We start from the raw sequence: 144,179 nt of genomic DNA, 5'->3' as shown, positions 1-144,179 counted from the left end.
TATCTTATTGATCTTTCCTTCTTTGCTTTCATCTTTTCAATGTTTGGGGAACACTTTCCAAACAAAATCATTTATTTCTAATTGTATTCATTACCGGTAGCCATATCAGTCTTAATAATATGCGCTTGGTGAGGATGAGCGCTATAGTTCTCCTTAGAACTATAAGCTAAGAAAGATAACCAAAAGTCCTTTTCAGGACTACAAACACTCAAGAAAGATTACCGAGAGTCCTTTTCAGGACTCCTCAATCCTCACTCTCTCTCTCTCACATGGTGCACCCGCAAGCCTACTGTATATCTACATCACCATGCAAGCCGACACTTACAAGCAGCAGTTACATTATTATCTCAATAAAAGATGAAGACAATTTTTGACCTCATGTATTTTTTAAAAATTTAATACCAACTTTGCTGTGTTCTTGCTTCAATGACAGATTACTGTACAGCTAATGCAAACCATCCTCATGGCATTGGCTGGGCAAACAAGTTTTGATTGCAAATCTTCGGTGAAATTTTCGATGAAGCACCTGATTTTTTTTATCTAGAAACAAATTTATTTATTCCTCATACCATCATTAGGTAGATTATCCCTTGTCAGGGGCGTACGCAGGGGGGGGGGGGTTTGGGGGTTCAAACCCCCCTTTGGTATTTTTATGTGTGTAAACCCCCCTAAAAAACCAAAACCCCCCCCCCCCCCCTTTGGGTTTTTTTTTTTTTTTTTTTTTTTTTAATATTTAAAAAAAAAAAAAAAATATATATATATACCCACGGTTAACCTAAAAAAGGTGACCTTACCCCCCCCCCCCCAACGAAGAAAAATGTCTGCTTGTCCCCCCCCCCCCCCCACTGAGCGACTTTTCGGCCGGCGCGATTTTCAAATTTTCGGGAGCAAAACCCCCCCCCCCCCTTGAAAAAATCCTGCGTACGCCCCTGTCCCTTGTAATATATCTCTGAGGCAGTTATTATTACATACAATATAAGGTACAATAGAATGGTAGCATAGGATACGTGGTATTGCAAAACATCCTCATGACCTGAGCTACGCGAAGAAGTTTTAGTCGCACATGTTCTTGATATTTTAAGATATACAAAAAAAAAAATCGGTTTGAATAATTTTGTTGTTGTCCAACCCTGTTTAAATACAACCATCAAGGCGGTCAATGCGAGTATAAAACCAAACCTGACGTTTTTAATACATTACAGACGCTATATACCGCTGCCCTATCAATGCATATAAGTAGTAAGACGTTGCTAGGAAACCTTCAATATTGTTAACTAGGTAGACCTTCTCTTCTTTACGTGCAGCGAGACGGTGAAATGTAAGTTTTTAAAACTCGTCTTAGCAAAAGATTAAGCAAATCGCCTTTTCGCCTGCGCCTTGGCGAGTTTAAACAATTAAACCGCCTTCCATTTAGTAGCTTGGTATTATCAACACCATTTCATGCAACCAATAACCTTGAAACTACACTGCGGAAGGCTAAAGTGTCTACGACATTCTTTTCCCTATGTCTCTATGACAACTGTTAAATACCATGGTGGTTATTAATTTATTTCTCCGCTATCAACAGTGAAGTGTTCAGCTTGTCTGTCCGTCAGTTCGACCGTCTTGCTCCTGAAGCTCATACATCCTGCTTACTCATTATCTTTCTAGCCTCGTGGAGGATGGACATTAATCACCGTACAGCTACCATGCATACTCATGAGGAGGTGAACTTAAAGGTAAAGACCAGTATTGGAAACGCCCCAATTTCAAAAAATGAAATGGAAGCTCTCATTACCAATCATGTGAAAAAATATGTTTGACTATTACATGATGATAAAAAATTTGCCGGGAAACATGGTCTGTGAGAGATATAGGGTAGTCCCATAGACATCTTTCTGTGTATAGTGCTTGTAACTTTACGAAGAATGGGCCAAATTTCTTATCATTTCGATGATTCCAGAACCTTGCAGATGCTAGATGCTAGATGATCAATCTTTTCTGATCGATTTCACAACGTTTCTTTCACAATGCAATCGCATGACCATAACTGGTCTTTACCTTTAATTATTATTCGGTGTAGAAGATCAGTGTATCTACTTTTTTCAGTAGCTTTTCTTCATGACGAGCAATAAATGAATGAATAATTAATTGAATACATGTAGATATGCATTATTGAATATATATACAAAATTACGGATGATTAAATAGAAAGCAAATACATGAACAAATAAGTCATTCAGTCAATCATCCAGTCATGCATCTTACATAAAAAAATAATTAAACTTTTTGATGATACATTAACTATTGTAAATCATCCCCCCCCCCCCTCCCTCTCCTCCCCTTCCTGGATCCGCCTCTGGTCTAGGGTCGAATATAAAAGAGAGAAATAACAGGTTGATCCCGACCTTGGTGCAAATGGGTATAGCGCCATCTTGTACAGAGACGCCCCCAGTGCAACGACTCGAAGTCTTTCCCCCAAAAAGAGATCAAATTACCAATGTCACCGATTATAATGAATTGTCAGCGTGCAAGCCACTATCAAGAGGTGTAAAATGGCGAGGAGATCTAAATGTTTTATGTCAAAGGCCGGGTGAAAGGCACATATCTATATGTTAATGATACTATTACATTTTATATGTTTACAATTAACGAAATAAAAGCTTCTCAGAAGATTTGTTTTGTATCCCAAGTCCCTGGTTTAATGTTACGCCAGTAGTTCTATATTGCAAAAAGTCGGGGGGGGGGGGGGGGGTTATGTACAGGTCGATGCCAATGGTGTAAAATCGTGTCGGAAGTAGGCTTCCGAATTCTTATCTCAAAACTGATCGACCAGGCAAAAGTGTACATTGGATGACATAACAAGGCTATAACCTGTTTAGGGGTCGGTCTGTGTTAGTAGGTAAATTAAGGATTATGTCATATTATTTGTGTTTTCTCTACTGCTATCATATATTATTATTATTATTATTATTATTATTTTATTCGGCAAATCAAGTCACATAATACAACAATATAACAAACATGAATTGAGATTAAAAAATCAATAGAAAGCATATATAAATATTGCAATAGGAGGTGCATCCGGTCGAGCTGCCCGAGTATGGAAAAAGTTAACCAAATAACTGTGATCCGCAGACCTTCCTCCCCACACCCGACTGGATGCACCTAATATTGGTTAAAATAAAGCTTTAAAAAGAAAAGATAGACGAGGAGAAGAAAAATGGAGAAAGAAGGGAGAAAAAAGAAAGAAAAAGAAAAAGAAAAAAATATAAGAAAGAGAGAGAGAGAAAAAAAAAGTTGTGATTTCATGACAGGTATAGTAACATATTGTTACTGTTAATCATTAACACCATCATCACGTTGTAAAAAATAAATATAATATCATTATCATACAGCATATATAATATCATACAGCAGCGGTTCTAGAGGGGGCATAAGTCCGCCCCCCCCCCCAACAGCAAAAAAGGAAAAATCAACCAAAAATACTAATCATAACGCAAAAATATAATGAAATAACATCAAATTAGATACAAAGTACACACACATAAATATATAGATACATATTATGTATATGTATAATTATATAGTTCATATAGAATCACTCATTCATCCCATATTACATATTTTCCTATAACTCCCCTTTAGTTTCTACATCATTTTCTCATTCTTCAAATACAGGTATAATGAAATGCGAAGTTGATAGGGCTATACCGAAGAATGTTTATAGGTACAAATCATTCATAGTAATTGTGCACCTTATCATGTTTACCTATGACAGATTCCATTGACATTGTTCAGTGACACATTCGAAACAAGATGACGTATGGTCAATTTTGTGTGAAGATCCAATTCGAACTCGTGCTTATATCGTACGTATAAGTTGAGTCCCCAGTCACTTAAAGGGAAATCATACCTTTAATGATAGCAAGTTGCTCTGAAAGAAAGCAGAACATTCAGAAAAGAAGATTCGTGAACATTGAGAAAAAACGGACCATAATGAGGAAGTTTTTGTGATAATAATTTTGTTAGGGGGACACATTATAATCTCTACGGGAATATCAAATTGGCAGAATTGGTATTGTCACTTTGATAAAAAGGAGGAAAATTCTCCCGTTTGTTTCAACACACTATAGTGTCAATTTATGAATAGAATTACGCGATAAAATGTTTTACTTTCTTTGAAGACCTAGCAATATGCTTTCTATACCGATTTACCCAGTTCATAGCTGACTGTCGCCTTGCCTGGTTCGTCGTCCTCGAGTCCGAAATAGGGACTTTTAGATTTGCACGAATTCAATGTGGATTGCTACGGTCGACGTCCTCTTAATGCACTGCCTTGAATGGACGTCACACGTATCAGTCCATGCAAATCTAAAAGTCCTTAATACCCGCTCATCATCATCCATCTGGCTCACTCAGTGCCTCTCTAGAAACGTGCTGGTGAATTGTCTTTTCCATCGGTTGCTGAAAAACTGTTAAAACCAGCTACCTACTGCTGTGCAGACGGCCTCATCTGTTGACTACTTCAAGAAATTACTAAAGTCACATCTATTCTGCTAGAAACTACTTTATTACCATCCTACATATACATGTACTTAACTGATACCTGAAAAGTGACTAACTTTCAGGAGCGGTGTGTGCAGCGCTTTGTAACCGCAAGGAAAAGTCGCTATATCAAATATCTTTTGATTTATTGATTGATCTCCATATAATTTGACCATACTATCACATTATTCCGTGAATCAGATTATTGCATGTAAATGTTTATTATTTTAACTTAAATGCAGAGGTACGCCCCAAACTTGTTCAAGTACCCTTATTAAAGAAAAAAGTGCCCCCTTTTACTTCAGATACGTGCCCCCTTTTCTTCCTAATACTATAGATGCCCGTTACACATTCTTTTGAGTGCCCCTTACCACCTCTGATAAGTAATTCGCTAGCTCGCAAATGAATATTCAGACCATCACACCCAACTGCAGTATATTGGACCAGTAAAGAGAGAAACAAAATTGAATTTATCCCTGATATGTTGGGGTAAATATTGCCTAAAATTGTATATTTTTTCTTTGAGATTTCCGGCTTTGTATGTGCCCCCTTTTTTCTACCACTAAGTGCCCTTTTTGTTGCCCCCCCCTCACACTGTTGAAGATGCTCCATCTCCCCTTGTTAAACGAGTAGCAGTCTCCATCCATTTACGCTCCATAAACGCATGTATTTTTTTTTACTTCAAAAATAAAACTAAACATATGCACATACTTGTTTAGTGCTTTACTCTTTCTGTCTCAGAAATTGTATAAGATATTAGTTAAGGTACCCTTCAAGAGTGTTCTTTCATAGAAGTAAACAAGCAGCATTAAGGTCTTGTTCAGACGGACAAAAGAGGAGACAAGGGAGGGGAAGGAAGAAAGGGGGAGAGACGAAGAAGAGAAAAGGGGGAAAAGGATAATAATGAGAAGGAAAAAGAAAGAAAGGGCGATGATGTTATAAGAAGGTGTTTTTTAACCGGGAAAGGGGCGGGGGGCACGCAATTTTGCAGTGTGCATGACATGGGGTCCCTCTTGCCAGGCGTGTAGCCCCCCCCCCATGCTTGGCCCGCCATATACCCCGCCATATTTACCTCGACTAGCTCTCAACACGACCTTTACCCTAGGGTAACTTTTCTCCGTCTGAACAAGACTATTGACTTTCGATACTCATGAATCAGAACTGTTGATCAAACAAACAATAACACACAAAGATTCAGACAACAAAAAAAGAGATCATAGTGTTTCGCAGAAAAAGGGGGGAAAAGTGTACATTTTGAAGTCTAGACAACTGGCAGGAGAAGTTTGATTTTGTTTACATGAATCGATAAAACTATTACTTGTATGTACCCCTAAATAACCCAACACGATGTTTTATTGTGGATGGCATATTTTACATGCCCGACCATGATAGATTGCTAACTCTGCATGCATGATCATTCAGATTCCTCAGTCTAATGTAGATGGTATGTAAGATTACCCAAGTACAACTTAATCTCGTATACAGTAGAGAAGGGGGAAAAAACATTTTATATCTTGCGCATTCTTTGAGCACTTTATCTCAAACTTTTTACCGATATGTTGCTCTGACTGTTCTGCTCCTACTACTAATGCGTACAACGTTAAGAACAATTATTATTTCTTGCCGTCCTCTAAAAGCATGATTAGAGAGGGGTATGATATCAAGAGATATGCGTTTGTAAGATTGCGATTCATTGAAGGACTCGCGATCGATCAATCCGGATCAATTGCACTTCTTATGAGCCCTAATAAAATCCGCTTATTAAAGAGATCATACTCTCTTAAAGCGGCGGGGGGGGGGGGGGGGTGCTGACGTGAAAATAAAAATTCAACAGGTTTTGACATTTGAGAGCACTGAGCACTGGCAAGCAAAACATTTAGAATAATACAAAAACAAACAAATGAAGCCCTGAAAATGTGGGAATGTGTTCTGTTACAGAGAGGGCAGTGGGGGGGGGGGGGGGGGGGGAGTTGGTAGGGCACACAGGGCTGCGTATTTTAATTTGTATTCCGGGAATGGCAGATTTGGGTAGGCGGGCGCGAGCGATGCAGTGTGCCCCTCCCTAACTAATTATAATACAATCATATAACAGATAGATAGAAGGTAGAAGCTTCAATAGCATGCATTTCGTCACGTTGATATTTGTCACAATGGGGAATATAGATGAAGAAAATACCATTTAACCACATTCCTTGTACGGTCAGCTTGAATGCTACCACAGTTCATCCGCCCCTAAGTGGGGGGGGGGGGGTACATACTGGAATTAGAGCATGGAACAAACATGTACGTCGAACTAGGGCACATAAGTTTTGCAGCAGTGCTGAAATAAATGGATTCCCACCTAGGTTACACTACGTCTCCCCCGCCCCCAACCCGTTACAATGATGTCGGATCGGTATTCGTGGCAGTGGCGATGATGTTTGGGTGTGGACTGTCCTCTTTGGCGTTTCCTGTTTCAGAGGTTTATTTCGTTTACTTGTTTGCTTTGTTTCTGTGTGTGCCTTTTTTAAGCACGATGTCTTAGTGTCTGTTTGCGTTTAGAGCAGGGGGGGGGGGGGCATGCTGTCACAGGCGCGGATCCAGGATTTCTTAGGGGAGGGGGCCCAACTTTTTTTTTTTTTGCTCCCGAAAATTTGAAAATCGCGCCGGCCGAAAAGTCGCTGAGTGGGGGGGGGGGGGGGGGGGGGGGGGGGGGTACAGAGCACAATATTTTTTTTTTTTTTTTTTTTTTTTTTTGCTCCCGAAAATTTGAAAATCGCGCCGGTCGAAAAGTCGCTCAGTGGGTGGGGGGGGGGGGGGGGGGGGGTTGAGCACTTTTTTTTTTTTTGATCCTCAAAAAAATTTCAATTTGCACCCCCCCCCCTAAAAATCGTAAAAATCACGTGATTTTACATGATTTTTTTCTCAAGGGGGGGGCCCGGGCCCCCGGGCCCCCCCCCTGGATCCGCCACTGTGCTGTCATGATGAAGACCCCGTTTCTCTCTTTTGCATGTAATCCTTCACCATACGACGCATCTACGCGCCCCTGCTGCTGCCACACGCTAATCCTCAATCTGTCATGACTGCCAGGACACAAACCAGTTTAACACATTAACAAATACAGAATGACAAGGGCCAACCCTAATTCACCTTGGCATTCGTTGTGTCAAATATAGTCCATCATTATACGTCGGGAGAAGGGTTAGCCTGAGTGATGATAAACCTGTCGTGATATGGGGTACGTACATCTCACCAGTCTTTGGACGGCATCACATTCCGCGGCGTGCCATCACGGTAACTAGGTCGCTGTCTGCCGGACTCCTAATTTTGGCACGCACGTGCCCCCAGAGGGTCGGTGTATCGCTTGGCTTTATTGGCAACCATCACTTATCATGATAACATACTAATATCTGAATCACTGATGAATCCAATGAGAAAATTAAATTGATGGCTCGAAAGTGCCCTGCCCTGACGGCAAGTTGCTTTGAATGGGGAAACCGAAAACAGTTCAGAAAAAATTGCATGCGACTGCACCTCATACGTACAACCGCATAACATTCAGTGAAGTTCGTGGCTTACTAACGAGAGAACATAACCCTATCATGTTGTGTAAATTGACCTTCGTGACCAATGGCCTACAACTTTTTAACTTAGGTCCCCTAAATCGTGAGGCATACGAGTATGTAATAGATTTAACAGTTCAAGTATGAATAGTGATATAGGGATATTGAGAACAAGGCAAACCCCCCCCCCCAAAAAAAAAAAAAAAAAAAAAAAAAAATCGTTTTATTTACCTCTCCGATTTATGCCCTTTGACCTTTTTAACACAAAATCTAATAAGTTCGTATCTTTGTGGTGATGCGTATAACACAAAGTTTTAAGTTAATGAATCAAAAATGTATCTTGATATTACGATTACAAGCATAAATACCTGAAACGCCATGCATATTTTTACATGAACGTTTTACCGTTGTCGTACTTACTTCAATATATTTTCTTATCTATTCGTCTCCCTATGCTAATGCATACTAATACTAAGTTTGAAGTTCATCGTCAAAAGGTTCTTGAAAATTGATACATCGGAACAACGAGCTAAAAGAAAACACTGACATTTCTTGAAAATGATCCTCTTAGGCCTTTAATCTGCTTACCCCAAACTCTAACCCAGTTGTCTCCCTGTGGTGGTACATACTAACACCAATTAAATTTGAACTTCATACCTGAAATGATTTTTGAGATGTCGCCAAAACGAGAAAGCTGAACGGACATCCGGACAACCCGAAAACAGCATGCATCCGGCAACACTTTCGCCTGTCGGAGACTTAAACACTTAAACGACTGTGGATATATGATATGTATATTTTATATACATTCATCAATATTTAAAAAAAAAATCCATCACCAACGGGTATCCTGAATGGTCAAATCAGGGAGATTTACACTCTCCTTGGTCAAATCAAACGCTCTAAGCGTTTTCAATCACTCTATCTATTTATAATGGTTAAATAGTGCTAAACAGCCCCAAAAGGCCGATTATATTTTGTTTAATTTCATCTTTCAGCTTCTTCTTTTTAAAAACAAATAAAAGTAACATTAGCTTGTTTTTACCTGTTTTTTTCCAAGGAGAGGAGGGCCGTCCCCCCCCCCCCTAGATCCGCCACTGAATGTCGTTGCCGACCTTTTTTTTTCCAATTTGTTCCAACACGAAAAATGACGAAAATTTCAATTTTCACAAAATATGTATGACTCAGTAGGGTCTATTCTTCGATGACCTATAATGATATGTAGACGTGTCGTGATCGAGTAGATACGTCGCTGGACTGTCGTTCAAAAGGTTCGCGGTTCGAGTCCCGTCCCGGCACTAATGTCATTTGGCAAGACATTGATCTAGACGGCGCTATATAAATGCCTATTAATATTATCATTATATTATTATTATCTTATATAATATTATATTATTATATGCTATTCATATTTTGAGTAGTAAACCAAGGGAGGAGACACTAAGGAGATAAACATATATTAATGATATATTTTTGTACACGACACACAGGAGGGTTAACGGCGACTACGTCACAATTCACTGACCAATCTGTCAATTTAAGATCCGGATAGTCTTAGGGATCTCATATTTTAAACTTTCAGAACTGGTCCAATTTATTTCAAACTTTCGCCATTCATATACCTTATTTTTCAGCTTTCATACAAATTAGTGAACCTTTTGCAAAGGTTGGATTGCCCTTTAATAAAAGATTACCGAATAAGGCATAATTGTCCATTTGAAAGGTTACGGTGTAATTTATTAGCCTATTTGGGAAGAGAGGTTTAACAAAAGGAAGTGATGAATAGGCATAATACACCCCTGGAGAAGGACAATTATCATGGTGGTTTTGGTTGCTTGAAATGAGGTCAAAACCGAAGGTCACTTGAACATTCGGTTTGTCAGTCTTCACCCTGCTAGAGAGGGATTTCTCTAAAACAAGCACTTGGTTCGGAGATTGTGCTACTTCTGAAAAGCATTCACCCTTGCACTTTGACCGCATCACAATCACGTTTGCACCTTTACAATTATTCAGACTTTCGGCTCAATTTGTGTGCTCATGGGTTAACAAAACACAACCTGCCTCAAGCAATGTAGAGAGAACTCTAGATACACTTTTACAGAATGAGGGAATAGAGATATAGAAAAAGGGGGTCCAACCCTCAATTTTGGTTTCACGGCTATAACTTTCCTCTTTCGTTGAATTTATAAGGAGCGCGGTTGGAACACCGGCAAGTTCAAGTGGTTTTATTTGGGTAGCAGTGAGAACGGAAAGGCCCGAGGCAATAAATCGATGAAAAAGAGTGCAACTTGAACGAGTTTATAGGGCGCTCTCACGGCTCCTTACATTAATCGGCAAATATAACGAGACGTGGAAGTCTAGACAAATGTAAACTCAGGCTGATTCGTCGTCACTGAGCGATACGATGAATGTTCTTTCTTCTGTCAGCTCGTAAGCGATGGAAACCTGAGAAACCTCAGTAGATGCCAGCTTGGCCCTGTCTCACCTGCGACACATATCAGCTCCATGTTATTTCTCGCGCCTAACGAAACAAACTGGGAAGAAACGAGAGTGGAATAAAGCTAGAAAGAAGCAGAGAGAGAGAGGGAGAGAGAGAGAGTGAGAGAGAGAGAAAATTCATGCTCGTGAGCCAACTCGTAGTAAGTCGATGCTCGATCAAATGTTCGGCCGGAGTTGACATAAATTAGAGATGGAGAGAGCTCTCGTCCCGTAAGTACTCTCACACACGCTAGAAGAACAATAACTCATTGCAAATTCATGTTAGAGCTTCGTTCTTCTGCAATGTACCTTCACGTGTGGAATCTTTGGGCTCGTTATCTCATCCCGGTTTAGATCGTTTGACAGCATAACGAGCAATTACTGGACAGCAAAGACATATCTCTAGCCGATGTCTTCAGGCATCATCCTGGAAATCCATCTCATCTGGGATTTATAGCTAAATCGGGGACTGGGCATCGTCTGTAAAATACATATGTTGAACAAAGCTTTGGCATTGTGTATCGACTATGCAGACGTGTTAAGTCAACAACATCCGACGTTGGCTTGGTGTATGTTATGAACTTGAATGCGTGCTTTATTAGTTCTGGGAGGAGAACAGAGAGAGGAAATCGTTTTTTCTATTCCGATTTCGGAGATTTTTAAACGACTAGTTATTCAGTCGCAAACCGATATATTTCTTCATCGTTGATCGTGTAAATCAGAATAGAGAGACAAGATGGTTTTGGACTTGAGTGGAAAATGGAGATCAGAAAAAGTGGAAAACATGGATGAATTCTTGAAGGTATGTGCCGAAAAAAAAAAATCATTTTGCCAAATTCTAGCTGAGTACATGCATATAGGCCTGCCTATTCGCTTTCCAATTCAGATGCTACATGCATATGCATGTACACTAAACGACATTACTAGTTACCACATAATTATCGATCCCCAGCCATTTAATATTGAAAGGTCATTTGTTTCAAATAGTTTATATCTTACTTGTAATTTGTTACTTTAAAATGTTGTATTTCATAATTCTGTGTCGTTTTGCTTTGTAAGTCACATAAATTTGAAAGAAGACCTTCGGGTTATAATCAATTTTTTAATATTTTGCTTTACCTTTTATCTATGTGACCGTCTCTTTGAATTCTATAATAAGAAATATACAGTGCGTCTCAGAAAAAAGACAAAACCAGAAATAACGGTTATTGCGACCCAACTATGAACTCAGTACATATATTTTCTTGTGTTTCATAAAGAAGAAGTGAAATGATTCCAATCGTTCCACTGAGCAACGTTGTATTGAAAATGGCAAGTAATAATCCATTTTTGTCAGATTTTAGTAAGACTATGAATACGTGAAAGTCCCACCCAACATGGCCTGAACTTCTGAAGGAAACACATATTTTAAAACTCAACGAGAAGCTCGTTTTCATGTGCTTTCTAAAACAAATGAAGGCATAAGTAGACCCAATGTTACCATCAAATAATGTATAGCAAAACATAATCGATGGTAAGGATAAAAAGGGCATTTTTTCCTCTTTAGGTTTGCAATTATCATGAAAGGTGATGTTTGCATTTTTTCAAAACTGCCTTGAGAGCAAGGAATATATACGGTGGGGGTGACATATTCCCACCAGACTCAAATTAAGGTGGACCATATTGGTATCAAGGTAATGATCTAATGGGTACATAATTATGGAACTAAGTAATAAACTATCAGAATGTCATTTTCTCCAACGATGGGTTTCTTTTTTAATCGAAAAGGGGGCACTTTTTCATTGCTCAAGGGTTATTTAATGATTTTAGGAAAATATGATTGTGTACGCCTCTGAAACTGTTCAATGAATTCCACCTTTGTTACACCATTTCATTCTGGCATATCAATATTTCCATTTCACTCCCTTTAGTCATGTTCCCAAGTGATTATAATGTTTTACTGTTTTACCAAAATACGGCACAAATGGATGTTGACGTGTTTTCAAAACAATGCTGCGCGATTAAGCGTGTATGTTACCCAAGGGTATCCCAGGTATCACCTGAAAGCAAATTACTTCTACTGAATGGAAAGCAAGGGATTTTGTTTGTATACAGCTCATGATGTTGACACAGTTACTGTTAGTTTTCGGGTTTCGATTTTTCTGGGACCCACTTTATATAAAAAAATAACGATAATATTAAAATAATATGATACTGAAATTAGTACTAATAATGATCGACACTAATAACGATAATGATAATTGTGAAATAATGAAAACAGTAACTATAATGACAATAACAATTATACTAATAGTAATTAAAATAATGATAATAATAATAATAGAGATTTAGTTACAATTTAAATCTTGTTATAATACTTTACATTACAGTAATATTTAGCAATCCATGAACTAATCAATCCCCCTTTTTGTCTTCTAAATCTCAATAATGTAAAAAGATGATATTTATTAACTCATTAACTATTCACACAATAGCCCGTACCACTTCCTGGTCTTGTAGTCAGGCAACCAATGGTGTAGTTTAAACCGATTTCAGTTTTACTCCACAAATACTTTTGGATATCATAAATCTATTGTTGCCCAATAATCGTTAATCAGAAATTAACAATAACACACTGCTGAATGCAGGAAGGTGAGAACGAATATAAAGATGATGTAATGTGGAGATGTCGTGTTAATAATATTAATGATAATAATAATAACAATAATAATAATAATAATAATAAATACTTAAAAAGCGCACTCATCTAATAACTTACTCAAGGCGCTATACAAAGAAAAATACACAAATATTATACAGGCAAGCGCCGCAAGCCTGTAACCGAAGAACGGTGTAATAATATTTACAATTATGATATTATGTAAAGTACTTAGAGACATGATCGGTGTATTAAGCTCTAAACTAAGTGTATTAAGCTTCATAAACTCTGAATAGTATTGTTGGTATTTATTGAAGTTTGTTTTATTTGGTAGGCGGCTGGTGTTGGCCTGGTAATCAGGAAACTGATGTGGATGTTCACTCCAGAGATTGAGATAACCCAAGATGGAGAAGACTACGTCATCACCACAAAGATGCCCATGATTACTGATCGTGTGGAGTTCAAGATCGGAAAGGAATTCACCCACAAACTACCGCCAGACTTCAAAGAAGATCATACATTGATATCGACGTGGGAAGGAGATCAACTTGTCACAAAGTGAGTTTAGAAAATATTTGGGTGGATTCTAGAGAGGAGGGAGCTTAGGGAGTGGGGAAGGGGGGCAGGATATGCCATACACGGGGGACAGAGTTCCTTGTGAGGTGCTAATGAAAGTTCCATGTCCTTCTCCTTTCTTTTTTCTAATTATATGTACTTGAGAGAGTGGAATTTGTGTTTTGAATATATCCATTGAGTCGGGTGTGAGTAGCATACTTTCATGGAGACACCCCCCCCCCACACACACACACATTAAACCCCATTGTCTGGATGATAAGATATAAGAGACGTCCGCTCTTTCCTGTCGAATTAAATACGATAAAAGAAAGTGCATGTATTCACTATACTCAACACACTGCCTAAATAAATATGGGAACAAGTGAGCAAATTTGAGTAAAAGCAGAAAGATTTGGTAGTGTGCTGCTTTTATAGACATTGCAATGCAAATGCAAACAATGTAAGATCATGGATGCAAATCATAATGATCGATGTCTTTTACATATTGCATCCTTTCATTCAGTGCTACGATTTCAGTAGTATTTGAGTGCAATAAAATGCTGACCTAGAAAAGTGCCAGGCGTCATGCATCACAGGTAGACAAATTTCTACACTGCTTCATGTTATCAGTCCGTTTGCGTGCATGAGTTTTGGCTGTGCATGTGCTAGTGTGTCTAGACACATCAATACTAGGCTGACGGGGATAAGAACCTCTACATACCGCTACCTACACATATCATTGAATGAATGTGTTGAATGTGTATCAAGGGCAGACCTTCCTGCCATTTAAGTATTAGAATAGTCTCTACTCATAAATGTAGAATAAAGCTATCGGGTATCACTGTCCTTGTTATTTCCCTCTTAAAGCCACCGTTTACCTTATTATGACTTGACTACAATTTCCATTTTAAATACTTTCCAAAGAGATTAAATTCAAATTAGATGTATATCTTTGATCGAAATTTCGAACGTTCATATGCATTATTGATATTATTAGTCTTCCGGTCAGAAGACTGCGAATCTTCATGGCGTCACACTAGTCATGCCAATCACAATAATTATACCACTTCCGACCGAGAAGACAGTTCAGCATTACCTCCATCTGAAATCAAAATTTAACATCAGCATCACACTTGTAATATTATGACTTCATAGCAACTCGTAAAGATATATGGAGGTATGTAAATAAGAACTCGATAAAGTACCCCCCCCCCCTCCCGAAAATAAGAAATGAAAATGAAATAAAAAGAAGAACAAATGATTAAGTGTGGTGCTTTCATGTAATACAATCAAGTTATGCATTGGACATGTCTGAAGCCGTGTCGGTATTTAGTGTCTTGTCTATACCTACTAACTATCTCCATACATTTATGAATGATGTGGATGTGTCGTGGTATAGCGGTACAATCATTTGACTCTTAATCCAAGGGTTTAGGGTTCGAATTCCAACTCGACACTAACGTCTGTTGACTGACAAGCCATAATCCACATTCTTACTCATCATCTAGGTGTAAATGGGTTCCTAGCAATCTGATGGGATGATAATAACTGCAGGGCCCTTAGCATTGGTGATGATGAGGCTTCCCTGGGGGAAACAAATGTAGTATTTTAATTATTGTTATTTCATAATTGTCGCTGTCCATACGTATAGAACTCTCATGTCGCGTTTTTATTTTATTATCCCAGAATATCTGACGTCATATCCTTGACAAACGCAGTGAATTCACATGTGTTGCACATTCTTTAATAGGCTTCACGAACAGATAATTTACCACGCAAAGATGATTACATGAGTATAAAGCGTAGCCCGAGATCTGAGTTATTTTATGTAAATTCGATAATTAGTACGATTTTTAGGAATGCCTTCTGGTATTTATGCTGTTTAACGATCATCAAACCAGTCGCTTTCATGAATCAATATTTAGACAAATAGGATCTTGACCCAGTTGCAGCCAACCAGTTTCGCGGGAAAGAAAAGTTAATAAAATCAAAAAACTAACATGCTGCACCTTGCCCCTGGCTTGGTAGTGCTTCTTGGTTATTAACCATGACCCACATTTATTTGACTTTTCATTGAACTCTGCGCATTTCTTTCTTCTTCATAAGTATTGAATTGTGGCTCTTTTGAGTTATTACAGCCTGATTCATCATGACGTTTTTCAAAATATCCAGAACAGTTTGTTATGCTGTCTCTGAACCATGCTCTTATTCAACTGTGACTACATTGGGCTACTGATGTGCACCAAATATATTACTATAACATTTTTTCCATAATCTTCGTTCTTCATGTAATCCCACGTGTCTTTTCAGGTTTTACTTAAAGGTAATACAAAGTTTTGGGAAACTTGAAAAACTGGTTGGGTAGTGATTCTTTACAATTTTTACATATTTGGATGCCCTTGTAGATATATTACAAGCACAAAATTTAGCCCTTAAAACACTTCTGCTTTCGAGAAAAATTGAGTATAGACGTTTACCGGTGCTCCCGGTAAATTTTGATAAATTTCAAAAAAAGAAGAACATTTATGAAATAATGATATTGAAAATGGATAGAAATGATGATGTAGACATGATATGACTGGCAGTTTTTTCATTATTATTTTGTATTGACCGGCACTATTTATATTCCATACATATTGAGTATTATATACCGCATCCAAAGGGCTGTCAATAATGCTCTCAGAAAATATTTATTCTTTGAACTTTAAATCTACCACATTTGTTTCTGATGGAGTAGAGTTTGAAGGAAAAGAAATACGCAAGATTTCAAATTCGAACACCGTTGATGTTTTGCTATGAAGTACAAATTGACAAATAAGGCCTATCATGAATATTACTTAAGTGAGTCTAGACTTTCAATTCATCCAACTTCGATCGCAACTTCTCTAGAGAAAAGTAGGAAATAGGCAAAAGTAGACTGGTGAAAGTTTGAATAAAATCGGACAAAACATAGGAAAATTATGTATTTTTGAAATTTGTAATCACCATCTATAAATAAGCATTATGTTTCTTGTCCAAATTTATTTCAAACTTTAGCCATTTTTTAGTTTGTCTGCTTTCATGCAAATCAAATTATTGGAAGAATCGAATTGCCGTTGAATTATGAATGCTATATTTTACATATTATACTCGTGCTGTTGCTTTGTGTTAATACAGAGCCTTCGATTGAAATACATGTGATTCGTAAAGAGACATTAAAGATCATAATGTAATACTCATTATCATTCCAATAGTTCGTTAACCTTACAAAAAACACAGGTCCTGGTGGTCAAGTCGTCGATTGCCTCCAGAGGGATAGTGTAGAAGGCCAATATTATTATTATAATGATGACAATCACTGATAATAATGAGAATAGTAAAGAGAGAATGGTAAAACATAGGCTTACAAATGGTGATAACAGAAGTGATAAAGGGAAGAAAATCATATTGATAATGAAGATGAAGATGATGATGATGATGATGATGATGATGATGATGATGATGATGATAATATTAAAGATAAAGTTGAGTTCTATTCATGCGATTGCATTGTAGAATCTGGTAACTTCTTGGTAGAATGGATTAGAAAAAGTTGATCATGTAGCAAGTATTGGTGTGTACTGCAAGATTCTGGAGTCATCAAAATCATAATAAATTTGGCTCAGTCTTGGTAAAGTAACAAGCACTGTACACAGAAAGATGTATATTGGACTACATAAATGGCGTCGGGCCTACTTACCTTGGTTTCCTCATCTTGCTATGCTCATTACTCAGCCAATATACATTTTCTACCAAAATTGTTTGGCAAATGATATTTATTTGTAATCTTAAACATTCATTGTAAGTTTTGTTTAATTCTGTGAGAATTCATTTTCTTTTTTCACCAGAACTCAAGTTTATGATATGAATATGATTATGAAGATTATAATAACGATAATGATGATAATAATAATAATGAAAATAGTAATAATATTGATGATGATGGTATAATGATAATACAAATTATTGATAATCATATCAATAATAATATTTGGTAATGATAATAATAGTAATGATTATAATAGTGATAATGATATTTATATAATAATATGTTATATTGGAGATTTTGATCAAACAAAGATGATTTTGTTATTTAAATTGAATGTTCTTTCAAATTTGACACTCAGTTTTTCATTATCTCACAAAAAATATTTTTGTGTAGCGCCCTCTGCACAGAACTCAACTATCCCTTTAATAAATAGTGTGCGTTTTCTCTCTCTCTCTCTCTCTCTCTCTCTCTCTCTCTCTCTCTCTCCTTCTCTCTTTCTCTTTCTCTCTCTCTTTCTCTCTCTCTTTCTCCCTCTCGCTCTCTCCTTCTCTCACACCATGGACCTACCACAAACACAAATATCTCTGATGACCTATCGAATAGATAATGTCCAATCAATATTTATTCAGATAACTCGCCTTGAGAAAAAAATAATACAGGTGACAAAAGCTGTCGCATAATATTGAAACCCTTAAAGGTATAGACCAGTTTTGGAAACGCCCCCTCTCAAAATCTGAAAATGGAAGCTCTTATTACTAATCATGTGAAAGAATATGTTTTGAACTTTTGACCTTTATGTGAAATACGTGATAATACAAATTTTGCCTGGAAACCGCCTACTACTTGATATATTTGGTAAATTATATCGATCCGTCCTGGATAGATATCGGGAATGCACTTCAACATTGAACATTTGGACATATATTTCTGTTTTCTGCGGATTTAGGTTGAAGTATTGCCATCTAAACCTCTGGAGGGAATATTTAAAAAATATTGAATGGATATTTTGCACCCAAAACTCTTGAACCGCAATTTTACCACAACCAGTCTATACCTTTAAATAAAAATCTTTGAATAAAAAAAACTGCACCCCCATAAAATAACAAGTTGAGAACTCCGCTGCATGACTGACTAGCCGTCTGCTCTTTCTGCTCATAAATCTTTGCTTCCTTTATCTGTTGTCTGAAGTGAATGTTATCGGATATTGTCACGATCATTGAGATGTTTTCTTAGATGTTCAGAAGTATCAAGTCTCTGATTCAATCTTCCCACAAAAATAAATAACTCTATCACATGACATCGAAATATTCTGGACTGGCAGTTTGGCAGCAGGAAGATGTTTTTTCTATTTAAATAGGATTGCCTTAAGAAAAGAAAGTAGCCTGAACTTACACATACTATGTGCAAACATTTTTAGTTTTCTTTGTTTTGTCACTGCCAATCGCGATATTATGTTCAGTACAAACTCCCAACAGAGAATTACCCGTGTCAGAGAAATAGCATATCCATGAGATAGCATAGGCCTCTATCGTGTACAGAGTGCACGTCAAGGTCGTGAACACTATGAACATGGGTTTGTATTAGGAATCTAGACATTTTAAGACCAAGTCGATGTGTTTCTTTCAGTTAGCTTTGAGAAATATAAGAGAACAACAACGAGATGTCTGTACGACAGAAAGAAAGAAGACAGAACAAACAAACAGAACCTTCTACCAGAACATTACATAACTTTTTAGTTTTGTAAAATAAAAGTTACATTACTCATTAAATTATAATTATACCATATCTTGCATTATAACGGTTTCAAATGCATTCACGATCATAAAGTACGATGCTGAAAAACAAATTATTTTGTCTTTGTGTTCAAATAGGTAATATTCAGACTCTCACTTTCAGATGATAATAAGATTCATTAAATCAGTTCACATTGATTATAATTTAAAATCAGTGTCAATAATTTGTCAGCAGAGTGCAATAAACTTACAAATGGCCTACATTTAATGTGTTTTACATCTTTAAGAAAAATGAATTTTCCCCACTTAAAAAAACATCGCTGCTGCATATTGAAGAGACAAAATGTACGTTATGGCATTATCCATTTTACTTTTCGAAAAGAGAGAGAGAGAAAGTGGCTTGGGGTTACAGAGGTTATACCGAGCCAGGTGGTATAGTCAAGTCATCGAACACAATGAGCTCTTGATTAGATTTCCTATCAAATTTTGGACATATATTTTATGGCTAAACACTTCTTCGTTAGGTGCGGTTATGACAGAGTTTATTTTCCTATGTCAACAGTCCATCAGATGAAATATTTTGAGAAGGCGACAGGTGAGAATACGGCTTGAAAGGAGTCACCTCTGACATTATCATGATCATGCCAGAACTATTATTAGTACAGTTTGAATGAAAATCCATCTACCCATATAGGGTGGAAAGAGTGGTGGTAGGGAAAGAGAGGGAGAGAGAGAGAGATAAAAACGGGAGGAAGGGGGGGGGGGGGGCTCGTTTGTTCTTCTATACAATTTGTAAAACCCTACCTGTACTATACCCACATCATTCCCCAGGAACCCCACGGTAATATTTCTTTCTTTCGTGTTTTACAAAAAATAAAGTTTCGGATTGGTCACTACATATTCCCTCGCATACTGACTTACTGATCGAAATGTAGAATTCGTTGCTCCGTCATAATTTTTCAAAGCGAAGTCCACACTGATATTAAAGGGGAAGTCCACCCTGAAATTAAGTTAGTTTTAATAGGAGTAGAAAAATGAGAGAAACAAGTCAGTGAAAGTTTGAGCAAATTCCGATTAAAAATAAGGAAGTTAGGATTTTTGAAGTTGTGATCAATCAAACACAAATTGGCAACTCTATGACGTATCATGCGAGCTCAACTTCCATTTGCTCAGTACTAAAAAAATCTAAAATTTTCATTTTCCCTCAAGAAAAATTTCAACCATACATGCACCCTAAATATAATAATTGCAAATATGTTTCTATACTCCCCCTGCAAGGAACAAATATATATTCCGTCATCAATAACGAAGAAAACATGATTTTATGGAATATTATGCACAAAGCAAATGAAGGAGAGCTCGTATAATAAGTCACAGAGTTGCCAATTTGTATTTGATTGATCACAACTTCAATAATTCATAACTTTCTTATTTTCATTCAGAATTTGCTCAAACTTTCACTCATCTGATTTTCTTATTATTCTGCCTCTATCGAAACAAACTTATTTTGGGGGTGGACTTTCCCTTTAAGTTGGTTTAATAGAAGCAGGATAATTGGAGAATCAGGTCAGTGAAAATTTGAGCAAAAACAATTAAAAAATAAGAAAGTTATAAATTTATGAATGTGAGATCAAACAAACACAAATTGGCAACTCTGTGACGCTTCCCTCCAATTTGCCCTGTACTTAAACTAACTTCAACAAATTATATTTTCTCTTACATAAATGTTCAATCATACATTTATCAATGTTTTATTTAACACCTGTATGAAACAAATCTATTCCATCATCAAGTAAGAAAATAAAGGTTTGTCGAATTTTCTGTAGACGAGCTCGCAAGATACGTCACAGTGTTGATTCGTCACAATGTTGATACGTCACAGTGTTGATACGTCACAGTGTTGCCAGTTTGTGTTTCATTGATCTCACCTTTAAACATTTATAACTTTCTTATTTGTCAAAATCTCACTGAATGGTTTCTCTCATTGTTCTGCTTGTTTTAAAACCAACTTGATATCAGGGTGGACTTTCACTATAAGAATGTACCCCACCTCTAGTTGTTAACCGACGACCCCAGTAGGTGAAGCGAGTACATTTCTTTCAGGGAATTATCGAGAATTCCTAACGCTATTCAAAGAGTCATATAACTATTATCTGTAAGATATCATTTTGTTTTTATGATGTAATGGTAGAAAAAAAAATTGCGAAAATAACTAGGTTCAAAGTCTGCTGTGTGTCCTCTGGTGTTATGATAAACACATGAACCACATTGCAACTAAATTGTGAGCACTGTGCGTCTCCTGTGTCTTTCTTGATTGTGGAACACTGTTTTTTTGCATTATTCCCGTTATATTCCTGTCAAAGTTCATGTCTCTGGTTTACCTTTTATATGGACGTTAATGGATGTGGGTTTGTATATCTATGGTATATATTCCCCATGGAATATTTTCGTGGTTTACCAGTCTACTCGATATCCGCTGCACAGGCGATGGGCACGACAAGGGAACCATTTTTTGGTAACTTTTGGCAAAAAATACATCATTTTCGGCGAATTCGAATTCCTGTGCGGGAGATAAATAGTTCGATTTGGTTCACATCCCCAAACAAAAATCGGGTCAGTTACCACCGGCTAATAACTCCTTCTTCTAACGCAGAAAATGACCCAGCGGTGCTATTATTCAGTCTCAATTTGATAGGATGAGGTCAGTAACCTTTATGCTTTATGTCATAACCTTATCCTTATTTAGTCGAGTGCAAAGACTAGTCTGCCGGCAAAGACAATTTTGACAATTTAATTTCTAAAGCCTTGTCAGAGCCTAGCTCTGTCAGTCTCTGGCTGTTTCCGTAGAAGCTAAAGTACAGAGCCTATGGAGTATGCGCTCAGCTTAGTCTCACGATGCAGACACTGTAAAGCACAGCGACTTACAAGGGTTTGTGCCTGCCTGCAAATGAGATGAAGTTCTGAATTAGTATTATCTTCCAAATGCCGTTGGAATTTAACCTTTTCATTTTGGGAGCCTGCAAATATTCTCGAAGGTCATCTTGGCCCACCGACCTTTAAGTTTTCTATGTTGACGTCTCATGTTCTTTTTCTATCTTTTGTTCTCTGTCTTCAGGATTTTATCGCAAGAAGACGGTGTGACGACGGCTCGAACACTAGTCGGGGAGAAGCTAGTAATGACGCAATCCAAAGGAGACGTCACTGCTACCAGAACATTCTACAAGATGGAGAAAAAAGATTGATGTAAAATCCAGCGCCCCGTCGCTCAAAGCGTACAACTGATCGCCGTTTTTCTCTCTGGATATTCAGTCAAAAAACTGGATTGGTTGGAGGACTTCAACTACCCATCATGCAGTAGAAATTGCGATTAGCAGTAGGCATATTAAACAGCGTAGGGTTTTGTAGTCTTCGACAGCTTCATGCAGCTTCCCCAAGATTCAAGTGGCATTTATCGTTATGCATTGTGGACACGGTTTTCTTATATTTCTGCGAACTCATCCTGTACATGAACATTGGAAATGCAAATTGCGCATGAAATATTTTTTGTTTGCATGAAAGTAGTACGGAGTTTTGTAATGAAAAGATCAGATATTAACATTTTTTTATTGTAAAAAGAGAAGTGAGCGTCTAAAGCAAACTTTTAGTTTTCTGAATGATATATCACTTTATGAAAATAAGTTTAAACATGTTTGATTTTTCTGCTCTCCCCAGTCAGATGGTTAATAAGTGGACCAAATGATATATGATTTTCATGTCACCAATTTAGAAGATTAATTAGACTGCTTAAAAATTTAAATTTAAGTCGAAATTTAAATACTCATATTTAATACGGGCTCGTTTGGGCCGATGTTAGGAAATATTGAAATGGGTGACCATCCTTCACTGCATAACGTATGCGACTAACCCAGGGACTATACATGAATATGACGGAAGAGGGCGGAAGAGTTACTCGGGACAATATCTACAACATGCTGCCACCTATATCTTATCTTCGTGATGCTTTGACTGACAACAGACCATCATCATGACGTCGACTTACGACAATTAATAGGGACTTTTAGATTCGCACGAAGACAATGGGGATTGACGTCCTTTTAATGCACTGCCTTAAATGGACGTCACACGTATTAGTCCACGCAAATCTAAAGTCCCTAATGTCAGCCTGCAACTAGCGGAAATAGTCTGTGACAAGTTACAACTGTACCTACCATGCATACGGCAATTGAAGTCGGCCAACAAGCTATACGCATGTCAGTAACACTACTAAAGCTGTTTCCATGTCACAAGTGCACACGATCCGACTCCCGCCTCCCCCCCCCCCCCCCCCACTCCGGGAACGGAGGGACCGTATGCGTGTTCCCAAAATCTCCGGCTCGTAACAAAAGAAAAAGATCTACCTGTATTGACTTTACACACCGAACTTATGCTGAAAAGGGGGGGGGGGGGTGCTGGGAACACGCATAATTATGCGTACCCTAAATAACACTGAGTGGGAGGGGGGGCGGGATCCGGCTACTCTGCGATATTACTTTGGGACTTTGATCCCAAATTGAATCGCAGTCGTAAGGTATGGCACACTACAACGTCCAATCGAAAATCAGTCGAATAACAGTAGGATCGTACAGTGTGAGTTGGGCATAACAGTATAATCATGATATACGATTTTGTATACTAGTAACTGGCTTCATAATAACTACCAAAGAGTAACACTAGAATTCAATCAAACTCAGCACTAAATACAACTTACAAATGTTAACAATTAACTGCATAACATGGTAACGGCTTTCAGTACGTCAGGCATGATCGATCTTCTGTCATCGATATTTTGTTAACATAACTCTTGTTCGTCTGTTTTCACAATTCGAAAGTTTACATTGCTACATTACAATGTCCGAACAGTGTCGCTGCCTCAAATTTACGCATACAATTAGGAATAAACCTGATCGGTTACTCTTTAATAGGAAATAAAGGTTCAACGTGAACCTGCATTTGTTTTTCTCTGAAACCTGTAGTGCCCTGGATACACTGTTTACACGAGTTGTAATATTGGGGTTCATTTTCGACGATTTCGCCCTGAAAGGTGCTCATTAGAACCATCAAAGCACAGGTTAAAAAATGCACACATAAGGTTACAAATACACCCTATGGTGTTCAATACACCAGTGAAGAGGCTGGTATCGGGACATTTTAGGGTTGAATCTCTGAAGTGAGGTGATGAACCTTAACCTATTTCCCTCTCCATCTCCTATGTATGGCAAATAGAAAAGTGATAAATCTGTCCTGTTAATCGTTATTTTTTTCTTCAGGAATGCGCCCACCTGACCCAATGCACTCGGTGGTTTTTTTTTCTTATTCATTCATTAGTAGTTTATAGCCTTTAATCACCCGTTACTGTTTTAAATTAGGGTTGTTTATGGTTTCGAACCCCTGATTACACTTGGGAAAAAAACAAGTCACAAAATCAGTTTAAACGTACAGCTAAAACACACATCAAGAAGACTATTTCACTAAAACAAGATGACTATTTAACTATACCATGATGTACATTTTACCATAAAATGAGTGATGGATACTTTACCATAAAATGAGTAATGGATATTTTAATCTAACATGCTATCCTTCCCCCAAAGAAAAGGTTAAAGTTTCCGTCGAACAAAACATTTTTTCAAATTGGTGACTAAAATGTTCCTTTTCTTATCTATGCTGATGACGAGTTTTCTCCATTAGCTGGACATCTTCATTGCTGGTAGGTAGGACAAGCCTCAGAAACTATACCATTAAACCACCTTTGCATTGCAAATAGATTTTCCAATTTGCGTTTTCTGAAGTAATCTTGCAGACAACCACAAACTATTGAAGCGGCAATGAAAATGTTCTATAAATGTAATAATTGACAATATGATACAGGCCTAATGCATGGATAATTCTGAAATGTGGGTAATAGCAGTTGACATTGTTCATATTCGCTTACATCACTTCATCATAAACCTTGTTGAAAGTAACTTAGATCTTACATTTATTTTTGAAACTGTGGGCAGCATTTGTTGATATATTTAACTATTAACGTTCGTACTCTTGTATATCATAGATGTAAATGTTCATGTAAGTCATGCAATCAATGTTAGGTTTATAAATACTAAGAAATAAATTTATAAGCTTAAAGTTGATCCATTAAAAAAGAAGCTCCTACATAATGCTATACATTAAACGTATACAGGTTTACCATAGCGAACCTTCAACAAGTAACAATGCAGTATTGTTTATCCATATTTAATTACCCAATAACGGAGCTGATCTTTAATTTTCGAAATTTAAAAAAAGGTTGAGGCTATTCTAACAGGAATATTTTTTGATACCTGTCATCTCAATTCAAATTTCGTGAAAACCTATTAAAAGTGTGTAGAGGTAGGTATCCAGTATTTAGTGAGGAGCTAGTGAATGATACGCTTATAAAGAATGGTAGGGGTTAATTGCATATTATATTTATTGTGTACCCAAACATGCATAATTATGTGTGTTTGCTGTAAAGGAAAGTTATAATATATTTGTTTGTAGTTCATTGAACATGTGTGATAAAATTTGCTGCTAAAAAGAATTATTCATAAAATGGTGACTTTCTTATATCTTCTAGTAGAAAAGACTACAACAAATCATCAAAGCGGTATTAAATGTTGAAACTCAATTGCAATGTTCTAATATTTCATGGCACTATTTCATATTTGTAATTAATCATGCTTCCTAAATAAAGCATTCCCGTTCAAAAGATTTGAATTGTTAACCTGTATTCTTTTGTTCCTTGTTACTGCTTACGTTCCTCTAAGAAATATTATTTGTTTTCAGTCCTCTCTAAATGATTAATGAAAGGGCATAATGGTATGTATATCAGATGAATCTTTACCTCATTTGATGAATTTTGTAAATATACAATTAGTTACAAATGAATATTTTTTTTGCTCCAAGCGTTTATATGCCATTAGGAGCTATCTTACATTTCTTATAACCTACATAATATATGCGATTCATACAAACAACTGAAACAAGTAAAAGTTTGCTCTATTTATCTAGGAAACATCAGATGATTACAGTGAATATACCATTTTTGTAATGTAACCAAACCTAATGCATACGTCTTTGTGAAGAACCTCGATACGAATTATGTCATTCATCTTTTACGAATAATTGTATTCTAATCGTCAGAATGAGAACTGCAAATATTAGTTGTTGTCAGGTAAGTCACACATTGTTGTTTGCCCTACCTAACGACACGTAATATGTGTATTGTGCATTCTGACCATTAAAATACAATTATACAAGAGAACAAAATATTTGTACTGAGGCACTTCGAAAAGACGTATGCATTATATCTCGTTACCTTAATACGTAAATGGTATTTTGCATCGTAAGACGTAGCAAATTATATTTCCTCTTAAATAATATTTCTTTGAAATCACAATGCTATAACGTTTTGAATGTGTTTAGCCATAGTCGTATACATATCCATAATATCGGACAAAAATGTTGGACAAAATTTTAACTAGACAATATCACTTGTATGTTTACATGCAAGGTCAGTAAGTGAGACCCTACACATTGGGAATATTTACTGAGTATTATGTAATCACACAACTTCACAGTTTACCCCTATAAATAAGGTAATTACCATAATAAAAGATCGCTTACGTGACGAGCGGGTTATTTCAATTGAAGAGCAAACACAAGAAGGGTGTATTTGGCATCATGTTGACAAAGGTCTAGGCTATAAGAAGACCGGCTACCTTTATATGAGAACACACATGTCCTGTAGTCTAATAGTAGTAGCTAATGAGAGAGGGAGTGTAATATACTGCGAGTCATCGTCTGCTCTGAACGAGAATATTGTATGATTGGTCAGTGTGGAACTCCAGTAGTTTTACCATCCTACAAAAACTGTGACCGTGGTGTTTTTAAGCTCGTGTGATAACTGGATCCCGTCATCACACACATTGAATTATAATTGTAAGTTTTCTTGTTTTACTTTATGTACTTTGTGAATATGAATCGTATGAATGAGCCATTTTCGTAATGTAACGAAATACAATGCATAGGCCTACGTCTTTGTGATCGAGGTGCCTCGACACGAATCATTTAGTTCACCTTTTACAAATAAGTGTACCTCAATAATCAGAACGCGAATTGCATTTTGTTGCTAGGTAGGACGAATATTATGGCTTTCCCTACCTAACAACGCGTAATATATGATATGCAATTGGCATTCTGTCTATTGAAATACATGTTTATTTATTCTGCCGTCTGACTATAATAATGACTTTGGGTTCGATAGATGAATTGCTCTACATTCAAAATTAGGAATATTTGCGTAAATAATATTGGTCATTACCAAATAGGCCATTTTCTTAATGTAACAAAATTTATTTGAGTGCCTTGAAACGAATAATTATTTCATCCACCTGTTACAAATAAATAATTGTATTTCAATATTCAAAATGTAAATTGCATATATTACGTGTTATAAGGTAATCAAAACCATAATGTGTGTCCTACCTAGCAACAACTAATGTATGCAATTTGAATTCTGACTATTGAGTTAACATTTATTCGTAACGGTTCTAGGACACCTACCCCCTAGACATCCACCCCCCCCCCCCCGAATAACCACCCCCAGTCAACTATCCCCGAGGACAACTACCCCTTAGGGCAACCACCCTCTAGGACGACTACCCCCCCCCCGGACAACTACCCCAGGACAACTACCCCCAGGACAACTACCCCCAGACAACCATCCTCTAGGACAGCTACCCCATGGACAACTATCCTATTTCTCATTCTCATTCTTATTACCGTTACTACTACAGCTATTGTTACTAATGTTGTCGTTATTATTATTATTTCCACAGAATATATCAGTCCATCGAGCTCAACCTCCAACAGCCATGGCCAAGGTCAACTTCGAAGGTAAATGGAAGCACACTAAAGACGAGAAGTTTGACGATCTCCTTAAGGCTCTAGGTGTCAACATACTCAAGAGAAAAGCCATCACCTCCCTGTCACCCCAGCAGGAGATCACCCAAAATGGAGACCACTTCGTCGTCACTAATAAGACATCGATCAAGACAGAGACACTGGAGTTTACTGTAGGCCAAGAGTTCAAGTTCAAGAATCCTATCTCGGGGAAAGATGAGATGCTGATGACTGAGTGGGACGGTGATAAGATAGTTATCACGTGAGTTTAGTTGTAGTATTCGGCTTACCCCGTATCAGTTCTTGTTGTTGTTGTTGATATTATCGGCGTTTCATTCTTTTCGAGAATATTTACGCCTCTCTCCAAAAGATTTTTTATTTATGAAGTAATCAGTTTTCCTCCTCACATTGACAGCAATCGATCTTAATTTGTACACTTCTTCGTAGTTTGAAAAAATAGAATGTTTATTAAATGAAGCTATATGAAAGAAAATTACAACTTTTTTATCGCAAAAATCCCCCAATGTGTACACCAAGATAGTGTTTTTATATTTTACACCGCGCTGCCAACGTAGAATCTTGAATTAGATCGCTCTAATTCGAGAGCGGCCACAACGTACTACATTGGAAATAGACTTTGAAAATCTGTGATTTTTGTGCCTTTTTGCTCAAGTATAATGTTTAATTTTTAGCATTCCTTATAAAAAATTCCGGAAGCAAAATGTCACGAAGAGGAGAGACTGTACTGCTATGGGTTACTGAGTTCAGCGTGCAATGCCACATACACCATATCTTTGCAAGTTCAACTTATGTCCGATACGTTCCACAAGTATTATGGAAATACACTATAGACCCATGAGCATGAAATGACAAAAAGAAATGTCGTTTTACTTGATAATTGTCTCTGGTCCAAGTTCTAGTAGAACTTTGAGCTTGATAATAATATCTTATGTGGTCGCTAACGTATGGGACAAAATAATTGGTTTGACTTGCCCATCTACATCGCGCGTTCTAGATGGAAATTTACAGAGTTATTACATTCAAAGAATGATTAGGCTGTTCCATGGTAATGTAATTTGTGTTAAACTGGCCCAATGAAACAAACTGTTACAGAGATGAAATTCAGAGATGGAACCGGTCTCGAATTCTCTATTATCTAAATCTGTTTTGATAATCATTAACTCATCATAAAGAGGTGTATATTGAAACCAGTTGAACGTATCAAAAAAAATGTTAAAGCTGATTTTTCCATTTGTCTACCTAACATCGTAAATGAAAGATACAAAATGCAAGTATGCTGTTATTACCTAGGAGTTAATGAGAAGGTCTAGAAGTCCCAAAGGGTGACATTATTTATATTTCTGGAATTTTCTGCTCATGGTTATGCTCGTGGCCCGGTCCTTTCAATAAAATAACTATTCATGGACTATAAGTACGCTCTGAAGATATATATCAAAGGAATATTATTCTTTTTATGATTATTTTATGAACTGTACTCATCTCGACATCACAGAATTGACATTCGTGTTCGTTTTGTATCATTATTTCTTTTAGGAACAAGGCAGACCCGAATGGAGTTGTAGCAACGAGAGAACTGATAGATGCCAATCATATGACGATAACACAAAGGAAAGGTGACGTCACAGCCGTCAGACATTTCAACAAAGTATGATGTGGATGGTTAACACTGGTCTGACAAATTTGTCAACCCTCTTTTACCGTGTTTTATGTATTTAATTATGAAAATAGTACCATGATATTTAAATGGAATATGGAATCATTATTATTTTATTTAAAAAAATAGTTTATGGACCTAATTCCTTTGACTAATTTTTCTAGCTGCAAATGGATGATTACATATTTGTACTAAAGTAACCCATTCTTTCGATAAGCAATAATAGAGAAAGAAACATTAACGAATGTACATGCCGTTACAATAGCACATCCATGTGAATTTACGGTCAATATTGCAAAAAGACCTGTTCCCAATAACAAGTTAAAATAGTTTATATTAGCTACTAAAATTGGTTTTTGATTGACTGCAGGAAACTTCTCCGAAACTTGTGATAGCTTGTATAACCAATAAGTTTATAAAACATTGCCTGGATGAGGAATAATTGTTTTCGGGCCTGATCATTAATCTACATTTGCCACTCAGTACCCCAGAGAGAAATGGGGACCCGGTAGGATGACGAAAGCATTTGTGTTTAGTTGACGGTGGCCATATGGTAAGAATACTCCCCAGGGAGTGGAGACGGTGCACATTTAGCGTGAATGAATCCGACGACTGGGGTAATAATAATCTGTAAAGCTCTTAAAGACGGTACTCCGTATTAAGCGCTATGTAAATCCAGATTATTATTTTTATTATCGTGCCGTATGAATATTACTTTTCAAGAGTGATTTAAATTGTGACCATTGTGACATTTGACATTCCATATGAAAATCATTCCAATCTAATGTATTGACAAATTTACAAGCAGCATCTATATCATAATCAATGTACATTATTTGAACTATTGAATTGATTTACAATATCTTAAAGTAGAAGAGTAGGCGTGGGTGAGAGAGAGAGAGATAGGGAGAGAGAGAGGGGGAGAGGAAGTAGGAGAGAGAGAGAGATAGAGAGAGAGAGAGAGAGAGAGAGAGAGAGAGAGAGAGAGAGGGAGAGAGCGCACAATGGAGATGCGACATTTGACGTTTGTATGTTTAATTAACCAAATCATTTTTTGATGCAATAAACATGTTCTACAGTTACGAAAGAATTTGATCTGATGTCTTGGTTTAGTGGTATGAGTTTAAAATTTGATACTTTAGTGATGTAACTATGACGATTGGTACACGTCCTAACAACGGATGTGTATAATATTTTAAATCACTATGAAAAGCATGAGGAGAATTAGAAGGGATTATTACAGATGAAAAGAGGGATGGTGCCGACTCGTAAAGAACAATTAGAATGATAAATTGAGATATCTAGAGAGAGAGAGAGAGAGAGAGAGAGCCATCCAAAGATAAATATATTGAAAGATAACATACATGTATACCACACGACAATGGTGTATATAAATGGAGGGAGTAGGGGAAAAATAGGAAGAGTGAGCGAAAGAGGGGGAAAGCAAGGGAGGGATAGAAAGAGTTGCGAAAAATTGGTAGGGATATAGCAGTTACTCTTCGTGAGTGAGTGCAGTGGCGGATCCAGGGGGACCCCCCCCCCCCCCTTGAGAAAAAAATCATGCAAAAACACGTGATTTTTACCTTTTTAGGGGGTTGGGAGCAAAAAAAACAAAAAAAGTTGGGCCCCCTCCCCTAAGAAATCCTGGATCCGCGCCTGAGTGAGTGAGTGCGTGTGTGTGTGTGTGTGATAGTGCGTGTGCGCGTGCGTGTGTATGTGTGTGTGAGAGAGAGAGAGGGAGAGAGAGAAAGAGAGAGAGAGAAAGAGAGAGAGAGAGAGAGAGAGAAAAAGACAGATTTTTTTTTGCGGTCTGCATATACGTCACCTGAGTGCTCTAGGAAGGAAAGTGACTTGCATGTAAAACCAGACAATAACAGAATGAGTGACAAAAAGAGAGAGAGGGCGACAGAGAGAGATTTCCGTTGGGTGTCTCGAGTTCTACAGAAAGGATAGTAACTTGAATGCATGTAAAACAAGAGAAATACAGCATGAGCGACAGAAAAAGAGAGAGGGCGACAAAGAGAGATTTGTTTTGGGTGTCTCTAGTTCAACAAAAAAGGAAAGTGACCGAGTCAAATAATCAATGCATGTAAAAATAATTAAAAAAAAAAAAAAAAACAGAATGAGAGAGAGAGAGATTTTTGCTTATCACGTCAAATGTATGCAAAGTTTTCATTTTGCTTTGCTATATTGTTTTGGGCTCATTCACACGGTTATAAGAATGACACATGCACAAAAATCACAACAGGTCACTTTGAAAGAGATCTATTGCATCATGTGTATATTGGAGATCAAAGTCCAATGTTTGGTTTACAAGCTCTTTCATGTAATGTCTAGGACTATATTGATATTTCGTATTCGTATGGAATATGGTTATCTGTGCATAGAGCTACCATACGTATGTCTCCTGTATAATAAATGCATGTCATTTGTACACCTATGCTAGGCCTTTTGATTGGACTACAAACTAATTGTTGTTGCGCTAATAATAAATAGACTAGCAGGACCCGCGGAAATCCGCGGGATTCTAGAGGGGGGCGGGGGTGTAAATAGATATATAGAGACTGTCTAAATTAAAACCACCAAGAACTTTATTTGCCATTCAGGCCATTAAAAAATATACATGTTTAGCGTCCCCGCCCGCTTTTTTTTTAAATATTTTATTTTTTTATTTTTTTTATTTTTGAAAGAAAAAAAAACAGCGTTCCCGCCTGCTTCCTTTTTGGGGGCCGCCTCCTATTTTTTTTTTTAATATATTTTTTATTTTTTTTTTAATTTTTTTTTTTTTGAAAGAAAAAAAACATGAAAAGCACTGCTAAAATGTATTTCTGATTTTAAAAAAGAAAAAAAAAAATTGTCGGCCGCCATCTTGAAAAATAGGCTGAATGTCAGGGAAAATGTACGGAGCGGCCATTTTGAAAGAAAAAAAAGAGAAAAAAAGGGCCTCCTTCCCATTTTTCGAAAAAACAGGACGCTAAACATGTTTTTTTTTTAATTTGGCCTTATATAAAAAAACAAAAACGATCCAACTATACCGGTAGTTATTCTTTAAGCCACTGGAACTGCGTAGAGTTCCATAGTGTGGCGTACCGACTACGCAGAAATTAGGCTGCGTATTAATGGGAAAATAGTCCCTGCGTAGGTTATGCGTAGGCTGGCATACAGGTTTGCTTATGGTTGCTTACTGTGTGGAAAGCTTTTACTGCTTTGTCAATCTGGTGTAGGGTAGCGTACTGTTGCGTAGTCATGTAGCGTAGTGTTGCGTAAAAGGCGTACTTTCTGCGTCAAGTTTCTACGCCGAAAGTACGCGAAAAAAATTAAACATGTTGAATTGTTTTCGTTCATCTTGCGTACCCCTTTCCGTCCCCCAGCATATAGTAACGTAGGCCAGCGTAGTTGGTACGCAACACTACGCAACTCTACGTATTGACCCCACGCCAAATAAAGTATTAAAAATATGCTCATCTGACCCTAATTAAACGCCTAAACCCCCCGAGCTTTCGGGGGTTTATGGCCCCTTGAAACCCGTGGACCCCACGCCTACGCTCAACTCGCTTCGATCTACCTGATCCCCCTCGCCCCCCCCCCCCACAACCCGTGGACCCCACGCCTACACTCAACTCGCTTCGATCTACCTGACCCCCCCCCCCCCCCCCCACACTTTGAAAAATGTTTTGTGGGGTCTGCATGTAACATGTAAGATGCAGATTTTTTTTGTAACATGTAAAATGCAAAAAAAAATATTTTGCCCCCCCCCCCCCCCCCCCAACGATCTTATGGCACTTCGGCCTGCCCGCTGTTGTGTTCACGTGTAGGCCTACTTCAATGAATGGATAGACATAAATAGTCGCATGGATGGATACATAATATAGCGTATAGTTGTCGAATATATCGCATGTTTGGCCCTTCATAGTCTCTTCGACTCTGAATAGCTAGCTCAGCTCAGTCGAGCAGCCAGTGCAGCTGCACTGCACTACACACTGTATGCGTACGGCAGAGCTCTTGAAACCGAACGATGTTTTTCTCTGATTTTCTTGTGAAAACTTTCCTTTAATAAATGATAATCAAAACTGAGTAAACATGGCCAGAATAATCACAAAATAAGCTTTGATTTCATACCTCCACTCACGAAACCTATATAAAAATCCCGGCAATAATGATGGAAATAGGTCTCTAAGTTTGGACGTGGATATGGGAAGACGTCTGTTGCGCTGATTTTAGGCCTAGATATCATGAAATAAGCTAATAAATATCAAATAAAGACTCAACTCGTTTAAATTTTAAATATGAGGTCTACATTTTAATTAAAATTAAAAAAATGGTAAAGATTACAAAATCTAAAATATACAAAACAAACACGGGGAAGAAAAAAAAATTGAGACGGAGGCGGGATCGAACCCGTGCGTGCAAAAAGTGCAAGAGCTGCCCGCGAATCGAACGCAACCGGCGCCTCAGACCGCTCGTCCACTTCCGTTTCATGCTAAAACACGAAATTCGTGACGGATAAGTGGGACGTGCGGACGCATCGACGACGTCGACGACGACCGGGACGTCGCACCGGGCCGGGACGTGGCCAATTCCGTAGATTGAAACCCCGTCCGTCCGCGGGACCGCCCGGCGGCGCCCGGGGGCGGGCGGGAGGGGAGATCTGGGCGCCGTAAAATGGACCCCGGATACCCCCCTCGACGCCTTAGCGTATTATTATATGGATTACTGAAGTTGGAAAGTTTTTGTTGTTCCTGGTCCGGGACGTACATTCCCAACAAGCAGTACTCCGTGGAGATCACGTCCGTGATATTGGAAATCACAAATGGCATCGTCGGGCGTGCTACCAGACATGTCTGGGTACTGGAAGCTGAAGAAAAACGACGAAAACTTTGAGAAGTATCTTCAAGCCAATGGAATAAACTTCGTCCTTAGGAAGGTTATAAAATCGGCCACCATGTACCAAGATATTGAACAGGATGGAAATCAGTTCAAGATCAAGATCATGTGAGTAACACACATCATATCTAAATTCAATCTTCACCAAAATTTCCCCAAAATGGTCTTCAGAGTTTTAAATCCCTTACAAGGGTTTACAAATAAACTGGAAACAGACAACATTTAAATTTGCTGACAGAGGTTTCATGCCCCCCCCCCCCCCCCCCCACTTCGTGAACGGAGGGATACCATTAGTGTTACCAAAATGTCCGGTACAAAAACGACTTTACACACCGGACTTAGAGGGTGTTTTCAAAAGGAGGGAACATGCATATCCGTACACTAAATAACACTGTGTGTGTGTGTGGGGGGGGGGGGGGGGTTCAGGTTTAATTCTGACAAAATACAGAAGTCTAACCAAACTCTAAACATGATAGATTTGTATAAACATAATACAATTAGTGGCGCCTCTGACTAATCTCAAATCTAATTCGGACAAACTTGTTTAATTTAGGTGAAAATGTCAAAACTTGTGAAAGGGCCCAAATGTTGTAAAACATCATAATTGAAAAATTCATATGAGTATGGAGGAAAAATATTAATTATTAGCAGAAATAAAGTAATTTTTCTTTTCAAATTTAAATTTCGCACCTGACAGTGTTTTATTTACCCCGTTTGTTGTGTACAAAATTAGGGCTTCAATTTAAACTCATAGAACAAAAAAACACATGCGGTCTCTTGATCACAAATTTTGCACGTACTTTCATAAACCCATCTTGATTGATTGATTGATTGATTTTTATTCGACAAGCTTCCAACATACAACAATATTCAATAATAACAGATCAAAAATAAGTCAGCTTGAACAGGATAACCCACGAAAGCTCGAGAGCTTATTTCCAGTGGGGTCCCTTACAGACATGTATAACATTAATAAGTTAAAATAGTAATATTTACAAACAGATAAGAAAATTAAAAGAACTACTTATTAAAGATAATAATAATAGTAACAACATTAAACTGATGATAGAAATGATATTAAGTACAAGAAGAAAAAGAAGAAGGAGAAGAAGAAAAAAGAGGAGAAGGAAGAAGAGGAAAATAATGATCAATTTGTAGAATTTCTATAACGTACGAAAACATAAGTATTTACAACATGAAAAAGTATGAACCGACAGAAGAATAACAATTTTAATCATATAACATGTCATTCACTTCTGTTCTCTGACTGTCAAGTATTAGGTATTCCTTTAATTTCCTCTTAAAATGATCATAGTTTCCTATTTCTTACTGCTACACATAAACTTTGAGATAAGTTTTAGAGCACTTGCAAATCCCTGATAAGGGCATTAAACCAAGTAGATTTACAAAGATCGTCAAAACATTAACTTAAGCTCTGTGTAATATCTTCCACTTCCAAAGTCAAATTATGTTGAATTTTCTTGTAAACGCATGACAAAATCAATACTTGCAAACTTATTGATGTTAAGGGAGATGGGCACCTCCCTCCCACTTATCCAATTCCATTCAGTACTATTCCTTTGGACCTACTCGCTCATTTTCGACACGTGTATATATTATTTCTCCTTCTTTTGTTGTTTCATTTCTGTCGTGGGTTTATAATTTTTGTGGGTTAAGATTATGCGTAACCACTAAATCTCCTATATTTTTTCTTTGAAGTTACTCTCTTTGAATGTATAAGTGATACTTAGTCGGAAGTAAAGACGTACTTGAGAAAAGGAGACGACATTGTAAAAGACTAGTACTAGCAGACTATATCGAATTATAACCTGGATAGTCACTATTTTTGTGGTGTACAAAGACCAATCGTGCTATTGTTTTAATCCAACCTCAACTTGACTGTGATTCCGGTAGAAACCATAATTATTTCGTATCATATGCATGTTCAAGTTTACACATATGCCTACATCAAGAGCAAGAGTACAATGTATTTGTTTTGGCAAAGTGAAAGAAGGCTGCAAAACAATCAGTTAGCTAGAAGCTTAGGCAGTATAATGAATGTCAGTTTAAGTTAATTTGTTCAATGATATACTGTAACGGAAAAGTTGTATGAATTTATATTCATTTACATGGAAAGGTAATTTTTAAATAAAATGATAAGGAAACTAATGAATTCACTCAATGCAATTTAACGATTGTATAACAACAAAGCAAACTACCCGATGATGGCAATCACTTCCACTTGACGATATGCTAGCAAAGTCTGCAACCCTACTATGAACTATGTATTGATATCACTATGTTCACTTTGATGTGTTTTCCATATGTATTGTAATTTGTAGGTTTATTTGCACTTTTTTGTTTTGTTTTATGTAATTGTTTATCAGTCTTTTTTGTGTGTTTAAGCGCTTAGAGACTTTGGTGGTAAGCGCTTTATAAGTAACTTTATTATTATTATTATTATTATTAATACACAATTGTGGCAGCGTATTCTCGCTGGTGACTTGGCCAAGAGCGGTGATCTCATGAGGGATGGGGGGGGGGGGGGGGGAGGACACGTCCCCACTACTGAAATTTTCTCTCCGGTCATTGCATGGAATGGTTGCCCCTGCTAATGAACAAAATCATGCATGAATTACTGTACATAATAGTGTAGATGATGACTTGTCTCTTGCAGTTTGCCGGTTGGCCAACAAGAAATGGAATTCACAGTCGGTGAAGCTTTTGAGACGTACAATAGCTTCCGCAAGGTTACCCTGCACAGAATAGCAACGTAAGATTGGCTTTATATCATCATTTATGGCTTACACCCAGTAAATAAGATCGAATGATCGATCTGTATTGAAAAACAAGTCAGAACAAACCTTGGAACCGGAAGAATTTTATTTTTAAACATTTATCTTTTCTTGCGATGTTCAATGGACATTTCTTCCCCAAACATGTGATGTATTTTAAGATTACATGTTTGGGATGAAATCTGTCTTGCATACAGTTTATATATATAATGGTACAATTTAGCTGATCCTCGGAAAGGCGCTTGGATCATCATGAAAACAACATTTGATGTTTGAAACAAATTGAATACGTCAATAAAGTTTGTTTTTATGTCTCAAAATCTTTGTATTTGCTTACAAAATAATGAATCAGCATGTATCTATAGGCATATATATCTTTAGCTTTTGACTTATCTCTGATCCTTGTTTATCCATCTAATTATCCATCCGTACACAAATCAAATTCAAAGTTTTATGTATCCAATAGGAAACCTTTTATGTTAGACAATGCCACGACTGAAATATTGATACGCAATACTCAATTATTTCGGTTAAAATTCTCTATCAGGTATTAACTTCAGCGATTATTTTTGTTTGTTCTTTCTTCTCTTTTTAACAGTTGGGACGGACAGGCAATGGTATTGAAGTCAGCTAACTCTGGTGATAATGAACCGGAAGAGAAACGTGAGCTCGTAGATGGTGCGTTGTGTATCACAATGACTAAAGGTGACGTCTCAACCAAGAGAATTTTTGAGAAGGCAGAGAAAAAATAAGATACCGTTAAAAGCTGGTTGCTTGTTTGTGAGGTTGCAAGTTTTGAATTAAAGGAGAACTTTGACAAAAGATTATTTTTCTTGAGATATCATACATTCTTTACAAATTGAGTTACCACTTGGTTTCGGGCCAATGCATGTCATATTGATTGCATTATACATGTATGAAACGAGGTATATCAAAATAATTATGGTTAAAGGCGAATTTCCCTTGTTTTTCTGTGTAAAAATTATACGATCTCTCACACCCTACTTACCCTTCCGAATCCTATCGTTCTTCTACCATACTCCTCCCATCTCTCTACCCCTCTCATTTCTCCCCCCCCCCCCTCTCTCTCTCTCTCTCTCTCTCTCTCTCTCTCTCCCTTTGTGAGGCGGGGGAGAGGGCGTTCTAGTGATTGCTGTCCTGAACTGGAGCGACCAAAATGATGTGTGGGAGTGTCAGGTGGAGTTTTTTTTAACAATGTAACCCTACGGTACAGAAATTAACAAGAAAACGTCTTTTACGACTGGCTAGTGGGCCACTTGACCTTTCTCCTTGATAACCCCTTTATCTGTAACTTTTGCAGGTTGTACTTTGACCCTCGTCATTGTTAATGAAGACAAAACACGTATACTCTAATATCAAAATGTATCAGATCAGTCATTTTGCGGGAGGCTTGGGGAGGGGGGGGGGGGGGGGCTGTCAACACTCTGAGCTTTCTCCGTAAATCCTAGCCTGATTAATTACTGAAAAGTACCCCAAAAATTAAGCATCATTTTTTATAATTAAAAAAAAAATCGACTTCAGTAGACTACTGGCTGTTGTGTGGAAGAGGCATTAACGATACGCGTGCATGTATGTGTCGCTTAATGTCAGCAACGTCAGTCAAAACGCGCATACCTGTGGTTTTCCCGGCGGAGTGATATTTTAGTCCATATGATAACATTTTATCACATGTGACATTAACAAAAATAATGGGGACCTAGTTTTGATTGAAGTTTAATGAAAACCGTTATTCTTTTCAGTTAAAAATATCAAACACTAATGAAGGCAATTGTTATATCAAATAAAACAAATAACATTTTCTAAAACTCCTCCAATATTCAATTCCAACGCATTCCTTAGGGCTGTTCAGGTCTTATATTTTAGAACAAAAAAGCCTGCTTAAATCTGGGTGCCCCACCCCTTCTTTGTTGTTAACCTCAGGCATATTTATCTCTGAAATTATTATCTCTGACATTTTTACCTCTGACATTTTAACCTCCGACATTTGAACCTTCGACATTTTTATCCTTGCCATCCTTTACCTCTGAGTGTCTGACATAGAGGTTAACAAACCTTGGCAGATTGATGCCTTGCCAAGGAACGTTAAGACTGTGGCAGGGAATCGAATACCGATTTAATGATCTACTGTCAACTGACTTTGGAGTTTGGAGTTACTCTTAGTTTAGAATGTAGCAAGTGACACAGCGGTTTATTTAGTTAATCAATCAACTCACTTATTATGTAAATTAGCTTGGCTGACCGTTTTAAATGCCTTAAACCTCTTAGCTACTGGGGGCTCCGCCCCCTAGACCCCACGCCAATTAGTGACCTCCCAGTGTCACAAATTATGGTATAATTATGCTTATCCGACTGTAATTTATTGACACAAACCCCTGAGCTTCTGGGGCTTCGCCCCCTGGACCCAACAACAATTTGTGTCCTGCCAGTGTCACATATAAAGTATCAAAATATGCTCATTTGACCGTAATTTATTGCCCGAAACCCCTGAGCTTCCTGGGGCTCCGCCCCATGGACCCCAGGCGAATTTGTGACCTGCCAGTGTCACAAATAAGGAATAAAAATATGCTCATCTGACGTTAATTTAATGTATAAGACCCCTGAGCTTCTGGGGAATCCGCCCCTGGACCCAACAACAATTTGTGTCCTGCCAGTGTCACAAATAAGGTATCAAAATATGCTCACCAGACAGTAATTAAATGCCTATCCCCCCTGAGCTTCTGGGGGCTCCACCCCTTGACCCCGCGGAGAAACGTTCAGCGTTGCCTGCATGTAAGAGCGGGTTGATGGGGATTTTTCGTCTATCTCCCCCCCCCCCCTCCTCCCCCAACGTTTTTGCCACTGCCGGTGTCACCATTACATACCAATATTTGGCTCGCATAATTTCGAATTTGGGCTCCCTCCCCCAAGAAATCCTGGATCTGCGCCTGCACACCTCTGCCTTTCGTCGTTTCTCTTTCTCTCCTTTCTGTCTCGTCTCCCCACTCCACCCCTATCTCTCTCTCTCTCTCTCTCTCTCTCTCTCTCTCTCTCTCTCTCTCTCCCTCCCTCCACTCTCTCTCTCTCTCTCTCTCTCTCTCTCTCTCCCTCTATCTCCCTCTCTCTGTGTGTCCTTTCTTCTGTATATCACCCCAATCCCTTCGCCCTCTCCATCTCACCACTCTCATCTCTGTCAACCTCAATCTTATCTTCCGTACTCTATCAAGGTTTTACCACACCCCTTCCATCTCTACTCATCTTCCTCTCCCATCCGTCACCTTATAAACCTTCCATCTCTCCCTACCTTTCTATCGGACGTCTTACTTTCCCCTAAAATCTACCAATTACTCTTAGTTTAGAATGTAGCAAGTGACACAGCAGTTTATTTAGTTAATCAATCAACTCACTTATTATGTAAATTACAAACTCTTCCTTCATAGCCTGCCACACCTCCAGTGGTGGATCCAGGGGGCCCGGGCCCCCCCCCCCCTGGCAAAAAAAGGGAAAAAAAGGGAATATATATATATATATATATATATATGGTGCTAAAGAAAGCAATAACAAACAAAAAACTTTTCCTCCCCCACCCCCCCCCCCCAAGCCACTGAACGAAATATCTGACGACGTAATTTTCCAATTTCCGCCCCCCCCCCCCAAAAAAAAAAAAAAAATTGCTCATATGACCGTGATTAAATGCCTTAGAACCTCTGAGCTCCTGGGGGCCCTGTCCCCTGGATTGCACCTAGGGCCCAAAGTCAGGCACCTGGATGCTCATCTGACCGTAATTAAATGCCTAAAACCCCTTGATTTCCGGTGGCTCTGCCCCCTGGACCCCACCTCGGGCCCTAGGGCGGACGGCTGGATCCTAATCTGACGGTAATTGAATGCTTAAAACCCCTGTGCTGGTCTCGGCCCCCTTGACTTCACGCCAATTAGTGTCCTGCTAGTGTCACAAAAATGGTATAAAAATATGTTAATCTGACCGTAATTAAATGCCTAAAACTCCTAGGTTTCCGGGGCTCCGCCCCCTCAACCCCGTCAGGGGCCGTAAGGCGGGCCCAATGCATTCCGTACTCTATCAAGGTTTTACCACACCCCTTCCATCTCTACTCACCTTCCTCTCCCATCCGTCACCTTATAAACCTTCCATCTCTCCCTACCTTTCTATCGGACGTCTTACTTTCCCCTAAAACCTACCAATTTTAGACTTCATAATCACGTACTGGTTTCACAATTTTTGGTAGGTAATTTCACATTTTACCCCCTTAAGGAACGATAAAAGATTGGTCGAAAATTGGTGCCGGGTAAAGATGTCAGCGGTATTAATGTTGGAGTTAACAATGCTAGTGGTGAAAATGTCAGAGGTATTATACCTATAAACAATGAGGCCATTTTGCTTTCACATTCTTCTTCCTCGATCAACTTATTCAGCTACAGATGTATATGAATATCAATATTAACAATTATGAGCCTTCATCCATACGCAGTTAGAGAATATGTGAGGCAGGGGAGAGGGCGTTCTAGTGTTTGCTCTTCTGAACTGGAGTGAACAAGAGGATGTGTAGGAGTGTCAGATAGAGTTTTTTTTTCGTTGAATAAAATCTTAAAACAATGCAACCCTACGGTACATGAACTATTTTAAAATTACGACTGGATAGTGGGCCACTTGACCTTTCTCCTTGATAACGCCTTTATCTGTAACCTTTGCAGGTTGTACACTGTTGGTCATAATGGTGGAATAATTATTTTTACCCCAATTTATTGAATGATTTTGACAAAAATTTATTCCTAATAGATCTAGATAATAGCATACATTCTCAGATTTTATTGAATGACAATTTGGGAGTGTTTGTTTTGCGTGATTGCTAAAGCATGTGTGTACTACTATGCTAATCAACTAGGGGACCTACGTTTTAAGTCATAACTGACAGTAATGGGGATTAATTGCTCATAAAAGGGCGCTAATATAGCACATCGACACGATTTTGATCCTGGGGGATCACAGTAATGAGGCCTTTGCTTAGCCAATGAATCATGACTGTACGCAGCGGGCACTAGGGGACGTCGACGCCCCCACAAAAACAAAATAACAAATAAAATGCAATAAATTTTAAATAATTCATCGCATTTTGCCCCGACCCCTAACATAACAAAATCTTCTATGTGGGCATGCCTTGAACCATAATGCATGGCCCTACAGAGGAATTTTTCCAAAATCATTCCATAAATTGGGATAAAAATAATTATTCCATCATTATGACCAACAGTGTACTTTGACCCTCGTCATTGTTAATAAAGACGAAACATGTTCACTCTAATATCAAAATGTATCAGATCAGTCTTTTTTGTTTATTTTGTTTTTATCCCTACGTTTTCAAAATAGAACATAATCATATACATAAAGTAAAAAATATTTCTTCGTTATACATTAATTATACACTGTTAAGTACATTAAATAAGATGCATACAAACAGGCGCGCCAGGAGCAGTTTGGGATTGGGGGGGGGGGGGGCAAACATTCCAGGGGCTCACCTTCCAGGGAGAGTGACGTAACGAGCAAAAACGTTTGGAAGGGGGGGGGGGGAGAAAATCTGTATCACCACCACTCTTACACGTTACATGCAGGCCCCGCGGAACGTATTTCAAAGTGGATTATTAACGATCAGGTAGAGCTTAAATTGGCGTGGGGTCCAGGGCCTGAGCCCCGGAAGGGGGTCAAGCGGCTGAGCCCCCAGAAGCTCAGGGGTTTTAGGCATTAAAATAATGGTCAGATAAGCATATTTAGATACCTTATTTGTGACACTGGCAGGCCACTAATTGGCGGAGAGCCCAGGGAGCAGAGCCCCTGAAAGCTCTTTTTTAAAAAAGGTATTTAATAATGGTCAGATGAGCAAACAGGGGACCGCCTTAGGGCCCTTGGTTGGATCCGGGGTGAAGCCCCCGTAAGCTCTGGGGTTTTAGGCATTTAATTACGGTCAGATGAGCATCCAGGGCCCCGCCTTAGGGCCCTTGGTGGGGTCCGGGGGGCGGAGCCCCCGTAAGCTCAGGGGTTTTAGGTATTTAATAACGGTCAGATGAGCATCCAGTGCCCTGCCTTAGGGCCCTTGGTGGGGTCCAGGGGGCAGAGCCCCCGGAAGCTCAGGGATTCATATTTTCTCTCTCTCTTTCTTTCTTTTTCTCTGTAACAAATTTTCTCAAAAGGTGAGGGGGGCTCGAGCCCCCGAGCCAGGCCTTTCTGCAGACCCTGACATAAAGGCTTCTCAATAAGCATATATTTCGCCCGACTGTAAATTTGGGAATTTCTAATTTTCCAACAAACGCATAAAAAGGTGATGACTTACAAAAAAAAATGATAAAAAATACCGGGAAATCATGTCATTTCAGCAACATTTGTAAATCACTGGTATCGAATACAAAATTACCCCCCCCCCCATCAGTACGCCAGCGTTCAGGGGCTCATGTCTTCTCACCCCTATAACAAAAAACAGACACGCTTTCCCATTCTCTCACAATATGTCCACGATATGCGCGTATCGCTATTGTTTTATCCATTGATAAATATAGGTAGCATGCGCAATGTTTAGGAAATTTAATTCCTGTTAACTTTCCTTTCCTTTGAATGGAATTTTATACGTCATTTAATTCAGGTTTGTTTTATTGTTATGTTCTTTTGGGTTAAAAATACAAACCATCTTTACTCCTTTTTTTTTTTTTTTTTTTTTTTCGGCGGGGGGGGGGGGGGGGGGGGGGGGGAGGGGGGGGGGCAAAAATGCGTTTTGCACTTTTTTTTGGGGGGGGGGCAACTGCCCCTCCCCCCCCCCACTTCCGGTGCCTATGCATACAAACACAAATATTTGTCAATGAAAACAGGTAAATTACAAAACCTCAGGAGACCGCCATCATGACCGGTAAGTGAGAAATCGACGGCGGCCTCGAGAGAATTAGCGGCATCACTCGTAAATTGATCAAGTGGGTGCAGTGAAAGTGCATGACAGTGTGCAAGTGCGAATGGGGTTCTGGTACGTATTGTTTATAATCCAATACTGGTCTATAGTTTTAAGAATTAATAAATTTAAAATTAATTCGAATTCAGAGACAAATTTTAATGAGAACCGATTTTGTATGGTGATATAATGTGACGTTTGAGTGTAGCTTTAAAAGAATAAAAGGTCGAGCATGATTTAACTATTTTAGATAAACTGTTACATAAATCGGAGCCATTATGTCTGATTGATTTATGTGTAATCAACAATCTGGGGTTAGTTAAATGAAAATTCTCAGAAATACGATTTGGATAAGAATTAATTGTATTACTATGAACACCAAAATATCGAATGAAGGTGGCAGTTGCTTATTCATGTATTTGAACATAAAATCTGCAACTTGGAGAGTATGTATTAAAGTCAGTGACTTTTTAGGTTTTTAACTTTAGAAATATTGGTTCTGTATGGGCTAAAAAAAGAGAGATCCAAATGCACAGGGCCCTTTTTTGTTGTAATAAAAAAATCGAATTAAGTTTGGATACGCCACAATTTGTCCAAACAATATTGCAGTATGTTAAATATGGAAGTACTGGTGGACTAAAACTTTAGTTACTTTAGAACTTTAGAACAGATATTGGACGACCATATGAGAATCATCTTTTTTAAAGATCGGAGTTACCTTCGCTATCTTAAGTAAATCTGGAAAAGCACCTTGTAATAAAGACTGATTAATAATATGGGTTAGTGGATTAGCAATAACATGTATTATTTGTTTTAAAAGTGATGTACTATTTCTATCACAACCTTGAGGTTTGGACATGCTTTAGTAACGGTAATAATTTCATTAAGGTTTGTGGGACTTAAAAAAAGTGATTGTTGGATTCGATCTAATTAAAATTCAGTATAATGAATGTTAGGACTATCAATTTTACTTGCAAGTTGGGGCCCAATATTAGTGAAAATTAATTAAAATAATTAGCATAATCACTAGAGTCCTCAATTATAACATTATTTAAGGTAGCTCATATTTTGGTAAAGGGTCTATTAATTTCCCCATAATTTTGTTAATAACTTTCCAAGTGAAATAAGTGTTACAACTAGCCCTCTTTAATTTATTTAAAAAGTGTACCTTCCGGGATATTCGAATTAATTTCGTTTATTTGTTACGGTATTTTGTATAAGTTGTTAAATTTACATCTGATAGTTTTTTACGTGTATATGTTTTATACATGCGATTTGTAGTTTGTATTGATTTTAGTATACCTTTCAGGGACGGATCCAGGGGGGAGCTTAGGGGGCACGTTCCCTCCGGCCAAAAAAAACAGTGCTCACCCCCCCCCCCCCCCCCCAAAAAAAAAAAAAAAAAATGGTCGTACGTTTTATGCTGCCCAAAGATTCAATCAGTTTAATTTTGGCCATTACAAGAAGTGGGTCATTGATGTAGGCACATGCTCATGTACCCGATACAGCTCATTTTATGTATAATATTACCAAAGATGAAAAAAGCCAGTAAGTCACTCAATAGTGTCTGACGGTGAAGTCTAGCAAGTAAACGGGTTTCCTTGCATAATTTGAATATTAGGACACTGCTCAAGTTTAAATTTCACAGATAGGACATACATAACATATTCATAATTCCTGCAAAGTTCTACAGAATTTGATGTTGGCTGCAAAAGGGACATAGTATCTTTAACACGACCTTTACCCTAGGGTAACTTTTGTCCGTCTGAACGTAGCTTAAGTTGATAAGTTCACAGCTATTGGGTCAATCTTCTTAAACGTATGAGATAATAGTAAGGAAAATACATACCAAGCTATAAATGATGTATGTGTATGTGTTATAAAAGAGCCCCATTATCGACATGAAATAAGCGATCAAAGTGCTACCAGCCTCTGCAGAAAGAAATTCCATTAACAAATGCGTAATTAAGTAAGAAAATAGTAATATATGAATTAAGTCAAAGTTAACAAAGATTAAGACTCAGTGAATAGGTCGGTCCACCAACTTCATGGATGCACCCCCCCCCCCCCCCGTACCAGCAACAAGCCACATCAACCTGTACCTAACAAATACACCTCAATTCTTGGATCCAGCTTGGAATTAGCTTGCATACCCTAGCTGCTGCCACGTCGGGCAAACCCTGGGCAAGCTTCCAAGTTGTTAGGAACAACCCCTGTCAAGAAAGCATGCATGCATTCAATATAAGCAAGCAGTAAACAGGTCCATTGTATAAGAAAATAGGATCATTACAAATGGGGAGTTGATTGGTAATTCAAAAGCAAAAGAGTAATATGCACTTCTTTAAAGTATTTCTATTGATGAAGGAACTGCATGCATGTTATTATTTTTTCACAATAGAGTAAGTTCAGTATAACAAATTAGGTATTACGTGTATAAACCTATAATGTGACAAGTTCCTGATTAATATATCGATATATTTCTTTAAAATTATTTATAGCATGAAGACTCAGGTTAAACCATTTTAATAAAGGTAGAGGTACACATCGGTAAAGGATGACATTGGTTTTTAATAGACACATGTCATGAGTAAGTGTTAATGAATTCAGCCGTAATGACCATTAAACATGTAACATGTAAGATTTTTTTAAAAAAAGGGAATCAAAAGAAAGAAATACAAATCACTCACATTCTGCCATGGTTGAGTCCGGGGTTTGAATCTTCAAATGAGACAAATGTTGCGTGACTATGATATAATGCATGTATAGATTTGTGCAGTCATGTGGCGGATACAGGGGGCCCGGGGCGTCATTTTTCCTAACCTAGCCATCCTACCGTTGCATTTGATTGGCTCAATAGGCCCCTATACGTCATGCGCTAGTCGTAAATATTCATGATATGCACGCACACATAATCTGGTGAGATAATTTATCAAATAATGATATTTCATACAAACATTACAAGTGCAAAGCTATGTTTACTTTAAAAGTAAATGACATTACTAGAAAATCGGGAGGCTTACCGTAAACGAATGACTACCCTGGTCGTAACTTGTCCATAATCATTGTGACATACTGGTTAGTCCAGAATCTGGCCGATTTAATTTGATCTCCACCAGGCACGTAGCCAGAGTTTAATGTTTGGGGGGCAAATACATGAAATCGATCGAGGTAAAAAAAAAAAGGGGGGTCTAAAAAAGTTCAACGGATCCTGGAAATTTTGGGGGGCACGTGCCCCCCCCCCCCCCCCCCCCCCCCCCCCGTGGCTACGCGCCTGATCTCAACCACACCGTACCAACGGTATATATTCAAATATTAATATACAGCACTAGGAGCCTGTTCACACAGCAATGAGATAGCGCGGTCTATCGTAGCACCCCCTTTTTTTCTAGCGCACTAGACCGCGCTATCTCTCGTGGACCACCCCTAAGAGGCTGTTCACACCGGCACAGATAGCGCGCGCTAGACCGCGCTATCTCCGCGGTTTGGAAGGTACAACGTCGTTTCGGTCCGCCCAACAGCGAGCCACGGCGAGCCAACACTGGAGCACCTCTTGGGGGTGGTCCACGAGAGATAGCGCGGGCTAGCGCGCGCTAGAAAAAAAGGGGTGCTACGATAGACCGCGCTATCTCATTGCGGTGTGAACAGCCTTTTAAGAGGTGCTCCAGTGGCACGCCGTTTTGGCTCGCCGTGGCTCGCTGTTGGGCGGACCGAAACGACGTTGTACCTTCCACACCGCAGAGATAGCGCGGTCTATCGCGCGCTAGACCGCGCTATCTCTGCTGGTGTGAACAGTCTAGACTACCCCGGTTTTAAGCTGTTTTAACATCGGATTGTGGGTGGGGGTGAGTATGGTTGGGGGTCCTCTGAAGGGCTTTATAACCGGATCTTCTTCTTTTCTCTTGTCATCTCTCCTCTCTCCTCCTTTCTCTCTTTTCTTCCCCCTTTTTTAACCTTTGCAAATATTAGGGGTTTCGATGGAGCCCTCCGAACCCCCTTGTTGCTGGCTTCACATGTAATATAGGTTAGAGGCATGCCTATAGTTTGAACACATTACTGGAGGATTAAAGAGGATAGATAGAGATAGGAAAAGTGGGAGGGGTGAGAAGTTGGGAGAAAATGAAATAAGTGAGAAGACGAGTAAGGAATTACGGAGAGAGAGGAAAAAGACCCCCAAAAAAAGGAATGAACTGTTAAAAAAGGATATGCAATAATGGGAACAGTGTTGGGATTGAGAACTGATGAGAGGGTAAGAACGGTAATAAGGATGACCAGGGGCGGATCCAGCCAGCGGCAAGGCCGGAGGGGGCCCAATTCGTCAGAAAATATTTAGCGGCGCTTTAGCGGGGAGGGGGAGTCGATAATGAGCACTACTTTTTTTTTTTACTCAACACCCCATATCCCCTTGAGCAAAACAAAAAGGAAAAATTGTGGTCACCATCTTTTTTTCTAATTTTTTTTTTACCAGGGGCTGGAGGCCCGTGCCCCCTAAGCCCACAACCTGGATCTGCCTGAGAAAGGCACAATATATATCATAAATACATTGGGCAGAGTTTTAAGGCACATTGAACAATAATATTGAAGAAATAAGAGTCAAAGGAGTTATGGAAAGAAGGGGAATAATCGCCTTTTCTATTATTCAAAAAGTTAAGGCACGTTTGGCTATTATCGATCCTCTTGATGTGATTTGCATTTTGATACTAGTAATGCATCATAGTCCCTTCACATTTAACTGGTTTCGATATAGCATTATGATCATGGCTGATTGGGGTATTACAATAGCATGTAACAAACGAGAGAGAGAAGGAGGGACTAAGACAGAGGAAAATAAAAAGGGATTTAGCACATTGTAATGTAAGGACTGAACATCATTTAAGCGCTTAATTATTGATAGAAGCATAGGCCTCTGCCTTTACATGCTAAACAATCACATTGAGACGATTTTCAAATTTGTTTGTGACTAAATGTTTCATCCTACACATCACCCTCTGATGTAAACTGTTTATCTCTATACCGTTGTTTTTTTCTTGTCCCTGCTCTGTAGCAACGGACACAAGTAAGACAACAATACAGAAACTTCCTGATCAATGACGTCACTGGGCATATGTAATGTAATAGGCCATGGACTTCCTAGGTTTATATCCCATATATCAACGAAGATTACACCAAGACCTTCAAAAATATCCCTGACAAGTGCTCTCATCTCATTAAAGACAACGTCTCTCGCAGGGAACACCGACCACTTGTCTACGGGATGTGGACTCTTATAAACAAAAAGGAGATCCGGACATCTTTGCTTGGCAACCAAAATGGCTGCCCTGATGCCCTTCAACCAGTCCGTGTAAGCCTCCCACTGCCAGATAGAGAAGTGTGCCCATGGACTGAACACGACAACATTCCTACAGGTATGACGTGGCAACTCGAGGATAACATCAGCTTCAAACTTGACCGTCGAGAGATTGACAAAGACCTGCTGGGGATGGGCCGTAAGAGGATGAAAGATAAATGTAAGGTTTAGATTTGCTGCCTTATCACGTCTCTGCAGCAGAAAAGCCCTTTCATGATCCTCGGGTTGTCCTAACCCTAGGGCCTCGGTGATGGCGGCAAACCATTGCCTTGTGGTCGAATCACCGGTGAAGTAGATGTTGGTATCGTGAAGACAATGATGTACATTGGCCTTGTTCAAAGAGACACGAGGACCACAAGTTAAAGAGAACCAAGTCCTGTTCCACCAGTATCCTTCTGTCAAAGGCGTGTCCATTCCTGGTTCACAGCGCGGTAGATAAGACGTTCCATCAGAAAGAAGGTGCTGTCTCTTTGAGTCATCCGCTTTGTTTCAATAAAAAACGTCGAGATTGGAGAAAACATTAAATGATACAAATGGTATATGAGTGCCATAAATGTTTGTAATATTTCCCCTAAAATTACATTTTGTCCTAATTCGACCTCAGTTGCATGGTTCTCTTTGATAAGTTCGGTAATATGAGACTTACGACATTACCTTTTTCATTTCTAACCGCCTTATTGCCAAATGGAATATTTCTGGTGAAGTCCTAAAGGCAAGGTAAAATGTTGCAAAATCCAGTGGTGTATCTCGGGATTATTTACTCAGGACAAACTTACTTACATAATAGTACGAGCATTTTTTTAATGCATTTTACCGATAGGAAAATGTGCTAGTAACCGCAGCAATCGAAAGGTAGAGCTTCGAATTGTTGACATGTATGAGACATTTTTATTCCCTTATTCCTTATATAGGGCGCAGAATTTGACAAATATGTGGGGAAATATCGTCAACGAATATATAAGTTGCCTGACAATGAAGATTTCTTTAAGATCTTTCTTCAGATGTTGAACCCTTTCAAAACGCCTTTCATGTTTCATATATTTGGGAAAATAAAAAAATTGACGCAACTAATGCGAGGGAGCAAAATGACTGACAATTTTAGCGTTTAAAAAACCCCAACAACTATTTTTATTCCTCCTTTGTAATTATTAACTAAAACATGTACATTAATATACAAATATATTAATTTTTAGAAGATTACTTTTTAAGCCAGTCAAATTAAGTTATTGCAAAATGAATATCAAAAGAAGGAAAATCATAGAAACAGTAAGTAATATTAAAAGATTGTTTTTTCTCTCGTACTTGCAATTCACTATTCGTTGTATATTGCTATATGCTTTGCTATTTATTCATGAGAAGACACATGGTTTGGAAGAAGAAGACCTGCGGGTTGTAGAAGTTTATGTAATCTTTTTCTTTTCCCGGTGTCGATAAGACTCTCTTCAAACTTTACTGCTGTTCTGTGTTTATACTGTTCTGTTGGCTTTGCCGAATGAATAATAAAAATATAAAGGTGATAATGAGAATAATAATAATAATGAAAGAAATCTCACCAGTAACAAAAATATCACTTGGAACGTTTGTGATGGCTGTATAGTAATATGGTCTGCAACGAAACATCAGTTGAAAAAACATACATTAATTACTTAGATACTAATCTCACATCCGTTGTTCCATCAAGTCCCACCGCAGCACTAATGTCCTTTGGCAAGACATTGATCTACATTTGCCACTCTCCACCTAGGTGTTAAATGGGTACCCGGTAGGATGCGAAAGCTAATGTGCTTAGATTAGCAAGTGTGCGCTTGTGAAAAAGACGCCTGGCTGGAATGCTCCCCAGGGAGTGGAGAATGTGCATACATTGTGTGCGGGTAAGCCTGAATCCTATGACCGGGGTAATAATATATATATCTGTAAAGCGCTTTGAGAGGGCCTTCGGTCCTGAAAAGCGCTATATAAGAACTAGCTATTATTATTATTATTAAAACGGATCCTTATGCGATCCATAAAATTCGTCATTCATATTTCATATTTCACTCTGATCAATATTAGGATTCTGCTTCCGGTGCTCCGTTTACTCGGATACCTGCTTGCAGAAAATGAAGGAAAAAATCTATGCCTGGAAGCAATTACAGTCTTCAAAACCAACATACAAATATAACACTAAAACCGTTAACCAAACATTCAGAACTTCTATCAAATTGGGTAGAAAAGCACTTATTTTAACTATGTTGGGGAGACGTAATACATAGTTATCTTTTAAAGTTATAACCTGCTCGTATAAACAGTGAAAATTATCATAATAACATTCTTATAGAGATTACTTTCAATTTTTACTTTAATCTTTAAAGTAATGGTACAGCACATTCTCTTCCTGTTCTCTTTTCTGTTCCTATTTGTTTGGGGATGGGGTGGGTAGGATGGAACTCGTACAGTGTCAACGATGAGGTAGAGATCAATACGTAGTATGATCCATATAATCAGCAACAACTTCCATGATGATTATGAAGGTAATTATGATTATGATGGTAATTCAAATTTCTAAACATATCTGAAAAAAGAAGTTTGCTGTGCACCCATCCCTGCATATTATTATGGTAAGATGTAAATATCAGCTTACCTCTGAAGAAATTTCTTGCGGGCTGATGGTAAACGTTTCTTGAAGTCTTGTGTGTAGAGAGATGGAATTCCATTAAGGCTCACTAGTGTATCGCATGGAAGGGTCTTTGGTGGATTGCATACTATGATGGCGTACTGTAGAGCTTTAGGCTTGGCTACACACTTCTCACTCCAAACGGCGTCGAGGCTGAGGGAACACGGTGATCGTTCTTCGTGCTCTCCAAATTTGAACAGTCCTGACCAGCTGGGAGCTCTCATGCTATGGCTGTTTATAATTATGAAATGTATCATATAATAAAAATCCTTCCAGATTCTAACGCTTGACACCTTCGCTTTGTTGAAATAAAGGAAATTTTAATTTCTACTTAAATCTCTGTTTCTAATCAATATAATATTTGGACTCCGACTCCGCTTGCTGCGGTCAAACGTTTAACCGTCTGGTATCCAACGGTCCATGGCACTATCCGTTTTCAATTTGACGGTTTCGTTTACAGGGACTTTTAAAAAAAAATCGTTTGGTCATATTTAGGTGGGCTGTATCTAATACAGACCACCTTATAATTTTGTTAAAATTGCCTTTATTATTTCTTTATTATTTATTTTTCTTATTTCGACCCACTTTTTTGTGAGCAAGATAATTTGAAAATGGCTCAATCAAATATCTTAAAATTTGGCACACATATGTATAGGCATATGAACAAGGCACAGCAAAGTTTTCAACCTTGACCTTGACTGATGACGTCATCTAGGCGCCATTTTGTGAAATTTTCTGAAAATTTACTCATGATCATATTTTCATAACGGTAATTCATTTCTCATTCATATTTATCACGATCAAGGTCAATATCAGTCCGGTCAATTTCAGGTCAAAAAACGCGCGCGTGCGCGTACGTCTGCGCGTCAGTGCGCGCGCAAAATTTTTAAATGCTCAAATTCGTCTTAAATTTATTTTGCATACGTTTCAGGTCATTTTAAGCATTTTATAAAAAATCGCGCGTACGAGCATGCGCGCGCGTTTTCGCGCGTAACACCATTAAAAAACATAGAATCGCCATTTTTTTTTCTTTCATGATATTTCTCATATTTTTTCAAGGAATTTGATTCCATGTTTATCTCTTTATGACCATTATTAACAAGATGAGCGTAAATTCAAGATAATTGTCAGTGCGCGCGAGGTCTTTTAATACATAGCATATATGGGCAAAAACATGCCTATACAAAATCCGTCATAGCTCTTTGGAATGCACCGGGATCCTCAATTTTTTTCATATTAAGATAGAGTATGAGTCGGAAATATGATTCCATGTCTAGTTTGGCCATTAAGTGTATCGTGACATCATCACAATGGCCTTGGAACTCAAAATACGAATTTGCATATTATGACGTCAGCATATTTATGTAAAATTGATTGTATCTCTGTAAATATTGATCAATTTTCTTCAAAATTTCGAGTTGTAGCTAAGACAATTCTCTACAAGCGCAGTAATAACCATTTTTCATTTTGATGACGTCATCATAGTGAAAATTTTGATTAAAGGCCTCATGTCAAAAACTTCATAATTTGCGTGTTATGCCTATAGAAGGTGAATTTAGTTCACGTTATGAATCTACATGATATTGTCTTTTAAGAATTTGTAAGCAGTATGTCGCTTATTTTTGCTCTATTTTGTCTCAAATGTTAGTTGACCAGCCCACCTATACTTGTTCCAAACAAGTATTATATGTCTAGTTGTATTTGTGTTTTTATTGGATAATCAAAGAAACCACAATATTAACAAATAATTAACATAATCAAAAACAAAATAACTTAACAAACACGGAACTTTACTGTCGGGCATGCATTGGAACAATGACTAGGTATCACTTTGTTTATAAAGCTACTAAATCAAGTGTAACTGACACTATAGTCATCATAAGTCAGCCCCGACTTGTAATATTGAATTGCAGAGCAACAATCTACACGATAACAATCGACTGCAAAATTGCAGATTAAGAAGTTGACTCATAAAACGAAGTTCCCAGCCTCGAAATACATGCACAATACTTCACTGACGCCATTTATCCCAAATCCTGACCTCTGCAGTATCGCGATCGCGAGCTATAAACACGAATACATGTGCGTACTAGGCGCTGATCAAAACAAGTTCGCCTCGAACCCAATGAATGAAAAATATAAAATAAATTGTACAATATCGGACAAATTTTACATTATAAATAATAAAATAAATGTACATTATAGTTTTTTTGTTTATTAATTTTCTGGAAAACTACGAAATTTCGTATTTACCCTATTAAAAATAAACATTTATATGAACACTAGTCAAACGAGTATGGGCTGCTATCTATGTGTAATATAGCGTATACATCGGTAAATTCAATATGGCGGCTTTCATGAATTGTAACATTGAAAACAACACTCGGTAAATCTTTAGAAATAATCATTTATTGTCAAAATAAAACATGATTCTTGTACAATTGCACCAAAAAGAAAAACACGATAAAAGACGAAAATATGAATGTAAGTACTACTTTTTTTTCATACATGGTTACGTTTAAGCCCCACAGCACTACTTATAGCTACTGGTGCCCTCTATATAGCAAACAATGCCTATTAAATCGGTGGCCATTGGTCCCCCATTATCCCCTTTTTCTTATGTTAATTGAGAGCTGATTTGATGAGATAACCATCTGTCAGTGACCATGCAGGGAGGTCTAATCCCTCCTGGTCAAACTAGTGAAGTGGGGCTTTAAATGTGAAATTAGTTCCGGTCGGAGTAGGGTCAGGAGTAGTGCCGGGTTGGAAATTCTCCGTGCTGGTCGGGGCAGCCGGCCCGTCCAGTGCCGACCACCGTAGCTAGAACACTAGTGCGTGGTATTCTACTATTTTTACTTTTAATCAGCGGCGACCTTGGCAGAAGTGAGTAATTTTCGTTTAACCTAAAACCATTTTTTTTTTAGCGGTTAAACGGAATTGGAAATATATGGATGTTACAACAACGCGTTAAACGGTGATGCAATTTGATGCGAATAAAGACATTATAACAACTAAGGAGCTATATCGGGCTTCAAGCTGATTAAGCAAGATAATATTTTGACCTTGATTCAGTTATATTTAAAGTTTTATTAAAATCTTCTTTTTTTAAGCTAATATAAATGTCTCTTTTCTTTGGTTTTCAAAAAAGCTAAACCAATATTGCATTTGTCATGCAAATTTCAAACTGTAGATTAAAAGTAAATTATATATGCCGGTTTGGAATTTTACTCCGTTGAGTAAGATTAATGGAAATGGTCACTTGGTCATCTGAATCTTCAAATAGTCAAACTAAGTGGTCGCCAAAAGTGGTCGCCAATAATGGCGGCGCCCATGTAATGCTAAAAGACATAACGTCTTGCCCAACGTACACTGTTGGTCATAATGGTGGAATAATTATTTTTACCCCAATTTATTGAATGATTTTGACAATGATTTATTCCTAATAGATCTAGATCAGGCCTTCTCAACTAGTTTATTAGAAGTGCCAAAACGAAAAGAATTTGTAATTGAAGCGCCACCCTATATAGTTGACTTTGCTGCGAGGGAGCGTAGCGACCGAGCCGAAAATGGGTGGGGTCAGGGGGCGAAGCCCTAACGGGGGTAGCAGGGGGTGGGGCCCCCTGAAGCTGGTGGATCTAGGGCATTTTAAAGGCCCAAATGGGGCATTTTCAAAACCATTTCATTCCACAATATATAATCAATCATAATTTCTTATTGAAAAAAAAAATAAGTACGATTCCTGGGTACAATTACACCGGAGGTATATTTATATGCATTTTTTGTGTGCAATAAACACGGGAAATGTCAAAATAAAGTGAAAATCAAACAAACAAAAACAAGTTGTTTCCAAAGATTGGCAATGTTAAAATTGGTATCCCATCGTAAGCTAATTGTTGTTCAGACCTTAGGTTTAGATTTGTATAAAATGGTAAAATTTTGGGCTCAAATTCGACTGCAACTTCTTGATTTAGCTGAGTATTTAATTCTAAAATAAATATTTTCTTTCTTCCTGTTTTTTGTTTTGTTGTTGCAACAGTCGCGCGCCACTCCGACTGACCACAAGCGCCACAATTGGCGCCCGCGCCGCCAGTTGAGAAGGCCTGATCTAGATAATAGTATACATTCTCATATTTTATTGAATGACAATTGGGGAGTGTTTGGCGTGACTGCTAAAGCATGTGTGTGCTACTATGCTAATCAACTAGGGGACCTACGTCCTTAAGTCATAACTGACAGTAATGGGGATTAATGCCTCATAAAAGGGCGCTAATATAGCACATCGACACGGTTTTGATCCTGGGGGCTCACAGTTACGAGGCCATTGCTTAGCCAATGAATCATGACTGTACGCAGCGGGCGCTAGGGTACGTCGACGCCCCCACAAAAAAAAAAAAGAAGAAAATGCAATAATTTTTCAATAATTCATTGCAATTTTCCCCAGTCCCCAACAGGAAAAATTTCTCCGTAGGGCCATGCATTATGGTTCAAGGCATGCCCACATAGAAGATTTTTTTTATGTTGGGGGTCGGGGCAAATTACAATAAATTTTTGAACATTTATTGCATTTTCTTTGTTTTTTTGCTTTTGGGGGGGGGCGTCGACGTACCCTAGCGCCCGCTGCGTACAGTCATGATTTATTGGCTAAGCAATGGCCTAGTTACTGTGAGCCTCCAGGATCAAAACCGTGTCGATGTTGCCATATTAGTGCCCTTTTATGAGGCATTAATCCCCATTACTGTCAGTTATGACTTAAGTACGTAGGTCCCCTAGTTGGTTAGCATAGTAACACACACATGCTTTAGCAGTCACGCAAAACAAACACTCCCTAATTGTCATTCAATGAAATCTAAGAATGTATACTATTATCTAGATCTATTAGCAATAAATCATTGTCAAAACCATTCAATAAATTGAGGTAAAAATAATTATTCCACCATTATGACCAACAGTGTATATTCATTTATAGATATCTTGTACAGATTCTTAATGGTTTGGTTATCTTTGCCTAAGATTCTAAACAAAATCCTGGATTTAGCTTATGAGGCAATTATAATGATCAACCTTAAAGGGACTTGGTAACATTGTTCAGATGAGAGATAGTGGTGCTAAGGTAGAAACTTCAATGCTAGATGTACAATTAAAGATAATCTGAAAATTTGAGTCAAAACGGACCATTATTCATGGTACAAATTGGAAAAAAAACTGATCTGATCGATTCCTTAATTCTCCCAATTATATAATTACAATTTAATTACATTTTAGGTGAATGGAAATCGTCACAAAGCAATAAAATGGCTCTACATTCCATTCAAGACATTTAAGTGTTTACAGATTTTTTAAAGACTGTTTTATGTCTTATTTTCGTGGAAAAACGGTTGGAAATATTCAAAAATGGTTGGAAGAATTTACTGTTAATCACTGTGAGAGGGTGTCATACATCGACGCCTTCAAAGAAAACCATAGATATTTTTGTGGTTTGAGAATTTTGTCAGGATTTTTTGCATGTCAGAGGGTTAGTACAGTAGAAGGAATACGTATAGTAAGTAACATTTTATACAAAATTAAGAAATTTTTTCATCAACCTTCAACAATGTTACTAAGTCACTGTAAGGTCAGTCAGGAATCCCATGAACTTTTACAAGCCGATCGCCTGTCTGATTAACAAGATATTTATGATTTCGAAATTTCAAAAACCGTTTACCCAACGGTTTTTAATAATATTACAGTGTATTTGGGAAAATGAGTATGGTAAAAATCGGTCACTCAAAGACTTTTACTTTTTTGAGGCAATTCATGATCTTTTGTTTAGGGCTTCAATATTACACCATATCACATACATTGATAAGACGTAGGGCCAGTCTCAGATTAGTAGAACTGGAAACTTTGTTAAACGATGCCTTTTTAAAAGCGATATTGTAGATTGATAAGCAACTACACTTATTCTTTAATGTGAGGTTCCCTTCAGGGAAGGACTTACAGGTATTCAGTTCTGATCCACTTGGCTAATTCAGCGGGATGAACAAGTGTGATACGAAGTCTAATCATCCCACTCCATCCAGCAACAAAGAGTAAGGTGTATAGACCATTCTCATGGTCAACTATTCGCCCGACAGTAGATGCTAGAAACAAAAGAGAAAGGTTAGTTAAGATAACGAAAAAATAAGATAGCCATATGTCAGGAAAGGAGGTAACAATATCAAACGTTCAGAGATGTACATGTAGTCTAAACATGGTGTAGCCCGGTAAACCTACCGATCTGAGTGAGTAGTGCGGGCCAGATATATTACGGACCGAACTATGGGAAAATCCAAGTCAACTCGGAGAACAGTGACCGATTGGGGAAAAGGTGTAGAGCACAGGCGGCGCTCTGGGGGGAGGGGGGGGGCAGGGGGAACAGTGACCCCTAATTCTTTCAAGTATTCCAAAAGTGCCCCTTTTTACACAGGAAAAGTCCCCCTTTCCACCTCTGAAAAGTGCCCCTTTTATTTCGACACGTACCCCATTTCCTTGAAAAAGTTCCCATTTTCCTTTGCAATAAGTGTCCATATTCAATTCTCATAAGTGCCTTTTTTAATCTCTAGAAAGTTCCCCTTTTCAGTTACGAGAAGCGCCTTTTGCTTTGACAAGTTCCTCTTTTCCTTTGTTTAAAGTGCCCCATCCCCTTTTAATAATTCCCCCTTTTTAACTCGGATGAGCGCACCTTATAGTTTCACATGTGCACCCTTTCCTTTTCAGTAGGTGCCCCCTTTTCCTTATGATAAGTACCCCCATTTAAAAAGAGCCCCTTTTCCTTCTCATAAATGCCCCTTTTCATCTATGAATATAGTTCCTTTTCATTCCTATAAGTGACCCCTTTCACCTCACTCTTGTTTGATGACCCTATTCAATTCTGAGAGATACTCATTTGACTTTGACAAGTGCCCCTTCCCCTTCCGTTAAGTGCACTTTTCATCTCTTATAGATGCCCCTTTTTTATTTTTACACGTCCCCCTTTTACTTCATAATAAATGCTCTTTTTCCTTCCTATAAGTGCCCCTTCCCCTTTTCATCTTTGATAAGTGCCCCGTTTATTTTAACATGTGCCTCTTTTTCTCTTTAATGAGAGCCACTTTCCTCTTTTCATAAAAGCCCCTTTCATCTCCGATAAATGCCCCTATTGAAATCCGATCGGTGCCCCTTTTCTTTCAACAAATGCACATTTCCCTTTATCATTAGTGTCCATTTTGCATTCTCATAAGTGCCTCTTTTCATTCATGGTCAGCACTCCTTTTCAGATGCAATAAATGCCCCTTTTTATCTCTGACAATTACCCTAAACAATGATATGTTCCCCTTTTTCATTTTTAATAAAGAATCTATTCCTTTAAAAAAAAAAAAATATCCCTATAAAAATCTGATGGGTGCCTCTTTTCTGTCGACAAATGCCTAATTTCCCATTCTCATCCCTGGTGCGTGCCTCTATTTTTAGGTGTAAGAATGTACCCCATTTCCCCCTCTGATAATTAGCCTTTTTGTACACGTGCTCCTTTCCTTTTCTAATAAGTGTCTTAACCCTTTCGATAAGTGTCCCCTTTTCCTCACATCATTAAACGTGCCACTAATTCCAAGCGACTAAGAACAATTTCCCCCAAAGCTGGGTCGCTACGCTCGCTCGTAGTTATAGATGTTATACGGATGTAACTTATCAAAGGTCTTTTCAGTCTTCCGTTATGACAATGTGCTTATAACCCCATCAGGATTGGGTATTTCTCTTTATAAGATGCAATCTTTCGCACTGCGACCTCACAAATCTTAAACATTTTCCTCGTCCGCAAATGAATTTTCAGACCATCACACCCAATTGCAAAGTATGATGCTTAAGCAATATCTTATATAATGAATAAAGAGAAACAAATATTGAAATCATCCCTGAAAATGTAATCATAATCTCTCTAAAAAATGCATATTTTCGCTTTGAGATTTCACTTTGAAGGTGCCCTATTTTTCTCCAGAAAGTGCCCTTTTTGTTGGTGCCCCCGAGTTTGTCAAGGTAGCTGAAACTACTGAAGACAGATCAGCACTGCCGTGTATTAAAGGAAACCACACCCCAAGAAATAACTTACGTTATTCTGACAGATTTATTTTATCCTCGGCAACGTTTATGTAAGAGAAGTATAAAGCAAAATAGTCGTTGCGCAACGTGAATTTCCTCAGCATGACATGAGCCGTGTTCACACGATGGCAGTTTTGGTCGGCGTAAAGGTCGTGTTTAGAGCAAGTCGGCGTAGGTATGGTTAGTTCGGCGTAGAGGTCGGGGTGGTGACCGTCTGGATGATAGTCGTGTTAGCTACATGTACACCCATTAAGGTCTTAAAGGGCCCATGACATCTAAATATTCTCAAGTTAGCTCATTGATGACTGACAGATGATGTCACAAGGAGAATGACATCTGAAGGTTTTTTGGGTGGAGCTTAGCAAGTTTGAAAAACATATATTTAAATTTTTTTTTTTAAATCTATGAAACAAATTCAGAAGTTTACATATTACAATATGAAATGTATGCAGGACTGCACACCAACAATAATACACTTGTATTTTTTTCACGGGCCCTTTAAGGTGCAACATGGCCAAGTCCACTCCAAAAATAACTTACTTTCAATAGAAGCAGAAAATCAGACAAACTAATCAAAAAAAGTTTAAGCAAAATCGAATAACTAATAAGAAAGTTATGAATTTTCGAAAAAAGTATGTAAAACTATGGAACAACGAAAATCACAAGACAAATTGGAAACTCATGATTTTGGACGTCATGTCCTCACTATTCACTAATTGTTTTCTTTATATTGATAATATAAATTTCCTATTTCCTCCCTAAGAATCTTATCTTTCACACCAGCATCCAAGTTAGATTGATAGTAATATGTAGTTGTGTGGATGCACCAATATAGAGTTGACAAATTTCATGAAAAATGTGAATTTTGATAAACAATTTATATAAAAACTAATAATTATGAATATACAATATTCAGAAAATAGTATCGATTCTTCAAAGTTCCTAAAAGATTTTGTGAAATGTCATGCACGCAATGTTATACAAATCATTAAACCTGGGCCTTTAATTTCCCCTTTTATCTCCCAAAACTTGATTTCCCAATGCCTTTGCATTGGGAAATCAAGTTTTGGGGGATAAAAGGGGAAATTAAAGGGATTAAAATATATAAAGCTATTGATAAATATTGAGGACATGGCGTCATAAACTGATAACCAAATTGGCAATTTGTGTAGTGATTTCCATTGTTCTATAGTTTTACATACTTTTTCAAAAATTCATAACTTTCTTATTAGTTACCCAATTTTGCTCAAACTTTTTTGGGGGGTTTGTCTGATTTTTCTGCTTCTATTGAAAGTAATTTATTTTTTGAGTGGACTTGCCCTTTAGAGTGTAACACGGTGCTTAAGCTCCTGAAAAATTAGTCGATATGGACGCACCATAATGCTGCTCGCTTGAGCTTGTTATGTAGCTGCTATGTTTCGCCGAAATTCACGCGAGAGCAAAGTATAAAGAAATCAGCAGACCAATAGGAAACTGCATGACTTACATGAGTAGATTTAGAATATATTTTTGTCTTTCCATACACAAAACATTGTCGAGCAATATTCTTGTAGAAAGAGAGAGATTCAATAAGAACGAAGATAATTAGCGCGACGCATTGGACTGCGGTCACAAGTAGCAGGCCATGTCAATCGCCGTTCGCTTCACCAGCACAAAACCGTCACCTACCACTCCTACGATGTTAATTCTGCCAGTGGCATTGAGAGATATAAACGTTTCTATTGAAGATGAAAATAAGCCGGAAAGAAAGCAAGAAAAGGAAATGAACAAAAATGAAAAAGAAATAGACGAAAAGAAGGAAGAAAAGGAAGGAAAGGTAGGAAAGGAAGAAAAATGGGATAGAAAAGAACGAAAAGTAAAAAGAATGTAACAAAAAAAAGAGAAGATGAAAGGAAAACGAAAGGAAAATAACATTGATATACCTTCTTCTATACCAATTTATTTTTTTTATTTTTTTTCCTTCCTCATTTAAGATCTCCGGATTGTACTGAGAATGCTTAGTTCAACAGTTTTTTTCAATTCTTAACATTTTAACTATATGGCCTCTGACAACTATGTTAATAATAATAATAATGTTAAGAGGTCTGCAGCCAAGAATGGTTTTAGAAACCTTGGTCTGAATGTAAACCTTGCTCAGGGATTACAAACAAAGGTTTGTTCTAATCTTCGTTGGTGAAATGGGTTTGTAAATAAACCAGGTTAGAGTTCTATAACCTAGATTTGTACAAACCTATTGAACAAACGTGGTTTGTCTACAAATTTACTTTGTGAATTCGGGCCACATTGTTTACCACGTGCGAGTTTCTCGATGTCCTTAGAGTGATTTTCTAAATGGGTAATAGTTATGTTTGTCTACAATCGAAAATGAAAATTAGATTTCGCGAATTTTAGATTCGGAAGCTGGGTTGAGGTCGACTAGTGCGGGTGCATCTACTTCCGGAAGTTACGCTGAGTAAGACTGGGTCGATGTAAGATCGTATTTTGTATTAAAAAGCCTGCTATCAGCTAGAAGCTACTTTTCAGCATGGCCGTGAACAAAAATTGAACTCAACAGGTAAACGAATACAACAATCATATACAAAATAAATCACAACAATTATCATACAACATAATAAGATGAAATCAAACAGGATGAATTAAAAATTACTTGGATAACATTTATATAACAATCATGGGCTCGGCCATTTCTTGATAATGTGACATATCAGGCGAATGTTTACATGTTTCATGCATCAAGCTCTTTTTAGTACTATTTAAGGAATGTTAAATAAGTTTTCACCTATTATATATGTTTTACCAAATATTATTTTCACTTCTCAACTTTTTCTTTGCCATGTGATTTATTATGCGAAATTGGTTATCAAGTTAAATTTAATGTATTCAAATTTAGGGATGCTTCCTTCCCACGTGTATTGGGTGATAACATATTTCATTCACCTGCTTTATATTTTGTTCTATAAATGTCAGAACGTAAAGTATATAATAAAGTTTTTTTTCTTCTAGGGTGAAGGTTTCGCATAAATACTATATATTTTGTCAACTGCTATATTTTAGTATTTTTAAAGGAATGTGTCAATAGTATTTTGCTTGTTATGCATGTTTCACCAAATATTAAATTTGCCTTAGCAGCTTTAATTTTCCCTCATTGTAAAGTAATGGTCTGTTATTGAATATCCTGCCACAGGGCTAATCCCCATTGTGCCAAGCTACAAATCCCCCGGTGCCAAGTTTATAACGAGATAATCGGATTAACGCGATGGTACTATGGTCATGAACAATAATTGCTATTACGGATGCGTGCAAACATGCAAGAAGCAGAGAAGCAGTAGCTTGCTAGTGTGTACAAAGCACTAGAACAATAGCGTGCATGTAGCCTTATGGCAGGCTATGAGTTAACTAGAACTTGATGCATGATACATGCAAAAATTCGCCTGGTATGTCACATTATTAAGAAAATGGCAGCGCCCATGTCTTCACTATATATCTCTTGTACATTTACGTAAGGAATACTGTAGATCAATAGGGATAGATAAAAACTAATCTTTCAGTACAATTACATTTATTCTTTGGGGTGAGGTTTCCTTTAATTTGAATTAAGCAGTTTCTGTAACACTCATCGCTATGGAAATGCAGGATGAATGATGTAGATTATCAAACTTAAGGACCAATCAGAAACCTTCTCTAGATATTATATAGCAGCAATTATAGTTTGGTGACTGTACAGTGCGTTTACCTAGGTTAGATTCCCCTTAAGAGGATCTGGTAACTTCTCAGTTTCTGAAAACAAAATCCTGGATTTAGCTCATGCTGCAATGATTATTAAAAAAACCTTTAGGTCAGTCAGGAAGCCCATGACTTTTACAAGCTGATCGCCAGTCTGATTATCAAGATATTTATGATTGGATTCACAAATTGTTATGGTAAAACCGGTCACTCAAAGATTTTTACTTTTTTGAGGCACTTCTCGGTCATTTTGAAGCCCGATTTTTGTTATAAGGCTTCAACATTACATCCACGTAGGGCTGTGCACCATAGATTTAACATTTTAAACGATGCCTTTAAAGTACACATTGACTTAAATAGACATTGTATGTCAAATGAAAGCTCATGATCTTTAGGAAATGATACGTGTCGTATCTTTTCCCTAAAAATACATATGTAGCCACAATCAGACATTTTACATTGAATTCTGGCATCCCATCCATAAACGACACCGAAATTATACGAATTAGGCGACTTCGATGATACGTAGACGATTGAAGCAATGCCACTTCCGGATCCACACAATGCAGTATCAACATACAATAGGCGATCGATTACAGCCAATTTAGCATTAATTGTAATGATTTATTATCCATAATGAGTGAAAATAGGCCAGACAGTAACTTGGATCTGCATTATTCATCGTCGGAATCCAGTGACGATGATATTGATGGGCCAGTTTAATTAAAAATACGTGTTTACAAACTCGCTCACCAGACTAGACGACAGAGGTCGCAGTTGGAAGCCGGTGAAGAAGACGGGTGTTAGGAGTAATTTCCATTCAAAAACTGAAATGCTAAAAATGGTTATGTAATTAGGCCTACAATGAAGAATGTTGTGAAGTTTGTTTCAAGAAGCCTTCACTGACCAATATACGAAAAAAAAACACTGAACGATATTTGATTTGATGTGATTTTTGTTGGCCAGTCAGTGCGATTTGAGCAAGAACGATGACTGACATATAACGATCGTAATATTACTTACATTTTGTGTTAATTTTCATTGATTTATTTCATCTGTATAATTTCTTCCGTCAGTTTTATGTAAAAGGCAAAATTATCCTTTTTTATTTCTTAATTTATCTATATTTACTTCAAACAACGTGTATGGAAAACAATCAAAACATGCAACAGACTTATACAGCAAAAGCCATAGACTCCATGTAGTGGTTACGAGCTTTTGTTTATGTTTAGGCGACATGCTACAATCGCCTACGTCACATCATGTTGGGCGTTTTATTTGTTTGATTTGGGAGAGAAAATGAATAATGAAAAATCCGTTTTTGATTTTGTTTTTATGACTTAATTACAATCCATACAATCTAAAATAATGTTTCCAAATTCATGAGGTCATAAGCTTTCCATTGATATAAAGTTACATTTTGATAGAATGCCTACTTTAATAAATAGGACAATTTATAAAAATTCCTCAAGCCACAATTTTACAAAAGGTCAGCCGACAGGGAAAGATTTGAGAAAGAATCGACACTTAAGTGTAATTTATAGCCTGATTCACGATGAGAACATTGCATTATTGTAAACTCTAAACAAAAATGAGAGGTTTCTCTTTCTGATCATTTGCATTTGTACCAGTAAACGATTAGCAATGTCTCACAAAAAAAATTGCTCTCAAAATGCTATCTTTTTAAAAAATATTGCTGGATCAAATTTAGTTGAAACACAATCTATACACGTCCATGAGTCCCATGTATTATCTGTGTCTGGAGTGTTTCCTTTTTGTGCTATCTAAACCTCATATTATATAATTTCCCTTGCTATTGAATATAAACCTTTAAGAATAACTGAAATTTCTTTTAAAATTACATATTCTGATCATGCAGTACTCAATTATGTTTTTCTTCAAATAAATGCTAGCTACTGATCACATGCTAATGTACCGTTTTTATTTAGATCCTCCATGATGGCAAACCAGTAGTCTCCACCGAGTATCTTTAGCCGTCCCATGACATCTCGAGCCTCTAAACTAAACTTCAGTTTGTCCCCTACCACAACTGTCTGTCCCGTCGCATCCTCAGTCTTAGGTGACCATGGAATTGTCTCGGATCCACGAACAATTGATACGAGAGAAACGGTTGTATGATTTGGATGCGTTGGTCCACAGCTTGATGGCAGGTGCATTGTAGCTATGCTACGACGTGGTTTATCATGTTTAGAGAACGTGATCAAGTTAGTTTGTGAGATCTCCTATTAAGGAAGAACAAAATGATTGGACGATAGATCATAATATCGATATATATGGACTAAATTGCTGAATCGAAAAACTTTTGCCGATCAACTGGTCTTGGAATGTTTTTTTCGTGCTCTCCCTGTTCTTAGACTGAGTACATGCCGACTGATCCTCGGTGGTTGCCGACTATTATTCGGTTGAAAAAAATTGATCTACGAATCATGTGTAATAAGTTACCCATTCAACTCCAAACGCTCGCCGACCAACAACAACCAGGACGGTTTTTTTTCTTTTCTTCAAGTTTAAACATTATATTGTTGCTAAAACTGCTGGACACAAATTCAATTTGTTTGATACTCTTGCATTGAAAGAAAAGAGGAAAAAGAAGAAGAAAGGAAACTTTATCTCTAATATTTTTTCTTGATTTTGCAATTATATCATGTTATCAATTGGAGCTTTACATGTAAAAAAAAAAAATCTAATTTTGTCATCTTTGCGCAGCACGGTAAAAATACTAAATCTCAGTCAAAACGTTATATAAAGTCTGATCTGTTCACTGATACATGTAACGTATGCTTCTGTTTCTTGTATGGATCCGACAAAAAGTCCCTCCTTTTCAAATTAAAGGTAATACAAAGTTTTGGTATGGGGTCATGAATTTGGTTCAAATGAACATATTGGAAGCATATGCGATCTTACAATATTCAGTGGTCGTTGTCGAGGTCGAAATAGACTCTAAATTTATGAAATTGTAAATAATAAACACGTTATGTTGTATAGCTCCCTCTCAAGGTCAAGATATTAATTAAGCTATAAAACAATGTATCTTAACTAAAATCGACCGATTAGCTATTCCCGTTCGGAAATTATATAGCACAACTACATATTCTGAGATTTTCATGGTCGCAGCTACCATTGTACGGCCGTAGGAGCTATTTGAAATTCATCAAAATTTACCGGGAGCACCGGTAAATGTTTATATTCAATTTTTCTCGAAAGCAGAAGTGTTTTAGGGGCTAACATTTTTAGTGCATTTAATACATCCACAGGGGCATCCAAATATATCAAAATTGTAAAGAATCATTATCCACCCATTTTTCAAAATTTACCAAAACTTTGTAATACCTTTAAGCCACTTCGGAGATAGCACTTCGACAGCAAACCATTTTTGTAATTAATCAAATTTAATGGACTAATCTTTGTTCACCTGTTTAAGAAAATTGTATTTCAATAGTCAAAATGTGCGTTGCATACATTAATTGTTGCTGGGTAGGATAACATTATGGCTTGTTCTACGTAACAAAGCATAATGTATGGAATATATACCATGTTCGGACACATATTGTATGACATTTTGTCAACTGTTCGGGAATCACCCTACAACCTATTTGCAAATGATCGCCCACTATAAAGTTATGCAAATCGATTAATTGATTCGAGTTTATTCCATTTCATATCAATTGTTTGCACAATAAAGAACATAGTTGGCAAAGTAAGTTCAAAATTATGAAATGAAACAAGAACCTATACTGGAAAGCATAGTTTACTTTGTGTAGGTTACCAAGAATAAATATAATATAAACAATATTTTCATAAATCATTTTAAAGTGTCTTAAATATAAAGGTGAGTTCTGGTGAAAAAAGAAAGAAAATGAATTCTCACAGAATCAAACGAAAATTACACTGATATTCAAGATTACAAATAAATGTCATTTGCCAAACAATTTTGGTAGAAAATGTATACTGGCTGAGTAATAAGCATAGAAAGATTAGGAAATCAAGGTTAGTAGCCCCAACACCATTTGTGTAGTCCCATATACATCTTTCTGTGTACAGTGCTTGATACCTTACCAAGAATGGGCCAAATTTATTATGATTTTTATGACTCCAGAACTTTACAGTACACACCAATACTTACATGCTACATGATCATTTTTTTCTTATCCATTCCACACCTTTTCTTTCACAATGCAATCGGATGACTAGAACTCACCTTTATCTTTAATAATCACAGTAAAATAGATAAAAACATATTTTCATAAACCATTTAAAAGTGTTTGAATAATCGAAATATACGAAAGAACAGAATGACAAAAGGACAGGAAACTGACATAATAAGATGAGACAGGACATGAAAAAATACTTCATAACAGGACAAGATAAAACAAGACATGACAGGACAGGCCCGCCCCCCCCCCCTGGCCAAAAAAGGGAAACAAAAGAAGGGGAAAAAGAAGGAAAAAAAGAAGGAAAAAAAAGAAGGGAAGAAAAAAAGGGGAAAAAAAGAAGGAAAAAAAAAGAAGGAAAAAAAAAGAAGGAAAGATATCAAAGGTTTCAAAATATGCCCATCTGACCGTAATTAAATGCCTAAAACCACTTGACTTCCGGTGGCACTACCCCCTGGACCCCACCTAGGGCCCTAAGGCGGACGGCTGGATGCTAATCTGACGGTAATTTAATGCATAAAACCTCTGAGCTTCTGGGTCTCGGCCCCCTGGACCTCACGTCAATTAGTGTCCTGCCAGTGTTACAAATAAGGTATCAAAATATGTTCATCTGACAGTAATTAAATGCCTAAAACCCCTAAGTTTCCGGGGCTCCACCCCCTCGACCCCACCAGGGGCCCTAAGGCGGGCCCCTGCATGCTTGTCTGATAGTTATAAAATTCCTAAAATCCCTGAGCTTCTGGGGGCTCTGCCCCCCCCCCCGAACCCAACCATTGGCCCTAAGGCGGGGCCCTGGATGCTCATCTGACCGTAGAAAAAAAAAGGGAAATAAAGGGGAAAGATATCAAAATATGCTCATCTGACCGTAATTAAATGCCTAAAACCCCTTGACTGACGGTGGCTCTGTCCCCTGCATCGCACATGCTAATCTGACCGGAATCTATTGCCTAACACCCCTGAGCCTCCGGGGGCTCCGCCTCCTGGACCCCACGCCAATTCGTGACCTGCCAGTGTCACAAATAAGGTATGAAATATGCTCATCTGACCGTAATTTATTGCCCCAAACCCCTGAGCTTGCGGGGGCTCCGCCCCCTGGACCCCACGCCAATTCGTGACCTGCCAGTGTCACAAATAAGGTATGAAATATGCTCATCTGACCGTAATTTATCGCCCCAAACCCCTGAGCTTGCGGGGGCTTTGCCCCCTGAACCCCACGCCAATTCGTGAACTGCCAGTGTCACAAATAAGGTATAAAATTATGCTCATCTGACGATAAATTGATGAATAAACCCCTGAGCTTCTGAGGGCCCCGCCCCATGGACCCAACGCCAATTTGTGTCCTGCCAGTATCACAAATAAGGTATCAAAATATGGTCATCTGACAGTAAGTTATTGCCTAAAACCCCCAAAAGTTTGATGGTAAAATTGGACTCAAATGTTATCATAATGTGAAAGAGGATCTAATTTAAGACATATTCCTCGAGGGTTTTCAAAACGTTCAATGCGTTTAAAGTCGAATATTGATGAAAGAATACAAAATTTGATTTTTCTGCGACAACAGAAAACCCAAATTATCGTTCTGCTTTTAATTAAGCTAACTTAATATCAGGGTGGACTTCCCCTCCCTGTATTCAATAATAAGCAGAAAAGTGTAATCTATTCCTTTTTCCATTAGACCATTTTTCTTCAACATGTCTCAGCAACAATTTTTTTATATTCTCTCAGCAAAATAAACCAACATTTCAAATATATACAGGGCGCCTATAGGTTTTTTGTTTGTTAATACAACTTTAAAAAGTTACGCAAAACGTTTGAATATAAAGCTAAAATCTGACCGAACGTTGCCTGCCCCATATATCGATTTGCACAATCATGGATTGTATGTACTAATTCCAATCATGTTTTCACTCCGATGGATTGATTATACTCCTTAGTATATAAAACAAGCTACAATAAACACACCGTTTGGAATAGTAGAATCGTAAACAGGTTACGTTGGGTTCTTGATTACGTGCATGACAATCAAACCTTTCTGATTATCATAATAATTAAAACACCATATGGAATAGATTTGTAAGCAGGTAACCTTAGGTTCTTGATTAGTGCACGACAATCAAACCTTTTTGATTATCATAATAATTAAAACGTCATATGGAATAGAATCGTAATCAGGTAACCTTAGGTTCTTGATTATAACATTGTGCATGACAATCAAACCTTTCTGATTATCATAATAATTAAAACACCATATGGAATTGAATCGTAAACAGGAAACCTTAGGTTCTTGATTATGTGCATAACGATAAAAACCTCATGATTATAATATTACTAAAAAACACCTTTGTTTTACAATCTTTTTAGGTGCTCTTCAAAAAAAAGATAAGAGATAAATGAGGTAAAAGTAATTATAGTTATACAGGTTAATGCACAGAGATATTCAAGTCCATTGAATTGAAAGAGTGTATAAGCAGGCTAAGGTAATGAGAGTATTATGGAAAGCATATTATCTAGGTACTCTAAAATGCAAAGACTCTCCGGAATCATACATTTTGCAAAATAGAAATTGTAGTTATTTTGTGAAAAATTGTTGGACACCAGTGGTGGATCCGGGGGGGGGGGGCGGCGGGCTGAGCGATTTTCAAATTTTCGGGAGCAAAAAAAAAAAAAATTAATGCTCACTACACCCCCCCCCCCCCCCCCCCGCCCACCCCCTCCCCCAATATGCGAATTATCGGCCGGCTGGATCCGCCCATGCCCATGTCCTAGAATGTTAACACGTAGGAGACATGTATTTTTGTAATAAATTAATTGTGAACCCTCTACTAAAAATATAGAACGCTGGTTATCTCTAACTGGATCTGAAAGAGAGCGTCAAAATGTTGAGCCTGAACAGACAAATAATTTATTTGAGAGCAATTTCTTGTTTCTGGTAGATGAAAAAGCCCGGCAGACCGAGCAAGATAATGATAAATATTGACATTCTTTGTAAACATTCAATAAATAATATTTGGCAGTTCATTACTATTTCAATTATTCGTAGATATTCCCAGATAATAACGGTATATAAATGTGTTTTCTTTAGAATACTATGTGTGTGTAGAAGTGCATTTATGTGTGCTCGAAAATCATAACGACATTTAACACACAGCGCTTTTTCCTGAAGTAATGACATTCTATATTTAAATGATCATAGTCAGCACAATTGCCCCACGCTATAATTCCGTACTTTAGGTGTAGGAGGATCAACATTGAATACAGGTTTGATAATGCAAGCGTAATTTGAACTTGCTTATAATGCCAATATTTGTTGGTAGCAGCCTTTCCTGTTTGATAACTTGCTTATAATGCCAATATTTGTTGGTGGCAGCCTTTCCTGTTTCCTTTCTGAAGTGGACAAACAGTCGAACGACTAGCATTAAACATAATAAGGATGGTCGAAAAAGAGCGCAGCTGTCTGCGATTGTAAATTGCGTCCTAGAAAAAACGAAGCCGAGAATTATCGATGTTTTATCATAACTTAATCACAACTAAAATTGATAAATGACACATATTTGTAAAGCTTAGATCCTCCTCTTTTATTTGATGCAACTCATATGATGCATATTTCCCGCATGAGTGATTAGAAACAATTTGAAGAAAGGATGCCAAAAAGTCATTAGGCGAACGGTATCTGAATTTCAAAGGGAAAATCACATTTCCAGAAAGAACCATTTTTCCCCTTCATATGAGACCCCAATCAGGAAAAAATGAGCCAGGAATAACAAAGTTTTGTTTGTTTAAATTTATGCTTGCATTTCCATTATTGTAACAAACGAATTCATTTTCACTGGCTGCCTGCCGTAGCAACAAACAGCAAACTCCGTTTCGTTGACGATCAGCCATGCATGAAGTCTTTCGTCTTCTTTGTTATTAGGGCAGACAGCTAGTGGAACGGGCGTTTAATAAAATTATGGAAATGCAAGCTTTACTTTAAACAAACAGAACATTGTTATTCCTAGCTCCCTGATTGAGGAGTGATATGAAAGGGCATATGAAATGAACTTTCTGGAAATGTGATTTTGTTTTTCTTTGAAATTCAGATACCATTCGCCAAATGACTTTTGGGTATCTTTTCTTCAAATTTTGTTTAATCACTCATGCGTGAAATATGCATCATATGAGTTGCATCAAATAAAAGAGGAGGATCTAAGCTGTACAAATATGTGTCATTTATTAATTGTAGTTGTGATTAAGTTATGATAAAACATCGCTAACTTTCGGTTTCGTTGTTTCTGGGACACACTGGGTGCGTTGTATCGTTCCCTTCTCCCATTGATTCACTCATTCAAATTGCTGTGTTGTACAAATGAATCATATCGACTTGAAAACCTCTACGGTATTTGGAAAGCAAATGGGACTATATTTAAAAGGCACATTTTAACAGCGAAAAGGAAAAATACAGGTACTAAAAGCAGGGCACTTATCACAATGGAAAGGAAACATATATTTATTTATTTATTTATTTATTTATTTCTATTCTTTTGACAGGGTAGCCCATTCACCAACAAGTAGTGGTCTTCCATGGGGCCCTGAATGAACATATTTACATCGTTTATAACATTTATACAGAACAGTAACAAAAATAATACTCGTTTGCAAAATAAACATATATCATTAACCTAGTAAACAGTAATGTCAATAGGAAAATATTAATTAAGTCGCAGTTATGTGAATAAGTCATGTTAATATTACAAAACATGCACGTAGTGTATGTTCGGCTGAGCAATTCACAAATTACAACTTTTTTAAAACAATCTCTTAACTGAATTGACAGAGGAAGCCGTTCTCAACGAATTATCTAGCTTATTCCATTCAAATATAGAAGAAACAATTGGGCTACACTTGTAACAATCGGAAATCTAGGCACACGTAAACATCCACTGTCTATTTGCCTTGTATGATGCTTTTTCTTTTTATATCATAAATAAAAAGCGACACAGTTTGTAAATTTTGAAAAGACTCTGTCTAGAGTATTCAATGAAAATGGAAACAGAAATACAAATCATCGACATCTTTCCTTATCTATTGAGACGAAGAATATACAAGCTATAGAGCTACCTTGAAACATTAGTATGAGACAATCTATAATACGATATTAATGACATGTAACAATGGAACCGCAAGGACGTATACAACCGAATTAAAAATAGGCCATTTTTTCGGACATGTAGTATATCCGAATCCATGACGAAGAAGCCTTTTTGTACACATTGCATATACGACCAAATATCTTTTTGCTAATAATAATTTTTATAAATGTAGTTCTTCCTGGGAGAAATTTCAATTGTTTAAACAAATTGTTGGCTTACACCCAGTTAATAAAGATCCCTTGCTGGATCTGTAATTGAAAACAAGTCAGAACAAAAATTACAGATCGAGCACCCGTTCTTTATTTACTGGGTGTTAGCCAAATCTTCTGAAATTTATCTTGGCGATTTTACAAAGAACAAATATCAGTGATGGTTGTGGCTATTTGATGAATACTGTGTGGTTAATTCCGAAGGCAAATGTGTTTGTTTGGTGTACTGCCCGGCAACAACCCCCATTGTACAAGTGATGCCCTCGTAATACTCACACACTCACAGTTACGGCCAACAACAAGAAAATGTCACGCCCATGAAATATCGTATGGATCTTTCTACAAATCCTACTGATTATATAAAATAGTTGTTTATAGAATAAGCTTGTAATTACTTACCACGTTGTCAAGATACATTCCCAACACTGACATAATAATGAGACAAATAATTCCAACCACTCCATATCTACGTGCTCTCGACATGTCTGTATAATACAACGTACGTCTTTATTTAATTAACCATGGAACGCCCTCTAAAAGGGCAATCAAACAGTGTGTGTCTGTAATTAAAATATATAATATTAATCGAGATTTAATCTTAAATTATGTCCTGATAAATTCGCATTAATTCATGTAACAAGTTCAATTCATCCTCTTTCATATGGTACCAAGTATATCATGATATTTCCACGCATGAATGAATTGGAAACGTTTCAAGTAAGAGATACCAAAAGTAGTTAGCGCACAGAAGTGATGTAATTCAATTCCGTTTAAGCACAATGCAAACCAATAATATTGATAATAATTTTTGGCAAGATATTTCAATATCTTTCTTTATTCATTTAACACATTTTACATCACCTTGTATGACATCATCATCATTTCGAATCACACACAACTTATACAGGCCTACAGCATGTTATAGCTCACTATATGGACCATGGCCTGAGAGCCCTGCCTGCACGTATAGTATGCTGCTGAATAATTTTCAATATATCCCCAATGTCTTGTTCAAAGAATAAGAAAGAAGATGATATTTTTTTTGTAATAATGAATCACAATATAAATATTTATGTTGACTTGCGGAGATGTTGCTGGAGAAAGATGGGTTTTTTCCTTTTCGGGAAAGACAATTGATGTATTTCACGTTGAAAACTCATTTATAAAGATATAAATGTAGTTTATAATAGCATTACATGTCATGACAGTTTTATAATTCATGTTGAGGTCATCATTAACTTGATTAATATTACTAAATAGAATTGTTTCACCTTTTGGAACACAGCGCTCCACGCGGTTCGGGTAGTTGAAACTTTTATAAATAGTTACTGAAAATACATATTATGATCTCAATCGTTTTGATACCTAATTGTTTTCTGGTTCTTTATTTTGGTAGAAGATTACTTTTTATTTTGCACAAATAGGGCAATGGATTTCATGATGGCGTTCCATAATTTCATATTTAATTTGTATACAAGTCTAATACATGACTCTTCTTTGTGCAACACTTCCCCTAAACATCGGTGGAAGTGCTTAATTATGTCTTATAGTGGCTTTATCCTGTTGGGAATCTTACCCCCGCAAAACAAAACATAACGTATTGCTCGCTGCTAATGTTGTGCCCGAACTTTTAGGCCTGAATTATTTTATGTGCATCATAACTCTGGTTCTTCAAACCTCATCAAAATCCATTGGTCTATTTATTAGTTTGTCTGCTTGTTTGACAATGGTTTTGAGTTTTCCTTGGTCTTTTTTTCTGGCACTATTAATTGTAACCACACTACAGAATATGTCATTAGACTCTCAACTACGAACCGATAAAAAAAATTGACAATGTGATCGAGTAGCGTACGCAGGTTTTTTTTCGAGGGGGAAGGGTTAAAATGTGAAAATCGCGCTGGAAATTTCGAAACGACTCAGCCAGCCGCAAAAAAATGGTAAAAAATAAGATGGTAACGTTAATTTTGTCTTTAAAAAAATAATAATGAGTGTTCCCCCCCCCCCCCCCCCATCCCCGCTCATTCACCGGCTGGATGATTCGCTGCTACATTTATTTTTTTTGGTGCCTCAAATGAGGTGTTTATTTACATTCAAACATCAAAATAAAGTTGTGAGAACAAATACAATTGACACACAATGTTATCAATAAAATCACATATTTTTTTTCTCAACTATACAATATTTTCATCTGAAGTGCTTGTAACAGTTTCTTTGGCAACCTCTGGTCTGGCTTTTTAAGCTCCTGATTTACAACATTTCTGTTTTTGATTTCTCTTTCAAATACGTATCTTAGTTTGAAATGGTTTTCATTAAATCCATACTTATTTCGGTTGACTAACATTTTGTATATACACCAGAATGCGATCGTTGGGACTTTTAGATTTGCACGTCGACAGCTTTGACTGCAACGTGTGACGTCATTTTAAGGCGATGCGCATGCGTTACGTCGTATCAGTCGGCGATCGAGAATGCGTCAACCTTGATTTTCCTAAATCTAGTACATACGGTACATACATACATATTGATATTTATATAGCGCCTTTACATGCTCAAGGTACTAGCAGGAAGCTGTAATGAACTTCCTGGTACTAGTATGCCGCGTGCGCATAAAATATACAGTTCCTCAGGTAGACAAAGGAACATCCCTTCCCTGCTATTATGTAAAAATGTGTATAACAGGTGTCACATGCATATTCACCTGTTCTACACATTTTTACATAATAGCAGTGAAGGGATGTTCTTTTGTTGAGGGTAGAATGAGGATATTTTGTCCTCTTTCTTTGTCCGTGATGTTCATAGTGTTACTTCCTGCATGCACGTATATCGTCGAGTGCAATCTAAAGCCCCAGTCCCATATAAAGCCGGACCAGCACGGACGAGCACGGACCACTCCGGACCATCCCGGACCATGGTCTGGGGTGATCCGGGATGGTCCGGGATGTTTTGTTCAAAAAATCGCAACCGCCGACCGTCTCCCCGGACCCAACACGGTACCACTACGGACCGCCCCGGACCGTCCGGGCATAGCCCCGGCAGCAGTACAGATCATTCCAGACCCAGCACGGAGCCGCCACGGACCGTCCCGGACCACCCCGGTGCCAACACGGTGCCAACACGGATGACACCGGACCATCCCGATGCCAACACGGATCATCCCGTGCTGGTCCAGGGTGATCCGTGTCGCCACCGTGCTGGGTCCGGGATCATCCGTAGGGGCGCCGGGGTGATCCGGGGTCAATAACTCACTCCCGGACTGCCACGGATCAACACGGACCGCCCCGGCGCCACTACGGATGACCCCGGACCCAGCACGGTGGCTACACGGATCACCCCGGATCAAACTATTGTCCCGGACCGTCCCGGACCATCCCGGCAGTTTTTGACCGTCAAAAACATCCGGGGTCGACTCCCGGACCGCCCAGGACCATCCAGGACCATCCAGGACCATCCAGGACCACCCCGGTGCCAACACGGTGTCAACACGGACCAAATCCCGGATCACCCCGGATGGGGTCCGGGATGGTCCGGGACGGTCCGGGACAATAGTTTGATCCGGGGTGATCCGTGTAGCCACCGTGCTGGGTCCGGGGTCATCCGTAGTGGCGCCGGGGCGGTCCGTGTTGATCCGTGGCAGTCCGGGAGTGAGTTATTGACCCCGGATCACCCCGGCGCCCCTACGGATGATCCCGGACCCAGCACGGTGGCGACACGGATCACCCTGGACCAGCACCGGGGCGTTCCGGGATGATCCGTGTTGGCACCGGGATGGTCCGGTGTCATCCGTGTTGGCACCGTGTTGGTACCGGGGTGGTCCGGGACGGTCCGTGGCGGCTCCGTGCTGGGTCTGGAATGATCTGTACTGCTGCCGGGGCTATGCCCGGACGGTCCGGGGCGGTCCGTAGTGGTACCGTGTTGGGTCCGGGGAGACGGTCGGCGGTTGCGATTTTTTGAACAAAACATCCCGGACCATCCCGGATCACCCCAGACCATGGTCCGGGATGGTCCGGAGTGGTCATTGCTCGTCCGTGCTGGTCCGGCTTTATATGGGACTGGGGCTTTAGCGATGTTCCCTTGTATATGTTAAATTCCTTTTGAACACGGAAGACAAGTCAATATTTCTTTGCAGTATATTTTCCCAAAAGAGACAGCACCTGTTGTTGTTGAATGTATGTTTAAAAGATATCAGGTTGTAGAAACGTTCGCTGCTACATATTTCCTCACAAATTGGACCCCCCCCCCCAAAAAAAAAAAAAAACAACAACAACAACAACAACAACAACAACAACAACAACAACAAGAAGAAAGGAAGTGGTTAACTGAAATGCTCATTATTGTCGAATGATAATATTAGTTTGATATTTAACGAGACTTTATAGGACAAATGAACCTTGATCTGTCTATGACTGTAATAATATTTACCCTTCCTTTTTATAGTTTGTGGTACCACATTAATTTGTTTACCAACGCTTCATGAGCGTTGGACATTGGGCATCTTTCGAGAATGATAATTCGTTATCAGTATTAGGGATTGCACACTGGTTTTGCTTAACCCCGTATTTTGCTTAGCCCCGTACTATCCTTAACCCCGGACTATTTGTTTTGGCTTTTCACACACGCTGTTTTTAGTCCCGTACTAGCGCCTATTCCGGAATAAGAAAATTCACGCTGTTCTCACTGCAATTAATTCGTTAGCCCCGGATATCGTGAATTTCATGATTGGACAGTGGGCTACTTACTTTGCATCTGGCCAACTGCGATACGCTCTATTGCAGGCCTTCTCAACTGGCGGCGCTTGCGGTCAGTCGGAGTGGCGCGCGACTGTTGCAACAACAAAACAAAAAACAGAAAGAAAGAAAATATTTATTTTAGAATTAAATACTCAGCTAAATCAAGAAGTTGCAGTCGAATTTGAGCCCAAAATGCCTGCTTAACAAACAGGAAGAAAGGGGGAATTTATCGTTTTTTACCATTTTATACAAATCTAAACCTAAGGTCTGAACAACAATTAGCTTACGATGGGATACCAATTTTAACATTGCCAATCTTTGGAAACAACTTGTTTTTGTTTGTTTGATTTTCACTTTATTTTGACATTTCCCGTGTTTATTGCACACAAAAAATGCATATAAATATACCTCCGGTGTAATTGTACCCAGGAATTGTACTAATTTTTTGTTCAATAAGAAATTATGATTGATTATATATTGTGGAATGAAATGGTGTTGAAAATGCCCCATTTGGGCCTTTAAAAAGCCCTAGATCCACCAGCTTCAGGGGGCCCCACCCCTGCTACCCCCGTTAGGGCTTCGCCCCCTGACCCCACCCATTTTCGGCTCGGTCGCTACGCTCCCTCGCAGCACAGTCAACTATACAGGGTGGCGCTTCAATTACAAATTCTTTTCGTTTTGGCACTTCTAATAAACTAGTTAAGAAGGCCTGCACTAAACAAACGATATCAGGAAGAAAATTGCTCTATTCGTTCAAATAGGTGAATACTCTTGAAAAAGAGCTCCTATTATCAATGCACTAACAAAATCATGACACATAATACATGTTGTTGAATAAGAGTGATCGAGTCAAAGCTGTGGTTGATTGTTTTCAACTTTGAGTAAACCAGAGCACACCTTCTGTATACAATAAATAGAGAAAACTGTGTTGTTGTTTTTTTTTTGTATAAAGCTATCAGGCAGGTGTAGCTTTTTGTCGAACGAACGTGTTCATATATTTGGATATACAGGAGACGCCCGACATAGAATGCACAAACTCACAAATCCCTTTTTAAAGATTAGAAGTAAATATCCAAACAAAATATTTGAACGAAGTAAACAGGTCCGGTCCAATACACACAGAAGACTATTGACAGTGTGCGCTAGACACGGGTCAAGCAATGAACTATATTTTCTGAAAGGGCAAACTCATCATTATTACGCTTTGTTTTCAATGCCGGGGGCGTAAGGTCGGTCGGGAGGTCGGTTCGCTATTGTGATCTTGGGCGCGTTATCACCTGCTTAGGTTGGCTTCGATTGCTCACAAGACATGTAGACGAATTTAGCGATAATGGGCTGGGGGCATCATTAGGGGGGTTCGTTTTTCACGTCCACATAGATGACTTCAAAGATGTTACGTCAGCGATATGCGCATGCGTCGGGTCGTCTCACGTCGACATGCCAAATTTGAGAACGCGGTCATCCACGATTTGAGGTTCGTCAGAAAACTCGAACCCCGTCGTCAAAATGACGTCATCTTGCTATATCGCCCCGTAAATCAGAGAGGAAAGACAGAAAGAGAAAATGATAGAATTATACAAACAAAGAATAACATAAGAGATGATGATACAAGGAAGAAACGAATGATAACATAAGGAAAGACATAAAGAAAAAATGGTATAAAATAGATAATGGAACGATAGAAGAGAAGATGGAAAAACAAAGAATAACATAAGGAATGGTAGGGAATTAAACTATAGAACGATAAAAACAAAGAACTACGTAAGAAAAGGAGATAGAAGGAATAAACAAAGACTAACTTCTTCTTCCAATTAGAGTACATACCTCTTTACAGAGTATTGTCGTAATAAAATGGGGTGTGCAGGTGGACCACTACACCGGGGTTGTCCCCTATTCTTATACGAATAGTGTAATGGGTTCCTAACGTGCAACGGTAGTGACTCTTCTCCTCACGGGGCCTCCATTTAACGTCCTATCTGAGGGACGGAGTGTTTTCTACTTAACATAGCATGTGTCTATGAAACAATGGGAGGGGCACGTTAACACACAACGCAGGCTTCAGTCATCCGCCTTGGTGGGAGTCGAACCCGGGATCTTTGGTTCGGCAGGCAGACGCTTTACCGACTGAGCCAATAACATAAGGAAAGACTAATAAAAAGAAGGTGATCGAAAGGAAAAATAAAAAAAATAATAAAAACAAGGAATAACATAAGAATAGAAGGAAGAAACAAAAAATAACATAACGAAAGACAGAAAGAGAAAATGATAAAGATGGATAATGGAAAGATGGAAGAGAAGATGAAAGATAAAAAAACAAAGAATAACATAAGAAAAGGTGATAGAAGGAAGAAACAAAGAATAACATAATGAAAGACATAAAGAGAAGGTGATAGAAGGAAGAAACAAAGAATACCATAAGGAAAGACAGAAAGAGAAAGTGATAGAAGGAAGAAATAAAGAATAACATAAGAAAAGACAGAAAGAGAAAGTGATAGAATGATTAAAACAAAGAATAACATAAGAGAAGGTGATAGAAGGACTCGGGTCAAAGAATAACATAAGGAAAGACATAAAGAGAAAGTGATAGAATGATTAAAACAATGAATAACATAACAGAAGATGATAGAAGGATTGAACAAAGAATAAAATGAGGAAAGACAGATGGAGAAAGTGATAGAATGATTAAAAAAAAAGAAGAACATAAAAAAACGTAAAAGAAGGAAGAAACAAAGTATAACAAAGAATGGTTAGAAAAAAAAAGAACTACATAAAAAGGTGATAGAAGGAAAAAACAAACAATAACATAAGAAAAACAGAAAGAAAATTATACGAAGCAAAACAAAGAATAACATGAGAAAAGATTTTTTTAAATGACAGAATAATAGGCGAAGAATGATATAATACGTGAAAAAAGGGGAAATTGAACAAATGCGCGTGGGGGGGGGGGGCCATTACGTCATTGTGTAGAGAACGGGCGTCGACTAAAAACGAAAAGGGTTTAAAAAACAAAAAACAAACTAGTAAACAGGACGGGTTGACTGCAGCCAATTCGCATCGAAAAGCCCCTATATTGTCGCCGCGTTGACCAGGCAGCTGCTTCTCCCTTTTCAAGGCCACAGGTGACAATTTTTTCTCTCAGCACTTTGTGCACGTTTTCGTTGCCTGACTTCTGCACCAGATCGAACGAAAGATTGCTCTTCGATCCTCCGATTAATCTCGGATTCTATAACTTTTTTCTCTATATCAGGCGCGGATCCAGGGGGGCCGAGCGGGCCTTGGCCCCCCTCCCCCACCCCCCCCCCCCAAAAAAAAAGAGAGAGAGAAAAGAGAGAGGGAAAGAAAGAAGAGGAAGAAGGAAAGAAAAGGGAGAAAAAATAAGGAGATTGGGGGCCGAAAAGGCCTTGCCTCCTAGCTGTTACCTCCTCCCCCCCCCCCCCCCTCCATCAAAAAATAAGAGAGAAGGAAGGAAAGAAAAAGAAAAGAAAAGAATGGGATATCAGTTGCAATTTTCCCGCCAACAAGTTGTAGTTCGGGGGGGGGGGCAAATGGCCCTTGCCTCCTCCCCCCCCCCCCCCCAACCCTCGCCCCCTAAAATGGGGGAAGGAAGGGAAAGGGAAAGAGGAGACATAAAAGGGAACAAAATAGAGGAAGAAGAAGAAAAGAAAAGGGTGAAAAGAAGGGGAGAACAATTTGCGATTAATCCCGCCAACAACTTGTGGATAGGGGGGGGGGCGAAAGGCCCTTGCCTCCCCCCGGCATACCTTAAACAGAGAGAAGGAAGGAAAAGAGGAGAGAAAGGGAAAGAAACAAAGAGACACAAAAAGTACACAATGTACAGTGAACAGTAACTATTCTACTAAGCAAAACAAAATATAAAGGACCAGGCGACCAGCTATAGGCGTAAGACTTGGTAGGTCTGGGTCGGTATCGTGGGCATCCATCTTGATCTACTGAAGATCTAAAGATCGTTACAAACCGATTGGCACTAGATCACGACGAAAGCAAACGCGGCGAATTATTACCCCCTTTTCTCCCAATCTAGCCGAGGGCTAGACAAATACCCCTAAACGCGTACAATGCAAATTTGTTGTGTATTAAATGACTATACACAACAGTTGGGTAGTTCACTCGTTACACAGGGGTTGTATTAAGTTGTGTAAAAAAAGCCCTTGTGCATTTGTTGTACACAGCTTAACCCAACCCCTGTGTAAGGAGTGAACCACCCAACTGTTGGATAAAGTCATTACACAACGAATTTGCAGTGTATACAGGCGCGTACAGCAGGATTTTGAATCATTTTGAAGAAGTACCCTTTTTCTTGAAAAAGGCCCAAAATGGACGTTTGCCCTTATATCTATAACAAACAAAAAACGCCCCTTTAGCCTATACGCGTTCTCTTGGTATTTATATTTGACCGAGACCCCCGGGCAAGAGCCCGAGCGGAGTTATCTGCCACTGACACTTCCAGCTCACCGGGCACCCACTTTCTTCATAATTATAGTAAGGTCTATGTAGCTGGACTTGATGAAGTTTGTTCACATGCCTTGGCCTCAGACTGCAATCTCACGATTTCAGCCAGTCTCGAATTATAACTACTTTCAATGGACTTTGGCAAAATATACTGGCACAAAAGTCGTCCTTGGTCAAGTAACGTTCACTGAGTCACGTGTAGAACGTGAGTTAGTTAGGTTCCCAAGTAATTGAATATTTAAATGGTGAGAAGGGTGGTGGATCCAGAGCAAGAAGCAAATTAGGTCTCGTATATGTCAGCATGTCCGCACACATTCAAATCAAATCAAATCTATGCAAAAAGCTCCAGTGTCTGTTTTTATAATGAAGAATGATCGGATGATATTATAGATAAGGAAGATATTATTTCAGACTTCACCGCAGAGTAAAATAGTATAGCTTCGGGGCCAGTCATGTCTGAAATCTGAATTAAAAACAAACAAACAAACAAAACACGCGCATGATAGTTTCTTCAATATAGTCAGTACTTTTTTTAATGATAAAGAAGTGAGATATTTCTCTTAATAATATTTACTCATCTCAAGTACTTGTACATAAACATTTTAAGACAGGGAGAACATCAGATTAAAAAATGTTCCCTGAAAAGCATGGCTCTTCACATGCCTTGATATTCTAAACATGGCATGTAACATCATAAAAATCAGGATGGATTGTTATGACACATGTTCGTGCAGTCCCCAGTAGCGTACGCAACATTTTTTCAAGAGGGGGGGGGGGGTATTAACATTTTAAAATGGGGCCGAAAATTTCGCAACGACTCAGCCAGCCGCTGAATCAGCGGGGGGAGGGGAGGGGGGGGGGGGGTCTCGAAATTTGGAAATCTGACATTTTGTTCCGTTTGGGGGGGGGGGGTAAGGTCACCTTTTTTTAGGTGAGCCGTTGGCATAATTTTTTTTTTTTTTTTAATTAAAAAAAAAAAATCACAAAGAGGGGGGGGGGGTTTGCTCGAAAATACACACATAAACAAAATTGAAGGGGGGGTTCAACCTCCAACCCCCCCCCCCCTGCGTCCCATATACATCTTTCTGTGTACAGTGCTTGTAACTTTACCAAGACTGGGCCAAATTTCTTATCGTTTTAATGATTCCAGAACCTTGCATTACACACCAATAGTGATATACTAGATGATAAACCTTTTCTGATCGATTCCACAACGTTTCTTTCACAATGCAATCGCATCACCAGAACTGATTGAAATCTTCTAATACACAATATGTAAACATATATATATATACATATTAAAAGGCAAATAAGATAAATATATGAACAAGTTTTCATTTTAACTATAACAAACAGAAAGCAACGGTTCAGAAATTATTGGCCTCATGACGTTTGAAATGACACAAATTATTTCTAAATCATGATTGAATAGCATTAGACAGATCATACAAGAGGGCGTTCGTTTTTATAACGAACCAGATATATGACTCTAAACTTTAGATGACTCTAAACACAGAGTTTGGCCAACTAAATTATGAATTTTTAACTTTTTAAAGATAAAAAGAGTGGCAGTGGAATTGCATCAAGAGAAGGTCGGCAAATTCTGACCAAGCTATATCACATCTTTGGCACTAATAGTCTTTGGCAAGGTATTAATGAACCTACACCCAGGTGTTAAAATGGGTACCCGGTAGGATGCGACCGTCATTGTTTTTTTTTGAGCGTCAAGTAACGCCTGGCTGGAATGCTCCCTAGGGAGTGGAAATTGTGCACACAGTGTGTACGGGCAAGCACTGAATCCAATGACCGGGGTAATAGTATATCTGTAAAGCGCTAAGAGACGTCCGAGATGTATTAAGCACTATACAAAAGCTGAATATTATTATTATTATTACAAACGTAAATCGAAGCACGACGTAATCTCTATCAAGAATGTGGGATGAATTTTCTCTCCTCACTTGTAAAATAATTGTCGGTGTTTTCCATCAACCTAAAGACGCTAAAAGACAACTTAAGATCTGACGAATAATTAAATGCATAAACTAAAATTGCTTTGAATTACGTTACAAATCTTGAATTTGTTCGTAACTTTGGCGTTCATCAATAATGATGTTAGAATGAGTTCTGAACAAAGTAAATGGCACAGATATCATAAGACAGGCGACTATAGATCGTATCACATATAGACAATGTGCCATTGCACATAACCCGTACAGATTCTTTTTCAAAACAAGATACATAATCAGTGTAAAAAGTACTGGCATCTCCAGTTAAAATTGGGTTAAAGCACAGATTTGATTGAAAGACAAATTTAAAACAATGTCCGCTTATTTACATATAATTCAATTGAATATCATTTCCTCACAGTTTATGAAAGTAAAACAATAAATAGGCAAAAATACGGGCTCATATATTTTAGTAAAACGAGCGTTGAGGGGATCTATTTAATTTCAGGGTAATGATTATTAATGTACCGGTAAACATACACCAATTTCTCACTCTAATCAATCTTTGAACATTCACTAGAATTTAGAAAGCTGCATTTATCACCTCTCAATCTCAAGTTATACTAATTAAGTCAAGTTCAACCATACAAGATAGTCTTTCATTAAACTACAAAAGAATACAAAAATGTAAAGTTTCACTGAAATTTATAACTGATATTTAATCAATAGACACAAAATCTATGTACTAAAACATCAACTTGAAAATAACAGGACACACTTCCTGTTGGGCTGTGGTATAAAATCAACGACAACCAAACAACTTGTCGCTAAAAAGGAAAAACCAAATATTCTCTTTACCTAAAAGTAAAAAGCTAAAACTGTCCTTTAAAATATGGCTGTATATTAATACAATAGTCAGTGACTACTATTACCTTGGTGTTGCACTTTCTTAATGCTAGAAAATATTAATGGTAACAGGTTGGTAAAAGAAAAGATGCAAACATACAAAGTATACATACTGTCTAGGACAATGCTAATGTACTATTACATAAAATTAGTACTTGAAAGCGTTAATAAAATCAACCTTGGTTGAGTCTGATACCAGCCTAATAATGGCCGAAGGTTAATGCCTTACAATAAATTAACGGGCACAAACTAATTGTGAACTATACTAGATCTAGATCTAGAAAGAATCAAGACCTCTAGTTGTCATGCCAAGATTCACACAGTGAACGTACAATTACAAGGGTACGAGATAAGTTCTTCTTGACATGAATGATGGTGATTATTACATAAAAATTATCTAGATGTTCTAAACTTGAATTCAACGTGATTGTTGGTATAAAAATATGCACAAAAACAAAAGCAATGGTAGTCTATACAAAATAAACCCAGGTTAGTTTAGCAGCTGTCAACTTCAATGCTTCACTGTGTAACCATGGTAACTACTTCAAATGTAGCTGTAGATCTGGTAGGAGTCTGTGAATCACTCAATGTTATGTTTTTTAATACTAACCAGCAAACGGTGGTCGAAGACGAAGTAATCTGGCTGACTTGATTGTTCTCGCTAAGTAGAATACTGTAAAGATGTGTCGATCGCGTGTAGTCCCACGAGTTGCTGCTAGCGTAGTGAACGTGAAGTAATTCAAGCTCTCTGGGCGAACGCTACACTGGAAGACAATCCGATGAAGAAAATCCGATGAAGAAAAACACTAATTGATCTTTACTCTCGTCGTTGAAAGTGGAGGTTCCATGAAATTCGCGTAGATCTAGCTGCAATCTGCAGGCTATGCGAAGGCGAAGTCAGATCTTGGTTGAAATCGTTATGACGAAAAGTTGCGTTGAAAACATGAAGATCAAATGTCCAACTGAATAAATCCCGTATCAGGCCCAAGCAAGAGTTGCTATGCACCTCACTGAAGTAGTAAACTGAAATTTGGGCACTGATAAGTTGAAAAAGTCATAAAAAGTAGTCAATTATGACCAAGAGCACAAACATTAGGGCTCTCAACTATAGGCGAGAGATGGACGGTGTCAAAAACATGCACAAAAACGCATTGAATATAAAAACGTGGTTATTGTTTACATTCTATACGCACTATCAATACTAATTAGAAAATAAACAAGAACATTAATCAAATACTCAATAATACCTTAACATAGTATATTCTAATAAATGATGATTCAGAGTATAATTTTGGTGATAATACTCTGTATCAAAAATGTATACATGTAAACAGAAATATTATACTTAAACAAATATTAGCACCTCTTAATCAAAACGTGAATATTCATTAAAAATGACGTCAGTTAACGGCAGTGCTACAATATTTTAGACAAAGGATCGTAGAAATGTTTTACCTATTTGTAAATTTGGCATACGAGACCTAATATTTACAATTACATAAAATCGACTTCGAAAGATAAAATACACACACATCATCTTCGGCAAGCATGAGAAAGGAAGAGCGATACTTCTTCTTGGATGACATTATTTGGCATATGCATATTGATAGGTGCTGAGGGATAAGAGAGATTCATGTCCCAGACATCCAAAAAGAAAGCTCCCGATCCTTGAAAGACTTTCCACATGGCTTCTTTCATCTGATAGAACATCCAATCACGAGCTTTCATCTCCCATTGCATGTTGACAGGATGTGGTGTTTTTACAACAAGCTTTATATTAGGACAAGTTCTCTTGACGTAGGAATAAGCGTCACGTATGCCTTCTAACCAGTCCACATAGCTTCCCCATGGATAGTTGGGAAAATGTGCCCACGGACTAATGACCACTATTGCATTTTGACAAGGGACTTTGGCTAGGCTATGCAAGACGTCTGCTTCAAATCGCACAATAGAGAAATTAACAAACACGGCAGATGGATGAAGAGAGAGGGGGTGAAAGATGAACTCAAGACTGATGTTGCTCTTCATGTCTTTCCTGAATAAGTGAAAAGACTTGGCTTTAAACTGTCGGTCTGCCGCACTGCTTAAATTCAAGGATTTCGCTATTTCTGCAAACCACTGGCGTGTTGTGGAGTCTCCCGTAAGGTAAATGTTTTGTCCCCGCAAGCATTCCTGGATATTCATTTTAGAGAATTTAATACGGGGTTGGCAAACCAACGATTGCCAGTGGTTGTTGTACCAGAAACCATCGGAAAGAGCACGGGAGAGATCTGCTTGACAGATGGGTAGTGAGTACAGCTGCGGATCAAGGATTGCCCTTCCATCTATCGTTTCTGAAAAAGTTTTGAAATAAAAACTAAATTGAGATATGGAAAAACTATTTCAAGTGTAGACTTATCTGACAGAATAAATATACAATTATATGTTTGGTATTAGTTCGTTCTATGGTTCTACCAAATATTTAATATAGCTTGAGGATTCATTGCCAACAGCATTTGTTAAAAGCAGAACATTTGAAACGTTAACAGTATGCCAAATTAATGAGTGTTTTGGAGAATTCCTTCGACTTTAAATATTTATGAACTAATAATCACAGTTGCCCTCATTCTACACAAGACAATATCGACACAAGAAAATTCAAAGTATGACAATGGAATATCAGAACGCCTTCCTTATAAAAGGAATGTCATGTCACTAGTCCAGTCTCCAGAACTCAATCCCACTGCCTTCATATCACCAAGCCAAATGTCCAATCCGCTGGCCCTGTAAATTATTCACTACATAAAACAGTAAATGAATCTTTTATCTTGCAAACATCTTCCCTCATATTTCTTCATCCTCAGTCACACCACTAAACCGATGGACTATTTGTTCTTCGGATTAATACATCTGTTTCTTCTATCTGTTGTCGATCTAGTTTAGTTCTATTTGTTGTGACTGGGTTATACTAGTATGCCTGAGGAAACCAGCTTCAAAGCTTATTTTACATGTCTTCTCGTACGACCACCAATTCTATTGACTCTGTGACGTAAAGTAATGTAAGTTAAGCAATTTGCAACCATGGAGATATTGGCATAATTTTGCACAAATCACATTATCGATAATCCGTCAATTTCTGTTTTGGTTTGCTCCCCTGTCCCACCCTTTCCACCATGCATGACGATGTTTGCAGGTTCTAATCCAGAAAGGTTTTGCATTGACTTTACTGCTCTTACCTTGGATGGTGCTTGGTTTTTCAAACGGCAGCGGTACATTCACAAAGGCTCTATATGCAAGTACATAAAATAAATAATCAAATGTTATTGTAAACTTTATAAGGCTCCAAACAAGGTGACATTGCAGTATCTTTTTAATTGGCAGGTTGTGTGCCGTTGTTTTTTCTTATCTCCTACTTCATGAAATGCAGGGTAGGTCGGTTCGTTGGAATAGGCCCAACCATCTGAATTTCTTTGGAGTCTTATATCACTCATTGTTAAAGGTACGTTTCATTACAGTAGACGGAACTACGCTACTTTCTCATGTGTTGTTGTTGCTGTTATTAATGTTCTAGGTCTTCAAAATCACTAATACCGTTTTCACTTTTTAATCGTCTCTCATTTCCGAAGATTATACCACGCAATAACAGTTATTGCAAGATGATGAGTATTACAAGATTTGTGCGACTTTGGGATGTGGGTCTTAGTACAAAGCTTTAGAGACTGAATGACAACGTGTTTTGATATAAAATCGTATTTACCTGGTGAATAAGTGTGCTACGTTAGGAGTAAGCACCCGCTGAAACTGGTATGCATATGAAGTTGCTCCAACCACACCAGACAGGGTATTACAAGGTAGAGAAGCGGGTAGATTGCATATAAGCTGTGTGTGATGTAGCGCCCTCTGCGGCAGATAAACACATGTATTGGACATGTTGCCATGATGGTTGATCCAACATAGTGATTTCTCTTTCACGGTCCGAGAGGAGAAAATACCGTTCCATAGCACCTTCTTCTCAGCGTGGCTGTAGGTAAGCATTCATAACAAGTTATAATAAATCTAAATATTAATTAGTTGAATAATGTTTGCCACAATCGATTAGGTTTGACGTCAAGCTCTTATCAGCAATGAGTATTGATTATGAGATGCTGATGATCTACAACGATTATCAAAATGATGATGGACAATCGTTTTAGCAAGGTTCTTGTGAAGACAATCGAAACGGATTTTTTTTTGTATAACTCTCACTTCTGACTGACGCTTGAGAAAAGTTTCCAAGACTGTACACTTACAAGCTACTTCATGGTTAAAATGGAATATTAAAGGCTTCTTGAACGACATTATTGTAATGTCTTCAAGGGATGAACATTAATCCAAGATGACTATTTTAATCCAACAACTATGCACCTATCTATCCTCCCCACATGCAAAATAGAATATTTCAAACATCCTTATGTAAATACAACTATTACTTTACTCTGCCGTTAATAATAAAGAAATGAACTTTTCTGTATCCGGTAATTAGTTTTTTTTTTTAAAACAAATACGAATTAAAAAATCTTCTGCTGATCCGGTTCCCTTCATTTTTTGTAACTGTCTATCCTGTAATCTTCCATCGTTTATCTTATAAAGCACTTTGTTGTAAAGGCAACTTGTTTAATTATTGTTCAAATAAATGAATCAAAAAACGAATCGATGCCTCTAATTGTTCTCTTTTCTTCTTCTTCTTCTTCTTCTTCTTCTTCTTCTTCTTCTTCTTCTTCTTGTCTTCTTTTTCTTCTACTTCTACTACTACTTCTTCTTCTTATCCTTCTTCTTCTTCTCCTTCTTCTTCTTCTCCTCCTTCTTCTTCTTTTTTGTTGTCTTCTTTAATTCTCCATTTAATATATGGGCCTTTCAAATGATTGAACACTGGTCACGTTGGTCAAGATGATTTATTGGTAAATTATTAGTGGCCGACATGGAGCACCGATAGAAATCCCACGGTTGTACCTGATCACAGAAGCAGAAAAAAACATTTATACACACTAGTGTACTCACCGAAATGAATGTCTGAGGTAATCTATGGCAGCACTAGGGTGTACAAGGGTAATTCTAACCCTTACATCCCCTGCCCAACTAGCCAAAAAGTACATGCTGTATGTGCCATTATGGTGGTCTATTACCCGGGCAGCAGTAGCAGCCTGGAATGGGAATAAGAAAAAGAGAAAAGATAGCGAATGCCGCCATTGTATGAGTTTGTACTAATGTGGTTCTCTTGGAATAGTCTAAGCTGTTCTTTTTGATGAATAGAACCTACTTTTGTTTAATTATGTAAAAGCCTCTTTGCCATCATTTGAATGTATGACGACGTGAAAATTCTAAAAATAAGCCATTAGATTTGAATTTTTGAAATGTCTTAACCGTTTTCGACAAATCTACAGTTCAGTATTTAAACATTAAGCGTAGCAGGCCAACAATGCCTATTCTTGCAATTTAGAAATACATGAGTAATACATCGGATGTATTCTGTTCTGACCAATTCCTTTTCTTTACTTTGTTAAAAAGTGAAGAAGAAGAAGAAGAAAAAAATAACGTCTCTAAACCTAATTTGTAAAAATAGAATAAAACTGTCATCTTAAAATTCCATTCAACTAATTTATCATTCATTTTAAAACAATGTGGAAACAAGGGCGAAAAGCAGCAATAAAATCACAATATAAAATGCTGGGATATCCTTAAAAGCAAAGTGCTTGTGGGCGGGGTCCTACTTATACAAGATGATAGTTAACAATATAAAATAGAATCAGCTTTATGTTAAATATAATCAAGTCATACAACATTTGTACATCATTCATCCGAAAACACAGGCATACTACACACACAAACATTGAAGAGAATAAGATATATAGACGAGATGATAAGGCAATATATAGGAGATTGGAAAGAGAGTACGGAGAGAGAGAAAAGGGAAAATACAGTATGGTAGAGATAGAAGAATAAGGATAATGAAGAAAGAATAAACAGAGAGAGAGAGAGAGCACATGAAAATTAAGAAGAAAGTAAACATTTGGGAAGAAAACTACATTTCCGATTCAGCATTATTATAGGCCTATTTACAATACCTAACTCTTAAAGCATTTTTGGGGGGCAGAGAACTATAAATTTCAAGATAGTTGAAAATTAAGATATTGAGGGGTTGTTTGTCTTTGCACGTTCATCCCTATCATGAAACGCTTGTTGTTTGTGATATTAAAGGCTGTTATTTGATACCCAAAGTGGCAGTCGAACGCAAGGAGCTAAATAGCTTCTTCTTTTTTTTAAATTACAGATCACCCTCATAGTAGAAAAGCCAAACGTCAGAAAAGGCACCTGAAAAACGAAAATCCATGGCATTTGGAGGAAACTCTTGCAAACATACTTAGCAAAAAAGAGAGGGGTGTATGTCACGCGCATTTTCTTACTAATAATGTCATTATGGGCTCAAAATTTGAAAGAATGTCACAATTCATTACATTATTAAATAACAGGTAGGTGTTAGCTGTAAAAACTCTTTATGGTAAAGTTTACTCAAGGCACAATGAACCTACCAAATCGCTATTAACATAAATAATCGACAAGGTATTCATCATTACATTATCAACTAACAGGTAGATGTTAGCTGTAAAAACTCTCCATGGTAACAACAACCTTTTGTCAAATTATCGAGAAAATGTTGTGGGGTGATCCGATCTACGTCCTTGGAAGAAAAGGATATAGAGATACAAGTGAAAGATAGAGGACTTTAATACAGTAAAAGAAACAGAGTATGTATGTGCTCCCGTTTTACTTCCATTGCACATTTGTACCACTTTAAAGGGGCAAGGGAGACCCCTTGTTCCTGGTAAATCTTTTCCCTTAACACGTTGACTATCTAGTAGACTTGATACTTGTGCCCCTCCCCCCCCCCCTCCTTAAAAAAATGGCTTAGCCCACGCTACGTGCGTTGGTGACTGTTACAGTGTGACGGGTATGAATAAATTACACACAGTTGGCATTCGACGGAAGTGGCGCAATTTGTTAGGATTAACTGATGAGTCTTTTTTTGCTAGAGAGAATTTTTAAAGTGGGAGGGGGTTATAAGTGTTTTGTGTGAAATGAATTGACAACGACCTGATTTGAGAGAAGAAATTGAAATTGTGTTGACGAATAATTATTTAAAAAATGTGTCTACATTTCACCAATCATTCCTAAAGGCTTGGTTGATGTGTGGTAACTATCATACCTTCAGTTTGGGACTCTCCATTACACCGAACCAGAAGTCCCCACCGTCCATGATCTGATGTCCCGCCTCATTTCTAGCTTCAATATGGAAGTGTAAAGTATCACCCACCCGTGGAGTCATTGGCGATATCAGCTTATACTTAGTCCTGTTTACTGACGTTATATCCACTGCCACCGACTTGGGGTCAACAGCTACCAAGGTTTGACTGTTGTTGACATCATAATGACTAATACGTCTGTCGGAAGGTGCATGGTTCGGTTGCTGAATCTCTTGCCATATTGCTATCAACGGAGGTACATTTGAAGGTTGGTGTGGATATGGTGTACAGCTGCATATATCTCCGCGGACTCCAACCTAGTAAAACGATGTAAAGTTTGAAATGGGGCAATTCGGTTATTTCAATATGTATTGTTGATTCTAAATTTGCATTGATTACTTTTACTGCATAATATTTCGTCACGACTGCGGCCCTCTATCGGCATACCTGTTAAAGGTTCATGCAAACATGAATGGGACCAAACAAGACTACAGACGTTTTGATTTATACTTGACATACGCATTATAATATATAATTATGATATACACATGTACTTATACATAATGGAATCTTCCTAGAAGGATTAAAACTTAGTATAAGCATACACTCGTTAAAGGTTTACATTTTTAATGTTGTGGAAATCAGCTTCACCTTTGAAAAAAACACAAATGGGTAAAACAAAGGATTGTCATTCTGTAGGCTTTTTCTATTACTTATATGTTTTTAACAAAGAAATAATGAATCTTACTCAGCTAATCTTCTTTCTCACTCAGCTTATCTTATTTTAAATATGGTCACCCAATACCTTCACAGCTTCACCATGAACAAATAAAGGAAATGTCATGTATTGACTCTTCACCAAGTCAGAGAATTGTTTACAATCCGTCATGTGATTTTGCTATGGATAATTCTTCAGCAAGTCACTGGAAACCATTACCAAGTCATAGTGGGTATTACTTCTTAACCCAGTCACCGTCAGGAACATTTTCTATGGTTAGAATGGCGCTATTCATTAGGAAGTCACGCGAACTCTTAACCCTATCTAGCCCGGGTTATTTTGAAACTACATAGCCCGGGGGGGGGGGGGTTCTAAGCCCCCCCCCCCCCCCCCATGATCGCTGCAAAAATGTGCATGCATGTCAAGTGGAGTGTATCGATTATCAAGGTAATTCAATTTTTTCTGGAAAAATTCACTCATTTGCATATTTAGGTAATTTATGCGTATAAGGTAATCACATTCAAATCATATATTCTTCATATTTAAACATGAGTTTTCACTACATGTATTCTTTAGACAATTCATTATAATAATACAACAAAAATTGGAAGAGCTAGGTTATTCCTTATGTTTTATATTGATCTAATAATTTCTTTAATTTTTTAATTTATGTGTTTTGTTTTTCAGTGTTGTTTTATTTTAATTCTGACTATAATTCAACTATTTTGAACCCCCAAATAAATACCTAAACTTTAAACAAGACCAAATAACCAATGTTTTATCTCTTTTTTGGAAAAATAAGATTTTCATGTTTTGTACACAAATCACAAAAATGAGCCATTTTCGGGCTGACATGCAAAGACAAAAGGTCACGTGACTTTGTAAAGGTAGGACCGATTTTCGAGAAAAAAATATTTCAAAAGATGCGCAAGACCCGAAAGAAAAAAAATTCATACGATTTCAGAGCAAGATTCTTTGGCGTTAAAAAATGGTAGCGGAAAATGAAGGGGGGCTTCTAAAGCCCCCCCCCCCTCCCTCCCCTTCCGGGCTAGATAGGGTTAATTCACCGTAAAGCATTTTCTATGGTTAAAGGGATTGGGTATCTTTAACTCAGATACTAAACAAGATCCTGGGTTTAGCTCATGCTGCAATCATAAGTATAAACCTATAGATAAGTCAGGAATCCCATGACTTTTACAAGCCGATCGCCTGATTGGAAATCGAAATTTCAAAAACCGCTTTCCTAACGGTTCTTTATAACAGTACAGTCTATTGGGGAAATGAGTATGGTAAAATCGGTCACTCAAAGATTTTTACTCTTTTGAGTCACTTCATGATCATTATAAAGCGCAATTTGTTTAGGGATTCAATGTTACACCAGATCACAGACACTGATTAAACGAAGGGCCATGCACTTTTTAGACTTCAGGAAGTCACGCGAACTCTTCAACTTGTCACCTTTATACACATTTCCTATGGATATACAGGAATAATCACCAAGTCAATGGAGTGAAGTTTCACGTCAATACCTATCTAGATATAAGATAAATTCTGTTCACTATGTAGCGAATCGAAACCCACTGGAATATCACATTCTAACAGTAACACTAAAACAGAAATGATGTTTAATGGATGGATATGGTAACTTTCTGCCATCTGTTTGCTTGAAAACACAAACAATGACTAATCTAGTTTTTTTTACATTGTCGTCGGTGCTATTACGGGATGTAAACTAAAATTGTTCTGTATTCACGGATCCAACCAAGTATTGTAATCAGAATAAACATAGGGCCTAACAGGGCTCTGAGGAAAAAATCCTGATCAATATATTATATTTTTGTTCAACGCAATGTTCTTCCCTTCAAAATAATGATGAAAAGCTAGGAGGGAGACTCTCAAGGTATGCCTATGAAGTTGTACCCGCTGTCATGAAAATATCATAATAATAAAAATGATTGTACTAATGAACTCATTAGGCCAGTAATGAATCACAGACCTTGAAATCGCATTACGTAATCGGAGTGTTTGACAAACAATGAACTCGCGGTGCATTGCAGCCTACTCTCTGTGTGCGTACAATATATGTGTTGCTATGTTCGAGGTGTTCTCTGCTACCAGGGTATGTGAGTTAAATATCCCTGCTGCTACTATGCCCTGCATGTGATTGTATTGTTTTCTTTCGCTATTTGAGAGAGAGAGAGAGAGAGTAGAAAAAGGAGGCAGTTTCAAACTTAATTAATTAATATCTTAGTTTTAGGCAAGAATAATGGGAAAGCATTGCTGTTGCAAAAAAAGTAAATCTAATTTTAAAGGAATAAAAATCCTAAGAGAAGAGGCGTAAATATTCACTTCTGAATGACAAACGCCTATAAACTAAAACAACAACAACAACACTGTTATATACGGAGAGTGCGATAGCGATTCACACATAAAATCATATGAAGAACGAGACATAGAAGAGGTTTCTTTGTACCATTTCCCAAACCAATAACTATACTCGACAAATGCAAAATGCAGTTAAATGATGTTGTGGAAGAAAGGACTTGTGTGGATAATATAACAAAGCACACAAACATTTGATCTAAAAACGTTGTTGGGAAAAGGGACCCACAGCAGAGCTGTCAGAGCATCAATCCACTTCCATCATAGCCTCTTGTCGCGTCGGGACTCGAACCGCGGATTTTGTGATCGACAGTCCGGCAACGTAACCATTCGACCGCGACACCTCTACCGGTAACACAGGAAAGTCGTGGGATAGATATGGGTACACCAATAAATATATATATTAATACAAAAAGACAACTTCAATAAAAATTAAAAAATGAGTTGACAGACAACAAAAAACATAAATAATCAAATATACATATAGTCATGCATCGTAAATAGTATACATGTACACAAAGTGGGCTGCAAAGACGATACTTTTACAGGAATCAATTATGTGTTGTATTATTATATATGTTATCAATATCGTTATTATTATTATTACTGGGAAGAAAAAACAGCAACTTCAAAGGACTTAAAATCAGAGATGGACTGATGGGGAAAGAATACTATGATATCAGCGGCTAACATTCCTGTTGCGTATCAAAACTCTATACTATAATACTGTATATCGCTTCTTTACAACATCATCATCAAAGTTTGAACTTTAGCTGAACATCTTTGGAAAATCAGCACTGGTTCTCTATTGTGAGGTACAGCACGGCGTGGCACTACGTGTCTGTCGAGTATGATATGTTAACTTTACACCTATGAGAAAGACAACAACAAAAACAACAAAGACAACAGCTAGCTACGGCTCCAACAGCACAGCCACAAATGACTTTTATCTGCAGCAACTGCAACAGGACCTGTCTCTCTAGGATTGGACTGTTCAGTCACAGCAGGAGCTGCACACCAAGAAACTGACAACTATATAGCGCAATATTCTATTGTCTTTCGAGACAGACAGATGCCGAAGGATAGGATAGGACACCTATGAGAATAGCAAATAAAAAATCATAGAACACGTATTCGAACTATTATTCATCCTGTTGAAGAAATGCGATAGATCAAAGAAGAAATGAGGAAGGAATCAACTCTTTTCCGTGTTGTTACATCACCTGATAACTCGGACTAAAACAATCAATGATAGAAAAATTTTCCGAAATAAATACTTTGACCTCATACTTTACCAATAAAAGTTTCTGTTTCTACATTACGAGTTAGTGGCAAAACAATTTTCCTTCATTATAGTATAAATGTACAAAGTATCTACGGAGAAGGTTGAGTTCTTGTAAAGATGGAAGAATTCATTCGAGAGCTTTCTCTTCCAAACAGTTTTGAAGAATATCTTTGCTTGCAGATATTTCCCCTGAAAAGTACTGATCTTCTAAATTCTAATACCCTCATATCAGAAATGGGAAAATAAAAATCTGACAAGTTTACACCAGACATTTGCGTGTAGTCCCATATACCTCTGTATGTGAGTGTATCGCAGCCTTACTGTATAAATTATGTACATGTAGGCTTATTAAACAATGCAATAATGCATGTCTCTTCGAAAACCAATATCATTCTGTTCGAGGTTGATAATGTCGAGTAAAAATTACATTCAATAATCTGAATTCATATAGTGCATTTATTTTGAATTATTGCGTCTATCCAGTCTGTACCGTGTGTCGAAAGATACATGTTCACTTACCTGCATCAGGGAGATGGGATCACTGTATGATGTACAGTATTTAATTTGTACCTTCACCATCAGACCGCTTGCTGTATGTGTACATGTAATATTAGGCTGTTAATTTGTATAATATACCGGTTATATAATGAAATATAGGGAACCTCTCCAAATTTAAGAGGTTTATAATCTTCTTTTTTAACATAAAGGTATTGAGATCTGTTTGCAAAGCGGGTCTTAATAATACCTAAGCCTTTTCAAACTTTCTGACAGAGGAGTATTGTTATCCCTTGTCATATGCCCCTCTTTGTCTTCTACTTGTGTACCATTATTTCAGATGAACACTTCCTCGTTTATGTGGTCTTGAATTCGAGTTTGCCTTAATTAATAGTTGAATTGTGTGTGTGTGAGGGGGGGAGGTAGGACTTCCTGCTTTACATTTGAGCTCATCTTCTTGTTACATAGTACAAACTGCAAATTGTCTTATGAATTAAATCTATAGAGTTTGAGAGAGAGAGATGGAGAGAGAGAGAGAGAGAGAGAGAGAGAGAGATGGAGATGGAGAAAGAGAGATAAAATGGGGATGGGGGTGATATAAATGTATTCCCATATCATAGATTTAGGCTTCAAGTACATATGAACACTGTAGTTTTGCCTATGTCTCTGTACAATGATCATCACACGCTGTCAAAGTCTATCAGCCCTATCAGCATGGTGCTCAATTGGTATGAACTTTCAAAATGAACTAAAGTTTGTAGGTGTGTTGACAAGTAATAAAAGCATCGTATATTGTTTATCATATTAATAGACCTTATACCTTGGTTTCACAAGCAATTCGCACGCACTTGTACTGTACATACTGAAAACACTTGATTAATGACGTGACCCATGGTTCCACGCCCTTGTGTACTCTACTGAGTATTAATATTGATTTGGAATCGTGACAGGCTAGAATGCTAGATAATGTAAATGTGTACATACATGTCCATTAAAGTAGATATTCATTGATTTTAAAAACTAACTTTATTTTCATTATTGCAAATTTGAACCTTTGATTCGACAAGGTTATCAAAATTCAATGCTTGAAAGTATTCGAAGTAATGATTATCATAAATTAAAACGCTTAAATACAGCCCCGGTATAGCACCTGAAGAGCTCTCCGAACGCTGCTGAGATGTGTGAGATCACAGTATGGACATGATTTGCACAAGCAGACGATGTCCCATGACATCTCACACATTTTCAGTGCCTGTGTTTTCATCTTTTCTTGAGTTCTTTCTCTTACTTCAGTACCGTCAGGCTAAATGTATAATCTATTGCCTCACTCTAAACCCCGCACATGTTTTTATTTTGATGACAAATGCAGCGATACAAAAATAAAGGAATCTGTCGCTTGTAAACAAAATAAGACGCCATTGTATATTCAGCTGCACACACCCCTGTATGTTCGGCGTTTCAAGAGGGAACAAATGCCGTCCTTAATATCATTCCGGGGGGTTTCAATTTGAAAGTCTGGTTTCTTTGATTGTTAATTAACCCCCTATCCTGTGTATTTACAAGCAAAAGATTTTAGTTATCAGAATCGGGTCATATCCCCTTTTGAATGGTTTGACATGCCATTACATATATATACATGTACACTGAACGCATTATAATTTGACAAATAATAGCTTTGCACTTATGTTCATTCTTTATGGGATGTCGTCTGCTTGGTCAGAAAACGGTATTAATATGCCGCAGTGCATGTAAGCATGTGTGGGTTAACATAACGCTTGTATAGGAAAATTTCAAGATAAGAAAAACTCCTTTATTTAGGTTTTGGTGGTTCAAAACAAAAATTGGAGTTCGAAATTATGTATATTTTGATACTTTCAAATTATCACAATATTTTTTGGCTGACTGTCAACATACAAGAAATACATGAAGCCAAACATAAAGCCAAACATGAAGCCAAACATGCTGCATGTTCATGTTATGTAAAGCATTGGTATTGGGTATTTCCATTGACGACGGGTACAGCAAACTTCGCTTTAGAAAGGTTATATAAATAACAACCAACATGTTTAAATACTTGTATATCTTTAGGAATTACTCCCCCCTTGAATGTATTGAATGTACTCGCTATACTGGTATACTGTACATTAAAAATTGTAGGAAATGTAAAAATAATTGAAACATAATTGCAAACAACTATTGCAAAATGTTTAGAGACATGGTTTTTAGACTGCTGGTGTATCAAATTGAAAGGGAGGATTTTTCCTTGACACAAAAACATTTTGTAAATTATATGTACTGGGATGTACTGTATACCTTGAATTGGCCTACCGGTATATCACCTTAGGGGCAAGTGTACCTATTTCTACAGACTTCTTGATTCGGCATCGTCATGTCTGATTCATGAATCAATTCAGCTATCTGAAAGTGATTTATTATTGACACCTTCCATGGCCAGAAAATATACCTCACAAACATAAGTCTGCAGCCAGCAATTACTCAAATATACAGATTCACCCTTATAAATGAAGAAAAAAAAAGTTGTTGTTTCTATTTTTTCAATGATTGTATCCAGTAAATCTATATACAGAGTAATTAATTAGCAAACATATTTTGCTTTTCATCAGTTACATGTATGTTATTATACCCAACAAAATTAGTATAAAGAAGCTTTGATATACAATTGTAATAAGCCTATCCATCTACTGGCGTCTTTTTTTATTCTATACTTGCCGTAAAATTTATATGACTTTTATTTGACAGTTACATGTAGTATGCTGCCCTCATACATACATGTAGGCTCTTAAAATTTGTAAATGGTTGCCAGTGGTTGCGAATATCTAGTAGTATTGCTGTTTGTCACCTCAGGTACATGTAGGTACTCGCCTTGATGTATATATATATAAGAATACCTACATGTATCATAAAAAAATGAAAGAATGTTATAATGATATTATAAGCGAATGGAATGAATGGGCAATATGAAACGGTATAGTATGCTATTACTCATCAAATTACTTAATAATGGGTAATGGCATACAATGACCACATCGCTTGTCATTCATGACTCATTTATAAATGTCACTACTTCAATTGTGATGCGATGCTTTCACCTTCATTACCAAACCAGACATGAATTCTGTAGTGTGGATAACGTGTTAATTAAACCATGAATATATATAATGCAATGATTTTGAAAAACCTTGACGTACCGGTAGGTAAGCTCTGTCATGGTTAAGTACAGTATCTGCATTACCTCTAGAGACGTAATATGCAGTTTGCAATGGCTGTCCATCTTGGTATCAAATAATGTACTGATATGTAAAAGCTATTGTTCTTTCCTTAACAAAAGGCACGTCTTCATCATCTCGAGATTGCCAAATAGCCCTCTATTTCTGATTTGGGAAATAATCCCAAAGTTACAAATCGCGTCTTCATCAGCTCGAGATTCGACCTCGAAACTTGAAACTCGAACTTGAGGAATTAGCTCGAGATATTTTGCTCAGGGTTGGCGCATAGTGCGAGTCTTCGGTCTGGTGAAGGACAAATAGCTGGATATTTTGCAAACTATCCCAAGATATCTAGGGATGACAATCCCGACCAAATATCCCGCTAATTGCTACTTCGGTCTGATGAAGACGCAAATTAGCTGGATAGTTTGCGATCGGGATAGTTCAAATAGCTGGATATTTGGCAATCTCGAGATAGTGAAGACAGGCCTAAAGACACTCAAGAAAAAAATCAAGGGCAATTTTAATAACCTATTGTACGTGTATACCCCATAGTGATCATGGTAGATTGTGTAATATATCATTGTAATTTTCAAAAAGTGAAGGACTAGGACTTTACCTGAGGTCCATTTTATAAAGTATTTGTGATTGTGTTCCTTTCTTCTACATTTATAGGTGAGAAATAGGGTTGAAATTTAATGACCTACATCTTGAAGACTCACTGAGGGTTTGGGTGTTTTCTACACACATGTAATACTGAACACTGAGCAGCTAAATATACATGTAGATGCACATGGAGTCAATTCCAAGTCATGCGTTTATGAGTGTGCCGTAGCTTCCATTTAACATTATTTTGACTCAATGTTGTGACAATCTTGCGATTGATTGTTTTGGCAAGTTGATGAAATGAGCCACATGTCACCGATTGTGTGTGATCTTATCTCAAACTGTTAGATTTGATAGAGGCAGTGTATTAATAGCTGGATGATTCACAGGTAAGTTGCTTGATAGCTCACCATACGTTACTCACCTAACCCGCCTTTGGGATTTCAAGAAAGGTTAGCAGAGCAAATCACTTTCTATCAGCACACCATCTCACAGTATGGAGTGTTGGAAGTGTTATTACTACAATGATTCAATTTCTCACATCAAGCCTTCACTAAATTGTCCTTATGTTAATTTTTCTTGTGTCCATTCTTGTAGAGATTTTAAATCTAGAAGGTTATTTTTTAAACCATATGTTATAATGCTTTCTTTTGTTATTGAAATCCAGTCGTGATGGCAAACTACTCCAGAGGAAAACACAAAATTCAGGGAAGTAAACTAGTGAAAGTTTGAATGAAATTGGACATGAAATGAAAAATCAACATGAATCTTTGAAAGTTGTAATCACTAGATAGGTATGGGGTCTTTAAATTGGCTGAATTGGTAACTTCTCTGTGATGTCGTGCCGGGCTACTTTCCCATTTGTTCCAACACTGAAAACAACTCAAATTTCAATTTTTCTAAAATGTATGACTTTGGAGGGTCTATTCTCTTTAGAGGACCTATCATTGTTGCTATACATAATATATTTTGAGGAGTGCCCTAAGGGAGAAGGGCACTTAGGAGAGAAACTGAAATATTTGTGTACACTACTGGGAAGTTATCCGTGACTATGTTGCAATCCACTGACTAAACTGCCCATTTGAGATTCGCATAGACTTAAAGGTAAAGACCAGTTATGGTCATGCGATTGCATTGTGAAAGAAACGTTGTGGAATCGATCAGAAAAGGTTGATCATCTAGCATCTAGCATCTGCAAGGTTCTGGAATCATCAAAATGATAAGAAATTTGGCCCATTCTTTGTAAATTAACAAGCACTATACACAGAAAGATGTATATGGGACTACCCTATATCTCTCACAGACCATGAGAGAAACAAATTTACCAAATATATGAATTAGTAGGCGGTTTCCCGGCAAATTTTTATCATGTATTAGTCAAAACATATTCTTTCACATGATTGGTAATGAGAGCTTCCATTTCATTTTTTGAAATTGGGGCGTTTCCAATACTGGTCTTTACCTTTAATGATCTCTTAGTTCAAACATCAAGTAATTGATAGCTTGTTGCCTTCTACTGCTTGGGCAGTATTGGTCCATATAGTGACGTCATTAAAACATCGTTATTTTTCCGGCGAATCTCTCGTATATATTTCCCAGCTGCTAAGGTGGTTGTATTTGTATTATTATAAATCACCCGATATGTAGTTGACCTAAAACTTGTACAATGGCCATCTGTTAGCTTACCAATTTCTAGTGATACATTAGTTGACATATTTGTGATTTTCTTTGAATTTCACCTTTAAGCTTTGCACAACAGTGTAATGAGGTACCCGAGTACATTCTCAGGCTTACAAGCGAATACTCGAATATTCGGACGCCATGTTTTTATATATATATATATATTTTTGATTTGTTTTTTGCCACCACCATACAACTGGAGCAGTATCCCAGATCCGTCGCCGAAAATGCATGCAGTTTTACTTCGAGTTGCAGTTGAAGGCGCCGATTTAATAATAATAATAATAATAACACTACAGTAAACAATGCTGTTTTAAAAAACAAAGATGGAAGAATAATCCATTTTCCTCCAAGTCCAAACAGAAATCCGGACATTTGGTCCCCGTTTCTGAGTGGTGAGTTTGACAGTGCTTGAGTTGGAAAACATTTTTACCGACGGCACCATTTGAGTATGAGAAATCGTACTCGAGTAGTTGTCAACAGTGCGGGTACTCGAGCACTCGACTACTCGTCCCAGCCGCCCGCGGGCGGGAGTGTGTAGGGCAGCTAAAATGAGTAAATTCAATTGTATTTCGATCATTCCAAAACCTTATACAGTACACATCAGTTTTAGTGCTGTAGTCAAACATTTAAACGTCCGGTATCCGACCGCCCATTGCACTATCCGTTATCAATTGGACGGTTTTGTTTTCAAGTTTGTTTTTTTTAAGTTCCAATTTATGCCCCTCCACATGGCACTATGCCTGGCAATGTCTCCCAGCTCAGTAATCAGTGTATTGACTCACCACTTGGAAACTAGAACAACACTCCAATTTGTATGTCATCTTGGTTTGAAAGTAATCTTTGTAATAGATCTCAATATGTAGTTTTTATATATAACAATAACAATTCATCCATTTTTTCTTCTATGGTTTTAATTTACATTAATGATCTTACATATTACGACATTGTTACTATTATATGTGACAAGTTCACAAGCACAAATCGGCGCCTTCAACTGCACTTCGCAGTTAAATGAAAGTCCTTCCCGCTTTTTCACACAGTCCTGGCTTGCTGCCGACAGAGTCGGCCAAAAAAAAAAAAAAACTGAATTGGAGATATCCGTGATGTTACAACACTGGTTAATTTTATTATAACTACTTCCCCTCGAACTGCATCTTGGTCCATACCATTTCCGCATGGTCCACAATGAATGAGATTAGGTAAATACCAATTAAAGATAAATTTGAGTTCTGGTCATGCGATTGCATTGTGAAAGACTGAAAGGACCAATGAATTACATCAATATAAATGCAGGCGATTGTGTAACGAGCGAGCTTTGAGTGTAAATTCAAGAAACATTTTATCTCAGTCGCTTTAAATTAGGGGCACGTACTATGAAGAAAAGAAAAATGGAGCACTTAAATCAGAATGGACAAATTACATATATAAGAAAAGAAAAGGAGCACCTGTAAAGTTAAAAAGGGCAATTATCTGAGATGATAGAGGCACTTCGCCCACCTGAAGAACATTTTTTAATACAGGCCCAGCTAACAGATTTTATGGTGACTTGGTGAGAATAGAAAATGCAAAGGGCGGTAAATTGGTAAACAATTAATATTCAAGTTTATCCATAGAAAATGTATTGACTTTGTGAGGTGATTGGGTGAGTCAAGTCCAAAGGAAATTAGCTGAGTACGATTCATTATTTACTGTTAAAGAGAAGGTTGAGTTCTGGGAAGAGGTAAAAAAATAATTTGTGAGCGTTATCATTGTTATTATGCAAGGGTGGAAGAACATCAGATTAAACAAGTTCCCTGAAAAGCATGGCTCTTCAAATGCCTTCATATTCTAAATATGACATAAAATACGTAAAAATCGGGGGGTAGGTTTTTTTCGCCATGTGCTCGTGTAGTCCCATATACATCATTCTGTGCAGTGCTTGTAACTTTGCCACGCTTTGGCCAAATGTCTCATCATTTTGATGATTCCAGAACCTTGCAATACACACGAATACTTATATACTAGATGATCAACCTTTTCTGATACATTCCACACCGTTTCTTTCACAATGCAATCACATGACCAGAACTCAACTTTATCTTTAAATACATAGCTCATAGGAAAGGAGTGACAATACTTTGAAATGCGGGTCAGAGGCCAAACTAGGAGGCGCGATAGCTCAGTCAGTAGAGAGCAATGGTCTAGTAATCCGGTCACCCAGACTCGGAACCAAGTCGATGCGCTAGTGCCCCCTTTGGTTAGGCATTAATCCTCATTATCAGGTCCCTCGGAGAGGACCTAAAGCCGTCGGCCGTCTGGTTGCTTACTTACAAGCATTTATGCTTTCTTAGCAGTCAGGTAAAATAACCACCAACACAACTGAGGGCCCGAGGCCAGACTGATGGTATAGAGGAGTTTCAGTTCGAATGCTTTGTGCCGTTCACAACTAAGGCTGGGGTGTTCCATCAAGCCTTAAAATCGATCTTAAAATCGATCAGATCGATTTTTGTTGATGAAACACCCCCCATGTCAGTCCTGTCTAGCGTTCGACCCTTGGATTGTGACGTAGTTATGGAAAACTCTCTCGTTTGTCGCCGTACATAAATACAATTACTTTTTATCTTGAGTGCCATATCACAATGACACTGCTGATACAATACTTGAAATATATCATGGATATATAGCATAATATAATTATAGGTCCTAGTTAGAGTAGTAAAGAGTATTATCGTCGTTATCACGATATCACAAGAAACACTTTAAATTCAACTTGGGGAACATATTGTCACAACAAGATGACATTATATTATAACCACAACACAACACTATTCAAGTTACAGCATACTGTTAAACACCATACATTGCAATATCACAAATCACACATTATGTTATGTTATGTTCTGTGACTTGTTCCATTGCAATGACCGTACAAATCAAACACTTTGACAGTGATGATCATTATAATGGGTATGCAGCTTTAAATGCACAAACATTTTGCATTAAGATCATTATTCTATGTAATTTTATCTTTCCATACATATACATGTATGACTCGTTTAGATTGATCATATTATCCTCCGCGTATCGGAGATGTAAGACCATCACATCTTTGCCGAGCGAAACTTTTTGATGAGATGATTCAGTTTGAGAACTGTGTAGCCTGCCTATATAGAGTGGTCAACTGCATGTGACATCATAAAAAAACTACATTTTTCGAAAGAGGATCCAAAATAATATCCAAATGTAGAAAACTAATTAAATATGTTATTAAGTATTGACTGAGATATGACAATCTGAGTAAATATTTTTGTTCTGGTTCATAACATTACGAACCACAAATTGAGCAATTCTAAACATTGATTGTTATGATGTCGCAGCTTCAGTACTCTGTAGTCTCTTACACGGTCCGCGCACCTGCTAAAGAAGCCAATGAAGAGTACATGTGTAGTTGTAATAGAGAGAGGCCATGTATTATTTTCTGAAAGATCTTTTCGTCATTCGCGTGTACCGGCTGCACAGAGATACGGATATGTAATCGTTGTGTGCACAGAGCATGGCAATATGGTGACCCTAGGTTCATTTAGCTCCAATCGTTTTCATATATATATTATATATGTCTTCTTCTTTTTTTTTAATCACCAAGAAAAACAACAAGAAACAGTCACCATGTTATAGCAAAAATTGATGCACATTTAAAAACAACAATAATAAACAAATGGACATGAATATGTATGATGTTCGTAACAGTATCACCATGAAAGACCATCTGATTAGAATTTGTAGTAAGGGGGTCATTATAGGTCATTATGTCAATGGCTGACATTACAGATATCATCTTTGATATCGCAAATAGACAACTGCTAGAGGTATACTATGAGTATGACTGAGCTTCGAACATGATGGTAATATTACTATAGGAAATTATCCAATTACATTTTGGGGCTAGTAGGTCAATATCATAGTGGTCAGTTGACCATTGATCAAAGCCTTTCTGTTTTCAACGTGATATGCAACAAATAATTTCATTCATTGCCTATCCTATGCGGAGGAACAAAGAAGACGCAGTAGCTGACGTCCGTCTTGTGACCTTTAGGAGCGTATCCTAATTCCCAGTTTGTTTTTTTGCAGATATCATATACATAATTATATCAGTTTGCTTATACAACATGAATATTAGATGCAGTAGATTTGCTAATGAGTGGTAAGGAATATCAGTTAATGGCCGTATAGTGTCAGGTGACCGAGACACAGTACAACTACATCGGTATATGTTCCCCCTTCAATCATCAAACGTATATGTGAATATATGACAATAACTATTCTCGTCTAAATGCTCGTATTATACTCACTCGTTGAAGCCATAGCTGCTGGATGGTAAGCATCAATCCAACACAAACCAAGCAGAAAAGCAAGAAAGAACAAGCTTTTTGCGACCTGAAACGTATGCAAGTCGCCATGTTGTAGGCCTATTCGTCATTTGCGCATGTCCTGTCGTTCACGAATGACGGTTGAAGTGCGTAAGAAGTGATGAGATAACTTCCCGTTCTGGATTTTCGCCTTCTTGCGGGGGGCAAGCAAGCCAAGACTAATATAATTACCATTTCCGTTCCTCCCCAAACAAAGCATTGCAGGCGGATCCCTCGATCGGCGCAAACAGACAAAGAGAGAAGGAAAAAGAGGAAGAAAATTACAACAACAAAAAAAAAAGAAAGGAGAAGAGAAAAAAAGAGAAGGAAATAGAGAGAAGCGTTGCGTTGAGCGTTGAGAAAGGACTCAAACGTGTTTTTTTACTAAACGCGTAACAAAAGCTTCATTCTGGCCTGCAAAAGTTGAACATAAACGCACCCTAAGATAATTATCCTGAGTTCACGTCTATAGTTCGATCACAATGTATGCGCGTTATGGTAAATCCCCGTTTTTGTGTGGTGTGGGTGTGCGGCTTTCAGTTTTTTCCGAATATTTATATATAATTTAATTCATCACGGATACCTTGAATACTTAAATCTATATTTACGTTTTGCTTTCTTCAAGTGGCTTTTGATGTTTTCCCAAGGGCGTTTGTTTTGCTGATTCTCTCTCTCTCTATTAGTGCCATATCGTTTGACTTTGGCGATCATGCTGTTCCACAAGCCTCTGCTCCTAGCCTTCTGTATTAGTACCACTCCCAGTTCTTTCACTCCTCTCTCTTCCAACAATTTATGCAGACTGTCCATCCAAAGTATCCTCCTTCTTCCCCTACTCCTTCTTCCCACAATTTTCCCTGTCAAAGCAATATTCTCTAGGCCTTCTTTACGTGTAATTTATACCCATGAACTTCAACTGCCTAATCAACATCCTACGTATCATTTTCCTTTGCACTTCAGCTCGTGTAAGAACTTCCTCGTTACTAACTTTGTCAGTCAAGGGGATTTTCATCATTCTTCTTAAAGGTATTACAAAGTTTTGGTATGGGGTCATGAATTTGGTTCAAAATAACATATTGGAAGCATATGCGTTCCTACAATATACATTGATCGTTGTCGCGGTTGAAATCGAGTCTAAAGTTATGAAATTATAAATAATAAACTCTTTATGTTGTATAGCTCCCTCTCAAGGTCAAGATATTAATATACCTATGAAACAATGTTTCTTGACTAAAATCGAGCGATTAGACATTCCCGTTTGGAAATTATATATCCCAACTTCATATTCTGAGATTTTCATGGTCGCAGCTACCAATGTACGGCCATAGGCGCTATTTGAAATTTATCAAAATTTACCGGGAGCACCGGTAAATTTTTATATTCAATTTTTCTCGAAAACAGAAATTTTTTAGAGGCTAATTTTTTTAGTGCTTATAAAACATCCACAGGGGCATCCAAATATATCAAAATTGTAAAGATTCACTACCCACCCAATTTCCAAAATTTCCCAAAACTTTGTATTACCTTTAAGAACCACATTTCGCAACTTTCCAAACGCTTTTTAGTATCAGACGCTAAAGTCCATGTTTCACTACCATACATAAGCAGGGGCGTCGCTAGACCTTTTTCAGTGGGGGGGGGGGGGGGGGGGGGGGGGTGTAGAGGCCAACGATTACCGACAAAACTAGCGACCAATTACCGACAAATTAAATGTCCAATATCTACAAATTTAACCCTATAAACCCTTTCCAAACGCTTTTTAGTATCAGACGCTAAAGTCCATGTTTCACTACCATACATAGGCAAGAATACAAAAGAGACACAATTGTGTCTCTTTTGTATTCTTGCCTGACTGCACATGAGTGTTTTTAACTTCGCCATGATTGTATTATGTATTTAGTTACTGATGAGCCTTCTGGCGAAACAGTCTGTATAACTCGTACCAATAAAGTGTAACCTTCCAACTCCTATATCTACATTTGCTCCTACAGTTGAGCACTGTCAGAAATTGCAGTTTCACTAAACTTGCTTATATATATATATATATATATATATATATATACAGGCGCGTACGCAGGATTTTTTCAAGGGGGGGGTTTTAACATTTATAAATCGGTCCGAAAATTTCGCAACGACTCAGCCAGCCGCTGAATAAGCGGGGGGGGGGGGGTAAGAGGACACATTTTTTTTTTTTTTTGGTCCCAAAAAAATCGCAACGACTCAGCCGACCGCTGAATAAGCGGGGGGGGGGGGGGGGGGGGGGGGGGGGGGGGGGGGGGGGGGGGGGGGGGGGGGGGGGGGGGGGGGGGGGGGGGGGGGGGGGGGGTGGGGGGGGGGGGGGGGGGGTAAAGGACACTTTTTTTTTTTTTTTTGGTCTCGAAATTTGGAAATTTGACATTTTGCTCCGTTGGGGGGGGGTAAGGTCACCTTTTTTAGGTCGGCCATGGGAATAATTTTTTTTTTTTTTTTTTTTTTTTTTTTTAATAATTAAAAAAAAAAAAAAAAAAAAAAAAAAAAAAAAAAAATCCAAAAGGGGGGGGGGGTTTTAGGTTTTTTTTAGGGGGGTTTACACACAAAAAATTCCAAAGGGGGGTTTTAACCCCCCAAACCCCCCCCCCCCCCTGCGTACGCGCCTGTATATATATATATATATATATATGTATTTTGAAATGGAACAATAAAGTTCCTCTGAAGAGGTAAAGAGAAGAAAGAAAAAAATAACAGCTGTATAAATATAATCTTGTAGTATTTATTTAATCTTTTAATCTAGAAATGAAAGCACGTTGAGTTATGACGGGGGGGGGAACGGGGGGACACGTCCCCCAGCGTTTAGACTAATAAAATGCAAAAATCTTCTAGCTCGCATAATATCCTTTAGAATGTACAGTAAATATTGTAGAAAACCTGTATTCCGTTGGTATCACCGTGATACCCACTAGCGTACTGATGGGGGTGGGGGGACATTAATTTTGTCTCCCCCAAATAAAACTCAAACTTGTTTTATTTCTAATCCAAAACCCGTGATTTAGAAATGTTACTGAAATGACATGATTTTCGTGATGTTTCCTCACTTTTGTGTAAATTATACTTTTTTTTTTGCGTTTGTTGGACAATAAAAATCCCCAAATTTACAGTCAGGCAAAACATATGCTTATTAAGAAGCCTACATGTCAGGACCCACGGAACGGAAGGTTAGGGGCTCGAGCCCCCCTCCCCCACTATTTTGTAAAAGTATGTCAAAGATAAATAGAAAAAAAGAAAGAATAGTACATGGCCTGCCAGTGTCACAAATAAGGTTTCAAAATATGCTCACCCGACCTTAATTAAAGGCCTAAAACATCTGAGCGTACGGAGGCTTTGACCCCTGGACCCCTCCAGGGGCCATATGACGGGCCCCTGCTTATCTGACCGTGATTTAATGCCTAAACCCCTGAAATTCCGTCCCCTGGATCCCACGCCAATTATTGTCCTTCCAGTGTCACAAATAAGGTATCAAAATATGTTCATCTCAGTGACTGTAATTAACTGCCCAATACCCCCAGCTTCCGGGGCTCTGGACCCCACCAAGGGCCCCAGTGTGGGCCCCTGAATGCTCATCTGACCGTAATTTAATGCCTAAAGCCCCTGAGCTTCATGAACTTCCGGGGGCTCCGCCCTTGACACCCGCCGGGGCTCTGCCCCTAGAGCCCACGCCAATTTACGCTACACTCTACCTGATCGTAAATACTTTAGCCCCCCCCCCCCCCCCCCCACTTTGAAAATAACGCGGGGCCTGCACGTAACGCGTAGGAATAGTGGTGAGGCGGATTTTTTTTCTTCTGCCCCCCCCCCCCCCGCCCCTCCATTACGCCACTGGTGATACCAACGGAATACAAATTTCTCCTCGTATTTCGTCCCCCCCCCCCCGGTCATGAAAAGAAATCGCCGCCCCTGCAAACAACGCCTTTTCTTTCGCCAGAACTTTAGTATCAAGGCCATGAATTGCGTTTTTGAAAGGGTCACCTTTCAAAAACTCTCGGTCACTTTGCTCTTTTGTGTTTTCTTTTACTTTTGTTAATTTCAAAAGGTTAGATCGTATACTTCATATTTGAAAAGAAAGGAACAATATTTGTTTATCAAACAACAAAATAATTTTGTGTCTGCGTTCCCTCTCATAATTATAGTCAATTTGTTCAGGCCCTTCCCCGTTTGTTTGCTATGAAAACCAGATCAATTGTAATTTTTCCCTATAGTGCCTAGGGCGTTTTCCCTTTATTCTTGAGCATGTTGGTAAATTCAAAGCTTAATTCCTAATGGGGCTAAAGCCGCGTTTGACTAAATTTGATTATTTTTTTTTAGATGAATATGTGACTTTATTGCATTTTGAAAATATGGTTCGAAAGTAGACATTTTTTATAGCAAACTTTCGTTTCACTCCAAAAGTTGCTAAATCCAAACTCGTTTCATTCGACTGGAAATAAGCTCACGAGCTTTCGTGGGTTATCCTGTTCAAGCTGACTTAATTTTGATCTGTTATTCTTCTATATTGTTGTATGTTGAAGACCTGGCGAATAAAATCAATCAATCAATATTCAATATACAAGATATACATGTTAATATGTGCAACTAATATTTAGGTAAAGTTGTTAATGGGAACTGGAAGTTAATCCAGACTAGTTCCATTCTTTGGCAAGATTTTGTTTTATTACTCAAAAAATCCTAATTGAATTTAGCCCCTTTTGGAATTAAACTCTTCAAATATAAATATTAGTTCACTCATCAGATAAGGAAGCAAGAATATTTGACCACTGTTGTTTGTACTAACAGTTCCTCACACTATAACTTCGCAAACAGTCAAGTGAGAAGTTTGAGAACGTGTGCAGGGGAAGTCCACCCTTGGTTTTTAAAATCCGATTTAAAATATGAAAGTTATGAATTTTTAAAGTTATAGCCAGAGGGGTTAACCTAGCTGGAAAGGAAACCAATTTTCATGTGCACAGATGTAAAGATCGCATAGCTCCATATACCAAATTGACTGTCTGGCATGTTCTAAGTGGTGGGTGTGGCCAGGGGGCGCCCCCCCCCCCAAAAAGCGATCCTTTTGACTAAAAAATTGTATCGCGCAAATAATATTTTAAGGGAATCTTTAACCACCAAGAGTTTGGTGTCATATGAAAAAGAGTTAAATAATCTACATTTTTATACCAATTTCAAAGAATTTAGGATTAATTAACATCGCAAATTTAAATAAAAAACATGATTTTTATGATTTTTCACGAAAAATTGAATTTTATCAAAAAACATTATTTTCCATATATCATAATCAGAGAAGTGCATTTTTTGTTAAATTTCCAGGAATTCGCTTATGTACAAAAACAATTTCCTGAGCGAGGGAGTGGTTTATATATCTTTTCAATAAAAAGTTAAAGCAACCCAAATTTATTGATTTGATTTCCACAAAAACAACATTTTTGCCCACACATGTATTAACGATAAACTCGAGTTCTGGTTAAAAAAAAGAAAATCAATTCTCACAGAATCTAACAAAACTTACACTGAATGTTCAAGATTACAAATAAATGTCAAGTGCCAAACAATTTTGGAAGAAAATGTATACTGGCTGCAGGGGCGGATCCACGTAGCGATTCTTCCGGCCCGGGCCCCCAGCCCCCCCCCCCCCCCCAGCCCCAAAACGATAAAAAAAATAGGATAATAACGTGAAGTTAACCTTTATAAAACAAAAAACAAAAGCGCCCCCCCCCCCCCCGCTTATTCGCCGGCCGGCTGAGTCGGCACTAAATTTTGTATTAAGATTTGGGTACCCCCCCCCCCCCCCTTTACGCCGGCTGGATCCTCTGCAGGCGTGGATCCACGGGGGGGGGGGGGGGCTGACGGGTCAACAACAACAAAAAAATCTCACGAATTAGGTCCGAAAAAAAAAATGGTCTCACCCCCCCACCCCCCCCCCCCCCCCCCCCCCGCTTATTCACCGGCTGACTGAGTCGGCGCAAAAATATTTCCTGAAAAATTGGACCCAAAAAAGTGCCTCCTGTTTTTGTGTGTTCACATCGAGTTTTAAAGGTAACTTGTAACTAAAACCTCTAATCACCATGTATTTGGTGTCAACAGATGGATAATTAAAATGCCTTCATCCGAATATCAATTTCAATGAGTGATGTAGTGTGTGAAATATAAATTTTGAGCCAAAAAGGTGCTTTATTGTAGATATTCCTCATATTTTGGCCCGTATATCGGTATATTAACTGGACAAAAGTTATTAGACATATAGTAGTGCAAAAAAAGAATTTGGAGCGCTGAGTGCAATTGACAAGTTCTTCTTTAGTACTCTGGGATGTTTCAGGACATGAAATGTGGGCATTGGCAGTTTCTTATTGGGGGGTCCGATGTCGTTCTGCTCCTCTCATTTTTCTGCTTTCTTTTAGAGTATTTATCTATTATGGTTCGATTTTTTAAACATGCTACAAGAGGTTCCAATTACAATATCTTTCTTGATATTTATATGAGCCATGTGTGAAACTCGCCTGAGCAAGATAAATCCACATAATCGGAGAGTCATTTATTCCATATTCATCTTATCCTCGCAAAATAACACAAAGTTTGATTTATTCCATCTTTAGTTATTTCGACCTTGACAACTCCCAAATCATACCTCATACCTCATGCCTCATACCAAAATTCATCTTATCCTATATGGTGTTCTGTAACCAATGAATAACAGTCACTTCTTCCATTCATCATTATTAATAATAAGGGGTCCTGTCTAATACTAATAAAGTGCTTCAGCAGAAACAACATAACAAGTGCACTTTTATTATCCCCCCCCCCCCCCCGATCACTGGATGTAATCACTACTCCCGGCGGGGACTCCTTTTTTTTGTTACCATTGCAAAGATTCACACAAGCACGTAAGTAGTCATGGTGAACTTGGTGAACTTGCCGAGATATGCACTCTCATTTACATTTCTCAGACCTATAGAAGTACAAACACCTCTACGTAATGTCATGAAGACCAGTGAATATTTCTGGATGCATTCAAATCAAAGATCACCTCTGGTAGCCGATTCCCACTTGAGATGATTCGTGAAGTTATCGCCCGTTACCAAGTTTAATAAAAACCGTTTGATCCTAGCAACATAGAGATTTCACGTTGAGGTGGCACTAGGATGAAAACAATTATCGGCTTATGCGGATGGGGGGGGGGGGGGCGGGCATATTGAGTCGTCCTTAAGATTTGTACTTCCGGTAATGACCACAATACTTTTCACAAAACCCAAAATAATTTAGAACATACAGAATTACACCAACTTAAAATAAACTTTAAAAATGCCAAACAATATTCCCGTTAATGCGATTATGATACAACTTCCTATAATATGTGCTTCCCAAGAACTCACCCCAAAATCATTATCTGGCTCAAAATCTGGGTCAAATGTGGCAAAGCAAGGATTACGCTCATGAAGGGGACACGAAGCGGGTACGTTGGGATTAGATCACATCATTCTAGACATCTGCCTATCCATCGTGATAGAAACTATTATGAGAGGCGTGAATTGAAGACTCTGGCACTGTTCAGAAAAAAGATGGGAAGTTTCAATGGCGATCAATAACAAATGAGCATAAACAAACTAATTCTGCAAATTCAAAGGATTTCAGTTGCAGCTGTGGTGACAAAATTATTTGATCATAACCTCTGTGAATCATAATCAAATACCATTGGAGATTGGTCATGATTTCAAAAAAAGCCGTAACAGTTTTTTTTTCTATTTATTCTCGAAAGGACAAAAAAGTAATCATTGTTGATATTAGCGTGACATGGTAGTTCAGCTTGAAATTCTAGAACCGTAGGTCAATTAAGACTATGTACAACATAGATCAATGGTGCAAAACAACATGCAATTAAAGGTGCAGTAATAATGTGTATGAAGAGTCTATACATTTCTATGAGCAGGGGCGTCTCCAAAGGGGGGAGGTGTGGGGTGCGACACCCCCCCCCCCCACCTGTCAGGATATTGTCGGTAAAATTGCGCTGCCGTCGGGAAAAAAGAGAACAGGGGGAGGGGAAAAAGAGAGGGAAAGGGAAGGGAGGGGAAAAAAAGGGAAAAGAAAGGAAAAGAAAGGAAAGAAAGGAAAAGGAAGGAAAGAAAAGAGAAGAAAGAACAAGAAAAAAGAGGGAGGAGGAGAGGAAATAAAAGAAAAGAAGGAAGAGAGAAAAGGGAAAAAAAGAAAAGGGAAACAAAAGAAAAGGGAGTGAAAGAGAGGAGAGAGAGAGGAGGTAAGAGTCTGAGAGAGGAGGAGTGGCAGTAAAAGAGAGAGGGGTTGTTGGGTGGAGTCGTCTCGTAGGAGGAGCAAGAAAGACACGGATAAATAATTATAACTGTGTCGGGCCAGCTGTGTCGGTATTACTATATCAATGCAGAAGTTTGAAGTCGGTGAGATGTATATTATCGGTCGGCCGACAAGTTTTTTTCCCTACGAACTGTGACTTTTTATCCGCTGTGACGACTTCGAGAGTGACTACGACTACAATACTTGTATTTTCTCGAAGTTTCACTTTCCTATAATATCAGCTAAAGAAATCAGAGGTTTAACATTTTCGGGGAAACTAAATTCAAACAAGGATTAAGAGTCAACAACGGTACGACGAATAGTCTTCGTTTATCTAATAATTTAAGAAAACGTCTAAGTTTCCGCGATTCGCGCGGGAGGGGGAAAAACTGAATTCAGATAAGGATTAAGAGTCGAAAACAGTACAACAAATCGTCTGCTTCTCTAATAATTTAAGGAAACGTCAAAGCTTCCGCGCTTCGCGCGGGAGGAGGAAGACTGAATTCAGACAAATTAGGGTTAAGAGTCGCGGACGGTACAACGAATCGTCTGCTTTCTCATAATTAAATGAAACGTCAAAGCTTCCATGCTTTGCGCGAAAGGGGGAGAAACTGAATTCAGACACGGATTAAAGGTCGAGCACGGTTCAACGAATCGTTTACTTTCTCTAATAATTTAATGAAACGTCAAAACTACAGCGCTTCGCGCGTTGGGGGTAACTTCATTCAAACAAGGATTACGAGTCGAGAACAGTACACAGAATCGTCTGATTTTCTCATAATTTAATGAAACGTCAAAGCTTCCGCGCTTTATGCGGGAGGGGGAGAAACTGAATTCAGACACGGATTAAGAGTCGAGCACGGTTCAACGAATCGTCTACTTTCTCTGATAATTTAATGAAACGCCAAAACTTCAGCGCTTCGCGCGGGAGGGGGGAGGGGAAACTTCATTCAGACAAGGATTAACAGTCGAGACCGGGAGGCCTATCACCCTAATGATTCGCTTGCTCACTTCCGCCCCTCCCTAAAATAAGATCCTAGCTCCGCGCCTGCATTAAAATATATAACTATGATGCTGACTATAAAGTTGACGAAATAATTCGTATATTTATGTCGTCGAGGAAAATGACCATTAGCGTAAACGCATGTACTATAGATAGTCTATAGGAAAAACAATTTAACCTTCGACTCCAGGTTTTTAGGGTTAAATTTGTAGATATTGGGACATTTAATCTTGTCGGTAATTGGTGGCTAGTTGTGTGGGTAATCGTTGGCCTCTACACCCCTCAGTGAAAAAGGTCTAGCGACGCCCCAGGTGGTAGCTAAAGAAGATTTGACTGTATAATGAGCAGCTGTCTGCTCCCCGCCGAACCGCGCAGTGATCACTTGATGAGGTTCAAGAGAGATGTAGGGCAATCCAACCCTTGTAATAAGTTCATTTAAATGAAAGCAGAATAACAGAGTGGCGATAGTTTGCAATTAAAGGGACTAATAAAAAGATGTTGCTGGGTCGGGAAATCCGATTAAATAATCCCATACAGCAACTTAGAATCAAATTAATACATTCGAAAATCAAGACGAAATCGGACGATTCGTTACCTTTGATTCGTAGTTTATTAGCTCGATCATCTAAAAACAACAAGTCATCTCTTGGAATTAACATATTACAATCCAATAATGTGCATATTCATAACAATGTACATGTATAAAGTTTTTCAATCAAAATGCGCATCCTGTAAAAAAAAAACATTAATTCATTTTGAATAACGTAAACTGACTCATCATTCACATTGTCTGATCCTTTCCTTTTCTGTGTGTGGTAAGATAAGATCAATTATATGTTTAATGAAGAAACAAATGTTTCAATGGACAGATTTATGGTGTGTAAAACACTCCGAAATATAGGTAGTTTTTATAACCACATAGTATAATCAAAACACATTTTTATTTTACATTGTGCCATACATATTATGTGTGTAATATCCAACATCCAAATGTATATCAAGCAGGTTAATTACTTCAAACTCATAACGAAAATTACATCAATTGAATGATCTTTATCAGATAATATAAATTGGGTAAAAAAGAGAAGAAGCATGTATTTTGACATTCTTTCAAAATTTCAGCAAAAACTGAAATTCGTAATAATATATGCGCGCGACCTCTACCCCTACCATATTCCTTGGTATGTACAAGAGTTTTAGTATGGCTGCCCCCCCCCAAAAAAAAAACAACAACAACAACAACAACAACAAAACAAACAAAAAACAAACAAACAAAATGCCGAATCTCATTCTGAGCCATTTTTAATTTTTGGCTGGTCCACTATCATGAAATATGAAATTACTAAATCCATGTGAATCTCAAATTGGGGATTTGATCAGCGAATTGTGACGTAGTCAGGGGCATCTCTCCCGTTTGTCGTGTTCATAAATAGCATTGATATCTATTCTTTTCCTCCAAAGTGCCTCTTCCCTTGGGGCACTGCTCAACATACATAGATATCATTTAGGTGGCGCGATAGCTCAGTCGGTAGAGCAGTGGTCTCGTAGTCTGGTGACCCGGGTTCGAAACCAGAAACAACATAACAAGTGAACTTGTAGTATTCCCCCCCCCCCCCCTTCCTCCCCGGTCACTGGATATAATCACTACTCCCGGCGGGGACTCCTTTTTGTTTACCATTGCAGAGATTCACACAAGCACGTAAGTAGTCATGGTGGACTTGGTGAACTTGCCGAGGTATGCACTCTCATTTACATTTCTCAGGCCTATAGAAGTACAAACACCTCTACGTGAATGTCATGAAGACCAGTGAATATTTCATTTTCTGTTAAGTTATCGCCCGTTACCAAGTTTAATACAAACCGTAGCAACATATAGAGATTTCACGCTGACGTGGCACTAGGATGAAAACAATTATCGGCTTATGCGGATGGGGGGGGGGGGCATATTGAGTCGTCCTTAAGATTTGTACTTCCGGTAATGACCACAATACTTTTCACAAAACCCAAAATAATTTAGAACATACAGAATTACACCAACTTAAAATAAACTTTAAAAATGCCAAACAATATTCCCGTTAATGCGATTATGATACAACTTCCTATAATATGTGCTTCCCAAGAACTCACCCCAAAATCATTATCTGGCTCAAAATCTGGGTCAAATGTGGCAAAGCAAGGATTACGCTCATGAAGGGGACACGAAGCGGGTACGTTGGGATTAGATCACATCATTCTAGACATCTGCCTATCCATCGTGATAGAAACTATTATGAGAGGCGTGAATTGAAGACTCTGGCACTGTTCAGAAAAAAGATGGAAAGTTTCAATGGCGATCAATAACAAATGAGCATAAACAAACTAATTCTGCAAATTCAAAGGATATTCAGTTGCTGCTGTGGTGACAAAATTATTTGATCATAACCTCTGTGAATCATAATCAAATACCATTGGAGATTGGTCATGATTTCAAAAAAGCCGTAACAGTTTATTCTCGAACGACAAAAAAGTAATCATTGTTGATATTAGCGTGACATGGTAGTTCAGCTTGAAATTCTAGAACCGTAGGTCAATTAAAACTATGTACAACATAGATCAATGGTGCAAAACAACATGCAATTAAAGGTGCAGTAATAATGGGTATGAAGAGTCTATACTTCTCTATGAGAGGTATATCCTGTGTCACTGATATAATAATGTATACGTTTTGACAATAATTACTAAGCATGGAAGACAAAGCTTTGATCCGGAAGGAGTACTCATGACTCGTTATCAAACAGACTGGAAGATGTAATTCGCAAGGGTTAAATGAGAAGGGGGTGACGGGAAGTGACATGAATCTCGACAACCCCCCCCCCCCCCCCCCCCCCCCACCTCGTTCTACCTAGGACAAAACATTTGATACTACTTGCGTTGTCTAATCAGAAGTAGAAAAAAGGCGTCAAAAGTATCCACTAACGTTATGTTGCTATTAAAGATAGCTAATTTTCAAGCATCTATACTGGTTAGAATATATAAATGCATTCATGAATTGCCTCCAATTTATCTGCAAGAACTAATCCAGGAATACAAACCCTCAAGCGATCTACGGTCATCTTCACGATTAAACCTTTTGTCTATTTCGGTGTCAACTTTTGTTCATATGGTCATCGTACTTTTTCCAAAGCTTCTGCACTTTGGAACGAACTAATACATGTAAAAAAAAAACTGTCAGACTGTCACCAATTCAAAACTTTTCTTAAGACACATTTATTCAAAATTGCTTTCGATGATTAACTGAATCTGTTCACATTGATGTATATTTCATATGTATTGTAATTTGTAGATTTTTGTAATTTTTTGTTTTGTTTAATATGTAATTGTTTAACAGGCTATTTTGTTTGTTATAGCGCTGAGAGACTCCGATGGTAAGCGCTTTATAAACACCGTTTTTATTATTATTATTTAATACCTACCGCGTGAAACATAAGAACCGTGTTAAAGTTGACACAGAGAGGGCGCTATGAATTAAGTTGGAAACCATGCATTGCATGCACCAAAATAAATATCTTGATAAATTGAATGCCTCATATTATTATTGATTATGATAGAAGCCATTTTGAATGGTTGATGGTTGCTGTATTTCTATATCATCTTGGCGCCATCTCATGAATAAAAAGAAATGTATCTTTTTGTTATCATTCATTTCAATTTATTTCATTTCATATTTTTGTTCAGTTCAGTTACATACATGTAACTAATATCAGTATACAGTGCGTCCCAGAAAAAACGAAACCGAGATGTATCGATGTTTTATCATAAATTAATCACAACTATAATTAATAAATGCACTTATTTGCAAAGCTTAGATCCTCCTCTTTCATTTGATGCTACTTATTATGATGCATATTTCACGCATGAGTGATTAAAAGCAATTTGAAGGAAGGAAACCAAAAAGACATTTGGCGGGCGATATCTGAATTTCAAAGAAAGAAATAATCACATTTTTAGAAAGTTCATTTTTCGCCCTTTCATATGACACCTCAATTAGGAAAAATGAGCAAGGAATAACAAACTTCTGTTTGACTAAAATAATGCTTGCATTTCCATAATTTGTTTACACGAATTCATTTTCACTGGCTGCCTGCAGTACGAACAAACATAATTGACAAAAGACTTAACTCCGTTTCGTTGACAATCAGAAATACACGAATGACTTCATGCATGGCTGATTGTCAATGAAACGGAGCTTATCTGAAAATTCAATTCAATTCAAAGTTTATTCAATACTCTTCATAAAAACATTTAAAACATACAAATACAGAATGGAGTTATAAATATAAAAAGACACAAGAAAGTGATAACAAATACAATGGCAATTTATAAGAGCATTTGGGATAGGCAGAAAGGAGGGAAGTTCCTTATATAAAAGCCTACCCCTAAAAACACACATACATGAAAACGAGAACAAAAGAACAGACCGAAACAAAGAACATATTAAAACTTACTATCATGCACGATCAGAGTATATTTAAAAAAATGTCAAAAATTGGCCGATACTATTGATACTGATTATTATACTTGTTTAACAGAAATTGTTTATATTTGATTTTAAAAAGATTGAGAGTTTTACATTTTTTAATTTCCTGAGGTATACTATTCCATATTAATGGTCCTTTAAAAAATAGTGAATTTTTCATACAAGTCGTTCTAATCTTGGGGAGGTGATAATTTAGGGCATTTCTAGTATTAAAATTATGCACATCACAATTCAAGTTAAAACATGTAGATAAATAGGTAGGCAAGTTGCCATTAAAACATGAAAACATGAAAACTGCAATATAAAAATTATGCATATCGATTACATTCAAAATTCCAAGTTTACAAAATAAAGGATTACAGTGAGCATAATATTGGGAATGAGTTATAATGCGTATTGCTTTCTTTTGAAGCTTAAGTAACCTTAACATATCATTTTTATTAAAATTTGTTGGAGTAATCAAACACGTAGAAAAAGAAGTAAACATTTTTGAACTTGTCTTCCCCTGCATTTCATTGACAAACAGTCTCCATCGGGCACACATGTTGAGCATAATCAAGAGAGATTGCTTCGCATGATCAGAGAATTGGAATGGTATGACTATGAAGATGATTTGGAATTTCAGAAGAGACGTTCCACATTAATCACTACCAAGGTTTTCCAAGAAATTTCTCACTATACGACAGCTGCGGCCTGTGAACCCAGGGGTCATGAACTCCACGTGAATATGAAAGAGAGATGGAGATGACTTATATCATTAGTTGCTAATCAGTATGAAAGAGAGATGGAGATGACTTATATCATTAGTTGCTAATCAGTCGCAGAAATGTGAAGTTCTTTTAGATTTTGGAATCCCTTAAAATGATATTCTATATTATGTTGAAATCCCAAAATATGTATTGAATCCCCTAGTATAAAATAGATAATATAAATAATATAAATTATATGAATAATATAGACATTTCAGTCGATATACATCATGCTAACATGAGGAGCGTGGGGAAAGAGAGAAATAGAAGGGAAAACATGAGCGTATAGTTTCATCAAGGTTCCTAACTTATCATAAAGTTCATGTCCCATCTTTCCACGAGGGTTCTTGACACTGAGTTAGTAGACATTGAGTGAAAGAGAGGTAAGCCCCTCGTCACATTTCTCTTTTATCATGCTTTGTTGGAGGTAATGTTCATTCTCGGTGAATGTGTTTTTATTCTGCCGTACAATTACATTTGAAAGGTTTTCGACATCGTTCGAAAGAAACAACTGCCAAACACCTCGAAAGCCCACTGTCAGATTGTGATAACATTCCCTCAAGCAGAAACATTTCTTTCTTTATAAATGGGGAACAAAGTTTGGATTTAGGTCATGTCACCAGAATGTGGAAAGTGATGAAAGTTATTTTTAAATCTCTCTCTCTCTCTCTCTCTGTCTCTCTCTGTCTCTCTCTCTTTCTCTCTCTTTCTCTCTCTCTCTCTTTCTCTTTCTCTTTTTCTCGATCTTCCTTTGTCTCTTCCTTTCTCTCCCTCCCCTTAGTTCTCTCTCTCTCTCTCTCTCTCTCTCTCTGAGAGAGAGAGAGAGAGAGAGAGAGAATCTTTAAACAGTTATGAAAACACTGCGATGAGCAGACCCCCAGAAAATTTCAAACGCCACCTCTACACAAAAAAGCCGATGTCAGAATACCGTCACCATTCCTCGGCAGCACCATGTATTATCCAAGTTACTAGTAAGGTGTGTCATGAAAATCAAATCATTTCGGCAAATCAAAATCTTTTGGCAGTCATTCAATTAAATGATCAATTTAATTTCTTAGGATTTTTCCCAAGCCTCCGAAGTTGTCCATGCAGTATTTCCTATCTGTAATGATATAACTGAATGCAAACAGTGGAAAGAGAGAACAATGCCAGAGACATGGCATAGGAAAATTACCTGTATGAATAATTATTGTTTAACTTGAACTTGAACTTGAACTTGAACTTGAACTTGAACTTGTGTGATAACGAAAAAAATCCATGAAAGAAGTATTTTCTATTTGCTCATATTAAAATCCTGCAATGTAAGATGTATGTGCCAGATCTGTTTACTGAGAGTAATAACTCGGCTCCTTCTGAGATGTCTTTGCCAGACCATCATCATGATTATAGCGCATAGAATACTACCCCTCCCTCCTCCAATAACCCAGACAACTAGGGACAATCAGACAACCCAACGGTCTGCTGAACTTAGCCCGATTTTTAAAGTTCTCTTTCCCATGATATTCGAATGTGCCGAAATACACTGTTAAAAGGAAGAGCAAGGGTTTATCTTTTAATATAACATCTGTGTAAAACACTAAAGAAATTATCCCATTCAGCTCCCAATTCTATATTATTAATTCGTCTTTCAACACACACACACACACTCTCTCTCTCTCTCTCTCTCTCTCTCTCTCTCTCTCTCTCTCTCTCTCTCTCTCTCTCTCTCCTCTCTCTCTCCTCTCTTCTCTCTCTCTCTCTTAGAATTGAATTGAATATAAGTTGTAATTTGCAACTTATTGAATCAAATTAAATCAAACTGATATGTTGTTATTTTGATGGGATTAAATGATACTGAACTGTTTTGTGTAGTATAAATGGCCTGATGTTCTCCAGGGTAGGGGCTGCTGTCGATTGGTATTCCTCGAATACAATGTTTGGAGGGGGGCTTTGTCGGTAGATAAATCGATTTGGAATATTTAGGAGGAAAAGAGTTCACTTGAAAAAAAAATATTCTACCTGTTTTTATATTGGAAATTATTTCGGAGATCTGCATCGAGTAACCACAAAAACTCTAATCCATGAACAATTTCGAAGAAAGAAAAATAAACTTTACGTGTCGAACAGGTTACGAGGTGGATATAAATATTTAGGTATCATGGCAATAAATAGTGTTTAATGACAAGGCAAATTGGTCACAAGTAGGTCTCGGTCGAGAATGCATGTATTTTATTATATTTGTTATATTCGGGGAGACACACAACAAAAACTGATCTGCCCAATAGGCACTAGAGAAATCAAACTAAATCTTGGTCCTCTGTCAAACCTAAAGAATAAGCAATGACTTTAGGGGCTCAAAATGGTGAAGCTGGGCATGCTGGATACAGATGGATGAACTGTCCCCCCCCCCCCCCAAACATAAACTCACATTTCTTTCAAATAAAACCTTGTTGGGGCTATACATACACTGTAGTAAACTCATACAATAACACAAGTCCCAAAGAACAAAAGGGTAGAAAGGGTAGTTTATTACCTGTGTATATGATAATCAATTTCTGATACGATTACTTTGGAATTGTATCGCATATTGCAATTATTTATTACGGAAGTTATAGCCAATAATACATGTTTCCTCTACAGTATAAATTATTCAGATACGTATAGAGAAGTTAAAGATATATTTCCTTCTAAAATGCTGTAACGGGGCTCAAACTTGAAATAAATCTGGTTGGTTGCTAACTTGTTGTTAGTTGAACAGTAGTAACTAAATTAGGATTATATGAACATAAGCATCGACCATTTTTGTAAGCCTTTAATGTCAGGTATTTGAGAGTATCTTGCTCATATTGTTCATCTCAACTATGTTCCTAAGCGGTGGGCAGTCACTTTAGATTGTTCTGGTCCTTAAAAGAGGTATATTTCCTGAAATCGCTCCTACTGTGTTAGCTTTTCCTCTCTCTCTCTCGTTGCTACTTAGTTATGAACTCATTATTATTCTTCACCCCCCCCCCCCCCTCCCACTCGTCATAGCCAAATGATATGAATAAAATCAAGTGAGATGATCCTTGGTCCCCTTCAGTAAATCATCCATTGTATATACCTCTCTCCTCCTTCACCCGTGTGTGCGGTTTGTGAGTGTGTGTTTGTTTGTTTTTTTGCCGTTGTGCTTTAGTTCATATTTCTTTGTATTGTGGGTCTTATCCTGTATGATGAATTATTTCGTGACTGATTTTCAAAAATATTTTCGTCGTAAGGATCATTTACCCTCAAAATACGACATCAGTTGCCAAGAATGCAAAAACAAACAAAACAACCAAAAAATATTCCTCAAAACCTGACCGTAAGTATGAGATATGCACATTGGAAAAGGACATACTAATATATATTGCCTACTCTTTTATTTGCGTCACACTCTTTCTTTCCATCACGAGTATTTTCATTATTATCATCAACTTGTCCACGAACCCGGCCATAGTCATCATGTCCCTAACGCACTGATTAATTTGACCCTTTATATATCATCCAAATAGCGCTTGCAGAAGAAGAGATAATGGTTGAATAGAAGCTCTTAATGATTTGTAAGATCCATCCTGGCAAACAATTCTCTTGAGTATCTGAAATGTTCACTTCCCGCTGGCTTTAAAAGGTCATATGAGGTCTAACATGTGAATTTAATAATGGTCGAATTGAATGGTAAGCTTTCCTCCGAGGGGGTACTCAGGAGACACAGTGGGACTCGTGTCAGCTCGGATATGGATGAATGCTAGTCGAACCAAACTTGAGCACAATCACACAATATCACAGCTAAGATATTTGAGAAAAACAGCATGCGGACCACAGTAGGTGTAAAATAAGGAATTAATTGATGTTTGCAAAATTTGCAAGATTCCTGCTTAAAATGCACCGGTTTTGGATGGGGAAGGCAATAGGTTCACTTTTTATTGGCAAAGCGTAATGCATTTCTTTTCAAAGATATACAACAACAATTATTATTCTGCTATCATAATCGCAATCTTTCCAACTATACTTTATTTAGAATTGAAATCAAGACTTGGACAACTGCTGCAGGCCAGCGAGCTGTATGGAGAACAGCTGTAAAGTGAAAATGAAGGCGGTCATTGTCGCTTCGCGACAGACAGCTACTATTACTACTACTTTATTTGATATAGTATGGGTTGATATCGCTTTTAAAACCTGACTTCACTCTATCATTCCACACGTGTAAAACAAACCATGGGAGATTTATTCTCCCCAACGCCGGTATTTTATCTGAATTCTGATTAGAATTGAGATGAACCCTAGTTCAAAACGAGCTATGTCAAACTTGTGGAATATGTTTGAGTCTCGCTAGGTCTTACTACCTAGAGGCTATAATATGAGAGGTCGAGACACAAACAGGGCTCGTGCTCCTAACCAAACACAATAGACCCAGTGATCAACCTTCATGTCCTAAGCCCCCTGTCACTCATCAAAGTAAAGAAAATATAAGTGGGGGCTGGGTTAAGTATCTAGGCCTAGAAATAATGTATACTACCCAGGGGTAGCCAAATGCTCAAATCAAGTGAGGACAAAATAAAGCTTGAAATTATATTATTTACGGTTTGGAGATTATTATTATAGCCCCATGATCATCAGCTTCGATTTAAAAACAGAATGCTTACTTATAATCAGCTTTAAAGCACAAAAGAATTGTAAACAATGATGGGACTTTATTGTTTATGAATTCATCAGTCCTTCTAAACATTTGAACTCGCTGGTTATGTACGTGGATCGTAAATAGATAATGAAGCACGTAGAAGGTCTCCCTTTGATATAATAGATCGGTCTCCCTCCAGAATAGTAATTTATCATCATTTCCATGCGAACGACCATATCCAAATAAATATTCAGGACATCTGTCCGAATTAATGTTTTTATTATTCGAGAAAATCAAATTACAGGTATGTACAAAGGAAATGTTATCATTCTTAGGTGATTTATCTACTTTTAATATCTTAACATATCTAATTAAGAGCAAAGGAACGAAAGACCTAAATCATGTAAATGCATTATATTTATTACATTATGATAATGAAACACTTTTTCACCCATGTCCGTTGTTGTAATTCATGTATGTATGTTTCGAATGTTACCAATGCAAAATGCTTTTCCCCCTCCATTATCTTCCGGCTTTGGCGCCAATGCCAGAGCTTGGCCTGGTTTATCGCCATGCTTGTCTTGTTGAAGTGAGACAGCAAAGCTGCACGTATGCAAGACATTGATTCTAAGCTCTAGAGAGATGGGTTATTAAAAAGTCATCAGGGTTTATTCTTTCCATTCCCAGCCCCCCCCCCCCCTCTCTTCTCTCTCTTTCTCGATGTCTCTCTCTCTCTCTCTCTTTCTCTCTCTCTCTCTCTCTCTCTTTCTCTGTCTCTGTCTTCATCTCCCTCTTTCTCTTTCCATCTATTTCTTTCTTTCCCTCTCTCTCTCTCTCTCTCTCTCTCTCTCTCGCACACACTCTCACACGCACACACAAAATAATTGCACACTCCCCCCCCTCTCTCTCTCCAGCTCTCCTTGGTAGCGCTTTCCATTTGTCATTTCTAAATTATGCTCTCTTTTAAAATTGTGTAGCCATATTCATAACGTCATTGTCTCTCTCTCTCCCTTTCAGGTTGTTTTTTTGTTGGCGGTGGGGGGGGGGGGGGTTGGGTTCATAACTACTTGGCTTCATAACTACTCATAACATGGCATTTTGGCCGATCAAGATAATTTCGTATCAAATAACGATAATCCATCAGGTTCTCTCTCTCTCTCTCTCTCTCTCTCTCTCTCTCTCTCTCTCTCTCTTATATAAATATAATATTATGTACAATGTATACATGACTGTCTCCCACCTCTTATCTATCCCTTTAAACAATTTGACGGTCCAGCAAACTTTAGGGCAATTTCATATCCACTAGGTTCTGCAAATTAAAATCACGTTCAACTACAACTTGAGTAAAAATCACCGAGTTGTGTCAATAATTTGCTAAAGGATGGTCGGATATAATAGTCAATATCATGTTGAACAATTTTTACTGAATCCTTGGATATTAGATTATTCATTGATTAGCTCAATCCTTGGATATTAGATTATTCATTGATTAGCTCAATCCTTGGATATTAGATTATTCATTGATTAGCATTTAATATTTCCGATAGTGGACAAGAAGAGGGTAAGTTGGAACTTTGTTTCTCTCATGTTCCTCTGTATGTTATACCAAGGATGTTACACCTTGAATAGATTAATAACGAATATCCAAGCAACCTATTAGATCAAATTGGTATTCAAACATCTCCCTCTGTAATTTGAACAAAAACATTTAGCACCTAAAATAATTCTACTATCCCAAAAAATTGTAAAAGATAAATAATTTTATTTCATCATTAAAATGTTATTTGAAATACAAAGAAAATATAAAATACTTCGATACTGAGGAAGTTAAGAAAGTATTAGAAATGTTAAAATGATCATTTTAAGATATTATGTTGATCTTGTATATAATTCATGTTTCATTTTACTTGTTTTGTAAATAATATATATGTATTTTGAAATGGAACAATAAAGTCCCTCTGAAGAGGTAAATAATGATAATAATAATACATTATATTCATATAGCGCTTATTACAATGTTTCTAAGCGCTTTACAGAGTTGTACTTAGATAATAATACATTCAATAACTATAATTAATATATACTAATCAACCTACAAGTAAAGAGAAAAAAAGTAAAAGATAAAGTTTCAGGGAATTTGTAAATTATTAAAAATAAACAATAACGATGAAACAAGTATACCAGTAACAAATCAACAACAAAACTAGATAGAATGTCAAAAATTAATTTCTTGTCTGTCATTTAATTTGTCATCCAAGTCAAAGCATACTCGTAAATCGATCACATCCGTTATCATGAATATTCTATAATACAGAAATACAATTTATACTCGCACAATAATTATGTTCACAAAAAAATGCTGCTGGCGTGATTGACAAGTATGTTGTTTGTTTACAATCAAATTACCATGATTTTAAAACTCACACGATAATACGCAAGATACTGTTATTACATGGTGTGAATATATAGGCTAAAGAATATGAAATACAAAGGTCGTTTGGTTTCATGACTTCACCATGAATCTAACAGCCGTGAGTTCAAGCCCATGTTTCATTCTTACCCCCCCCCCTCCCCGCTCTTTAAGATTTCATACATGTACCTTCTAATTTTGCTACAAGTTACCATAGGCTACTAGTTCATGCTAAAGTATATATCAAACATTGTTATTGAGTACTTTTTCACAAATTCACACACTTTTGCTTTTATAAATGAGCCTTTCTCAAATTTTCGTTGTTTTGATAAAATAACTTGCATACAAAACATCAAACACACGACATTATCAATGGCTACACAATTATGCAGAACTTATTCTACCGCAGTAACTATAAATGGAGTGAGTGGTAGCATTGAAATATGTTTATTATATAATTATACGAGCTGTTCTAAGTCGTAGTCAAAGTGTTTTTTCCGTATACTTCGTCTTTTATTATGATCTATATAATTTCAAATTTCAAATTTCAAATTTCAAATTTATTCATGTTTCCAACAAAACATAAGCATTTAAAACAAATTTAAGAAATACATGTTGAAAACAGAGGGGTCCACTAAAAAGCAATGCTTGTACAAGTGTGAACACCTCAAGAGCGAGAAAGAAATTACCTCACTTCAACATTGCCAATTTCTTTTAATTGTTACTGCATTATCAATACAATATAGTTAATAACATAATTTATAAACAAATTGTTTGACCGCACGTTGATTTTCAACGCGTACACTAAATCATATTTTTCTTCTTTTTCATGTTCTTTCAAAACACACAAATAAAACTAGCGGGCAGTAATCCTTGGAAGCAGTGAAACAATTACACAAGTCTAAACTTGACCTCGACCTTTCATGCACTCAGTTCAAAGGTTGAATTTCATGCCAGATGGCCTGAACCAATGCAGCAATCTGTTTATAGCTAGAAGCATTTCAAAACTTTGTGGAATGAAAGTGTCTCTTATGTGCTATTCAGTACCACGTTTCCCTATAGTCCTGTAAATATGTCAATTCGATATACTCCCTCAAAAGCCTCTCTTCGTAAATCTTCTAGTTTTTTTTCCTCTCGTCCACCGATACCAGTGTATTACTCTTTACAATGGCATCCTTTCAAAAACTTAAATATTCTTAAATCCAAGACCATTCTTTTTCTTTCAAGTCATTACAATCTCGAAAATTCTGTAAGGAAAGGAAACAATTTCAAGTCGCTTCAGGGAATCACAGAAAATATAAAGAGAAATGTATAAATGAGAGAAAGTTACATTTTTAACAATAATCATTATATAAATCATTATAATAAACCTGTATTCAAAATATTAAAGAATGAGGCAACATGTTAGAACGAACCTTATAATTAATAATGATGATACAGCCAAACATTTCGAATACAAGTCTACTTCTCTGGTTAAAAAGTGCGTTTATCTATTCTTCGGTGCCTTTGGCAAAAACAGATTTAGTAGTAAATTATAATTTTTCCATGTGTTCAAAGACAATTGTTTTCTTGCGTTTTATAGTTTCTTGGCAATGTTGTAATATCATGATAAATGGAATACATGTATTATTTTGAATCAATAGTACCTTTAAACTGGAAGTTCACCTTTATATCAAATTGATGATTTAAAAAATCGAAAGTAATATTAAGATCAGTGTAAATTTGAGTTAATTCCGAGTAAGTAATGGACGTTTATGGTCGTGAAGATTCCGTCACAAATCGTTAACTCACATGTTCTTTCAGTTATACTCTCAAGAACACAAATTAGTCGGATCTGTTCTGGGTTTTGTATGTAACATTATAAACATCTGAAATAAATAACACTTTGTACATAAAACGATTAATTCATCAACAATCAAGAAGAATGATATTCTTGATAAGTATTAGTTGAGCGCCAGGAGGGTCAAATCTGACTGACATGAGCGCTATACAAGAACCCACTATTATTATTATTATTATTAAAAGATAAAGAGTGGCTCGTATTCATATTACGAAACGATAGAGTTGCAAAGCGCCAACCAAAGCTCTAGACAAATAATTTGTCTTCATTTTTCTCAAAATTTCACCGACCCGTAGCTTATCCGTAGTGATTTGGTAAAAGTGATAAATACATTTTTGGTTCAGAATTTCAATGCATATACACCTGGTGCAGACTTCTCTACGATGTTAGCTTCTCGCTGTTTGTATGCTCTGTGAAGTATACATGGAAGCATTTCAAAATGTACAGGCAAACTATAAGATGATTAAGACTAATTGTATAAATCATTTATTTAAAACAAAAAACATAGGCGCTATCCCAGTTGAAGGCAGCCATAATTCTTAACCATATTCATCAACATATCCATGCTTGATCATATGAAATAATAGCAAGAATTACATACAATAAGAGTCTGCAAACTTCTGGCGGACTGACCCCCCCCCCCTTCCTCTCCCTTCTCTCTCTCTCTCTCTCTCTCTCCAGGCCATATATCATTTACATACGTGTTACCATGGTAATACACCCATGTAAACAGTGAGGGGGTTGCTGACATTCACTTGACCTGCACTGCAATCACTGATCCCTTCATGGATTAGTTTAGTCGTCGTGAAGACGTACGTGACATGGGAATTAGGATTTTCGGCACGCCTTCTCAAATGGCATTGCTAGAGTACTGCTCTTTGTTTACCTTTCTCCCCTTTTAACTTTGCAAATTTAGCTTGCTTTATGAGAAGTTGAAACAGCTCTTGAACAATCAGACACACTTATCTAGGAATAAATGCCTGAATGAATATTGGCAATCATGCTGATCAATGCATAGATGACAATCAGCAACCGTCCTCAGTCTCTTTCCCTAATATATAAAATATTTTATAGAAATATGATAGCGATGATGGTTGACAGGAAAAAGAGAAAAGATGGCCGTACGAAAGATGCGCTGTTTTCTATTCCCTCACTACCTGGTGGTTTGAAGTCTTCTGGGAGGATTATCCATGGTAGTTGCTTGACTGGTGTCATTGACCTCCATGGTGATAACGTCGTCGTCACTGCACCAACTGCCCTTCGACATTCATAAACACTCATGACGGACGATAGTTTGACGTTGACGGCCTGGAATGCACCTCGCTGAAGGTTATGCTCCTGTACAACGTATTGGATGTTGTTTGCATGTTGGAAGGGTTCCACAAATATCAAATAAGAGTCGCCCAGGGTAACCATTGTATTCACACAGTCATTGTTCTCACCAAACCCTGTGACATTGATCAGGGGTGCCCTCTCTAGGTCAGAACTGCCGCGGAAGATGCACTGAATCTCGATCTGTGCTGTGATCACTTCTCGACCAAAGTGAGGGATGTGTTGAGGAGGGTAGATGTGGGTCACTCGACCCTGGATGAGTCCACGAATGGCATGTTGTCGGAAAAGGGTAGAAAAGGTCATAGGAGTCCAAGACTCGAACCTTTCTCTGCAAGAGCCGTCCACCATCACTGCAGAGAGAACGAGCACCAAGCCGACCAAGTTCAACAATCTCATCATCTTTACTAACTTCCAACAGCAACTTGTCAAACAAAATGTTCTTTATGAGATGCTCAATTGTCGTTTTATAATTTCTATTTTAAAAAAATTGTACAGTCTCTGCTTGATAGCATGTACGTGCTCCTGTGATTGGTTTATCAGAAGTAATCACATCAGTCCCTGTTTCATATACTCGTGACATCCAGATGCGGTGAGAAGAATCTCGGGAAACAGGCCACAGGATTCACGTTACGCCTTCCAAAGGATACACACAGCAGGAGACAGCCTTTACCTCTGATGTGTTCTGGAACAGTGACGACCGAAAGATGGAGACACTTGCTGTATTCAGTGGTATGGTGGTCGTGCGCTAGCTTTGATAGCCTGCAGTCGTCTGACTCTTGCTCTGTTAAAAGTGAAGGGAGCAAGTCCTTCTGATTGGTCGTCAGGGTGAATGGGCGCGGCCTATAATGGGTGACGGGTAGCTGGGCATCTGACACATGAGTTCCATCAGAGTCAATTATCCCGGTACCACTTTCGTTATAACTTATTTGCATTTTACATTAAAAAGAAAAGTTTTCTGATCGAATAAAACGGGATAATTACAAATAGATATGGACTGATTTAAGGTGTTATTCGTGTCACACGGTATATGTATGTCACGCGCTTCGGATAAACCACAAAGGTTTTTTTTTTTTTTTTAAGTGAAATTCATTAAATGAAAACAGACATAATTTGCTCTGATAATACCACCCCTTTCCTTCAAAATTACTACATCGCAAAGTGAATCAAAGGATTTCCTGAAAAGGGTAATTTGTTTGCTTTTGGAAAATGTTTGCGTGCCCCCTCCCCTCCCCCATTCATTCAACAAAAATCTATCGCCGCCCATGACAATTTCTTGCTGAATTAACAAAAACTTGAAGGCTTCAGGAAATACAGTTCATAAAACTCTAAAAACAAATCATGTTGTATTAGAAAAGGGGCAAATGATAAGAGAGGCAACTCTAAATAGGCCGAAGTTTTTTTTTCTCGAAAACATGGTGTCCGTCCACCTGGGTAGTTGTGAAGAGAATTGACAAGTAATTAGATGGTGAAGAGAACCGAAGAGAACATTCCAAATCAGATGTCCATGGCATACCTGTACCACCTGTCAAACTAGGTTTTAGCTCTCGTTTCTCACCTCATTCGTCGCCAAACCTTCCCATTACAACACTTAAAATCACTCGAAAAGGGACAGAAAGGAGTCTTTATAGCAGGTTTTTATGTCGGTGTTTGTTTATAATTATCATTTGTTTGTGCTAAGGCTCCTAATTTTTTCCTCAACTCATGTTACACTTCTGCTTGTTTGCAACTATCTAGGTATTTTATCGTTATATAGATAGAAATCCGTACGTGTTTGATTGATGGTATATTTTACCTGACTGCAAAAGAAAGCATAATTGTAGGTAAGCAACGAGGGGACTGATGGCCTTTAGTCCTCTCCGTAGGCCCTGTTAAGGGTGATCAATGCCTTTCCAAAGGGCACAAGCGCATCGGCTTGGTTTCAAACCCGAGAGTTCCCAGTTACGAGACCACTGCCCTACCACTGAGCCATCGCGTCTCACCATGTCAAAATATGATGTGAGGATAATTTGTCCAGTTTGCTCTTCAGATTTACGAACGTAACACTTTCATTATCGCTGAGAATGTTCCAAAGTCCTTTTAAATTGTTGCTTACCTTCATGGTTAGATGTAAGCTTTCTCCACGGCCAGGTCTCACCCCAATCAGGTTCGGGCTCATTGAGTGATCCTTTCCGACTTATCAAGGTCTGCTCACATTATGGACCATAACACACCTGTGATCCCAGATGCCACATGTGATACAATCTCTCTTTCTCTTTCTTTCTCTCTCTATCTCTCTCCATCTCTCTCTCTCACACACACACACACACACACACACACGCACGCACATACACTGCAAACAAGTGCACCTGTGAAGATAAAATTAGTCCATTTTGAAAAGAAAAAAACTCACCAACAATTAACCATTATCATGCATGCATGATAACAGTTAACGTGTTAAATATTTGATAGCGACCCCCCCCCCTCCATTTTATGCCAGCTGTAGAAAAAGCATGTCTTTGGTATTTTGCCAGAATTAGTAAGGTTATTTCACAATTATTTTATTTACTCAAAAGGCAGTGAATATATTTTGATAATTTAGAGAAGAGGAAAATAATATTCTCCTATTTATGGGCAACCTCTTTCGCAGTTGGGACATTCAAATTTAAACAAACCCTCGTAATCATAGTATTAGGCTCGATGTTTATTCGGATATTATAGAAGTTTTCTCAAATGCCAACATATTGGTCATTCAAAGTCGTTGCACTAAATATATCGCTCTCTTGGCTAAGACGTTTCAATTGAAGATCAAAGATCTTTTTTTGTTTCGATTTGAGTGTATGTTGACAGTCTCCTCTCGGATATCGTCTTATAACTTGTAAGTTAAATTTTTTTGACACTTCATTTTCAGGCCTTCGAGGCAATTTCAACAATTACTCAGGTTGTGTAAATTGACCCCTGTGCCAGGGTAAAAATCTGGCTAGGTGTCAAGTCTTCTACACACCCAGACAAATGTGATTATTGTCAAAATTTGATATTTACATGTAAGACGTGGGAAGAACATTGAAAATAGCAAATAGCAATACCGGATCCCTTTAAAGTACGAACGAACTTTTTGGAAGAAAACATATACTTTTTAACAGTTTTTCTTTACCCTGCCAATATATATTTTATCCATAGGGAGAGAAAGAGAAGCAGAAAAGGAGAGAAACGGATATAGAAAAATAAGATATATAGTTAAAGGTACTATGTCCCATTTGCAGGCCAAAAAATGAAAAAATTAAATTCCAACTGCATTTGAAAGATAATACTAATTTTAATAGAACTTCCCTAAAAAAAGGTGAGGCTTTAAAATGTCTTCAAGTGGGAATATAACAACTATTAGTTGTCAAATCGACTTTAGGGCTATAGAGCCCAAAAGTAAAAGTCTTGATTTTCAGACAATTGTACTGAATGGTCATACGTGTTATGCTGCGCAAAGATTCAATCAGTTTAATCTTGGCCATCACAAAAAGTGGGTTATTGATGTAGACAAATGTTCATGTACCCTTTACAACTCTTTTCATGTATGTTATTACCAAAGAAGAAAAAAGCCAGTCAGTCACTCAATAGTGTCTGACAGTGAAGTCTAGCAAGTAAACGGGTTTCCTTGCATAATTTGAATATGAGGACACTGCTAACGTTTAAATTTCACAGATAGGACATACATGACATATTCATAATTCCTGCAAAGTTCTACAGAATTTGAGGTTGGCTGCAAAAGGGACATAGTACCTTTAACGTGAGAGAAAGGGGCGACAGTGAGGCAGACAAACGGACAGAAGCAGAACGGAAGAGAGAGAGAGAACAAAGCAGAAAGGTGGATAGAGGTAGAAATGAACAAGAGAAAAAAGGCAGATACTAAGTTTAAAGGGGAGGGGTTCATGGTCGAGATCTAGATTAGATATTAAAAGACGGCGTATATCCTAACTGCGATAATAACAAGGTGACTTCACACTCCACCTGTCTCTTAATCCTGTTTTGATCGCTGTTACAAACAGGCCAAGCATAACATCAAAAACATCAACCCAGCATGTCAAATAAACTAATAAATTAAGAATGAAACGAATGCAGAATCTGAAAGTTGAACGTCAGCAGAGAGTAGAAATGTCATATATCGTGCCCATTGTTTGTAGTGCAAGCTTCCACTCTCTTTCATTTTGGATATTCGGTCGTCGTTTTTGACCAAAAAAAGCAAAAGTAGCAATAGCAGAAGCCGTACCATCACCATCGTATGAGCCACCATCACAATTACCATCACCACCCATCACTATCATCATCGTGATCATCATCTCACTACTACCACCACTACCACCATCTCCATCATCATATCCGTATTCCAATATTCATCATCATCATCATTATTATCGTCGTCGTTAACATCGTCATCGACAGTGAATATTATACTATTTAAAGGTTTTGAATATCATTGATGCGGGCGAAATTAATTGTGATAAATTGTTCTAAAGAGTTTTGGGGAATTAGAGGGGGATCATTTAAATGCAATTTTTGAAATGACCCTTCTAACTTTAATGCAACAGGATTTCAAGCTACTCAAACCATGGTACGAATAGACTTGTTGAAATTCAATGTAAATATATGATATCGTTCTACCGTCCTTTTAGTTTTAATGCAAAATGCAAATTATTGTTGTTAAAAGTTTTAGTGTTTAATTGTTCGTAAAATCTATGTCAAACTTTTAAAAAATAATGCTCAGTCAAACTTTTTTCGACTACATTTATGTCAAAATGTTTAATAGCCTTTTTATTTATTTGCAATATCTTTGATAATATGTCATAATTTTCAATTTCCTGGTTCACGAATTCTTACATTGTTTTTGTTAAAGAAATGATTGGTTAGATAAAAAAAAAATGAAATAGTATTGTGTTAACGAAGGCCTATGTATGTATTTATATCTGTAAAATGTTAATAGAGGGACCATCTAACTTTTTGTTAACATTATATTTCATCACTCACTTTAAAGGTACTATGTCCCTTTTGCAGCCAACCTCAAATTCTGTAGAACTTTGCAGGAATTATGAATATGTCATGTATGTCCTATCTGTGAAATTTAAATGTTAGCAGTGTCCTAATTTTCAAATTATGCAAGGAAACCTGTTTACTTGCTAGACTTCACTGTCAGACACTATTGAGTGAGTGACTGGCTTTTTTTCTTCTTTGATAATAACATACATAAAATGAGCTGTAAAGGGTACATGAGCATTTGTCTACATCAATAACCCACTTCTTGTGATGGCCAAAATTAAACTGATTGAATCTTTGCGCAGCATAAAACGTATGACCATTCAGTACAATGGTCTGAAAATCAAGACTATTACTTATTGGCTCTATAGCTCCTAAGTCGATTTGACAATTAATAGTCGTTATTTTCCCACTTGAAGACATTTTCAAGCCCCACCTTTTTTAGGGAAGTTGTAAATTAGTATTATCTTTCAAATGCCGTTGGAATGTAACCGTTTCATTTGTTTGGCCTGCAAATGGGACCTTTTATTCCTTGCGATATTTTGTTTCCAAAAAGAGAAAAATAAATGAAAGTGCAATGGAACGTATACGTTTATAAAGGAATGACATCCAATTTATTTATATCTTCACGGAATGCAGACACAATTAGAAAGCCGGGAGACACATTTCTGAGCGGTTAATGTTACCACGATTACAGCTATGTATCAAGAAGCTACATGAACCTTATCAAAACCCAGTCAACTGAATTATACCATAATATGTTCACGAGATGTTTTATCATCTTGACATGAGATTGAGTATTATTTCAATCGATTCCAGGTTATCACGTAGAAGTTCTCAAGTGTATGGTGTTTGATATCGAGAAATTTGATGACTGATTACCTTCCAAACTCATTTAGGACGCGCGGAAAGGATGGGGATAGGGGGCTAGAATATCCTTTCTTGTCTTGTTTCCCTTGTTGGTACCAAAATAAAGGAAACCTATATGTCTTGGTAACTTCCCTCATAGGGAGAGGCAACTTTTCTCAAATTATTCCACACTGTCTTTGATCAACATCATCAACGAATCTTGCAAAACAAAAATATTCCATCGTTCTCTTAACAACATGTGAATAGGATAAGTATTTAAACTAGATATATGAAAAATCGGTTCATTTTCTGACATTTGAGTTTCGAACAGTTTTAGTATTATTATTATTTAATTATTTTTTTCTGACTGTCATGATTAAAATTAATGCTATTATGCACGCCTGATAAGATGACCGAAGTAAAGTGAAATAACTTTTAAACTTGGCTTTTCTTCTCTCCCCTCTCTCCCCCCCCCCCCCCCAAAGTTTATACCTATCTCTGTCCTCCCAGAACACCATCACCGGTCCTCCCATGACGTCATACCTCCCTTCTTCATTTCCCCCTCATTTTCTCCATCTCTCTCCATCTCCCTCCCTTTATCTCTCTCCATCTCTCTCCATCTCTCTCCATCTCTCCATCACTCTCCATCACTCTTCATCTCTCGCCGTCTCTCTCCATCTCTCTCCACCTCTCTTCATATCGTTCCATCTCTCTCCAAATATCGTAGAAAATTGTTCGTTCATTTCCTGTCACGACCCATTCAGCTGGGTTTTTCCCCTTTTTAAACCCTTTGTACAAAGAGCACTCGTTCATATAATCGTTTTTTTTTTTTCCCTGTTTTTCACCTTCCTTTATATCTATATCTTTATATTTTAAAATGTGCCAGATTTGTGCCAGACTCCCGGGTACAGCTCTTTCACAGACCATAGTAAGCAAATCACGAAAGGCTGCAGTCGGAAGTGCATTTCCCTATCCGGGCCCCACCCCCAACCGTTCAATCTTTTTTAATACAAGCATACGAATCAAATATGCAAATACCATCTCCTTAGCCGTTTCGTTTGTTTTGCATGTTGTTGTTTTGCCCTTTATTATTTGAGCAAGTTTTGTTGGCAATTAACTAAGAACAAAATCACAACGTTTATCCCCTGACTATATTTACAATTCACGTATATGTCAGCGACAAAGGCAAGTTATATTTACTTTGACTCGATTCCATGTTCATGTTCAAGCTAAAAGGAAATCGACGCTATTCTGATTCTCGAGAAAAAATCTCAAACAAGTACAAACAAATGATTAAATCTGATTGTTATTTATTGAAAATCAGCCCACAGTCTATACTTAGCTCATACTTAGATCAAATAACTTTCAGTGTGAAAATGACAGCTTTTCTGCACAAGGTCAGAAGGAATAATAGAAATCACAACATTTAGCAACAGATGATAGTTATGTGGCTATGAATAATTTATTTTTGTTATGTATACAGCTCTACTCACAATCAAATCTGTGAAATAGTGAAAGATTTATGATGTATTTATGTCAGAGGAAAATATTACATTTTGAAAAAACATTTGGCGCTTGCGATTCGAAATTTCCAGACAGGTTTAATACATGTCGAGGAGGCCTTGAGCTACACCCCCCCCCCCCACCTCATAATCTAAGTAGAAAGTCGTTCCTTTTGTTTTAATCAACAATAAATTGTCTCTCACTCCATCCCCCCCCTCCTCTCTCTCTCTCTCTCTCTCTCTCTCTCTCTCTCTCTCTCTCTCTCTCTCTTTCTCTCTTCCTACCACATGCTCTCACTATTTTCTACTCTCTATTTTTATCATGTCAATGACAAAAATAATGATGTTGATGCTAGGTGAATGGGTGGTAGTGGTTGCCATGGTAACGATGAACTAACTCCGACTGGCTCCTGCTGAGTGTTCGAAGGATGACCCAGACAAGACTAATGGAAGACAGTCATTCTCACCTTCTAATCCAATCATTATCATTATAATCTTCCTTCCTTTCATTCACTTTCTTTTCATCCCTCGATCATTTTCTCTCCTTCTTTTCCCTCCTCCATCATAACATGTATACTGATCATTTCCTTATCACTCCTTGATTAATTTATCTTTTTTCCATCTCCTACATGTATGTACTAGCAGGGAGATGTCACCAATGACATTTAATAATAATAATAGGCATTTGTATAGCGCCGTCTATCTAGACAATGCTATCCCGAGGCGCACAAGAAAAATAGAAAGAATGAGAAAGTTTGGACGAGAAAGTTCGGATGAGTGTCATAGTGCAAAGTACAGGTATTGATTCAAAAGATAAGATTTCAGCTTGGATTTAAAGGCCTCTAAGGATGTTATGATTCTCAAATTAAATGGTAAATTATTCCACAGACAAGGTGCTGCAGATGAAAAGCCCTTTCACTACAGGCTATACTCATGTTGGTGTGATGACCACGAGCTGGTGTTTAAGGCATAACAAGGTTTTGTAAATCGTTTGGTGCTTATCCGTTTACAGCCTTCCATGTGAGGAGAAGGATTTTGAATTCTATGCGCTTGCGGATTAGCAACCAGTGCAGCTTTTATATGAGAACAGGAGAAATTTGGTCATATTTAGATGTCTCTGATAAAACCCTGGCAGCTGCATTCTGAGCATGCTGAAGTTTGTCAATATTGCGTGAAGTAATATTGAAAAGAAGAGCATTGCCAATATCTAATCGAGATAAAAACAAATGCATGTATAAGCATAGCAGCAGACTTATGGTCAAGGACTTTTCGAATGCTATTAACATTATGGATGCTATAATACACTGATTGACAGATCTTCTTCACGTGGGCATCCACATGTTCTCGTCAAATATAACACCGAGATTTGGAACTGACGGAGCAGCCCAAATTTATCTGTATATTACGGTCCTTGATCAAATGATGCTGCGACTTTCCCTGGTACTAGCTATTATTTTCTCTGTCTATCATCCGTAGTATTTGAAATTTATCGTTAGCTTACATTTACGATTACACCGTCATTTCACCTTTAGTGGAGTTATTTCTCCCAAATCTCCCACTTCTCCTTCTTATCTTCACATATTTCACCTTTTTCCCCTATATTCTTTTTTTTTTCCCTTCCTTTTCCTCTTTTCCAACCTTCCTAATTCCTTGTTCAATTTATATTTTGCTATTTTGACTTCTCGTTCGTTTTTCGTCTGCCTTTTGGATTTTGTTTATTTCTTTTTACTTCCAGTGTTATTTCATAAACGAGTCATCGACGTGCTTTTCGTTGCCCTACTGTAAAAACGAACGGTTCATTTAAATAACAAGTGTTAAAAAACACGAATGTGTGGTGGATATATTTTTTCTGATTGTTGAAGTTGTGAGAGCTTACATCTATCGACCCCACGCGCAAGGCTATGACAATGATTTATGTTTCCACCACCTTCTGATATGTGTTATTTATGAGATACAGACAGGTTTAGCTTCTGTTAAGAACACATTGATCATGTGGATGAGTGATGGTATGGTTTGTTCTCCAAGTATTCTTCTCAGTCTTCAAGCCAAACAATTTCTTCTTTTTTTCGCCGGCTTGGCAGCCGTGCAAAAGCCAGGATAATAGCCCTGAAACACCACACCGATTCATGACCTGCCAGTGTCATAAATAAGGTATAAAATATGCACATCTGACGATAATTTGATGTATAAACTTCTAAGCTTATAAGGGCTCCGCCCTCTGGATCCAACACTAATTTGTGTCCTGCCAGTGTCACAAATAAGGTATAAAAATATGCTCATCTGACCGTTATTTATTGCCCAAAACCCTTGAGCTTCCGGGGCTCCGCCCCCTGGACCCCACACCAATTCGTTACCTGCCAGTGTCACAAATAAGGTATAAAATATGCATATCTGACGATAATTTAATGTATGAACCCCTGAGCTTCTGGGGGCTCCGCCCTCTGGACCCCACACTAATTTGTGTCCTGCCAGTGTCACAAATAAGGTATAAAAATATGCTCATCTGACCATTATTTATTGCCCAAAACCCCTGAAAAAGGCGTTTTTCATGTTCTGCCAGTGTCACAAATAATGTATAAAAATATATGCTCATCTGACTGTTATTTATTGCCCAAAACCCCTGAGCTCCCAGGGGCTCCGCCCCCCCCCCTTGAACCCCACACCAATTCGTTACCTGCCAGTGTCACAAATAAGGTATAAAATATGCACATCTGACGATAATTTAATGTATGAACCCTGAGCTTCCGGGGGCTCCGTCCCCTGAACCCCACGCCAATTCGTGACCTGCCAGTGTCACAAATCTATTGCACAAAACCCCTGAGCTAATTTTACCTTTTTTTTGGAGAGAGCCCCCCCCCCCCCTGGCGTTCAAGGGGGGGGGGTGCGATTTTTCACATTTTCGAGGGCTATACAAAAAAAATGAGTGCTCACAAAGACATAATATTCTTGAAACCACAAACTCAGTTTACCATTCTATACTGACTTGTTATTAATGATATTTAAATCATTGTTTTTAGTATTATCATTACGAATATTATTATTATTATCGTTATTATTATTTTTCGAACACAAGACACGAATAGTATAAAGAAGACAAGTATTTTTGGGGGGCAAAATTACAAAGTAGGCCTATATGGTATTTTCCCCGAACACAAAATATAATGGGTGCGGGCCAAAGACAAAGAGGCCGTGGCTAAGTGTACCTCTTCGGTCTTCACTGTCCAGTCCACCATCCTGACCCTCAGCTTATAGATTCCCTCCCATAAGGTCAACGAACTTTTAGCTTGTTTCGATATAACCATGTTTTTTATCATCCTACAGAGGGCAGCATTGTCATTTACAATACATCACAGATTAAGAGAATTTGCAGAGGGAGAGATCTTTCCAACATTAACTTTATCATTAACAAAACAGTGTATTCTTTTGAGTCTGTCTCTTCCAAAATGCTCTATAACATTTTTATTGCTATAATACAAGATGCATTTGCTTTTAAACATCCAGAGGTAATAGCTTTAAATCTTGATAAATCGGAAACTACAACATGTTTCTCGATCCCCAGATTTTCCACTCTAGATGGGAAGTTAAGGGAATTTCAGTATAAACTTTTACATAACATCATTTTTTGTAATGATAAATTGTATCTTCTTAGATTAACACAGTCAAATTTATGTTCCTTTTGTACAAAAGAAGTAAAAACCTATCGTCATATCGTCTTTGAATGTTCTGAAGGGTCCAGAATATGGAATGAGGTGGGAAACAGTTTAAAGATGTTTCAGTTTCTTAATATGCAATGGATTGATGTGTTGCTTGGTTTCAGAAAAATATGAAAGATAATATATTGTTAAATCATGTATTGATTTTGGTCAAATATATCATTTACAGTAATCGTAAAAATGGAAAGTTCCCAACTAGTAAAGAAATATGTAAGCTGTAGAAAACTCAAATAAAGTTGAACATGAAAAAGCAAAATTAAAGGACAAACTGCCAATACATTATCAAAAATGGGAACATTTTACCCCTTAAGGCAGGGGAACTGATTGTATATATATATATATATATATATATATATATATATATATATATATTGTCATTCCTGTTCACTCCCTCACTTTCTCATCGATCC

At 37.7% G+C, this 144,179-nt stretch overlaps 4 protein-coding genes across 4 annotated transcripts; 2 read left to right on the top strand and 2 right to left on the bottom strand.

The window, feature by feature from the left end:
* Positions 1-10,447: 10,447 nt before the first annotated feature.
* LOC100891274 (cellular retinoic acid-binding protein 1) lies at positions 10,448-22,855 on the top strand. The gene is made up of 3 exons (XM_003723409.3): positions 10,448-11,349; positions 13,520-13,743; positions 22,376-22,855. Exons 1-3 carry the CDS (start codon positions 11,284-11,286, stop codon positions 22,500-22,502), a joined length of 417 nt encoding a protein of 138 aa, XP_003723457.1. The 5' UTR covers positions 10,448-11,283; the 3' UTR covers positions 22,503-22,855.
* Positions 22,856-27,022: 4,167 nt separating this feature from the next.
* On the top strand, positions 27,023-38,602 carry LOC574837. Its single transcript, XM_030998423.1, has 6 exons — positions 27,023-27,255; positions 28,155-28,480; positions 29,773-29,887; positions 34,689-34,885; positions 37,455-37,550; positions 38,171-38,602. Exons 2-6 carry the CDS (start codon positions 28,191-28,193, stop codon positions 38,322-38,324), a joined length of 852 nt encoding a protein of 283 aa, XP_030854283.1. The 5' UTR covers positions 27,023-27,255; positions 28,155-28,190; the 3' UTR covers positions 38,325-38,602.
* Positions 38,603-48,952: 10,350 nt separating this feature from the next.
* On the bottom strand, positions 48,953-74,327 carry LOC100891053 (NXPE family member 3). The gene is made up of 6 exons (XM_011674914.2): positions 74,234-74,327; positions 66,261-66,567; positions 58,488-58,629; positions 52,478-52,741; positions 51,411-51,463; positions 48,953-50,339 (listed from the first exon to the last, which is right to left on the bottom strand). The coding sequence occupies exons 1-6, from the start codon at positions 74,315-74,317 to the stop codon at positions 49,519-49,521; spliced, it is 1,671 nt and encodes a 556-aa protein (XP_011673216.2). The 5' UTR covers positions 74,318-74,327; the 3' UTR covers positions 48,953-49,518.
* A 12,434-nt stretch (positions 74,328-86,761) lies between these two features.
* Positions 86,762-108,155, bottom strand: LOC100890977 (NXPE family member 4). Its single transcript, XM_030999238.1, has 6 exons — positions 107,864-108,155; positions 93,103-93,456; positions 90,900-91,042; positions 89,620-89,883; positions 89,099-89,148; positions 86,762-88,216 (listed from the first exon to the last, which is right to left on the bottom strand). Exons 1-6 carry the CDS (start codon positions 107,969-107,971, stop codon positions 87,417-87,419), a joined length of 1,719 nt encoding a protein of 572 aa, XP_030855098.1. The 5' UTR covers positions 107,972-108,155; the 3' UTR covers positions 86,762-87,416.
* Positions 108,156-144,179: the final 36,024 nt, after the last annotated feature.

Source organism: Strongylocentrotus purpuratus, unplaced genomic scaffold (genome assembly GCF_000002235.5).
Source record: "Strongylocentrotus purpuratus isolate Spur 01 unplaced genomic scaffold, Spur_5.0 spur5_scaffold_5, whole genome shotgun sequence".
Classification (NCBI taxonomy): Eukaryota; Metazoa; Echinodermata; class Echinoidea; order Camarodonta; family Strongylocentrotidae; genus Strongylocentrotus; species Strongylocentrotus purpuratus.
This window is presented reverse-complemented; position numbering and strand designations above follow the sequence as displayed.

Excerpts from the sequence above, each read along its gene's own strand:
- LOC574837 (XM_030998423.1), top strand. The coding sequence starts at position 28,191 with ATGGCCAAGGTCAACTTCGAAGGTAAATGGAAGCACACTAAAGACGAG. Across the intron at positions 29,888-34,688 it reads TCAGACATTTCAACAAAGTA|TATTGGAAATCACAAATGGC; the intron begins TGATGTGGATGG and ends TCACGTCCGTGA. Across the intron at positions 37,551-38,170 it reads ACCCTGCACAGAATAGCAAC|TTGGGACGGACAGGCAATGG; the intron begins GTAAGATTGGCT and ends TCTTTTTAACAG.
- LOC100891274 (XM_003723409.3), top strand. The coding sequence starts at position 11,284 with ATGGTTTTGGACTTGAGTGGAAAATGGAGATCAGAAAAAGTGGAAAAC. Across the intron at positions 11,350-13,519 it reads ACATGGATGAATTCTTGAAG|GCGGCTGGTGTTGGCCTGGT; the intron begins GTATGTGCCGAA and ends TTTATTTGGTAG. Across the intron at positions 13,744-22,375 it reads GGAGATCAACTTGTCACAAA|GATTTTATCGCAAGAAGACG; the intron begins GTGAGTTTAGAA and ends CTCTGTCTTCAG.
- LOC100890977 (XM_030999238.1), bottom strand. The coding sequence starts at position 107,971 with ATGGCGACTTGCATACGTTTCAGGTCGCAAAAAGCTTGTTCTTTCTTG. Across the intron at positions 93,457-107,863 it reads AGCAGCTATGGCTTCAACGA|GTTGGAGTCCGCGGAGATAT; the intron begins GTGAGTATAATA and ends TCGTTTTACTAG. Across the intron at positions 89,149-89,619 it reads GTAGCACACTTATTCACCAG|AGCCTTTGTGAATGTACCGC; the intron begins GTAAATACGATT and ends ACTTGCATATAG.
- LOC100891053 (XM_011674914.2), bottom strand. The coding sequence starts at position 74,317 with ATGTCGAGAGCACGTAGATATGGAGTGGTTGGAATTATTTGTCTCATT. Across the intron at positions 66,568-74,233 it reads GAATGTATCTTGACAACGTG|GAGATCTCACAAACTAACTT; the intron begins GTAAGTAATTAC and ends CTTCCTTAATAG. Across the intron at positions 50,340-51,410 it reads AAGTGATATTTTTGTTACTG|CGGATGACTCAAAGAGACAG; the intron begins GTGAGATTTCTT and ends ATTGAAACAAAG.